The 125,237-nt window shown below is 37.4% G+C and overlaps 1 protein-coding gene across 4 annotated transcripts; it reads left to right on the top strand.

Annotated features, from left to right (window-relative positions):
- The first annotated feature begins 11,372 nt into the window (after positions 1-11,372).
- On the top strand, positions 11,373-109,228 carry RAD54B (RAD54 homolog B). Of its 4 annotated transcripts, none has more exons than XM_058564613.1 (15): positions 11,373-11,447; positions 18,167-18,317; positions 25,504-25,657; positions 66,964-67,158; positions 70,314-70,595; positions 74,033-74,195; positions 77,018-77,243; positions 77,511-77,718; positions 83,996-84,135; positions 86,224-86,514; positions 91,107-91,282; positions 98,901-99,162; positions 100,938-101,004; positions 101,214-101,414; positions 108,808-109,223. In XM_058564613.1, exons 2-15 carry the CDS (start codon positions 18,183-18,185, stop codon positions 109,023-109,025), a joined length of 2,718 nt encoding a protein of 905 aa, XP_058420596.1. In that variant the 5' UTR covers positions 11,373-11,447; positions 18,167-18,182; the 3' UTR covers positions 109,026-109,223. The 4 variants fall into 4 exon arrangements, with proteins under 4 accessions (XP_058420596.1, XP_058420597.1, XP_058420599.1 ...); XM_058564616.1 differs by lacking the exons at positions 11,373-11,447; positions 18,167-18,317; positions 25,504-25,657 and adding exons at positions 45,514-46,301; positions 50,166-50,268; position 50,308 and having other exon boundaries at positions 108,808-109,228; XM_058564614.1 differs by lacking the exon at positions 70,314-70,595 and having other exon boundaries at positions 108,808-109,224.
- Positions 109,229-125,237: the final 16,009 nt, after the last annotated feature.

The raw sequence follows: 125,237 nt of genomic DNA, 5'->3' as shown, positions 1-125,237 counted from the left end.
GTTCCACTATGCTTTTTGCACAGTACTTTTTATTACAACTGCTGGAAATCCAGTTTTGCAAGATACAATGTTGTGGAAAGAAACACAGTACTAATATTGAAAATGTAAACTGCCTTGAGCTAGTAGTTTGTGTTGTGTCCAACAGATGTGTTTCCTTCAAAAATTTAAAATATCCTGTGGCATTTACTAGGGTACCCTGGTGCACAGTTTGGGGAACGTTTTGGCTGTACAAAAAGAAACACAACACTCCTCTCCTTTACGTTAGAAATATGTACTTACTTTGTGTTTTAGCTTTATATCAACTTATGCTATTTTATCATGCAATTATTTAAAGGCTAAAATGAGGCATATCCTAATATTGTTATTTTAGGAATCAGAAATATCTAATAAAACCTAGACTTTATATACAGGAATAAAGTTTATAATGTTAAGAAAATAGCCATATTTTTCCCAAGAGGTGTCTTAACATACTGAGCCTATATAACTGGCATAAAATATAGAGTTCAATTACACGAAAGAGTGTATGAGTCTCGTTCCATCCCTTTATCACTCTGTTTTGCTCAACTGTTTATGAGACGAGGAAGTTTGTCAGGAAAACACCGTAAGGGAAAGCTCAGCTCTAAAGATTCTGATGTTTAAGTGAAAGGTGATGGAAATCTTTTCATAACTAATGGCCTTAAAAACCAAAATAACCTAAACCTCTTCCTTTCAATCCTGAAACCTAATGAGCTCACACTCTCTGAAGATACCTTTTGTTTTTACATTAGATGTAATTCAAATGTCTAACACAGTTCTAATGTCTGACACAACCATATGTAAAAATTGTTGTTTCGTAAGTAACTACGTTTCTTAAATAATAACAACATCTATATATAGATACATAATTTCTTAATTTGTTTTTTAGTTTCAAGTTGGATGTGATCTCTGAGAAATATCAGAGAATTTTTTCTGCTGTTTGTCTTTTAGGTTTAGGTTAATACCCAGTAATTCAGGCCGGCCAAGGTAATAAATTATTAATGTAGATGCAAATTAATACCACACCAAATAAAAATGTCCTGAGTAACTAAGAGTCTTAGATAAATGAGCAGAGAAGGAATCCAACATGTTGACTGTCCCTTTTATGTATTTTTCACTCAGTCTTTATAACAATCCAGCAAAGGAGGTTTCCTGATTTTACGGATGGAGAAAGCTAAGGAGCTTGACTCAAAAGTGATGGAAACAGGATTTAAAACCAAGTTGGCTAGCTTCTAATTCTTTACCTCTCCTTTCCATCTTGGAGAGGTAAGAAGCTACTTTTTAAGGTTGAATGGTATTAGAGATCAGAATTAATTTATCATATGAATTTATTTATCATACAGAAGTGGAGTTCCAAAGACCTAACACTGTTTTAGTCATTTCAGAAGTGAGCCAGATAGATACTGGGGGATGGTTGCTGTTATATATATTTAGATCAGTATGTAAGACCACGTACCTTTGAAAATAAGTACAAATTTTGTGTGTACTTTGGTAGAATAAGTATATGTGTTATTTGCAGAACTGCTTTGTCTTATATAAGATATTGCAGGGAAAGTTTTGAGCAGTATTTAGAAATTAATGAAAAATGCAGAATACCTTTGAGAATAAAACTTTATCTATAACACAAGGAGTTGATAGAATGATTTGTGTTTATTTTGTAAGAATAGGAAAAAAGAAATGCTGAAATATTGCTATGCTTCATTTAAAAACAACACTTCTGGTAGTAATCAGTGTGCACGGCACAGTAGCAGGTTAGTTTTATTGCTTAGGGTAAAAATTAGTTTAATTTTATTGCTTTGTGTAAAAATAATTGCAAAAATCTGCAGATTGAGAATATAGGAGTGAGAGCATGTCACCTGAGCGTCTACTGTGTTCCATAATACCCTGGTACAGCCTGGGAAATATAAGGATGAATAAGATATATTTTCTGCCCTCAAGAAGCTCACAGTCTAGGGGCTGGCCCGGTAGGCGGTTAAGTGCGCACGTTCCGCTTTCGCGGCCTGGGGTTCGCAGGTTCCGATCCCAGGCTCAGACCAATGCACCACTTGTAAAGCCATGCTGTGGCGGCATACAATATAAAGTAAAGGAAGATGGGCACAGATGTTATCCTAGGACCAATCTTCCTCAGCAAAAAGAGGAGGATTGGCAACAGATGTTAGCTCAGGGCTAATCTTCCTCACACACACACACACACACAAAAAAGCTCACAGTCAAATAGCGGAAACAATCACGTAAACAAGTTTTTTTTTAAAGTAAAGTTAATGGTTAAGTGTATAAACAGAACAACTCAGAGTTCTTGAATAATCCAACCAGTACATTTCAAACTGATTCTGTTGTGGAGTTTTTTAAGTAACTGTTTTTAAAATAGCTAAATAAAATAAGACTTGACATTACAATCCTGTGTCAGGCCATAAATAGCATCTTCTTTGGAATTGTTTTTGTATAAAGACTAGTTAAGGTGAAAAAATTATATTTATTGTTAGTGCCATTGAGTTGATTTTGACACCTAGTGACCCTGTGTACAGCAGAGTGGAACCCTGCCTGGTCTTTTTATGCCATCCTTTCATCTTCCGGCGCTGTAGCAGACAGTGCTTTGCTGCTATTAGTTTTTATGGCCAATTTTTTTGGAATTGGGTGACCAGGTCCTTCTTCCTAGTCTGTCTTAGTCTGGAAGCTCTGCTGAAACCTGTCCACCATGGGTGACCTTGCCGGTATTTGAAGTACCAGGGGCAGAGCTTTCAGCATCACAGCAACATGCAGCTGCCACAGTATAACAACCGACAGATGGTACTGTGGTTCCTTGACTGGGAAACAAATCTGGGCAACTGCGGTGAGGGTGCCGAATCTTAACCACTAGCCCACCAGAGCTGGCTGAAAAAATTATATATGTGATTTTTATTTTTGAATTCATAGGACAGATTAGGAAGTAATGAGCAAGATCTTTCAAGGGTCCTATAAAATCATGAGCTAGAGAAGGGGATGCAAATTCAAGTACTAGCCGTGGCCTACAAAGTAACAGAAATGAGAGAAGAAAACCAGGTGAAGAATAGACACTGAAAACTGGAAAAGAGTTGACAGTTGACGCTTTGGCCTCAGTGCCGGGGAGAAACCTGGGGGAGTTTGGAGCTGGTGGTGCTGGAGAGTGCCTACAGTGTAGTGTTAAAGGAAACTGCTCTTCAGCTTCAGCTAATTGATAGCTTGGACGACTGATGGCTCCAATGCTGATTCATCTGACTTATTTTTAAAACTATTTTTAATGTTTTAAATTTTATTTTATAACTTTTAAAAATTTTTATTTGCAGTAAAAAAATTTGTCATCTTAACTGTTTTTTGGTGTACAGTTCAGTAGTGTTAAGTATATGCACATTGTACAACCCATCTCCAGAACTTTTTCATCTTGCAAATCGGAAACTTTATACCCATTAAACGACAGCTCCCCAAGTCCCTCCTTCTCCAGCCCCTGGCAACCACCATTCTACTTTCTGTCTGTGAATTTGTCTAGATAACTCGTATAAGTGGTATTTGTCTTTTTGTCACTGGCTTATTTAACATAACGAATGTCCTCAAGAGTCATCCATCTTGTAGCCTGTGCCAAAATTTCCTTCCTTACAAGGCTGAATAATATTCCATTGTATGTATATACCACATTTTGTTCATTCATCTGTTGATGGACACTTGAGTTGCTTCCATTTTTTGGCTATTGTGAATAATTCTGCTATGAACATGGTTGTACAAATATCTGCTCAAGACCCTACTTTGAATTCTTTTGGGTATGTACACAGAAGTAGGATTGCTGGATCATAGAGCAATTCTCTTTTTAATTTTTTTAGGAATTGCCATACTGTTTTTGTGTGTGTGTGTGTGTGAGGAAGATCAGCCCTGAGCTAACATCCATGCTAATCCTCCTCTTTTTGCTGAGGAAGCTGTTAGCTTTTTGCTGAGCTAACATCTATTGCCAATCCTCCTCCTTTTTTCCCCCCAAAGCCCCAGTAGATAGTTGTATGTCATAGTTGCACATCCTGCTGGTTGCTGTGCCGTACTGTTTTCCATGGTGCCTGCACCATTTTACATTTTTACCAACAAGGGTTCTCCACATTTCACCAACACTTGTTATTTTCTGTTGGTTTTTTTAATGGTAGCCATCCAAATGGATGTGCTTCTGACTCCTTTAAAGAAAAGCCAAAAATCTGGATTATTAGTGTGTAACCAATTTTAAATATGGTGATTAATTAAAATTAAAAACATTATACGAGCCAAACAAAACACATGTGCAGGGCAAAGTGCAGCCAGAGGGTTCCAGCGTGAAGATAGCATCTATTTTAGATATTGGAACTAGATTACTACTACTTTATACAAAAAAACTTTTTTCCATTTGAGACGGTAAAATTTACCAAGTAAGTTTGTGATAGGACATGATACTATAGAGAAGTTTTGTGGAGCCGAAAGGCCTGGGTTTGAGAATGAGCTCTATCACTTATTAGCGGTGCAACTTGAATCAACTTTAATCTCTCATCTTAAATCTGTCTTCTCTGCCTACCTCACTAGGTTTTGGAGATTAAATGAAGTATGTATTTGAATTTTTTTTTTTTATATGAGGGCAATATTGTTTTAAATGAGAGCTTTTATTGCCTGGAAAAAAGTATACTAAATATGACACACTTGCTAAATTATTTCTGATGTCATAGAAATTAGGGCCTGCTTAAGAAATAACGTGGAAGTTATGAAAATAGAATTATAATAATGTATATATATGTTTTTTAGGGAGATTTTTAGTTTGAGGACACTATTATATAATGTTCTTGTGAACATAGATTGTAAGTGAAGATAGTCCAGTTTCTGTCTAAGAATTCCTAGGATACTTGGGGCATGTGGTAATAATTTTGAAATATAATATTTATATTTTAAAATACAAAAGGTGGTAGGTGGTACAAATATGCAGAGAATAGTGAGTAGTCTACTTTGGCCAATGGAGGGTGCAGGGGTGGGGGTAGAAGAAGTGGAGGGAAGGTGTACTTGGATATTGGGGCTAAATTATGAAAATTATGAAAGTCGTATTTGCTGAGCTAGGCCACAGGGAGTAACTAAAGTTTTTTGTTGTTAATATGAATGGTATTTTTAAATTTGGTAGACTTTTATGAGCATCTACTATTGGCCAGTCACTGTGAAAGATGTTTTCCATAAATGAACTCGTGATCGGATCTGTGCTTTAGAAAGAGAACTCCTCCCATGCAGCAGGGAGCCTGGATTAGAGAGGGAAGGGCCTGAGGCAGGAAGAGCAATTGAGCGGTTACAGCCAAGATCTAAATCAGTGATTCTCAAACAGCGGGCCTCAGACCAGCAGCTAGTATCACGGGGGAATTGGTTAGAAATGCATATTCTCCAGCACCGCTCCAGAGCTAAGAAACTGGAGGGGAGGCCCAGCAATGTGCTTTAACAAGCCCTGCAAGTGATTCTGCTAACGTTTGATGCACCCTAAAGTTTGAGAACCACTGATGTATATCAATGTTTTTAAAATTTAGGGGTCATCTGAAGAGTTCATTAAAAATGCAGGTTCCAGGGCCGGCCTGGTGGCCTAGGGGTTAAGTGTGCACGCTCCACTTCAGTGGCCCGAAGTTCTCGGGTTCAGATCCCTGGCGCACACTGATGCACTGCTTGTCATGCCATGCCGTCAAGTGGCAGCATCCCATATAGAGTAGAGGAAGATGGGCACAGATGTTAGCCCAGGGCCAATCTTCCTCAGCAAAAAGAAGAGGATTGGGGGGCCGGCCCGGAGGCACAGGTGGTTAAGTGTGCGCGCTCTGCTGTGCTGATGCACCGCTTGTCAAGCCATGCTGTGGCGGTGTCCCATATAAAATGGAGGAAGATGGGCATGGATGTTAGCCCAGGACCAGTCTTCCTCAAGAAAGAAGAGGAGGATTGGCAGATGTTAGCACAGGGCTGATCTCCTCACAAAAAAAAAAAAAAGAGGAGGATTGGCACTGGATGTTAGCTCAGGGCTGATCTTACACACACACACACACACACAAAATAAATAAAATTGTAAAAAAAAAAAAATGCACATTCCAGGGGCCTACAAATCTGTTTCTAAAAATCTTCTCAGGGGATTCTGATGATCAGCCAGGTTTTGATCCAGTGACCCAAATGAAAAGTAATGTCTTGGGCCGGCCCCGTGGCTTAGCGGTTAAGTGTGCGCGCTCCGCTACTGGCGGCCCGGGTTCGGATCCTGGGCGCGCACCAACACACCGCTTCTCCGACCATGCTGAGGCGGCATCCCACATACAGCAACTAGAAGGATGTGCAACTATGACATACAACTATCTACTGGGGCTTTGGGGGAAGAAAAAAAAGGAGGAGGATTGGCAATAGATGGTAGCTCAGAGCCGGTCTTCCTCAGCAAAAAGAGGAGGATGTTAGCTCAGGGCTGATCTTCTTCACACACACACACAAAAAAAGAATTATATTAGGCCATGATGGCCTAACATTCTACCATGCAGTTACTGCTCTGAAAGTACTTTCTAGTGGGAAAAGAGAGAGGTAGGTGCTTGGGAGCAGAATGAGGAAAAAGCATTTCAGTAAAGCAGAATTGAAGCAGCTCAAGACTTGAGGTTTGGGGGTGGTAAGTAGAGCCATATGCTCCAAATGGATCACAAAAGGTGAAGATGAAAAACAACTACATTTGGTAATTTGGAAAACTTTATAACTTTTGTGATGGCGGTTTTATTGGAGTGCAAATTTGGGAGAACGTAAGCAGAAGCCATAATGCTATTTGTTGCATGATTGAGAAGTGAGAAAGTATATGTGATGAGTATTTTTTCAGTTTGGTGGGGAACAGAGGAGAGATTACTAAAAGCTGTGTGTACCAAAGCCATCCCCTCCCTAACAATTCACACACAAAGATTGCCTATGCGTCTTCTGGCCCTAGACTGGATCTGCAGAATCTAATTATATTTTTTGTGCTTCCATGCTTTTGGCTACAGACTGTTTTGGAAATTCTGTTTTTGATTGTTGTGTTCTAAGTTCTTACATCTGCTTCTTTCAAATCTAAGACCTTCTTAAATATGCTGCATTGTTTCATGCTGCCAAAGTATCTTTGAAGTGTAATTTTTTAATGACCCTATTCTGGTTAGTATATTGAGCACATTATATATTCCTGGGTTTTAAATGGAATAAAGTTTTGTGGTATTAATTTGGAAAAAAATAAAGCTGAGTTGTATGGCTTTGATTTTAAAGCAAAGGGCAAAACTAAAATAGCCAAATGAAAATTCTTACTTAAAAATTTTTCGAGTTAATAAATCTTAACAAATGAGTTGAGTTGACAAACTGTATTATACCCCAGTGAAAGTCTCTTCATTTGCTAAAGAGGGGCTTTGGGAGTATTTTGGTAAAGCCTTGAACTAAAGCAGGCCTACTGGACCCCCTTAGGTCTGCGGCTGCTTTAAGCTGTTTACTCTAGGAATGATGCTTTTTGATATTCTGGTAACCCTGGAGCAGTATAATTGCTACCTACTCTGACCCAACATTTCACCTGGCCCTGCTAGAACAATTTAGGGTCCTCTGGAATCCTTGTTTCCTTTAAGTTAAATAAGGAATCGGAAAGAATTCATCTGTAAGCCAAAGTCATGTAAAACAAATACCATCCAAAGCTGCTTCATAAGCATATGAAATTTTAAAAAGTTTTTCAATAACTTTATCTCCAAAATTCATTTCGATGAAAAGGCAGAAAAATTAGAAATGCAAAAAGCTAGGCTTTCCCATTGATTAACTTGCTGTGTGATAAGAACAAATTAAATCTTATCAGTGGGCCTCTGTTTTCTCATATATTCTGAAATATAGAATAGAGCTCAGAATGTATGTAGCATGGAGGAGAGTGTGCATCAGAAGAGAAATATTATTACAGATATTTATTGTAGAGTTCAAGTAAAAAGTCCAGAATTGATGAGGTGTGGTGGCTAAGAGACAAATGGAATAAACACAACTGAGAAAAGAAGGGTAATCACACTAGAAGGAGGTATCCAAATTCTTTTTCTCCTCTCCCCCCAAGGAGAAGTGTTCAGCTCTGATGTTGGTGTTGGTTAATTAATTAACCAACACTACCAATAACCAATAACCAATTAATGTTGTCAATTCAAAATTAAGAGTTGTGGAAACTTTTACCTCCAATAGTTCTAATGTTAACTGAATCTGACGACACAGTATAATATCCTTACAAAAAGTATTTAGTGTTGATAACACTTTAGTATTTAATTAATGATTAAAGCAGGAAATGAAATGAACTAAAGTTTACCAAAATATTTGTTTCCAAATATATCTGTATCCACAAATTGGATGAAGATTTTTTTTTTAAACTACACTTTCTTGTTCTCATTCAGTGTTGTGGCTTTATTATTATTATTTTTAAATTTTTTATTTATTTATTTGTTCCCCCAAAGCCCCAGCAGATAGTTGTATGTCGCAGTTGCACATCCTTCTAGTTGCTGTATGTGGGACGCAGCCTCAGCATGGCCGGAGAAGCGGTGCATCAGTGTGCGCCCGGGATCCAAACCCCGGGCCACCAGCAGTGGAGCACGCGCACTCAACCGCTAAGCCACGGGGCCGGCCCAGTGTCGTGGCTTTAAATAGCGTCTCTACACACTGATTCCTCTGAATTTCCAAACTAGACCTCTCCTGTGATGCCCCGGATTTGCATCTTAACATCTCCACCAGGTGTCTAGTAAGCACCTCAAATTTGACATACCCAAATTGAGCTGTTGATATTCCCCTCATGATAATTACTCCTCTGCTGTCTTCTTTTCTCAATAAATGGCAACTCCGTACTTCAGTTTCTCAGGCCAAAAACCTTAGAGTCATCCTTACCTAGTCTGTTTCTTTCACGCTTTACCTCTGATCTGGCTTCTATCTTCCAAATATATCTAGACTCCAGCTGTTACCACCTCTGCTGCAGCCAACCTGGGCCACTCCACCATTGTCTCTTGCCTGAATTACGGTAATAGCCTCCTAACTCAGCTCAAAAACCTTCAACGGCCTCTCATTTCAGAATAAAAGCCAGAGTTCTTACAATGGTCCACAATTTCTACATGATTTCCCCTGTCCTTGTTAACTCTTTGACCTCATCTACTGCTCTCTGAACTCACTCTGCTTCGCCACCACCTCCTCACTGTTGCTGTTGGCCCTAAGTACAATATGGCCTCAGGACTTTTGTTCAGGGAGGCCTTCTCTGGCTACCCTATCTAAAATTTCAATACCCTCCATTTCTGCTTTACTCTTTTCTTTACCATTTTTCATTATCTAACGCTGTATAGTTTACTTATTTACTTATCTTCTTTATTGATTGTCTCCCCATTAGAATGCAAGTTCTATAAAGATAGGAATTTTTGTCTGTTTTACCCACTACTATATCCCTAGCAACTACTGTGACTGGCACATAGTCAGCTCTCAGTAGTTGTGGATTGAATGAAGATATTTCACCTCACTGGTCGATTTTGTAATTGAAATGCAGAAAATTACAAATCATTTATTTATGTAATAAGTTATGTTAGTATTGAGAAATAGTTGTATTCTTTCTGGCTAAAATGACATATCTTTATAGCCCATCTTTATTTAATATCATAAAATAACCACGTGAAGTAAATATTTCATGATGATAATTTTTATTAGAAAGAATAAAAAGGTTGATTCTCCCCCTCACAGACAATTCCTCTAAAATATAACTCTTTTGAAATTTACTGTTTCAAAGAAAAGTATTTTTTTTGCTACATTCTAACTATGACTGTATTTCTTTTGGATTATACTCATCAGTCATAATTTTGCTGTTTGTCCTTATCCTCATTGTAGAAAATTTAGCCCTAATTTTTTTTTAAATTTATTTATTTTTTCCCCCCAAAGCCCCAGTGGATAGTTGTATGTCATAGATGCACATCCTTCTAGTTGCTGTATGTGGGACGCGGCTCAGCATGGCTGGAGAAGCAGTGCCTCGGTGCGTGCCCAGGATCTGAACCCGGGCTGCCAGCAGCAGAGCCCACGCACTTAACCACTAAGCCATGGGGCTGGCCCAAATTAGCCCTAATTTTTAAAACATGAACACAGAAACTTCTGTGGTATATAACTAATAACATGTTTATTTGAAACACTAATTTTGCCAAGATAAAGTCCAAAACATTATAACAATTTATTTAAAAAAAGGTTAGCTACAATTTGGTAAAATTTAATACTTCCTAATTCTTCTTCTTCTTTTTTTTTTTTTTTTTGGTGAAGAAGATTAGCCCCAAGCTTACCTCTGTTGCCAATCCTCATCTTTTTGCTGAGGAAGATTGGCCCTAAGCTCACATCTGTGTCCATCTTCATCTATTTTATGTGGGACACCTGCCACGCATGGCTTGATAAGGGGGTGCATAGGTCCCGCACCTGGGATCTGCACCTGTGAACCCCAGGTGGCTGAACCCGAGCGCTGTAACTTAACCACTAGGCCACTGGGCCGCTCCCTCCTCACACATTTTTAGAGTTAAGGGCTTTTGAAAATCAGGCCAGATGATGAAATTATTTTTTTCACACATTTTTAAGTGTTTTGTTCAAACTGGAATATTTTTCTAGATACTACAGATGGTGGCCTGTAGTATCATTGGAGTACTGGAGATACTTTTACATTAAAAGACCCAGGACCTATGTATTTCTACCTTGTCACCATATTAAAAAGTATTGGACCACTTTTAAAATATCAGTTTGCCTATCTGGGCCAGGTACTTTAAAGGGATCTGTTATTTTAACAAAGTTGCTGAAGTCACTTCATTCCTAAAATACAGCATAATTTAAGAGCTTCATGGTAAAATCCATTATATTTGCCTACTATTTTTCAAAGCAAATACTGCTACACAAACCATAAAACTGCATGAACATATTCATGTAGATGTTCTCAGATTTAAGAAGTATGTGTCTGTCCTAAAATGAGGCCTGTAGCCTCAGCATCTACCCCATGTCTGACTGTTGGCATCAAATAAATATCTTTTGAATGGAACCATAAACCTAACTCAAACTTTGAAGCTCTCAAAGAAAAAAGCAAAAGGACATGCGCAGTGACGCGGTAAGGTAGTCCAATCAGAGTCGGGCTGGAACAGGCACTGCGGCAAAGAAGTTGTGCGCACGCGCGGCGGGCTTGTCCGCGATTGGCTGCGCCGAGGCGGGAGTCTTGAGCTCCTCCGGCGGTGAGGGAGCGCCGTCTGCCACGGTTCTTCCTCGCTGGACCTGCGCCTTCTGTCGGATCTTCGCCGGTGCGTCGCTGGAGGGGAAGGCTTGTGACGCTGCGGCAGCCTGTAGGCTCGTGCGGGACAAAGCCGCGAGAGGCGCCGGAGCAGGCCTCCGAGGGGGAAGAGGGGGAAGGGAAGGAAGGCGGCGGAGCGGCGGTGGCCGCCCCCTGCGGGTCCCGGAGTGCGATTTGAAGGGTGAGGGACGCCCTCGCTGCTGGCCCTGGGGTGGCTGGTGGGGCAGGGTGGCCGGTGGGGGTGCGTTTGTGCTGGGGAGGTCCCCAAGAGAGGCGACTCCGGGCGGTGGTGCCTCCTCCCGCTGTGCTCCTGTGGCCCTTGGGTTTTTTTCCCCCAGGACCAATCTACACTCTCCTGCACTGTACTAATTAATTAATTAATGTAAGATTTTTATAGGCGGGTTTAGCGAGGCCACAAAGTTAAAGGAGCAACTTAAGCCACGAAGTAAAATAACTACTACCTAATGCAGTTGGAAGGCGAAAAGCAGAAACAGCGGGGCGGGGGGTGGGGGTACTGGTTCTTGGTTGTTTATTTACATTCCTGCATCCCAGAGGTTTGATGGTTGCACCTCATCATCCCTTCAAAGCCCAAACGAATCCGTAGATTCTGACCCTGATTCCCTTTATCGAACTACATCCTTCTCTATCTTCCCTCACGGGACCTTAATCTCTACTCTCATAGGACCTCGTGTATTAAACATCCAGTAATAATTGTAGATAGAAATATTACAGATAACATTGAGTGCTTACTATGTGTCAAGCTTTGTTCTGAGTGCTTTAAGTATTGCATTTAATTCTCCCAACAGTCCTATGAGTAATTATGATTATTGTACCACCTTTTATAGATGAGGAAACAGAGACACAAAGAGGTTAAGTAAACTGTGCAAGATTGCATGCTAGGAAGTGTCAGTCCAGATTTATATTCAGGCATTTGCCTCCAAAGCTGTGTTCTTAATATGCTATTGGCAAGTAGTTTAGGTCTTCTGATGTGTTGCAGCTGTCAGCCTGGACTTGCCATTTTACTTGGGAGGACAGAAGCAGGAAGGTGTTAGAGTCATCGCAGAAGTTGTGGCCATCACAGCAGGGCTGCCAAATGGGCATTATTTTTGGGGCCTGGGAAAAAGGCTCGAATAGCACTCATTTGAGAAGTAAAAAGGATGCTGAAGTATTTAGGGGAAAATATACTGATGTCTGCAGTTTACTTTGAAATGCATCAACAAGTTAGATGGGTTGGTGGATGCCTAGGGTCATATGTCAATGGCAGAACTAGCCAACTTAGGCTGGCTCCAGTCTTTTTTTATGGTGAATTTTTTTTTTTTTTTTGCTGAGGAAGATTTGCTCTGAGCTAACATCTGTTACCAGGCTTCCTCTATTTTGTATGTGCGTCACCTCCAGCATGGCTGACGAGTGGTGTAGGTCTACGCCTGGGATCCGAACCAGCGAACTGGGCCACTGAAGCGGAGCGCGCGGAACTTAACCACTATGCCATGGCTGGCCCCTGCAGAGTCTGATTTTTTAACTTCTGTGCTGCTTCTCACATGTCTATATTCTCAGATTCATTATTTTTCTTTTATTAGTTTACAGGATAAATGGGAGGGTTGGAAAATTAGAAATCATGTATTAGTTGTAGAAGGGTTTAAGGTGGTGATTCTTAGAATTTAGTGTTGAAAGAAATTTTATCATCTAGTCTATTCTCTTTATATTACAAATGAGGAAATTGGTATCCAGAGAGTTTAAATAGCTTGCCCCAAATTTCTAGCTGCTGTATTTTTCTAGTGTTCCTTTTAAAAAGATGTCAGTCAGACTTTTCACAGTATTATAGTGGGGTCTGACTAAATGCAGAGAATAGAACCTATTACATTTCATGATGTGGAGATCATATCTAGAACTTATTACTTTAAGTCGGCTTGTCATTATCTTGCTATTTCAGTTGAGGTGTAGTTATCTAAAAGCCTTGGGTTTTTCATCTGAACTTCCCATTGTTCTATTTTATTTGACCATTAAGTAACTGAGTCTAAATGCAGGGCTTAACACTTACTTGTTTCTAAATCATCTTGTTACAGTTAGCTTGTGTCAATTTCAAATTTGTGACAATTACATATCTAGAGACATGGAATATTCTACTGACCTATTATAAAAAGGAAATGAGGTTAATGAGGTTATTTTGGCATGACCAGTATTGACTACTGGTGTTGGTAAATACTGCTTCTAAAGTAAACAGTCACAAACCATCTGTTTAATAATTTGCTCTAAGATTGTGCTAATAGAGATCTATTTTGCCCTTGAATAAGAAACAGTAGAGAATGTCCTCCGCTACTAATCCCTCAAACTATAAAAAGCCTTGTTGTTTATGTGTTACTCATGTATTTCATCATTTTAACATTGCTAAAATTGGGAAATGTCTCGCCATCAGTGATGGCATGTCACAATTTAATTGGCTGCACTTGTTTCTTCCTTGGTACGTAAATCTTTTTTTTTTGTGAGGAAGATCAGCCCTGAGCTAACATCCATGCTAATCCTCCTCTTTTTGCTGAGGAAGACCGGCTCTGAGCTAACATCGATTGCCAATCCTCCTCCTTTTTTTTTTCCCCAAAGCCCCAGTAGATAGTTGTATGTCATAGTTGCACATCCTTCTAGTTGCTGTATGTGGGACGCGGCCTCAGCATGGCTGGAGAAGTGGTGCGTTGGGGTGCGCCCAGGATCCGAACCCGGGCTGTCAGTAGTGGAGCGTGCGCACTTAACCACTAAGCCACAGGGCTGGCCCTACCTTGGTATGTAAAATAATAGTGCATCATACAATTGATGGCATCCTAGATTTGATGAAATGTAATAATTAAAAAATCTAGTTAATGGGACTTTCCCGGCTACAGAGGTAGCATTTTTCATTGTAGAAAATTGGAAATATGTAGAAAAGAACTCAGAAGAAAATAAAAATTACTGGTAATTCTAATATCTGGACGTAATCAGTGTTAAAGTTGTAGCGTGTGTTTTCTAGTCTTTTAAAAATCTTCATAGAAGTATAATTTAGTGTATAGTTCAGTGTGTATACTTTGATGAGTTTTGACAAATTTGTAACCACGTTACCATCTGATACAGGTTATTTCTGTCACTCCCAAAAGTTCCTCGTGCCCCTTTGCTTTCTAGTCTTTTAACATATACATATACTATTTTTTTGTATTTTTTTCTTTTATAAAATTGAAATGATGCTAAACATGGTTTGTAGCCATTTTTTAAATTAAAACTATTTTTTTAGAGCAGTTTTAGGTTCACAGCAAAATTAAGGTGAAGGTACAGATTTCCCATATACGCTCTGTCCTCACACATGCGTATCTTCCCTCATTACAACATTCCTCACCAGAGTGGTACCTTTGTTACAGTTGATGAACGTGCACTGGCACACCTAATCACACAAAGTCCATGGTTTACACTAGGGTTCACTCTTGGTGGTGTACATTCTATGAGTTTGAGCAAATGTATAATGACATGTATCCATCATTATGGTATCATAGAGAATTTTCACTGCCTTAAAAATCCTCTGTGCTCTGCCTTTTCATTCCCCCCCCCCCCCCCCCCGCTCCTCCCTAACCCCTGGCAACCACTGATCTTTTTACTGTCTCCATCGTTTTGCCTTTTCCAGGATGTCATATAGTTGTAGTTATACAGAATGTACCCTTTTCAGATTGGCTACTTTCAGGTAGTAATACACATTTAAGGTTCCTCCATGTCTTTTCATGGCTTAACAGCTCGTTTCTTTTTAGTGCTGAATAATATTCCATTGTCTAGATGCATCACAGTTATTTATCCATTCACTGAATGGACATCTTGGTTGCTTCTAAGTTTTGGCAATTACGAATAAAGCTGCTATAAACATCCGTATGCAGTTTTTTGTGTGGACATTAGTTTTCAGCTTCTTGTTGCAAGGACTTATTGTATGGTAAGAGTATGTTTAGGGGCCGACCCCGTGGCGTAGCGGTTAAGTGTGCACGCTCCGCTGCTGGCTGCCTGGGTTTGGATCCCCGGTATGCACTGCTTGTCAGGCCGTGCTGTGGCGGCGTCCCATATAAAGTGGAGGAAGATGGGCACAGATGTTAGCCCAGGGCCAGTCTTCCTCAGCAAAAAAGAGGAGGATTGGCATGGATGTTAGCTCAGGGCTGATCTTCCTCACAAAAAAAAAGAGTATGTTTGGTTTTGTAAGAAAGCATCAAACTGTCTTCCAAAGTGGCTGTAACATTTTGCATTCCCATCAGCAGTGAATTGCTTTACATCCTCACCAGCTTTTGGTGTTGTCTCTTCCACATTTTGTCCATTCTAATAGGTGTGTGGTGGTATCTCACTGTTGTAATTTGCATTTTCTTGATAACATATTATGTGGAGTATCTTTTCATATGTTTATTTGCTATCTGCATAGATTCTTTGGTGAGATGTCTGTTAAGGTCTTTGGCTGATTTTTTTAATTGGGTTGTTTTCTAATTGTTGAGTTTTAAGAGTTCTTTGTATATTTTGCATAACAGTCCTTTATCAGATGCATCTTTTGCAAATATTTTCTCCCAGTCTGTGGCTTGTCTTCTCATTCTCTTGACATTGCCTTTTTGCAGAGCAGCAGTTTTTAATTTTAATGAAGTTCAGCTTATCAATTATTTCTTTCATGGGTCATGACTTTTGTGTTGTAGCTAAAAAGTCATCACCATACCCAAGGTCATCTAGGTTTTCTCCTATGTTATCTTCTAGGAGTTTTATAGTTTTGTGTTTTACCTTTAGGTCTGTGACCCATTTTGAGTTAATTTTTGTGAAGGCTGTAAAGTCTGTGACTAATTCGTTTTTTTGCATGTGGATGGAAGGTTGTCCTAGCACCATTTGTTGAAAAAACTGCTCCATTGTGTTACCTTTGCTCCTTTGTCAAAGATCAGTTAACTATATTTATGTGGGTCTATTTCTGGGCTCTCTATTCTGTTCTGTTGATCTATTTGTCTGTTATTTCACCGATACCACACTGTCTTGATTGTTGTAGCTTTATAGTAATAGTCTTGAAGTTAGGTAGCGTCAGTTTCTAACCGTGTTCTTTCCTTTCCATATTATGTTGGCTATTCTGGATCATTTGTCTCTCCTTATAAACTTTAGAATTGATTTGTCAATATCCACAAAATGACGTGCTGGGATTTTGGTTGGGATTGCACTGAATCTATAGATGAAGTGAGAAGAACTGACATCTTCACAATATGGAGTCTTCCTATCCATGAACATGGAATAGCTGTCTATTTATTTAGTTCTTCTGTTTCACTCAGCAGAGTTGTGTAGTTTTCCTCACATAGATCTTGCACATATTTTGTTAGATTTATACCTAAGTATTTCATTTTTTTGGGTGCTAATGTAAATGGTACTGTTTTTAATTTCAAATTCCACTTGTTCATTTCTGGGTATATAGGAAAGTGATTGACTTCTGTATATTAACCTTGTATCCTGCAACTTTGCTATAATTGCTTTTTGTAGCCATTTTTCATTTTATATATCAAAAACATTTCTCATGTGATTAAACATTCTTTTAAAATGTGATTTTTTTTTGTTAATGGCTATAGAATCATTCATATAACAAATATTGAATGCCTTCTTTGTGTTTGGTACTGGCAATATAGTGATGAATGGAATATAAGACTTCATGCCTGATCCAGGAGTTTATACTTGGGGGAAATGATAGGCAATTTCATTACAGTGTGAAAAGTGCTTGGGTAGTACACACATAGGAAGGGCCTCTAATCCAGTCTTTGGGAGAAGATGAAGAGGGCTCATAGTTAAGAGTCCTAAAGGATAAATTGGAATTAATCAGGCAAAGAAAAATGGGACAAGACATTTCCAACACTATACAGGGGAAAGTTTGTTCAAAGGCCTAGAGGAAAAGAGAACATGGCTTGCTTGGGAAATTGCAGCAGTAACTCGCAGTTTTAGTGGTATATGAAGAGAGTGTATTCTGTTGTGTGGATTTAACATAATTTATTTATCTAGTACCTTGTTATGGACATTTAAATTTCCTTTTTTTCCCTACTGTAATTAACATTAGCATGATTATCCTTATACGTAATTCTTTGAGTATATTTTTGATAATTCCTTAGGGTAAATTCCCAGAAGTGGAATTTATGGGTTAAACAAATAGTTTTGGTAGTCATGTACATCCTTGGTGATGCCTTATGTTGTATAGAGTTTTGTAAAATTGCTTTGAATTGGAGTGCTTGCTGCTGTCCATTGCAGAAGCATGATGTATGTATGTAATGTTCTTGCCTTCTGTCTGTCTCCCTTGTCCAGCCCTGGAGCAAAAGTTAGGAAACCTTGTTCTAGTCTCTTGATTTATATATTTTAAAAATTCCACTGTTTTAAGAGGAAATAGGATAGGAAAAACAACTTGAGTTGTAAATGTGTCCTTGAATTGCCAGGATTTCATTCAAAACTGTTTGTTAGTGATTATAATGTATCTGGCTTTGTGGTTGATGCTGCTAATAGAGTAGTGAAGAAAACAAGCGTGATTGCTACCCTCATGCAGTTTATGGATTAGTGGAATAGAAAAAAAGCAACATGCTTGATATATGTATGTAAATAATTATGTTTCCTTTGATTTTGAAACTACTATGTAAATTGTGTTGACTATATCATTATATAATCTATAATATTATCCAAATTGACTTAATATATGTAAAGTTTGCACCATTCAATTTAAATCTTAAATTCTTTTCAAAAGCTCTTTGTGATGGAAAATAAAATTTTACTGGCTATTGAATTTGTTTTCAAAGGCTTTGCACAGGCTTATTCTCTTTTATTTTTAAAAATATCATGGTGGTTGTGATGAGCTATTTTCATATTTGGAGTTAGTTCTAATCAGACTTATGGATGATTTTTGTTTTGGTTTTTTTTCAGGTTAGTACGGCTGAATATGAGACGATCTGCAGCACCAAGCCAGTTGCAGGGGAATCCCTTCAAAAAACCAAAATTTATTCCACCAGCAAGAAGTAATCCAAGTCCGAATGAAGAGATTACAAAGCTGAATCCAGATATAAAATTATTTGAGGTAAAAAAAAAAAAAGTAAAGGAAGTATAATATAGAGAAGCATGTATTTTTTAAAAAATACCATTGTTTTTAAAACAATACTTTTAAAAAAAGTATTGTTAAAGAGTTAACAATACTTACTGCCTATAGGAATTTTCAGTATCTCTGACAAAGTCTTCCAAAAACCTTAGAAATAATGACTAAATAATTTTTTTTAAGGAATGATGTGCAATTGGGTTTGTAAAATAAACTTTTGGTAAGGTAACAAATACCTCTTTGAGGGAAGGGGTGGAAATTCTTGTAAAAAAAAATTCTAATCAGTGTTCTTTTTAAAGATACCACATAAATAAGTGAAAACTTGAGATAAGGCAATTTAAAGAGAAAACATATATAAATAATTATTTATATCACTATACTGGACATTTCCTTTCATTTTTACTTGCAAAAAGTAAATGCTTGAAGCAGTCTTTATGTTCTTTACTACTAAGAGAAAGGATTGTTTTGTCTTAGGTGTATAGAGGTATATAGAAAGTATATAAAACGGGCAGTCCACACTTCCGCTACTAAGTGGAATCATAAAATATTTGCTTTTTGTATCTGATTTATTTTATTTAGCATAATGTTTTTAAGGTTTGTCCATGGTGTAGCATGTATCAGAACTTCATTGCTTTGTATGGTTGAATAATATTCAGTTGTATGTATGTGCCATATTTTGTTTAACCATTTGTTTATTGATGGATACTGGGTTGTTTTCACGTTTTGGCTATTGTGAATAATGCTGCTGTGAACACTGGCATACCGGGGCCAGCCCTGTGGCTTGGCAGTTGAGTGTGTGAACTCCACTACTGGCGGCCCGAGTTTGATCCTGGGCGTGCACCGTCGCACTGCTTCTCCGGCTACGCTGAGGCGGCGTCCCACATACAGCTAGAAGGATGTGCAGCTATGACATACAACTATCTACTGGGGCTTTGGGGAGAAAAAGGGACAAAAAGGAGGAGGATTGGCAATGGATGTTAGCTTAGGGCCGGTCTTCCTCAGCAAAAAGAGGAGGATTGGCATGGATGTTAGCTCAGGGCTAATCTTCCTCACAAAACAAACAAACAAACAAACAAACAAAAAACATTGGCATACAAGTTTCTGTCTGGGTGCCTGTTTTCAGTTTTCTTGGGTATATACCTAGGAGTAGAATTGCTGGGTCATATGGTAATTCTCTATTTAGTTTTTTGAGGAGCTACTAAACTGTTTTCTACAGCTGCTACACCATTTACATTCCCACCAGCAGTGTCTGAGGGTTCCAATTTCACCACATCCTCAGCAACACTTGTTATTTTCTGTTTTTTCTTTTTTTTGTTGTTGTTCTTGTTGTTTTTGCTTATAGCTGTCCTAGTGGGTGTGAAGTGGTATTTCATTGTGGTTTTAATTTGCATTTCACTAATGACTAGTGATGCTGAGCATCTTTTCTTGTGCTTCTTGGTCATTTGTATATCTTTGGAGAAATATCTGTTCAAGTCCTTTCAGGTTTTTAAGTGGCTGTTTGTCTTTTTGTTGTTGAAAATGTCTACTGATTTTTGACTCTGCTTTTTTTTGGTCTGCATGTGTTTGTTTTACCCTACATTTGTTTGGAATTCTGGCCTCAATGTAAGGAGAAAACAGTTTCTCATTTTAAATAAGGTTTCTTTTTTTTGTAAAAGCAGCTTTATTTGGGCCGGCCCCGTGGCTTGGTGGTTAAGTGTGCGCGCTCTGCTGCTGGCGGCCCAGGTTTGGATCCCGGGCGCGCACTGACGCACCGCTTCTCCAGCCATGCTGAGGCCGTGTCCCACATACAGCAACTAGAAGGCTGTGCAACTATGACATACAACTATCTACTGGGGCTTTGGAGGAAAAAATAAGTAAATAAATAAAAGCAGCTTTATTTAAATACAATTCAAGGCCGGCCCTGTGGCTTAGTGGTTAAGTGCGTGCGCTCCGCTGCTGGCGGCCCGGGTTCGGATCCCTGGCGCGTACCAACACACCGCTTCTCCCGCCATGCTGAGGCCGCGTCCCACATACAGCAACTAGAAGGATGTGCAGCTATGACATACGACTATCTACTGAGGCTTTGGGGGAAAAAATAAATAAAATTATTAAAAAAAATAAATAGATAAATACAATTCACATGCCATACAATCTACCTACTACAATTCAGTGGTCTTTAGTACATACAGTCATGTGTCGCCTAACAACATTTTGGTGAACGATGGACCGTATAGATGATGGTGGTCCCATAAGATCAGTACTGTGTAGCCTAGGTGTGTAGTAGGCTATACCATCTAGGTTTGTGTAAGTACACTCTTTGATGTTCGTACAACAACGAAATCGCCTAACAAGGCATCTCTCAGAATGTATCCCCATCGTTAAGTGACACCTGACTGTATAAATTGTGCACTGATCACCAAAATCAATTTTAGAACATTTTCATCACTCCAAAAAGAAACCTTATATACATCAGCATTCATTTTCTATTTTTCTCCAAATCCCCCAGCACTTGGCAACCACTGATCTACTTTCTGTTTCTATAGATTTGCCTGTAATGGACGTTTCATATAAATGGAATCATATAACATGTGGCCTTTTGTGACTGGCTTTTTTTCAGTTATCATAGTGTTTTTCAAGGCTTATCTATGTTGTAGCATGTATTAGTAATTCATTCCTTTTTATTGCCAAATTTATTGGTTTTCTATTGCTGCTGTGACAGATTACCACAAATTTAGTGGCTTATCTTATAGTAGGTCAGAAGTCTAACACAGGTCTCACTGGGCTAAGATCAAGGTATTGGCAGGGTTGCATTCATTTCTGGGGTTTAGGAAATAGTCTGTTTGCTTTGCCTTTTCTAGGTTCTAAACACCACCTCATTCCTTTGCTCGTGGTCACCGCCTTCTATTTTCAAAACCAGCAATGGCAGCTTGAGTCCTCTTGTTGCCATCTCTCTGGTTCTCTGAAAGTGGAACTTATTTGATTAGATTAGGCCTACCTGGATAATCCAGGACACTCTGTCCATCTCAGAGTCCTTAACCTTAATCACATCTGTGAAGTCCCTTTTGCCATGTAAGGTAATGTATTCACAGGTTCTGGAGATTAGGGTGTGGACCTCTTTGGGAGGCATTATTCTGCCTATCACACCAAATAATATTCAATTGTATTAATAGTCTGTATTTTATTTATCTGTTCATCAGTTGATTGGTGTTTGGGTTGTTTCCACTTTTTAATTTGTGAGGTAATGTGAATAATGCTTGTGAACATTTGTGTACAGATTTTTGTGTGGATATATATTTTCATTTCTCTTGGGTGCATTCCTAGGAGTGGAATTGCTGGATCATATGATAACTTTGTTTTTAACTTTTTAATGACTTTTAAAAAGCCAGCCCTTTTCCAAGGTGGCTGCACTGTTTTCATTCCCACCATCAATGTGTAAGGGTTTCAATCCTCCACATCCTTGCCAACAATTATTATTATCTTTCTGAGTGTAGCCATGCCTAGTGTGTGAAGTAGTATTTCATTTGGGATTTTGATTTGCATTTCCCTAGTGGCTTATCTTGTTGAGCATCTTTATATATGCTTATTGGTCATTTGTATATCTTCTTTGGAGAAGTGTCTATTCAGATCCTTTGTCCTTTTTTATTTATTTAAAAAATTTTTTTTTTGTCAAGAAGATTAGCCCTGAGCTAACATCCGATGCCAATCCTCCTCTTTTTGCTGAGGAAGATTGGTCCTGGGCTAACATCAGTACCCATCTTCCTCTATTTTTATATGAGACACCACCACAGCATGGCTTGACATGCTCTGAACCTGCAAACCCTGGGCTGCCGAAGCAAAGCATGTGCACTTAACTGCTACACCACTCAGCTGGCCCCCCTTTGTCCTTTTTTAAATTGGATTGTTTGCTTTTTATTATAGAGTTGTAAGAGTTTTTATATATTCTAGACATAGGTCTCTTATCAGATATGTGATTTGAAAATATTTTCTCCCATTCTGTTGGTTGTCCTTCACTTTCTTGATGGTATCATTTAGAGCACAAAAGTTTTTAATTTTGATGAAGTCCAATTTATCTAATTTTTTTGGTGTTGGTACTTCGTGATTTTGGTGTTATATTTAAGAAGGTGATGAAGATTTCCTCCTGTATTTTCTTCTAAGAGTTTTATAGTTTTAGTTCTTACGTTTCAGCCTGTGACCCATTTTGGTTTGGTTTTCATGTATGGTGTGTGGTAGGAGTCCAGTTTCATCCTTTTGCTTGTGGGTATCTAGTTGTTCCAAGATCATTTGTTGAAAACACTATTCTTTCCCCTGTTGAATCCTCTTGACACTCTTGTCTTAAGGTTTATTTTCTGATGTAGTTTCAAAGGACTAATTCCAAACCCCAAATACTGGTTTATTCTTTTCTTCTTACAATTATATCAGGAAACTAAATAGTTATTTTATTTTTTAAAACTAGTGAGGTAGGCATTTTTGAAATTATATGGCTATTTTTAAACAAGGCAACATGAGAAAGCCTGAAAGTGTTAGACTTAGCAGTCAACTGTGCCTTCCCCTTACTTTATTTATTCCATTCTTAAATTTTTATTCTTAAATTATTTCTCATCTTAGATTGAATTAATCCATACTAAGAAAATATTGTTTGGTGACTTCAGGGGTTTTTTGTTTGATTGGTCTGATAAATACAAAATCTGGAACAAATTAAGTATCAAAATAAATATACTAATGGATAATAACTCATTGAATAATATAGGAATCTGGATCCATACTAATATAGGTAAATAAATACATGGGGAGAAGAATAAGCTCTTCCCTAGAGTGGAATGCTAAATCATAAAAACAGAAGGAATGATGGTGTTAGATGGATGCCAAAACTATGTTTGATCAGGAAATAGGATATCTGAATAGACTAAGCATCCCCTCACAACATACTTTAAAAAATTATAAAGGGAAACATACTAACTTTGCAGGGAGACCTAGCAGACACCACTTTAATCAAGTGAATACCTCCAGTAATGGGACAAATCGATATTATGTGCCTCCTGACATGAACTGTAGTGATATTCCAGACCAAAATGCATAGCCTGAAACTAATTATAAGGAAACATCAGACAATCCAAATTGAGGGACGTTCTACAAAATAATTGGCCTGTATTCTTCAAAAGTGTCAAAGTCACAAAGGATGAATAAAGGTCCAGGAACTTTTCTAGATAAAAGGAGACTAAAGAAACATGCTGGTTAAATGTAATGTGTGATCTGGGATTGGATCCTGGCTCAGGGAAAAAACTATAAAAGACATCATTGGGATAAGTAACCACATTTAAATATGGACTATGGATTACATAATAGTATTATACCAATGTTAAATTCTCGATTTTGATAATTTTACTGTGATTATGGAAGAGAGTATCTTTGGTCTTTGGAAACACACTTTGAAGTATTTAGAGGTAAAGGAGCACAGCGTCTCCAGCTTACTCTCAAATGTGTATACACACACACACATACACAGAGAGAGAGGGAGGGAGGGAGGAAGAGAGGGAAAGTAAATGGAGCAAAATGTGAACAAATGGTGAGTCTGGGTAAAAGGTATTTGGGACTTCCTTGTATTATTTTTGGAATGTTTCTATAAGTTTGAAATTGTATCAAAATAAAGTGTTGCAAAAAGTAAAATTTACAACCTCCATTAGTTTATTGCTATGACTTACCTTAAAATCTTATCAGATAGGTTTTTTGAATGTCTCAGAAATATATTATAGGGGCTGGCCCGGTGGCGCAAGTGGTTAGGTGCGCGCGCTCAGCTGTGGCAGATGGGGGTTCGCCGGTTCGGATCCTGGGCGTGCACCGACGCACTGCTTGTCGAGCCATGCTGTGGTGACGTCCCATATAAAGTGGAGGAAGATGGGCATGGATGTTAGCCCAGGGCCAGTCTTCCTCAGCAAAAAAAAAAAAAAAAAAGAAAGAAAAAAATGAAAAAAGGAGGATTGGCAGATGTTAGCTCAGTGCCGATCTTCCTCACAAAAAAAAAAGAAATATAATGAGTATTTATAGAGTTATGACAACTGTGTTTGTTATTTTGAGTTATTATTTAAAAACAAAGTATGATAGGCAGAAAAATGGCCTTCCAAAGATGTCCACGTCCTAATCCCTGGAACCTGTGAATACGTTACCTTCACATAGCGAAAGAGACTTTGACTGAGTGATTAATGTAAGGAGTTTGAGATGGGGATGTTATCCTGGGTTGTCTGAGTCAGCCCGGTATCATCACAAAGGTCCTTAAAAGTAGAAGAGAGGGTTAGAGAAAGAGATGTGATTATGGAAGTAGGGTCAGAGGGATGCAACATAGCTGGCTTTGAGGAGGAGGAAGGGGGCCACAAGCCAAGGAGTGTGGGTGGCTGTTAGAAGTTTGAAAAGACAAGGAAATGTATTCTTCCTTAGACCCTCCAGAAAGGAATGCAGCCCTGCTGATAACCTTGATTTTAGCCCAGTAAGACCCAAGTCAGAGTTCTACAGAATTATAAAACAATAAATTTGCATTGTTTTAGTCCACTAAGTTTGTGGTAATTTGTTACAGCTGCAATGGAAATCTAATACATATATGAAAACAGAGAAAATAGTATATAAAGAACCCCCCGTACTCATTACCTAAGCTTCAACAATTGTCAATTCATGACCAATCTTGCTTCATTTTTACCTCTCCAACTCCCTCCCCAGGTCCTCCCCACTCATTGTTTTGGTACAAATCCCAGAAATATCTTTTCATTTGTACATATTTTAGTATCTGTCTCTAAAATAGAATGGCTCTTTAAAAAAACAACACAGTGATAGTACCATTATCACACCTAAAAAATTAACAGTATTTAAGTGTTGATTTTAATCCTGAGAAATTTAGCAGAAAAATGGCAATTAACTATGAGAATGGCATGTTATAATTTAAAAACTCTTCTGATATGTTGTTTAAAATACACTATAATTACAAGCATAATTTTCATAACGCTTATAAGTCTTTCAGCTTTTACAACATAATTAAAACTAGTTTAAAAAACAATAAAAATTGGATTTTTAATTTATTTTAAAATATCTGTTCCCTATTTAGAGATAGAGAAACTGGTAGCTCATATTTTAAAGTAAGAATTTATTATGTAAAAATATAGGAAATTAGATTTAATTTCTGCATAAAATAGATATTTTGTTCTTTTAGGTTGCTACAAATAAGAATACTTTTCTGCAGTCACAAAATGATCCTGGAAAATGCAGTTTAAATCTTCTGCCTACTGAAGAAGGTGCTAGAGAAATTAATCACGGGGATTGTTTTGAGGCATCTTCAATGGCAACGTTAGACCCACATCATCCAGGTAAGACTGTATTTTTTATTGATCAGGTTTACACTACACTTGACCAGTCTTATTACAGTATTATTTAAATTATTTACAAGAGTGAATATGTTATATTTGAAAATTATTGATGTAATACCACTAGATTGTTGGCAATTCAGATTTTTTGTTGTCATAATTTATCTTTAATGATTGGATTAATAACCATGTAATTCAAATCTTGTACTTTATAATAGGTGTATGTCTAAGACTGTTCATTGTAACTTACTGGTCAAATATGATCTTTTCCTGAAGTTCAAAATAAATTGTGTTTTTAAAGATTTGCTTTAAAAAATTTTTTCTAAAAAACATGTTAACGGTACTAAAACTGGAGAGGTGAACTTGAAATGAATAAAATCGTTAATTCATTATAGTCCATGGAATAACTTTAAATCAGTTAGATTTGAATTATTATGAAGGTATATAATTGCAGAAATACCAAGCATTTAACAAATGCTCCCTCCCCGCATTGTTGAATTGAGTTAAAATAATGATTGTGGTTCATTTTATATCTGTAAGAGATCAATATTTTTCAGGTAATTAACAATAATTAGGATTGTTCACAGATGTTTATTTGGCCTTGTGAAAGGCAACATTAAGACTACATTGTTCCAAATTACATTTCATTCATTTTTTGGTTGGATAAACAGATTCAGGGAGAGAGCCACATCTGCTGGTCTGTAGAACGGTAACTGCCGTCCTTCAGACACCAGTGCAAGTCAACACAGGGCCTTAAGCGCTTAAGCTTTTTGAAGGACATTCTTGAGCTTTATGATGGTTAATAAATTTTACCTATGAATGGGTTTATTTCTTGCTGGGGCAAAAAGGAATTCTGTATTTTCCCTGCTGGCCAGCATCCTTAGTGCCATCTCTGTGCTCCTCATAACTTTTCACAAGCTGTAACTAGTGTTAGGACAAAGTTGAGGAGGACTTTTGGAGCTGGTATCAATTTAGAGAGGTCCCTAGAGACAGCTCTGGGCGTGGCATTTAGCGGCTGCCCTGTTTCACTGATTTGCTCTCTCCTGATTTCTTTCCTCCTTACTTCCCTCTGTTACTCTTTTCTTCTTTCCATCTTTGTTAGGCTAATGTCCTGTTTTCCCAGGCTCTCTTCTCTACTGTCAAGCGTGTCAAGCAGATAATGATGCACGTATGCCTGTGTCTTTTCTATCATGGTAGCTAATCTCTTCACCAGAGAAGGATATTTAGACTCTAGAATATAATACCTTCCGTGTTACTGATTTGGGGCTTTATTTGTATTCTACTGTGGTTTCTCATTCTCTTCCCTGCTAAATATGAGAAGGGAGTTAAGAGTTAAGATAAATTGAAGAGAGAGTTAATTTACTCAGCCCTTAATCCCTTAATCCCTTCTCTGATTTAGTAGATTCACTGGACTGGGGAACCTGTGCCAACCTCCTGATACCGTCCTGCCTCTCATTCAGAGAGAGGTTAACTGGGGAAAAGAGCATGGTGACAATCATCTTGCTTCCTATGATGATTGCTGGAGAGGAATGTTGTACATAGAAAAGTGTGGAAATGAAAGACCTCTATAGTATACACTCACCTTTTGATCTTTTTAATCCTAGATCCTTTTAATCTTAGATCTAATCTACCTTCAAGTGAAGTCCAAGCCTGCGTGTCCCAGTTAAAATATGTCCTCATTTTTCCCCATCACCTTTTTATTTTGAAACATTTACTACATGTGGAGAAATTCAAAGAATAATCTAATTATCATCCTGAATTTACTAGTTGTTAACATTTTTCCTCATTTGTTCTCTCTCTCAGTGTGTGTGCGCGCGTACATGCTTGCACGTGCACTTTTTTCTAGACCATTTGAAAATAAGTTGCAGATATCATGCCACTTCACCTCTAGATACTTCAGCATGTATTTCATAAAATAAATGCTTTCTCCTACATAAGCACAACATTGTTATTACACCAAACAAGATTAACAGTAATTCATCATATTTAATATCTGGTTCATCAGTAATACCATTTTTGCTTAAGCTAGTTTGAGTTTGATTTCTTTCTCAACTGAGAGAGCCCTGACATTTTCACTCTACTGAACTTCACGTCTCTTCAAGTCTGTTGAGGTCATACTGGATTAGGGTGGATCCTAAATCCAATGGCTGGTGTCATGAGGAGAAAGAGACCCAGAAATACAGAAAGAAAAAGGCCTTGTGATAATAGAGGCAGAGATTGGAGTAATACAGTCGCAAGCCAAGGAGCACCAAGGATTGCTAGCAGCGCCAGAAGCTAGAAAGAGGCAAGGAAGGATTCTCTCTTAGAGCCTTCAGAGAGAGAATGGCCCTGCTGACACCTTGATTTTGAACTTCTGGTCTCCAGACAGTGAGAGAATAAATTCTGTTATCTTAAGCCACCTATTTGTGATACTTTGTTATACTAGTCTTTGGAATTTAATACAGGAAGCCCTAGACCTTCTGATATTCAGAGCTATACTTACATTCTTTAGAAAAAGAAAAAGAAATGTTTTTTTTGTTTCTGACTCCTTCTCCTTCTGATGAAGTGTGAGACCATTAATGCTCCCTCACGCTGTCCAACAACATTATCTTTTGTTATACTTTATCTCTTTACCCGACTCTCCTTCACTAAGCTGTGATGTACAAAGGCAGGAACTTTCCTTTGTTCAGGTTTTAAATTAAATAGTATGAATTAAAAAACATTTTATGACTGATGAAGGGATTTGAGAACTTGTAGATGTTCTCTTGCCTAAGTCCTTTGGCTTTGAAGTGCTTCAGAGAAGTCAGATAGTCAAGAAGCTACTGGAACATTACAGTTTGCAGATATGGGTAATACTTGAAAGAACAGTTTCGGCAATTGTTTGGAACAAAAGTCATATAGTGATGGATATTTGATGAGTGGAAACAGGCAAATGGAGGCAGTGAATGTAAGTAAATAAAGTATGTAAATAAATATATAAATTTGGTTGTGAAGGGAAGGAGTAATATCTTGAGGGACAGCAGGGGACTGGAGGGGTATTTTTTGTTATTGTTGTTTTTAAGGTAGTATGTTGTAGGCTGAGCAGAAAAAGGTAGTGAAAAGAGGAAGATTAAGGATATAAAAAGGGAGTGATAAAATCTTTCTCTAGTGGAGAGATAAAAATGGGTCTGAGGTCCCTGGAGATGATTGGACATATTCTCAGGGGTTTATAAATTCTCAGAGAAGCTTAGAATTTTGTGTTTTCTTTTAAATGATATGAATAAAAGTATGTAAACATATGCTGGATCTTTTGGATGGCCACCTTATAACTGAGTATTATTATAACATTTCATGTCTGCAAATGAGAACAGGTGGACAGAATATGTAGTGCTATACTCCTACCGAATGCAAGTTTCGTCTATTCAAATAGGGTTGGTCAAAGAATTGAGCTATTGTATGCTCTGTTGGAAAAACGGCTTGTTGAATACAAAAGAACCTGTGCCAAATCTGTTGGTACCATATTTATATTGTAATTAGCAGCTTAGTTTCAGTAAAATATCACTATCATTAAATTAATGTTATTTTTGAATTTTATTCGTTTTATTTATATTTGATTTATAAATGTTTCATTTTTGTATTGTGATAAAATATACATAACATGAAATTCACCATTTTAAAGTGTACAATTCAGTGGCATTTAGCACATTTACAATGTTGTGCAACCATCACCACAATCTAGTTCCTGAACATTTTCATCACACTAAAAGGAAACTCTGGACCAATTAAGCAGTCAGCTCCCCACTCCCCACTCTCTTCCCAGCCTCTGGTAACCACTAATCTGCTTTCTGTCTCTGTGGATTTTCCTATTTTGGATATTTTGTATGAATAGAATCAGACAATATGTAGTCTCTTGTGACTTTAAACAAGAAAAAAAGATAATGCATGCACATGGTAAAAAATTCAGAAGGCATGAAGAATATAGTAAAAAGTCTCTGTTACCTGATCCCTAGCCATCTAATTCCCTTCCCTAGAGGCAACCAAGTACCAGTTTTTTGGATATCTTGGAGATATCTGTACATTTGGAAACATATTTGTATGTGTATATTTCTCTCCTACAAATGATTGTTCACTAGCTGCACTGTTCTGTATTGCATTTTTACTGTAACAATATATCTTTGAAATCTCTTTGTCGCTACATTTAGAAATATCTCATTCTTTTTAAAACTACATAATATTCCATTGTATGGATATGCCAAGTATACTTAACCAGTGCATTATTAATGGATATTTAGGTTACTTGACATCTTTTGTTATTACAAACAAAGCCAGAATGAATATCTATATATTATATACATATGTGAGAATATATGCATAGGATAAATACGTTGGAGTAGAGTGCTGGTCTCAAGGTATGTGCATTTATCAATTTGGTGGATTATGATGACTTGCCCTCTGCAGAGGTTAGTACAAGTTTATACTCCCACCAGCAAGTATGAACAATGTACGTATCATTTATTGTGATGTTCAATCTATATATAAGTATATACTTATACTTTTTGTTATTTGACAGTCTAATAGTTAAAAATGTTATTTTGTTGTGCTTTTTTTTTTTTTGGTGAGGAAATCAGCCCTTAGCTAACATCCGATGCCAATCCTCCTCTTTTTGCTGAGGAAGACTGGCCCTGGGCTAACATCCATGTGCATCTTCCTCTACTTTTTATGGGACGCCGCCACAGCATGGCTCGACAAGCGGTATGTCAACGTGTGCCCGGGATCCGAACCTGTGAACCCCGGGCTGCCGAAGCAGAGCACGTGCACTTAACTGCTGCGCCACCAGGCTGGCCCCTTGGTGTGCTTTTTAAGTTAAACTTTTTCTTTTTTTGCTGAGGAGGATCCGCCCTGAGCTAACATCTGTTTCCAATCTTCCTCTCCTTTTTTTTTTTTTTGCTTGAGGAGGATTAACCCTGAGCTAACACCTGTGCCGGTCTTCCTCTATTTTGTACATGGGTCGCCACCACAGCATGGCTGATGAGTGGTGTAGGTCCACGCCCGGGATCTGAAACTGCAAACCCGGGCCACCAAAGTAGAGCCTGCCAAACTTAACCACTACACCATGGGGCAGGCCCTAAGTTAAACTTTGTAATGTTATATTTTGAGATTGTTTCAAATTTACAGAAGAATTTGAGAATATTACAAAGAACTTTCAAAAATTTGACCACATTTGTGTGTGTGTGTGTGTGTGTGTGTGTAATTTTTCTGAACCAATTGAGAATAAGTTGCTGACATGATTCCCCATCACTCTGAATTCTTCAGTATGTATTTCCTAAACAGGGCAGGCTTCTATAAAAGTATGAAAGTACAACCATCAAAATCAGGAAATTCTTTGATACAGTACTACCATCTGATCTACAGATCCCATTCAACTTTCTCCACTTGTCCCAATGATGTCCTTTATGGGGAAAATAAATTTAAAAAATGAGTAAATGATCATTTTTTCCTGCTAGTCTAGGATTACGTGTTGTTTTCATGTTCATGCTAGTTTTCATGTTCCTTTAGTCTCCTTTAATCTGGAACAATTTCTTAGTCTTTGCTTCTCTTTTGTGCAGAATTTTAATATTGAGTTTTTAAATTAAAGTGTACAGGCCAATCATTTATAAAATGTTCCTCAATTTGAGTTTGTCTGATGTTTCCTGACGAGTAGATTCAGGCTATACATTTTTGGCAGGAATATCACAGCAATAATTCTTAGTATATCATCAGGAGGTATATGATGTCAATTTGTCTTACTGTTGGTGATAGTAAGTTTGATTATTTGAATAAATTGGTGTCTGCCAGGTTTCTTCACTATAAAATTTTTAGTTTTGCCTTTGTACTTAATAAGTATCTATGGGGAGATACTTTGAAACTATGTGAATATCTTGTATTTAATCAAACTTTCACCCAGTGGTTTTTTTTTTTTGTGAGACGATCAGCCCTATGCTAACATCTGCCAATTCTCCTCGTTTTTTTGCTGAGGAAGACTGGCCCTCGGCTAACATCTGTGCCCATCTTCCTCCACGTTATATGGGATGCCGCCACAGCATGGCTTGCCAAGCAGTGCATTGGTGCACGCCCGGGATCCGAGCCCGCGAGCCCTGGGCCATCGCAGCGGTGCGCGTGCACTTAACGCTTGCGCCACCAAGCTGGCCCCATCACCCAGTGGTTTTAGCTTCCATTGATTCCTACCTAAATGTGATTACTGTGATTGTTGCTAAATGGTGGTTTTCTAATTCCATCTATATTTATTTGTTGGCATTCTGCTGGAAGCAAGAGCTTTTCCTTCTCCCTATTTATTTGTAAATTAATTCTTACAGATTCATAGGTTTCTGTTTTATTTAATGGGTTATAATCTGTCATTGTCATTTATTGTGATGCTCAGATTGCCTCAAATTTGACCATGGAAGCCCCTTTACAAGGGTTCCTCTGTCCTTTTGACAATCCCCATCAATTTTTGAGCACTTTTGTACTTTTTGGCACAATAAGATCTTCCTTACCCCAGCTCCTGAAATTAGCCAAGGGCCCTGATTCCTTTTTAATGGAGAATGGTATTTAAAAGCCAAGACCTGGGCACTAGGTATGCTTATTGTTATTGCAATGTTATTGCTTTTGGCCCTTTCAGTGGTAAATGGTAGGAAATATTTATATATATACTTACATGTATCTCGATGTTAAAAACCATGAGTTATTACTAATATTCCTATTCCAATTCCCATTCAGTGCCACAGGATTCAGTCCAGTCTTTACTCTTTCCATGGTTGCAGCCCCTCTTTGATAGTGAAGAAATTGGTTACCGTTATGCTAAATATATTTACTTATTTACTCATTTCACGTGTATATAACCAGTCTACCAAAAAGGGACCAAAATCAATAGTAAATGTTGTTGTGAAAAAGGGAGTTTGAGATTTATATCCTTACGAAAAATGGTTACTTGAACAAAATATGGATTTTTGTCACAAAAGTTATGAGGCGTGGTAAATCTTCTTTTGTTTATGTGTGACTTTATTGACTTTCTTAGCACCATCATAAAAAGGATTATTTTTATCAAATATTTGTGATTTTTTAACTTTTCCCAAGGGCCTAAAATCCTTTGATATTCAAATCAGTCTCTTTCTAAGCACTTATCATGTCAGCTTTTTGCAAAATTTGCCATTTCATTTTGCAGTTGATTTTCATTATATTGTCATATGGTCTTCAAAGAGACTTTGATGTTATAGTTAAGCCTTAAAATATACTTGAATGGGAACTGTTTTTTTTTAAATTTGTGATCAGTTGATTGGTGAATATTTTTTCTGTTATAATGACTCTTAATTCCTTATATAACTGTAAGGAATCAAATCCTGAATACTCAGACTCACTATATCCTTTTTTCCCATAGAAAAGTATATTAAGACTTCAGGAGGCCATCCTTTGTCCTTTATGAAGATTTGGATCAGGGAATAAGTAGGTGTCTTAATTTTGGTGGTGTGTAGAGTTGTTTCTCAGTTCAGATTATTGGACAATGTCAGGAGGCAAGTCTGCTAAAGAGGGAAAGCATGGTAGGTGTATCCCTACCTTTTTTTTTTTTTTTTTGGCTGAGGAAGATTAGCCCTGAGCTAACATCCATGCCAGTCTTCCTTCATTTCGTATGTGGGTCGCTGCCACAGCATGGCTGATGTGTGGTGTAGGTCCTCCCCCGGGATCTGAATCCATGAACCAGGGCCACCGAAGTAGAGCATGTGGAACTTAATAACCACTATTCCATGGGGCCGTCCCCTCTCCCTACCTTTTTTAAAAACACCAGTGAACGTAATTCTCTCCTAAATAATTTGCCTTTAGTTCTCAGGGTAAAGAAGGGCTTTTGAGGCAGCCTACACACTGGGACTACCTACTGGCACTATTCTTTTGAATTCCTACCTTGGACAGAAGTGCATAAATTTGCTCAACTTTATTCTGGAATCAGGCCAGTAAAAAACATTTGGTCATTTGAATATCGACCCTCCTATGTGTATCCCTCCAAATCATCTTAAAGCATGTCTGAAACTACTTAGGTATTACCCAGGACCACCTCTAGGAAACTGAGTTACTGAATTCTCTCCTGAGAATAGAGCATTGCTAGCTTTTTTCCTAAGATGGGGCACTCATGGGAAAAGGCAACAATCAGATGATAATACATTTGGAGCAGTGGTTCTTAATTAACATGGATTCTAGAGGGTTGTGTGTGTGTGGGGGAGAGTGTGGTATAAGACCTAAAATCAAGGCTCAATATTATGTGCTGCCTTGACATCTGGTAAAATCAAGAGGGCCTTGAATGGCCTAACTGCAAGTTCCCCTGCCCACTCTGCTCCTGAGGATAACATCCTCCTTATTAAATGGATCAGGGGCAGTTTGTGCTTATCCCTGAGTAGCAGGTTTCGGTTCACTGCCAGCCACAGAATTATGTAAACAAGCCGAACCCATCCTCCTGCAGGAGCCAGGGTGCACCCCACCCTCTTGATGCTACAAAGCCTGCCTCCCACAGCCCCTGGTGGTTCACTGTGTTCCCCAGGGCAGCCTGCTTGTGGCCCTGCCTGAGTGTGGTTGTCCTCCTCCCCTGGGCTGTGAGTATATGTGACTGCTGTTGACCTCACCTGTGTAGTGTCAGGTGTCATGGGTTTGGCCATCCCCAAAACCCTAGAGCAGGAATCCCATCCTCACAACTGAGTGAATAGGAGGCAATTAAAACAGAGGAGGACATACACATGGGCAGTTTTCTAAGGAGCTTTCCTGAGTTTCTCAAAAAGTCCTGTAACTCTTGCTATCCCTCCCCCAAGGCTAAAAAACTACTGCTGTATAAACTTAGTGAGATGTATTCCCTAAGCTGTCTTTTGGAAAATTTCTTCCGTCCCTAGCATGTAACTTGGTCTAAGACTTCCTCAGTTACCTGGATTGGATGCAGATGAGAATATTCCTATTTGAGCAGAGCTTTCATCCGGGAATCCGCTTTATGCTTTTGGGAGGGCCAGTGTAGAATTACTGAAAAAATAATGGTGTTCGGCCTTTACTTTTTGGGGAGTGAACTGCCTCTTGCCTCTTCTTGAAATTGCCTCTTGCCAAATATCTTGCCTCTTATTTGAATCCTTATTTAAAAATAAATGTGGAGAAGTGGTGATTTAAGATAAAATAGGCAAACAGAATAAGCACAATGGAAAGAAAGAAAAATAACAAATTTTTTTATTTCACTTTAGTATGCTTTTGGTTCAAGAATTGGTAAAAATACTGCTTATATAATTGAATTTTATAGGCATGGGTAACTGGAAATTCCAGGCTTCAGGATTGACTGGTCTAATGGTTTAAAGGATGTCATTGTGAGCCCAGTTTCTTTCTGTTTTTCCCATCTGTCATCCACAGGATTGATTTCATTCTTAGACTGGCTCCCTTCAAGTTGAATGATAGATTCCCGCAACCACTGAGGCCACATTCTTCCTTTTTCTCATGTCTGTTGACACGCAGATGGTCCCTACTCATTAAATAAGATTTCTTAACTTCATGGTGATATTGGGCCATTTTCCTGTGACCAGAGGGATTCCTAACCTTAGACCTAGAGTACCACGGTGAAGAACAAACCTTTTATTTGTTTCTGAGAATCATCAGTGTACCAATCAGGTACATACTCTTCATCTCCTTTCTTGAAAGTGGGAGCTATTGCACCCAGATTTCCTGGCTGCTACACAGTGGGGGAGGGGTGATATGGATGTTGGTAAGCCATCCTCAATATCCATAATGTTAACTATACTGAAAAATGACTAAGAGAAAAAATGGCTAAAATAAATATGAGTAGCTTAGCAACATTTTTAGTATACAAAATTTAACTAAAAGCCAGATTCCTGCCAACCAGCTTCTGGGGCAGAGGCTCCTTTAGCTCAAAGTATTTTTACCCCAAGGATAAGACTTGGCCAAACTGAGTTCTTAATAGGTGGCTGGGAGCTAGTCTATGAAGATGTATGTAAATTTAGATTATATAGAGTAGGTCTGTGATTTATGTAGCATGGCTGGAGTAAATTTTATAATTTGACTCTGTGAGATAATAAAAAATAATCTATATTGTTCTTTGCCCCCACTTCCTGGCACAGTGCTCCTAAAACCCTTGTAATTTCCTCAATGATAAGGGTACTAGGAGCGTCTTATGTTCTAATATTGATTTTTGTCCCCAGGTCCTGACACAGAGTTCCTAAATCCCTTGGAATTTCCTGGGTGATAGGAATGTCTTCTTTTTTATTTTCTGAGGAAGATCAACCCTGAGCTAACATCCATGCCAATCCTCCTCTTTTTGCTGAGGAAGACTGGCCCTGGGCTAACATCCGTGCCCATCTTCCTCCACTTTATATGGGACGCCGCCACAGCAGGGCCTGACAAGCGGTGCGTCGGTGCGCACCGGGATCCGAACCCTGGCCTCCAGCAGCGGAGTGCGCACTTAACTGCTATGCCACGGGGCCGGCCCCAGGAGTGTCTTCTAATGAGGTGACTCTTGGTGGGTTCCTGGATGGGGGCTAGTCACCAGAAAGATCAAGCCATGATTAGAAGCTTGGAATTTTCAGCCCCATCCCTGTTCTCCACAGAGGGGAGAGGGGCTGGAAATGGAGTTAATGATCGAATATGCATATGTGATGAAGCCTCCATAAAAATGCCCAAAGTATGGGATTTGGAGAGCTTCCAGATTGGTGAACATGTGGAGATGCTGGGAGAGTGATGGCGCCCAGACGTGGCATGGAAGCTCTGCGCCTCCTCCCATATACCTTGCCCTACGCATCTCCTCCATCCGAATGTTCATCTGTATCTTTATCATATCCTTCTATAATAAACTGGTAAGCAGTAAGTAAACTGTTTTCCTGAGTTCGTCTCAGGACGAACTGAGAATTTGCTCTAGCAAATTAATTGAACTCGAGGAGGAGGTTGTAGGAACCTCTGATTTATAGCCAATTGGAAGCACAGGTGACGACCTGGACTTGCGATTGGCATCTGAAGTTGGAGGGGCGGTCTTGTGGGACTGAGTCCTTAACCTGTGGGACCTGACGCTATCTTCAGGTAGATAGCGTCAGAATTGAGTTAAATTGTAGGACACCCAGCTGGTGTCGGAGAATTGCTTGGTGTGGGGAAAACCCACACATCTGGTATCGGAAGTGTTGTGAGTGTGGTAGTAGTATGCAATAGAGGAGAAATGTAGGAGGGGGACTGAATTTTTCTTTCTCAGACTCCTTCAGTTCTGTAAGGGTTTTCAAGATCCCTGAAACTTAGGTTTTGATTGTCTTGAGTGCTTAACATCGCAGAATATCATCACTAAAGCACAGTGATAAGCTATAAATGCTATAACTGAGAGTGATTCGTAGGACTTAGATTTACCCTAGTTTTTACCCTTACCTTTTTTGTTAAAGTCTTCCTTATATGTTGCATTGTTTTATATTGAACATAATCTTATGTGCCTGCTCAGATCCTCGAGATACCATCTACCTCCTAGACTGCCCTGCTGCTGCTGGAGACTGATCTGTTTGTTGCTTAACCTGCGCGGTAGGGCCCTACTCCGTGGTGGCCACCATCCAGCCAGGCTGACGACCCATACTCGGGGAGGGTCTGGCTCCTCCTGCCACTTCCAATCTTGGATGGAACAGCACACTACGGGGCTTAGGGGAGCACCCTGCACTTCTGTGGAGACTGGATAAGACAGTCTGGAAGCTAGTTTACTGGAGGGAAGTTTACTGGAATTTACTCTTAGTGGGATAAACTTTGACCAGTGGGAAACCAGAGACAGGAGGGAACTTGCCGGATCAATTCCTCTTTTGCCTCCATGGACTACTCTGAGGTATGGTTTCTTTTTGTAGTCTACCCGGAGATGTTCCAAGGAGAGTACCAAGTGGATGCATTTGCCCAGTGTCTTTTCATAGCTTGTTGGAAAGTGGTAGCGAGCACTTTGCTTTACATAGTTCCTTGCCTCAGTTTACTTTTTTTTCCGCCCTTGATGCCCTGTGTATCCAACTCCCAGGTAAAGTACCAGCATTCTAATCATCGCTTCAGGCTCTATTTGCCAGAGAACCTGGGCTAAGACAAAGATTAATAAGGTGTATAATCCTTATCTTTTTTTTTTTTGGACTATCTCCTAAAATATAGAAATAATTTCAGTAGTCACAGTGTTCTTTTTGCCTAAAAAATAGTTTATGGAAAATAATCACCCCTACGCCACAGTTATTCCTTACTATTAAATTTAATAGATCTAATTATCTGAATTCTATTTTAGAAATTTAGCTTTGTTCAAACTTCCCACATTTTTAATGGCTAAATTATGTTAACTGCTATATTTATTTTATTTTTAAGGATAATTTTTGTACACTTTATAATTTTTAAACATAAAGAAAAGTTGCAGGAATTTTACATTAAACACCCACATGTATACCCACCACCAAGATTCTGCAATAAAAATTTTACTATATTTACTTTATTATATACCAATTCATCCATCAGTGTATCTTATTTATTATTTTTTTGTGTGACGGAGATTCACCCTGAGCTAACATCTGTTGCCAATATTCCTCTTTTTTGCTTGAGGAATACTGTCCCTGAGCTAACACTCGTGCCAGTCTTCCTCTACTTTTTGTATATGGAACGCCACCACAGCATTGCTTGACGAGTGGTGCATAGGTCCACACCCGGGATCCGAACCCGCAAACCCTGGGCCACTGAAGCAGAGCACGCGAACTTAACCACTATGCCACCAGGCCGACCCCTATTTTACGTTTTTAAAATAAATTTTAAAGTTGCAGACCTCAGTACATTTTTTCCAAAATTCTTCATGCATTCATTCAGATTAATGTACCTAATTGTATTCTCCCAATAAAGATATCTAAAATACTACAGATAAAGCTAAACTCTTATAATTTGTACCTGTAGGAAATAGGTCTTATTAATATGAGTGTTGTGCTTCAAATCAGTGATGCCATAGAGTATATATCCACCTACAACTTGATTTTTTCATCAAGCCAGACGTTAGTTAAAGTGGTGAAAACAGATTTTATTCAGTAAGTACTGACAGTAGGGAAAGAGCTGAGCTCCATTCTGATTTGTGCAGAGGTGATTGGGCCTTTTAAAGGGACAATGAGAGAGTTGGAAGGGGGAGCAAGGGGGGGTTCAAGTAGAGTCAGGGAACTGAAAAATTACGAGTTGGCCTGTGTGAATGTGATGGGGCAACTTGTGTCTGCTAGCTAGCAGTTATCAGAGTTAGGATCCTACCTTCCCACTGAGAGTGGAAGACAGAGGTCTTCTTCCTGATGATTACATTTCAAAGGAATGACTTTCAGGTCCTTGAGAAAGACATTCCTGAGTTGTAGGAGATATACAAACATCTCAAAGGGACAGAGGAAAGATTCCCAACTGTAAACACTCTTAACAAAGGGAGGTCAGGGGCCTATGGTCAGATGTTGGCTAGAAAAAACAGTAAATTATTTTGAGAGCCCTGAGCTTTTTGAGAATAGAACTCAAAGGAGGCTACGTTGTCCCAGGGATGGGCCTTTAGGGTGCTAGAAGCCGTGCTAGGGTTCGTCAGGTCTCTCAGTGCAGGGATTTGGATGGAGTTGTTCTGTGCTGAGAGTTCTTTGCAGTTGTCACTAGTGTGCTTTGGAGATTTTTATTTTCATTTTAGAACATGTAGATGTACCTCATTCTTTTAATTGCTGCAGAGTATAACCATGGTATGAATATTCATGGTTTATTTAGGATTTTTATTAAAAACAATCCTGCAGTGCACATCCTTGTGCATGTGGTCTTATGAACATATGCAAATATTTCTCACTTGTCAGATCATAATGTGTTTGCATTACATTTTAATATGGTCTGCCAAATTGCCTTCTAAAGTGGCTCTGCCGTCATTATGTGTATGAGAGAATTTATTTCTCCGCTTTCTTTAGCATATGCTATTAAACTTTTTAACTTTTGCCAGTTGAATGGGTAAAAGCTACTATGATCTTTTAATCTCCATCTCCTGATTCCTTGTGAGGTTGAGTTCTTTCTATATTGGACATTTATATTTTATTCTTTAAATTCCGTTTGTGTTCTACATCCATTTTTGTTTGCATTGTTTTTCTTAGGTTGTAAGAATTATTTATAATTTAATTTTGATTATATAAGTAATACATGAATATATTTTTATGAACTTTCTAATAATATAGTTAAATTAAAAGTTCTTAACTGTTCCCCTCAATCTTAGTCTCCTTCCAGTAATAGCTGCTGTCATTAGTTTGTTGCCTATCCTTCTAGACCAGAGCTGTCCAATACAAATATAGTATAAATCACATATATAGGTTTTAAAATTTTCTAGTAGCCATGTTAGGAAAGTAAAAAGAAGCAGGTGTAATTAATTTTTATAATACAGTTTACGAAGTCTTTGAAAGCTGGTGTATGTTTTACATTTACAGCACATCTCAATTTAGATGCTGAATTTTTTTTTTTTTGGTGAGGAAGATTAACCCTGTGCTAACATCTGTTGCCAATCCTCCTCTTTTTGCTGAGGAAGATTGGTCCTGGGCTAACATCTGTGCCCATTTTCCTCTACTTTATATGTGGGATGCCTGTCACAGCATGGCTTGATAAGCAGTGCATAGGTCCACGCCCGGGATCTGAACCTGCAAACTCCAGACCACCTAAGCGGAGTGCGTGAATTTAACCCTATGCCACCGGGCCGGCCCCTAGATACTGAATTTTTATTGTGAATTCTTGATCAGTATTTAGATTTCATAGTTGAAAAAATAGATTTGCATACCCAAGTTCGAAACAAAAGTTGTTCACTAGCTGAATTGAGTTTTAAAAAATTTCTGTTTATATTTGTATCTACATTGACAAAACTAATTCATCTTTTTTAGAAGAATTGATTTGACTTGGAAGCAAAAGCATATCATTTTCAAAAATATGTCTGTCCAAGTTAAGTAACTCTGTGTCAACTTGGTATTATTAACATTGAATTTAAAAGAGCATTGTATAAATTAAAAAGCAGCTCTAAATTTATCAATATCAACAGTGTTTTTCAAATTTTTCTTGTATTTTTTGCATGCAATTTATGTAACACTCTTAATTATAATTAAAATTCTCTATTGATTCATGTTAGAAAAATGTAGAATGTCACTTACTAATTTGTATTGTTATGAAAATTTTTACATATAATTACAACATATATTCTCTTGCTTATCCAGCTAGGTCACAAATATGCTTTTCTTTTTCTTGGAGCTTCAAATTTAGTTCGTTCGTATATAGTATGATATTGAGAGAAAACAGAAATTGCGTTGCTGTTTTTTGTCTTTGATTACTGAATGTTTGGCAAGCATTCCTTTTGTTTCAAAAACAGTCTTGAATTGGAGTTCAAATATAATAATTCTTTATAAAACTCTCCATGACTCAACCAATGAGCACTGGTGCAGAACAAAACAAATGATTAAATGAACTGTGTTCTGTTTCTTTTACCAGGTCCACAAACTGGCAGTGACTCGTAGTATTTGCATGCATATTCCAAGTTGCTTTAACAGCTATATTCACGGCACATTTCTGCTTCAGAAAATTGACCACAATATTTTCATAATGTATGTGGAACAAAGTAATAAATGAAACATTCATTTCTTGTTTTAAAATTTCAGTAAATCCAGATTTTTACCTAACTTAACAGAGCACCATCTATTGTGGTAGAACTATTTTTTTTTCTATGTCTAGCTGAAATTCTTTGACAGATATAGAAGATTCAAAAATATCTCGGCCATGAGTTCATATATATATTTGGGTTGGAAGACGAATTGATAGCTTTTTTTGTAAATTTGGAAATCCTTTGAGATAAAATGTGATCTAAGTATTAATAGTGCAATGTCTGTTATGTTGTACAACTTATTTAAATCTAAACAAAAGTACTTGTGGGGGCTGGCCCCGTGGCTTAGCGGTTAAGTGCGTGCGCTCCGCTACTGGCGGCCCGGGTTCGGATCCCGGGTGTGCACCGACACACCGCTTCTCCAGCCATGCTGAGGCCACGTCCCACATACAGCAACTAGAAGGATGTGCAACTATGACATACAACTGTCTACTGGGACTTTGGGGGAAAAGAAAGGAGGAGGATTGGCAATAGATGTTAGCTCAGAGCCGGTCTACCTCAGCAAAAAGACGAGGATTAGCGCGGATGTTAGCTCAGGGCTGGTCTCCCTCACACGCACAAAAAAAAGTACTTGTGATTTTTTAAATTGTTGAATCAATTGATGTTAGGTCTTGTATTCTCTAGGCAGTTGTGGGTTGCTTAATTGAAGGTGTTTCTTTTTTAAAATATATCTTTTAAAATCTTTTTTCCATAATTTTCTAACAAAATTTCCATAACTGAAATAATATACTTTTTTATTATCTCTCTGTCTAAAAATGGTTTTCTTTTTTTGTGTAAGAAACCAAGCCATTTTATAGCTGGCCAAAGTTACAAGCTCAGACATGTTACATATTATTTAAAAATATTTCTTGATATTTAATTCTGATTTGAGGTAACTAAACTTCATCAATTCTTGTTTGTAGAGAGTGAACTTCTTGTCATATTTGCTATGTGTTTGTTGACAATGTCTCTTAATATTGTCTTTAAAATTTTTTATGCAATAAACAGCTTATTCTTGTTCTGCTCTAGCAAATTGCATTTGGTGTTCATTGTGAAATTTGCAATATGCCTGATTCCAGTCTCTTTTTTTCTTTACTGTTCCAATAAGGGTAGTACTAGCTTCTACATCTCCACTTGATTCTGCGTCAGTAGTATACTTTTTTTTTTTTGATGAGGAGATCAGCCCTGAGCTAACATCTGCCAATCCTCCTCTTTGTGCTGAGGAAGACTGGCCCTGGGCTAACATCCGTGCCCATCTTTCTCCACTTTATATGGGATGCCGCCACAGCATGTCTTGCCAAGCGGTGCGTCGGTGTGCGTCCGGGATCCGAACTGGCAAATCCCAGGCTGCCACAGCAGACCGTGCGCACTTAACCACTTGCGCCACCGGCCCAGGCCCTGCTTTTTTTTTAATTAAAAAATGTGCCCATTCTTATTTTTTTAGCTAGAAAAATAATTTAATTATAATTAAAACAGTAATAAATATTTCAGATTAATCAATTACATTTTACACAGGGTAACAGTGTAATTTGTGTGTCTGCATAAAATATCCAAACAAATCATTAAATGTTATATCAGTGCATAGAAAAAAAATCTTTCAAATGGAATCACTTTGTTAAGATCGACTACACTGGTGATATGATTATGTGTAGCATCAAAGAAAAATTGCATTGGACAAATTAAAAGGGCAAGAAGACTTGACTCAAGACTGTTGCAATAGGGGAGAGAGGTTGAACTCAACTCCCAATACAATTGGCACTTACAGTGCCCATGGGCAGGGTAAGGGAGTCCGTGGGTGAAAAATTACTGAGGGGAACTTGGGTAGGTATCAAGGGTTGGGGATGCTCCATAAACTGGTTAAGCAGGATTCTTGCCAACTTTGGGCCTGGCAGGCCTCCAAGGCCAAGGCCTAGTTGAGAAGAGGGCTCAGAGGAGCATGGCTAAAGTTTGGTCAAAGGGGGAGTTCTTGTCAGTAATATTAGAAACAGTAGTATCATATGTGATGAAAGGGTGAAGTAAAATGTCATCCTACCAAACAATAAAGTTGTGTTTAATGGAAAAATATGCTGCTTCAGTTTAAAAATTTTTAATTTAAATTAAAATTCAATAAAATTTGAAATTCAGTTCCTCAGTCCCCTTAATCACATTTAAAATGCTCATTGGCCACATGTGGTTCATGGCTACTGTATTGGACAGTGGAGTTCTAGATGTTTTTAGAGTGCATTTTCGTACATATTTATGTACCTACATTCTGGAGCTACATATATATTTTCCTACAGAAATATTTAGCTTTGGGTGTTTTTGGTAAGCATAATGGAATTATATTGTATGTATTTTTGTTTTACTTGCTCTTTTTACTTACCATATGTTTTGGAGCTTGTTCTGTGTCAATACATAGAAATCTGCCTCTTTCATTTTAATGCTGCCAGAGTAGACCACAGTATGGATGTACTCTAGTGATTTTAACTTGTCCCCAACTGATGTGATCTTAGATTGCTTCCAATACTATGCAACTACGAAGAATGCTCTGTTGCTCCTTGTGTCTGAGTGTTTTTCTAAGGTATGTTCTGAGAAGTAAAATTACTGCAATTTTAGGTTTTACACATGTAAATATTAATAGATGACTCTCAGATTACCACCCAAAATGCCATTTTACTGTCCCATCAACAGTACAGAAGAGTACTCTTTGCCCTGCATCCTCATCTACTCCTGACATTTTCAATCTTTAAGAATTTTGCTGATCTTATGGATGAAAATTATTTTTAGTATACATTTCCTTGATAGTGAGATTGAGTGGTCTTTCATATTTTTATTAGTATTTCATTTCTTAGTACAATACCTATATTTCGTCCAAAAATAACAAAATATTATCTAAAGACAGTATATGTCCTATGTTCTTGCTTTCCTTTGAGTTCCTGTGGTCAGGTTGTAGGGGCAGGTCAATTTTCAGTTTGCATCTTTATGGACAAGAATTGTTTGCATTACTGTTTTCTACAATTACTGAGCAATAAAACTACTCAAAGACAATGAAAGGCTAGGACTACTAAAGAATCAGATTACCCAGGGGGATATACCAGACAACATTCCATAGAACACCCAGCACTTTTTCGCTTTTTTTCCTGACAGATAACCCATTTAAACCTTCTAGCACATTGTCTGGCTCATAGTGAAAAGAATGAAAAACAAGACATTTTTGTAGAACTACAGTTCCCTTGATAGGGGCTGTATCTAGATTCACCTTTGTTTTCCTTGGAGCATTTTTAATGGGTGTTACTAATTGTCTATTTGAATGGAACTGTGTTCAAGTATGTTCCAATTCATTCTCCTGTCTGGAGAAACATGTATATTAGGAGAAATAGGCTTATTTTGCCTACATTGTTATTTATCATGTTTTCAAACAGGGATTAGAAAATATATTCTGAGCACGCAAATTGGTGGCCTTGCAAATAGCTTGACTAGCTGTTCACTTTCATAGTCCAAATTATGTGAATGTAGGTAAATAAAAATTTTTCTGGGGCCGGCCAGGTGGTGTGGCGTGGTGGTTAAGTGTGCACGCTCTGCGTCGGGGGCTCTGGGTTCCCGGGTTTGGATCCGGGCTCGCACGCGCGCACCGCTTGTCAAGCCATGCTGTGGCAGCGTCCCATATAAAGTGGAGGAAGATGGGCACGGGTGGTAGCCCAGGGCCAGTCTTCCTCAGCAGAAAGAGGAGGATTGGCGACAGATGTTAGCTCAGGGGCTGATCTTCCTCACACACACACACACACAATTTTCTCTATAATAATAGCAAATGCGATTTTGTTGTGTGCGGTGTTAAGGCGTGATTATGCTGTTCTCACTGTGAATAGTGTTTTTTTACACACGATAAAGCAGGCTAGCATATTCACATACGTTACAGCTAGAATAATCCATTGCCTTAAAAACATAATTTTTATCTTCCTAGATTTAGTGTTCAAGAAAAATTTCTTCTTAAGTAACTGAAAAAAATGCTCAGTGGCTCCTGTAGACTGTAAAATGAAGGAGAAGCTTAGCTTTACTGTGAAGTCTGAGTCTGGGTGTAACCTAACTAGCTAGAGGATATGCAATTCCTGATTGACAGCAGGACCAGCATTATGCAGATTTTGTAAGAGAGAACAGCAGCTCAGAAACAGTGATTAGAGGCTCTGTTAGGAATCTACATTCATCATTCATATCTTTAGTTTTTCATTTTTCTGTCTATTGAATTTGTAAACAAATAGCACAAAACAGTTCCTTTTTTGTTTTTATTAAAGTGATACTGCAGTGCAGTTTCAGTCTATCAGCTAGGCATACATTTGTGGAAATTCGGCATTCTCACTAAATTAGCTAATTTTTAGCTGTGTTCCATGCTTATCTCTAGACTTGTGTATATTAAATCCTCTCTCGAGCTGTTCTCTTTATACACAAGTGTGTTTGCTTGTGCCTTCCTGTCTTCTTCAGTGAGAAGCTTTATGTAGGTCAGGCTTGGCTTAAGCAGATTTCCTGAACCTGCGTCAGCTTAAGCTGGAGGAATTTTAATAAACCCTCCCCGTAGGCGTGGGCCTAAATGAGGCTAGCCTAGTTAAGCCTGATCTTTTTTCTGTTTGTGAAAAGAGCTGAGAAGAGCTGAAGGCTGCATGGTGGTTTCAGAAACTGCCTACTTAATTTGAAAATAACAATGGTAGGAAAGGCTAGATCTTCCAATTTTACCTTATCTGAAAAGCTTGATTTGCTAAAGCTTGTGAAGCCATATGTTAAAATTCTCGAAGAACACACTAATAAACATTCAGTAATAGTGGAAAAGAATAGATGTTGGGATATCATAGCAGTTAACTATAATGCAATTGGAGTAGACCGCCCTCCTCGAACAGCGCAGGGCCTACGCACCCTTTACAAAAGGCTCAAAGAATATGCCAAACAGGAGCTATTGCAGCAAAAAGAGACCCAATCAGATTTTAAAAGCAATATTTCTGAGCCAACCAAGAAAGTTATGGAGATGATTCCCCAGATTTCCAGTTTTTGCCTGGTAAGAGACAGGAACCACATACAAAGGTAAGCTTTATTTTATTTTGTTGTGGAAAATGATGGCGCCTCCTATCTATTGGGCTCTGGCTTAGTGGTGATAGAGATATGCATAGTAAGCATCCCCACTACGGGAGCAATGAATAGTGTCTTTGTTTTGCATTCTTAAAAAAGAAAAGTGAGGCTATAAGGAATTTTTCTGCTGCATTTGATTTAAGCCACTTTTTATTGTCTTCCCCTCCCCCTTCCCTCCCTCTGTAGTTTCTAAAAAGTAAAGGTTAGAGAGGAATAAAGGGATGAAATTTGTGACATCACCTCATAAACTTTTAAAGCTTTAAAATTAAATTGCTTAATTAGCTTCTGAGAGATACATTTTTCTTATTTCATTTAAGATTACATTTCATTGGGATTTTCAATTTTATGTAAAGTTAGCAGTTTCCGGAGAAATGGAACTCTTGCTTTTTTATGAATTGTCACTGTCTACACTCATAGAATATTAATTGAGCTAAAAACCTAAATCAATAATTAAGCAAACTTATTAATGGCATGCTTGTATATATTAAGACAGTTTAAATTATTTTTCTAACATATTCAAAATAAAAAAGATAAACACAAGTAAAGAAGTTCATGCCTAATTAAGGATTCAGATTACTTAAAAAAATTAAAAGTTTTTGTTGTTTTTATTCATTAATGGTCTAGTTTCACTTTGATCTTGGGTTATACAGGAAAGGGTAAGCTCTCCCATACTGTTTTGCAAGGATATCAAACTATGAATTTTAATATATCAATAAGAGCAACTGGGTTCTTATAGGGTTAGAAACAGTTTTTTGGTTAAATTTGTGCTTTACATAACTACTTGCCTGGAAATCTTCAATACTATTATCTTACTACTAATTCAAATTTTAACCCTGGCAAAAGATGAAAATGGCAGCTACATTCTTCTGAACCATTTAGGGTAGTTTAAACAAATTGCAAACTCCTTGTTAACTGAGGGACCTTTCAAACAAAGCTTTACAATATGCTTTCCTATTGGTGGAAGAGGCATTACACAAGCAGAATTATTGACTACCTGCGAAATCCCTTTGAAGTTAGGAGAGAAACGGGAAAAAAACCTTTTTAGCCAAACATATTTTTTTTTTTTGATAATTTACTAGGATAATATTTTTGAGCCCAACTTCTTACCATATACTGCTTATTTCTAGTTGATAGCAGAATAAAAAATATCACCAGTGGGACATGGGTACACAGTGTATTAATCCATGGGGGTCACTGCTTAAAATGTGTACTGTGGTGACAAATGATTAAATCGTAATATGCTGGATGTCCAAAAAAACTCCACAGTAAAACTTTTGTACTGTGCTATTTATTAAAAGATTTTCCCTCTTCAAATCATAAAGAACAGTGACTTTTGCAGTGCAGTTATAAAACTACCTTTTGGATATTATAGACTTTTATAATTTGAAAACTACACATAGGAACTGTAGTTTTACTAAGTTTTATATTTTAAAAATACAGTGAATATAGATGAGAAATAATATATAATATACAAGTACCTGTTTACTTTTTAACCATTTGTGTGTATATCTATACACACACACGCACACACACATACATATGTAGAACATACACACAGTCAATCTTTTTGGGACACCAATGTTTCTCTGATAAAATGAGTTAATTGATTTATATATTTCTATATCTACTATTTAAACACTAACTATTTTTCAGATTTAAAAGGGAAGAATATCAGAAATATGCCACTTAAATGCTTACTTATGTTAGTGTGTCTGCACTGCCACTTTATCTATCTTAGCTTTTTCATTTAATATATTTATATATTTAATGTACTTATTTGATTGACATCATCTTGAATCTTAGTTATCTCTGAAATTGATAATTAGTCTATAATCTTAATTATGCTTCTATATAGAGATGCCTGTTAATCTCAGCAAACTTTCCATTCTTAATAAGCAAAATATTACTGCTTATATTATTTAACGTATTTAACAATATACACCTGTGTTTTAAGGTGTGTCTACAACTCACATTGATTTATGTCTTTATTTTTATTTCTCTCTACTATCAGATTATATTTTGTGTTTTTGTAACCTATTTGATCCTCCAAGTTCATATGCATAAATTTTAGAAGTCCTTTTCTGTTTATCATTTTTGTGACCTTCTCTAAAACATTTTTTTACTTTGTTATGCCTTATTTGTAATGTTTTAACTAAAATGGAATAGAATATTCCAGAAATAAGGCATATTTTTAATTTACATGGGAGTATAATGTCTGTGTTTAATTGTGAGTCTTATACTCTATTATATATACTGATTTGGAATAGTAATTATGTAGATTTTTAAAAACTTAATTTTCATCTGTAGTTTTAACCTTTTCCCATTCCAGGTTTTAGAGGTGTTAATAAAAGCAAATCTTACTAATTTGAATTACATTTATAATCCATTGTTTTGCTTTTGAAAATCATAAAATGAAAAAAAAAGACAATGAAAATGAAGGAATTTATATAATCTACAAATAGATTTTTCATTACATAGTATATAATTATTTCATTTGTATCAGTTGGACAAATATGTGTTATTTCTGGCAATTTATTGCCATTAGTGACATATGGAGAGTTGCAGTTTTTTTCCTAATGTTCTATTTGAACTTGTTCCAGCATTTTAATCATCCAATATAGTAGAATATAGTCCTCTGTTACCTATTTATCATTTGTAAAATGTTCTCTAAATAATGTCAAGTATAGCATATTTCCATTAATGTTCCAATAATCTCTTTCCCCTCTATAACTTTTATTTTTAAGTTAGATAGAAGCATAAATTAAAAAAAAAAAACCTCAAGAAACAAGATTGTATATTCTTAATTAACAGCATCATGTTATACATGAAATTATTTTAAAAAAACCAGTGGAATTTTAAGGTACATTGTGTTTATATGTTATAACAAATTTTATTATGTCAAAGTTTAAATTATGCTACAACTGAAGTTGCTTCTAATAGGAATGCACATTTTATGAAAATTACGTGTAAATTTAATAAACTTTCAATACATTGTTTAGGGGCCATTTAAAAACATTGCATTAAAAAACTATTTCATCTCTTTAATCATTCAGCATATGGTGAGCACCCACTAGGTTCCAAGTGTAGTCTTATGCCAGGTGCTGGGGATACAGTGGTGGATATAAACCCTTGCCGTTGTGAACTTTACATGACCAGTGGTTGAAAGACTCAAAGAGCAACTTGAGTCGTGTGGTTTAGGATAGGTAAAGGGGAAACACCATTGCATTTAAAATTGCATAGTTAGGATAACCCCCTGATAGTCGGGCATACCCAAAGCCATACAAAATCTTGATTTTTTTTTTTTTTGGACAAATAACAGAAATCAATACCTCCTGTAGATGGCCTTGCACTGTCCTCCTAGAAGTCATGGGCCTTGGTGATTTTTAGATCAATCCAGGAGAGCAGAAGCAGGAGGTCTAGGGCTAAGGTGTGGTAGCAAGGCTTAGAATGCATTCAATGACCCTTTACACCATTTAAGAACCTCAGGCTTGTAGGGACAATTGGTGTCTCTTTGAGAGAGTTAAGAATACCTTTTCTTTTCTATTTCCCTCATTGGCCTTCTGTAGTATTTGTAATTTCCTGTCCTTTTAACAGCCCAGTTTTAAAGTTAAGAATGGGAGAGAGCTATATGTATATATTATTAAAATCCCAACCCTAGTCACTTTATTATTCTGAGGGTTAAAATATTTTTTGTTTCATAATTTTCTTTATAGCTTTAACGTTTGATAGTTTAGTGTATATTAAATATGAAATTATGCTATAAATATACTGTTGTCTTCATGTGATTTATATTTTATAATGCTTTTTTGTGTGCTGTAGTGCAAACTTGGATGAGGAAGCACAGACTGGTACAAGTTCACTTCAGGTAATGTTGGATCACCGTCCAGTTGCTATTACAGTGGAGGTGAAGCAAGAAGAAGACGTTAAGCCCCCTCCTCCACTGGTTTTAAATTCTCGTCAGAGTGATACTTTAGAGCAAAGAGAAGAACATGAATTAGTACATGTTATGGAAAGATCTTTGTCACCGTCACTTTCCTCTGTTGATATGAGAATGACATCGTCTCCGTCTTCTATCCCAAGGAGAGATGATTTTTTTCAGCATGAGAGTGGAGAACACTTTAGGTCACAATTAGGGTATGATCCTCAGATTCTGCAAATGCTGAAAGAGGAGCATCAGATAATTTTAGAAAATCAAAAAAATTTTGGATTATATGTTCAGGAGAAGAGGGACGGATTGAAAAGAAGGCAGCAGCTAGAGGAAGAGCTGCTAAGAGCAAAAATTGAAGTGGAGAAGCTGAAAGCAATTCGCTTACGGCATGATCTGCCTGAATATAATAGTCTCTAAAATTTTTTTTCAGTCTTGCAATTTGATAATTTTAATTTTGGGCAAATTACTTTCATTTCGGAATATCCTAAAGCAGAATACATATTCTTAAAAAATGTTGTTTATCTCTATTATGAAAAAACCTTTTTTGACACAATTTTCTAATTTTTTAATTTTGTTTTGAAATATCTTGATTGGCATGGTTATATATTTTTGTCTTCACCCAATTTTTTTTCTAACTTTAATTATTGGCCTTACAAAAAATGTTTTATTTTGATCGTTAAAATATAACATAAATAAATACATATACAAACGTACATATTCTTTCAAAGTTTTGAGTCTTCAACATTTTTAATTAGAGCTTTGAAAGCTGTAGTTCAAGGTTTTTAAGTTGGTCTGATTTAGAAGCAATACTAGCCCAATAGAAGCTCGTCTTTATGACATTGATTTTTATGCTTTCATTTTTCGAAGGAGTAAGTCCTAGGATTTTAGAGACAGAAGGTATTTGGAGAACACTGTCCTGCCTCTTCAATTTAGAGGTAATGAAACTGAGGTCCAGGGAGAACTCAGTGACTGACTTGATGTAACATAGCTATTTATGGCAGAGCCAGGACCAGCACTCAGTTTTTATTTCTCTGTAATTTTTCCCCCTGCTATTCCACAGAGGTAAAAATTCATTAAAATATCCTACATGTTAAAAAATCAGAAGCATTTATTTCATTAAAATTTCTTTTAAAGATTGGTGGGCTATGAAATCAGGGGAATTGATCGATTACCCCCACCTCCTTCCCTTTTTTGTCCAGCAAAATAAAATATTCTATTGGAGCTATTATATATTTTAGTTGTAAGATTTAATATGTCTTAATTCATTTTAGATGTTTTATTCTGAAAAAGATTTCTTTCACAGTAAAAATCCCAGTAAAAACTTTAATGAACAAAATTAAAATTTTACTTAGAGTAAAAATAACAAAAAAATCATGTGTATAATTTATGATATAATCTATATAATCTTTTATGTTTTTTGTAAATATTAGTATTTTAGTATTTGTGGAAATAAAACCTCGATTCTTAAAGCACACATATTAAATTTATGTTAAATCTTGATATGTATATTACTTAAGGATTTCTATTTTTGCTGGAGCTTTGTTGAGGAAGAATTTTTAAGCTAAGTTTTAGAAGGGGGTTGGTCGAATTCCAGCAGGTTAGGGGAGAAAGGATGTTCAAGTCCGAGTGAGCAGCGTGAAAACAGGCATAGAGAATGGGGAAGAGTGCATCAGAGTGTGCAAGCACAAATACAGTGCTGAGCCAGGTGATTTTAAGTGAGTGTAGAGAGGGCCAGTTAGGGCTGTGATAACCTGGACTAGGACATCTCCCTTGACTAAATGGGGAAGCTACTGTTTAGCTCCAGCAGAATTTTTACATGCAAGAATAAGCCAGAAATCTGCATTTTTATGTGAAATTTTCCAATTTTAAAGTGTTTGCAAATAATTCCAAACATTTTAAAAACACTACATGGACAAAACATGTGAGTGGGCCTTCCCGCTTGTGGCCTGTGGAGTAGAGCAGTGGCTCACTAACAGTAGATGCTGATCAGCAGCATCAGCGTCACTTGAGAACTTGTGAGACATGTAAATCCATTCCTTTTGAATCAGAAACTCTGGGGGCGGAGTCCAGGAATCGGCTTTAATAAGCTCTCTAGAGGTTCTGATGCAAGCTAAAGTTTGAGAACCACTGGAGTAGAGTATTTTGGAACCTAGTGTGGTGCCTAAATCATACTAGATTCTCAGAAAATTTTGTTGAATAGAAGAGTGGGTGAAGGTGAATTGAGGGATATCAATTTGGAAGTTGGTTGGTGCCAGATTATGGATTACAGTAAATGCTATTTTTAAGAAATTGAACTTGAATGTACAATGGGAAGCCATGGAAGGCTATTGTTAGGTGGATATGATTAGAGCTCTGATTTAGTGTTATAATAGCAGTATTTCAGGGTGGGCATTGTAGTGAGGGGAAATTAACTCTGAAATTTAGGTTATGGCTATAGAAATTGAACAAAATTAAATGGACTTTATGGTACTATTTTAGCTTGTTGATAGCTTAATTTTATTGGCATTTTATGTCTGCTATTAGAGTTAAATATTTTATTATAAAAATCCCTTGAATGTATAATGTGATATATCCTTTTGACAATTTCTTTAATTTGTGTTGTGACTTTTCCTTGGTCTAATGAATCTTATAATTCTCATTTGAGATAATGTTTTTCAATATATTTCTAGTAAATACATCTTTACAGTAGCAAGTTGTAACTTTTTGAAATTATTGAAAGCAAATTACCATACCAAATGTAATTCATATTACAATCCTAGCATGGTACTACTCAGAATTGATAATGAACATTCAATTTGAATGTTGACTGTCAGCCAAATCAGAGTTTTCCAAAGTGCATTATTTGGAATATTAATTCTGTGAGATGTTTCTAGGAAAGAGTTCTGTGTTTAAAAAAATGCAACGTCTTTTTTGGTTGTTAGGTTCTAAAATCAGTGTAGAAGATAAAAATGTATATACAAAATTGCTGTTGAAAATTCTTTTGCTGCCCATAAAATAGTGTAAACAGGGGCCAGCCCGGTGGCATAGTGGTTAAGTTCATGTACTCGGCTTCAGCGGCCCTGGGGTTCACAGGTTCAAATCCCAGGCGTGGACCTATGCACCACTTGTCAAGCCATGCTGTGGTGGCGTCCCATGTAAAGTAGAGGAAGATGGGCATGGATGTTAGCCCAGGGCTGGTCTTCCTCAGCAAAAATAGGAAGATTGGCAAAAGATGTTAGCTCAGGGCTAATCTTCCTCACCAAAAAAAAATGACAAAAAGTGTAAATAATAGTCTCCTACAGACATATTTTTCTCCAGCGTTGTTAAGATTGTTGTTTCTTTGGTTGTGTTGGGTGACAAATTTGTTAGCATTTAGGGATTGAATGGAATAAAAAACCTTATTTATACACTTTATTTTTAACACCAGAATTACACTCATTGCAGTGAGTTTACTGCAGCAGTTTTTGAGTAAATCTTGTTTAATTTCAATTTGCAGAAATTTAAATGCTCCATTTCTATTGCTCCACCTCCCCACCCATGCAACTATAATTAACGTAGTATAATGTATGAGAATTCCTGTATAAAGAAAACTTTACTTATTTGACCATTGAACTCTTTTTGGAGGCTGTTTATTATTATCTTGCAGAGTATCTTAGGGAGATTCTGAGCTAAAGCTTTTTTCTTTTTCTTTTTCTTTTCTTTTCTTTTTTTTGTGAGGAACGTCAGCCCTGAGCTAACATCCATGGCAATCCTCCTCTTTTTGCTGAGGAAGACTGGCCTTGAGCTAACATCTATTGCCAATCCGCCTCCTTTTTTTCCCCAAAGCCCCAGGAGATAGTTGTATGTCAGTTGCACATCCTTCTAGTCGCTGTATGTGGGTCGCGGCCTCAGCATGGCCCGAGAAGCGGTGCGTGGGTGCGCGCCCGGGATCCGAACCCAGGCTGCCAGTAGTGGAGCACGTGCACTTAACCGCTAAGCCACAGGCCGGCCCCCTTTTTTCCTTTTTGGTATTGAGACTTTTTTGAATTTTTGACTACTTACCAACTTACATTAGCAGTTTTTGCTGAGGACAAATTTCATTAAGGGAAATGTAATGGGATGAATTCTGTTAATACCAATGGAATGCAGCTGAAGCTACAGACATCCTGCTGTAGAGAACTCTTGGGTGCCATGAGCTCTACCTATGAAATGTAATGCTGGGAAAACATAGGAAAGAGTGATTTTATTTTTAAAATGTAGACTTGATTCTGTAGAAATATATTAAATTTGAGAAATATACTAAATCAACAGATTATTTCATCCAATATATTAGTAATTTAGATAGTGAATAGGTTATTTTTGCCACCTTCCTGTCTTTTCTTATCCATATGAACTTAAATGGGTACATTGTTATTTTTACAACTTATGATTTTCTAAACTAGTTATGATTTATAATGGCATCATGAAAAAGTTAATGAAGCTCTTTCATATCTAACAAATGCCAGATATCTTAAAATATTCAAATTAAGTACTTTTTTTTTGTATAATGAGACATCAACTTGGTGTTATTTCATTTTTGAAAGAGTTACTCTACCCTGTTGCATCTTTGCTTATATGAAAATGTTTAAAATATGAATTATTTTCCACGTGCCTTCTCTTAATGTCAAATTTTAAATAGACGTTTAAATAATTTAGAGTGTGATAAATTATAAGTGGTATGTACTGTAGTTGATGGTGGTTAAATGCTTTATTAATACATGTTCTTTTAAATACAATGTAATACATTGTACTGATTTGTGTACTCTTTTTGTGTGTCATAAGACAAAGAATGCAGTGCTAAAGAGGTAAAATTTTTTGGTGAGGCATAATTCAAGTAAATTTCTTTAGATGATTGTGTTATAATAGATGCCTAATGTACCCTGTCTGAATATCATAATATATTTTTTTCAAGTGTTAAGATCCACAAATTCTCAAAATCAATTAAATATTTGCTAGAGAGTTTGATTGTAAATACTTAAAAATAGTTAGATGAAATATGATTGCAGTACTTAAATATAAAATAGCAAATTCTTAAAATATGCATCCTAATTAAACATTAACAGTCATGCTAAATCTTTATATGATTTTGAGAAATTGGTTCAATATATTTTTATATCTAAAATTGTTTGATTTAAATGAATAGCTGTAATTTGAATTTATATTATTTATTTTTAGTTTTTAATTGCTTTGTAAATAGTGGAAAACAAAGTAAATAAATAAATAAAAATAAAAATACCACCCAAGTCAGTCCAAAGAATTTAAACTAAAATGAATACATTATTAGACTTACACTTTGTTAGTAGATCATTTGTGTTTTATAATTATGTGTGAATTCACCTTTGTTACAAAGATTAAGAAACCCCTCCAAACATAAAGAAAAAGTTGAAAGAATTTTATGGTAACCATTCATATGCCTACCACCTAAATTCTGTAATTACTTTTGCTATATTTGCTTTATCACATATTTATCCATCTATCCATCCATCAATTCGTTTTCTTAAAGAAAACTATTATTTAGAACAAATTGCAGAATTAGTTAGAATACTTTACCCCTAAATACTTCAGCATGAGTTTTATGAACTGGAGTTCAGTATTTATTTGTGTGTGTGTGGTTTTTTAGGTAATATTTGCAAATAGTGAAATGCACAAATCTTAAACATACCATTTGATGAGTTTTGACAAATGACTACACTTGTGTTGCTTGAACCACTATCAAGATTTAGAACGTTATCGTCACCCCAGAAAGTCCTTTCCTGCCCCTTCCTAATCAGTCCCCTGGCACCTCAGGCAACCACTGTTCTAAGTTTAAAAAAAATCGTAGATTAGTTTTGCCTGTTCTGAAACTTAATATAATTGGAATCATACAGTATGTACCCTTTGTTTCTGTTTTCTTTCACCCATCTTAACGTTTTTAATATTCATTCATTCTCTTATCACTAGTTCATTGCTTTTTGTTGCTGAGTAGTATTCCATTGTATAAATATACCATGGTTGGTTTATCCATTATCTTTTGATGGACTTTGGGGCTATTTCCAGATATTGGCTATTATGTATAAAGATTCTGTGAATATTCTTGTATAAATTTGTTGTGGACATAATGCTGGATTAGGAAAGATATACATTTAACTTTTTAAGAAACTGCTAGACCTTTTTCCAAAGTGATTGTGCTATTTTACACTTCCATCAACAGTGTATGGGTTTTTTTTTTTTTTTAAATAAAGTTGTACATGTTCAATGATTGGAATGTCAGACTTGAAATTGATGAATAACTTTTCTGATTTTTAGATGAATTCAAAATGCTGGGCAGGGGCCGGCCCCGTGGCGTAGCGGTTAAGTGCGCACCTCGGCTACTGGTGGCCCAGGTTCAGATCCCAGGTGCGCCCCGATGCACCACTTCTCCAGCCATGCTGAGGCCGGCGTCCCACATACAGCAACTAGAAGGATGTGCAACTATGACATACAACTATCTACTGGGGCTTTGGGGGGGAAAAAAAAAAGGAGGAGGATTGGCAACAGATGTTAGCTCAGAGCCGGCCTTCCTCAGCAAAAAAGAGGAGGATTCAGCAGGATGTTAGCTCAAGGCTGATCTTCCTCACACACACACAAAAAAAACAAAATGCTGGGCAGATAGTTTAGATATCTGGGAGTATTGTAGTTTTAATGATTATTTTTTCTATTTTAACACTGCATTTATGCTCTGGCATGAGATATTGAGAAATATGGTGAAATGTATAGTTCTGCCGTGCTCATAAAGTATCATCTGAAAATGATTTGTAATGCAAAGAAATATCTTCATTTTATACATAATGTTACTTGTACTTAGTTGACATTCAATTTCTCTTATTAGATAAAGAAAACTATGGATGATTACCAGTTCAAAGGAATTTGTATATTAATGTTTGTATATTTTTTAGTGTAATAAAAACTGTTTCAAATATTAAATTTATATTGCAGTTATATGTTAATGCATGAGACATTTTAAATTTCATTTGCTCCATTGAAAACAATATGTGTATTTAGAATTGTTAAAAGAAAAAAAAGAATATTAAAGGCTTGGGTTTATGAAATGTATAATTAAGCCATCCGACCTTAGAGTGACTCACTTAAGATTCATTCATTAAAATGATAATGTTCACTATTAATATTAATATGACATTATCACTCTTTCTCTTTTATCAAAGCATGGTTTTAAGCATTTTTACCTTGTGAATCTTGCTGATGGACATTCAAGTCTTTTGTCTATGCAGATTACTTTTGGTATTGATTGGAAACTACATTACAGGGTCAAGGAGGAAATAGGTCAGAACCAAGTTTAGAAATAAAATTACAGTTAGAGCAGAATTGTTAGGGATCGTTAGTCTGTGATTTAGCAAGTTAGTCAATATTTTATGTATCCAAAATGGTCTAGATATAGGAGATTATGTTCCATATATGTTTAATTCCAAATTATCTTCTACTTTTTGGAATTACTCACCCTCTCCCTTCCCTCCCCTAAGGCCTACATTTAAAGTGGGACTAAATGGGAAAGGGACAAGGGCAAGATGATGATGAAGGTAGTTAACATTTAGAAGGCACCTACTACATGGCAGGTACTGTTGTAAGCATTTTACATATATTAGTCAATCTGGTGCTCACAAGTCTGTGTGGTAGGAATTCGTATTACATTCATTTACGGATTCATAAACTGGCGCAGAGGCATAAGTAACTTGTCCAGAGTCACATAGCTGCTAAGTGACAGATTCAAGATTCAGATCCAGCCAGTCTGGCTCCATAGGACATGCTTTTGTCCTCCTCCTGCTGTTCTGCAAAAGAAAGGGTATATCTAAGTCGGAGAATCTTATGGCATTTCAAAGTAAATTATAAGTAATTTCTGAATTCTCAGAATTTAATTATTGTCTTTTGTTCTACTCAGCTTTTTTTGGGGGGTTGAGGGGAGGGTCTTAGAAATAACAGTCACTCTTGTAGGCCCTGGGAATAAATACAACAGGATATTGGACTCGAGGATATGTTTCCCAGCCATTTTGATGAAGACATTCTTTTTACCCCTGCTTTATAGCAATCCTGAGAAATTACATTTTTCTCTTGGATAACCTAGTAAAAAATAGGAACAGATTTTAAAACTACAGAAAGATATTGTCAGTCTTTCATTCAGTGCACAGTGACTTCTACTGGTAGAAATAATGCAAAAAGAAAACTAATTAAAATTGCATGCTACAAAAATTGTTGGAGTTCAAAAACTGATCAAAGCACGTCTTTTTTGTTAATGTTAAAAACCTCAAAACTGGGAAAAATCAAGGTTGGTAAAACAACAAAAATAATCAACACATGACAACTACCAATTTATCTAAAAACTGATACATTTTTTTGACTAAAAACTGGTGGAATAATACAATCTTGATAATATTTAGATATGCAAAATTTGACTTAGCAAAACTGCATTTGGTAGGAATTATGGTTATAAAAGAAAACTCATGTTGGCAAAAGCTATAATCAGTAAGATACGATACATAAAAAAGTGACTGATGAATCACATCTTTGTTATAAAGTTTACTTGGAAAATAATCAATCCTGAAGGTAAAAGTTCATTAAAATGAAAATAAAAGTGGACAATAATGGAGATGTTCAAAGTTAATTTCTAAAGTTACTTTCTCAATGAAAATTAATTTTAAGATAATTCTATTTAATTACATATTTTTATAAACATGAAGTCAAAATGTACCTGGAATCAAAATGGCAGTTTTGAAAAGTACTGCTTGTTCTGGGAATATGGTGATAAACAAAATCAAAACAGACCCTCCTGTCAGGATTTTATAGTTTAGTGCAGAAGGCTGGCGTTAAATAATCTGTCACATAATTAATTGCTGAGATAATAAGGCAACTTGATCTAGTTTGACAGTGAGGGAAATTTAAACTGTACAGAAGGGTAAGTAGAAGTTAATTTAGATAAGCATGTTGGAGGAAGAGACGTAGAAGGCTCTTTGGCAGGAAGTAGCATGTGTTCAAGACCATTAAGACTAATGGATTTTAAGCAAGAGGGATACATGATCAGATTTACATTTAAAAATAGATAAATATAGTAAATATGGAAGATGCTTTTAGGGAATAAAGGTGGCAAGAGAAGATCCTGGTAGACCTGTTGGGAAGATCCTACAATAGTACAGTAGTCCAGGTCAGAAATGGTGATTTGAAAAGAGTGGAAGCAGTGGAGAAGGCAAATATTACACAGCTTTGAGAACATGCAGGGGGTAGAATCATCTGGATTTTGTGGTTGATTGGCTGTGGAACTGAGAGTGAAGCGTATCAAGGATGATTTCCCATTTTTTTTGCTTGAATAGGGTGGTGGTACTTTCACTGAGAAATAGGAAAATGGAAGGAGGAGCAATTTTTGAAGAGAAGATAAATGGACATGATGAGTTTGAGAAATTTATGAGACAGTCACGTGGACTGGTCTGGGAGACAGTTGGATATAGATCTAGAGTCATGATCTGGGCTAGAGAAGAAAAAATAAGTACAGGGACGGTATTGAAGCCATGGCCGTAGATGAGCTAATTTAAGGAGAAGGGGTACACAGTGAGAAGAGAAGAGGGCCTAGAACTCAGGGCTGAAGAACTCTAATAAATAAAAGTTAAACTAAGAAGTAAGAACTGGCAAAGATGTTTAAGAAGCAGCAACCAAAGGAGTAAGAGGAAAATTTGAAGTGTATTAGAAAAGCTATAAAAATAAAGTTCAGTATTTGAAGGAGGAAGTGGTCAACATTGTCCAATGCTTTTGAGAAGTTTGATGAGGACTGAAAAATATCCTGTAGATCTATTGACAAAGAGCTCCTTAGTGGCCTTTAACAAGGACAGCTTTGGGGGAGGACTGGACTGGCAGCCAGACTGGAGTGGTTGAGAGTGACTGTGTATTTGAAGAAATGGAGCGAGTGAGTGGGGTGTTCAGGTGCTTGAAGTGGAAACAATAGGGAGAGAACTCGTTCTGGTATTAAAAATTCTGTTTTTATGCATGTGTTCTAGTTTATCCCTGAACATAACACATCACAGAATAATTTTGACTTTATTTTTCCATGCTGTGGCCCTTTCTGTGATTCACTGTGGGGAAAGGTGTTTAACAAGTAGTAAGTCAAGAGTGACCTTGTTAAGAGCCCTTTATTGCCTCTAAAATAATGCACTAATTCTCCCTCCACTTCACTGTAACTCCACTTTAGTAAGTTTCTTTTATTAAAAAAAAAAAAGAATGAACTTGTTTGGCCCTTTTACTAAAACAATGATTTATTGAGTTGTAGTGTTTAATAATTTCTAGCTTATTTCAACCTGGCACATTTTAATCTACATGTTGCCAAAATGTATTGTTTTCCCTTTTTTAGAGTACCTTATATTAAGGAAGATATAAATGGATTCTTGATTCTTTTTTTATTTGCCATTTACATATTAAAATTAGTAGTGTTTTATATTTTTCTTTAATTTTGACATAATTTCTTACTAATTCAAGTTCTCTTTAATGCCTATTTTCTGCTTACAGACTTCATTGAAATTTTGCAATAAGTAGTAGATAAGAGTTTGGGTTTAGATCTACATATTGGGTAGTCTGTAAGTTGTTGAGTGAATGAATGTTGAGGGTTTTCAGATCAGATAAATTTGGTTTAAAGAAATGAGAATCATTTATTTTAGGTACATCCTTTAAGTGTAATGTGACAGTGGAGTCAAGCAAAGAGGAAATGTAAATATATAAAAAAGTGTTACCACTAATAATGAAATTCAAATTACAACATTAGTGCCATTTCCCTCTATTAAACTGGTAAAGATGAATGTTCACACAAAATTATGTACATGAATGTTCATAGCAACTTGATTTGTGATATTTAAGAGCTAGAAACACCTCAACTGTCTTTCAATATCTATACAATAATAAGGAGCAAACTATTGATATAGGCAACAACTTGAATGAATCTCAACGACATTATGCTGAGTGGGAGAAACTTGAAAGGTTGTGTAGTATACTGTATGATTTGCAATAAGACAAAACTATATTAATGGAAAACAGATCAGTAATTGCTTTTGTAATTGTAATTGGTTTTGGATAGGGTGAGGGTGTGACTAAAGGAATAGCATGAAGAGAGTCTTTTGGGGTGGTGGGACTACTCTATATCCTTATTGTAGTGGTGATGAAATGAATCTATACATGTATTAAAATTCTTAGAAATGTATACCAAGAGAAAAAGTCAATTTTACTGTATGATAAATTTTTTTTATTGAGGTCATAATAGTTTATAATGTTGTGAAATTTCAGTTGTACATTATTATTTGTCAGTCACCATATAAATGCACCCCTTCACCCCTTGTGCCCACTGCCCAACCCCCTTCCCCCTGGTAACCATTAAAACTTTCTGTCCATGTGTTAGTTTATCTTCCACATATGAGTGAAATGATGCGGTGTTTGTCTTTCTCTGACTGGCTTATTTTGCTTAACACAATACCCTAAAGTCCATCCATGTTGTTGTGAATGGAACGATTTTGTCTTTTTTTAATGGCTAATATTCCATTGTATATATATACACCACATCTTCTTTATCCAATCATCAATTGATGGGCACTTGGGTTGCTTCCACTTCTTGGCTATGGTAAATAATGCTGCAATGAACATAGGGGTGCATAAATCTCTTTGAATTGTTGATTTCAAGTTCTTTGGATAAATACTCAGTAGTGGGATAGCTGGGTCATATGGTATTTCTATTTTTAATTTTTGGAGAAATCTTCATACTGTTTTCCATAGAGTCTGCACCAGTTTGCATTCCCACCAGCAGTGAATGAGTGTTCCCTTTTCTCCACAACCTCGCCAGCATTTGTTATTTTTTGTCTTGGTGACCGTATGATAATTTTAACAATAAAAAATAAATATAATTAGAGAAAAATTGGTAAAGATGATATATTGTGCTGATATATGTGTAGTGAAGTGGACACTTTCTTGATCGGTAGGACTGTCATTGGTGATATCATTTTGCAGATATTAAACATCATTTTACTTTTTTGTTTAATGGCGTGGGAAACATTCAAAATAATATATGAAAAGAGGAGAATAAAAAACTATACACCATATTTCTTCATATTTTAGAAGCATATTTTCCCCCAAAGAAGTATACAAAAAGACCCTTTGTCCATACACCCTCATTGTGGGAGGAAGACCAGGAAACGGGGGCCACTGCATTTAAGTCCTCTGCCTGCTTGGCTCCTGCTCAGGATGACAGCAGCCTGAGTCCTTTCAGGGGCTGGTTCAAGCTCATTGGGCCATGCATTCTGGACACAGCTGACTCAGGAACATATATTTTCTCAGAAAAAAACCTTGGCAGTTCTGAGGATAATTTATTCTTTGAAGATAGTCAAGAGTCATTTTCTAAATTTATGACTGCCAGTGATGAACATGAGTTATCTGAATTCTAGTAGTGACAATGGATTTTCAGGCTTTTGGGAGATTGGTTAACCTGGCCTGATGATGTACACATTTTCTTTTTCTTGTGGACGTATGTTTTCTTTGGTAAATACGTTACAGTGGAATGGCTGGTTATGGTAGGTGTATGTTTAACTTTTTATAAGAGTTTGCCAAACTGTTTTCCAAAGTGATTGTACTGTTTTACATTCCTTCCAGCAGTGTGCAATATTTCCAGCTTCTTTACATGTTTTTTTTTCCCTAGATATAATTGACTCTTCATCTTTGTCAACGCTTGGTATGGTCAGTTTTTTTGATTTTAGTCAATTTAGTGGATATGTGGTGTTATTTCATGTTTTTAAACAGCTTTTTTGAGCTGTAATTCACATATGATATAATTCACCCATATAAAGTATATAATTCATGATTTTTAGTATTTCCACAGTTATGTGCAGCTATCACCACAGTCAGTTTTAGAACATTTTCAGCACCTCTAAAAGAAACCCTGTACTCTTCAGCTTTCACCAGCCCCCCCAGCCCCCCCCCCCAGCCCCCGCCTTCCCCACCCTCACTTCTCAGCTCTAAGCAACCACTAATCTACTTTCTGTCTCCATCGATTTTCCTGTTCTGGACATTTCATATGAATGGAATCGTATGATATGTAGTCTTTTGTGACTGGCTTCTTTCACTGAATGTAATGTTTTCAAGGTTCATGCATGTTGTAGCATGTATCAGTACTTTATTCCTTTTAATGGCTGAATAATATATTCCATTGTAGGGCAGAACCACATTTTGTTTATCCATCTGTCAGCTGAATGGACATTTGGGTTGTTTCTACCTTTGGGCTATCGTGAATAATCCTACTCTAAACATTCATGTACAAGTTTTTGTGTGGACATGTATTTTCATTTCCCTTGGGCATATACTTAGGAGTGGAATGCTGAGTCATATAGTAACTCTATTTAATCTTTGAAGATTTGCAAGGCTGTTTTCCGTAGTGGCTGCACCATTTTACATTCCCACCAGCAGTGTATGAGGATTCCTATTCCTCCACATCTATACCACACTTGTTATTATCTGACTTTTTGATTCTAATCATCGTAGTGGATGTGAAGTGTATTGTGTTGTGTTTTTAGTTTGCATTTCCCAGATGACTAATGATGTTAAACATCTATTTATGTGCTTATTGCATGCCTATTTGTATATGTTCTTTTCTGAATTATATTTTCTGAATTAAATGGGCAAATCTTTTGCCCATTTTCTATTGATTTGTTTGTTGTCTTATTTTTGAGCCATAAGAATTTTTTATATATTCTGGATTCAAGTCCTTTGTCTTAAATATGTGTTGTGAATATTATTATCCTCTTGTGGCTTACCTTTTTTTTTTCCTAATGGTATCTTTCAAAAAGCAAAATTTTAAAATTCTGATAAAATTCAATTTATAATTTTTTTTTGAGGAAGATTAGCCCAGAGCTAACATCTGTTGCCAATCCTCCTCTTTTTTGCTGAGGAAGATTGGCCCTGGGCTAACATCCATGTCCATCTTCCTCTACTTTATATGGGACGCCGCCACAGCATGGCTTGATAAGTGGTGCGTAGGTCTGGGCCCAGGATTTGAACCTGCGAACCCCTGGCCAGTGAAGTGGAGCGTGTGAACTTAACTGCTGTGCCATAGGGCCAGCCCTTAATTTTTGTTTCTTATATTTTCAGCATTTGTATTGTGTCTAAGAAACCTTTGCCTACTTCAAGGTTACAAATATTTTCTTCTATGTTTTCTTGTACAAATTTGAGGTTTTAGGTTTTACAGTTAGTTCTATGATGCATTTTGAGTTAAATTTTGTATATGGGGGAGTTAATGGTTGATGTTCATCTTTTTCCATGTGGATATCCAGTTGATTCAGCAATATATGTTGAAAAGACTTTCTTTTTCCCCATTGTATTTGCTTCACTAGTTTTGTTGAAAATCAGTTTGCCATGTGTGTGTGAGTATATTCCTGCTTATTATTCTCTGTGTTGTTAAAAAGAACTTTGTTGTTTTTTAAAAATTGCTTTGGGGCCGGCCCTGTGGCGTAGGGGTTAAGTGCGCACGCTCCCCTGCTGGCGGTCCGGTTCGGATGCCGGGCGCGCACTGACTCACCGCTTGTGAGGCCATGTTGTGGCGGCGTCCCACATAAGGTGGAGGAAGATGGGCACAGATGTTAGCTCAGGGCCGGTCTTCCTCAGCAAAAAGAGGAGGATTGGCAGATGTTAGCTCAGGGCTGATCTTCCTCACGCGCACACACACACAAAATAAATAAATAAATAAAAATTGCTTTGGTTATTCTAGGTTCTTTTCATTTTCATATAAATTTTAGAATCAACTTGTCAGTTTCTAGCAAAAGCATCCTGGGATTTGATTGTTATTGTATTGAATATAGAAATCATTTTGGGGAGAATTGCTATCTTAAAATTGGAATCGCCTATCCTTCAAATAGGAGCTTTGCTTATTTAGATTTTTGTTAATTTCTTTCAGCACAGCTTTAGTTTTCAGTGTAAAGATCTTAGATGCCTTTTATTAGATATTTTCCTGAGTATTTCACGTGTGTTTTTTTGGAACTACTGTGAAATGACTTTTTAATATTTTATTTTCCAATTATTTCTTGCTAGTCTATACAAATACAATTGATTTTTACATCTGAATCCTGCATCCTGTGACTTTGCTAAATATGTTTTATTAATTCTAGTCATTAGTTTGTAGGTTTCCTGGGGATTTCTATGTAATAAATCTTATTATCTGCACACAGGCACAGTTCTACTTCTTCCTTTCTGATCTTGATGCTTTTTGTCGTTATTGCCTTATTGCAATGGCTAGGACTTCCAGGACAATGTTGAATAGAAGTGGTGAAAGTCGGCATCTTTGTCTTATTCCTGATCTCAGGGTCTTTCTTTTTTCTTTTCCTATTTAAATAGATGGTATAGTTTAAAAGGTAAAGTAGTTATTTGGTTTTTGTTTTGTAAATTGTATTGTTTTGATAGTTACCTGGGGTCCAGTGTGTAGTTGGTAAAAGACATGGTGAAGGGCTCTTCAGTAATGAGGGAATGAGATTTTGCTATTTTCAGCTAGAGTAGCTTTTATCTAGCCCTTGAAAATATAGCCTACAAGTTAGGTGAGAAGCAGGAGCTAGGACTCAGTATGCGGGTGGTCTGTATTTCTCATGGGGGTGCTGCTGTTTTAACTATAACGGTCAAGGGGAAAAGAGGAAGTAAGACAGGGCTGGCGAGATTTTGTCTGTAAGTGTCGAGTATACTTTGAATTCATAGATAAGTTAGAGTGTTTTTGCTTCAAAACACTAAAAGATACCATTATTTAGAATATCATGTACATGCCTTTCAACCTATTCTGGTGTTATTCTTTGTTTTGTTTTATTTTGTATTTTTTAAGTTGAAGTATAATTAACATGCAATAAAGTGTATGGCTCTTAAAAGATCAGTAATGGTTTTTGTTAACTGTATATACCCATATAACTACCACGCAGAACAAGTTCTTCTCTCCTGTCCCTTTCCAGTCACTCCTCCTGCTCCAGAGGCAGAAACCACCATCTATCTGGTCTCTGTCACCATAGACTGGTTTTCCTGTTGCTGGGGAATTTTTTGTGATAGGCTTTTTGGATATGTTTTTATAAGGTGATACTGGAAATGTTTTCGAGAAAAGTACAAACTTTTGTAAGAAGAAACTTTATTTTCTGTTCATGTACTACTGAATTCTCAGAATCAGTGGCCCAACCTGGTTACTCCCTAACTAGGAGATAAAAGTATTTTAATGAAATTTAGTCTGATACCTACTTTGCTGTGTTACATTTGTTCTTATTTGAAAAAGAATACAAAGTTTTCTTTTAGAGAACTCTGTGATCTTATTTTTCTTTTCCTGACTTGTCATGTCACTGTTAATTAAATCAGTTGTTTGTTCAAAACCTGTGATTTTAGATATTTTTCCATGGATGTTGAAATTTTATCTTTAATTCCTAGAGTTTTAAAATGTTGGCAGTGCTTTTCATGTTATTCTACTTCAACTGAGTTTATATGACTTCGGGATGATAAGAAATTTACATTCATGGTACTCATGGTAATACTAGTACCTGACATTTGAATTTCTCAGTTTATACAATGCTAATATGAGTATGATCAAATAGTCTTTCATACTTCTCAATACAATCTAATTTTCTTGTGCTTTTATTTTTGTTTGACTGTACTAAATATTAATAATCTGTTTTTTATTTTATGTTTTTATTCTAGTTCATTCAGCTCCTAAGGAAATAACAGTGTCTAAGGGACAAGAAGAGGAACCTGCTAGCCTAGTTAAATATTTCAGTGTTGTTTGGTGTAAAGCTTCAAAGAAAAAACACAAAAAGTGGGAAGGTGATGCTATTCTTATTGTAAAAGGAAAGTCATTTACATTAAAGAATTTGGACGGCAAAGACATTGGAAGAGGTATTGTGATATTAACTGATGTTTATTATTTGGCCTAAAATTAGTATATATCTCTGGTTACATAATTGAAATATAATTGGGTTCTGTAAAAGTATAGAATAAAATGTTCTTTAATTGACTTTCATGTCTAAATTATCTCATAAACATAAAATTATCCGAGGCTGGCCCAGGGGCATAGTGGTTAAGTTCACGAGCTCCACTTTGGCGGCCTGGGGTTTGCAGGTTTGGAGCCTGGGCGCGGACCTATGCATTGCTCATCGAGCCATGCTGTGGTGGCATCCCATATACAAAATAGAGGAAGGTGGGCACAGATGTTAGCTCAGAGCTAATCTTCCTCAGCAAAAAAAAAAAAAAGAGAAAAATTGGCAATTGATGTTAGCTCAGGGCCGATCTACCTCACAAAAAAAAACAAACATAAAATTATCTCAGATAGTCAGTCTGACAGTCTTATATATACTAGCTTAGTGAGACGAATCTCATTCCATGGTTTTATCATCTCCAGAAACGTAATGGTCAGACGGGTATATACAGTAATTTTGGCATTTTTTGAGATTAAGCAGTTTGTCTTGGTGTGCTTTTTCATCTTTTTTCTTTTGCAGAATGCCAAGTGATTAAAAGTTAACAAGGTGTTGATATCAGGAGTGGAATGATATTTAACGTCAATGATACCCAATAAAGATTGGAAAAAAGCAAGGAGATAATGAATGGCTAGGCATGACCTAGATTAGTACATCTGGATTGGAGGTTACCATTATTTCCACTATAAAATGTTGCCAGCATGATTTGTACAAGTTAGCCCACAAATTCAGAATGTATAACACCAACCGTGGTTTTTTTTGCAGTGTCTTTTATTGTTCAATTTTGAGTGTGGCCCATAATTCTAAAATCTGTTCTACATGTTCATTCATTTGAAAGTATCATAGTTTATAGTTTTCAGTAACTGTTATGCCAGGAATTATACTAGGAGTAAACATTCATACATGGATATAGTTTATAGTTTAGTAGGGACAGGGCAATGCAGCTGATAAAGAGGAAGTGCTAAGATAATTGTTTCACTGGGAATTTTTGCTAAGGGCAGTAGGAGCATGGGAGGACCATTTAAGTCTGCCTAGAAGACAAGGGGAAAGCTTCACAGGAATTACTGTTTAAGGGAATATTTGAAGAATAAATAGTTTTATAGGGTATGAGGAAGTGGCATATGCAAGAGAGAACAGCATGTGCAAAGGCACAAAGGCAGGAGGGAACTAAAACTACTTCAGTGTTTTAGGCATGTAGTGGGTGAGGGCAGTGAGGCTGAATGGAATTATCTGCAATAGATTTTTTTATTATAAAAATATTGAGCAACTACTTTATATACAGTATCATGCTCAGTGTTTAGAGGGATTAAGAAGAGAGGCATCACTATGGATCAAAGTGAAATGAGACTTCTAAAGATGCCTCCAAATTAAGTTTATTCTTATCTCTCATTTCCATATAAAACTGAGATTAACAGCAATTGGATTCTATATGAAGATAAAACTATAATCTTCATTAATGTGGAGAGGTTAAGATTACTGTTGAAGTGAGATAGTTTAGGGAATGGAGCCATGGGTCTTTGGCATTTAGGAACACCAGCTAAGGAACTTCTTCCTTTATCAGAGCATTAAAATTAAAAAGGGCTCCATCATAAATAATTTGACTACATATTAGTTACCAGTTTGCACAGATTGTAAATTTTAGCCCAGTTTTAATAGGGCAAGTTGTAGCAATTTCCAACTGGTTTAAAAAGGTCACATTTTCTTTTCTCCTTTTTTTTTTTTGTGAAGAAGATTGGCCCTGAGCTAACATCTGCCAATCCTCCTCTTTGTTGCTGAGGAAGACTGGCCCTGGGCTAATATCCGTGCCCATCTTCCTCCACTTTATATGGGACGCCGCCACAGCATGGCTTGCCAAGTGGTGCGTCAGTGCGCGCCTGGGATCCGAACCTGCGAACCCCGGGCCGCCACAGCAGAGCGCACGCACCTAACTGCTTGCGCCACCAGGCCAGCCCCAGGTCACAGTTTCTAAAATGTGAGTCTCTTTCTTTCTTTATTAATTATTTTTTTTTTGGTGAGCAAGATTGGCCATGAGCTAACATCCATTGCCAATCTTCCTCTTTTTGTTCAAGAAGATTGGCCCTGAGCTAACATTTGTGCCCCTCTTCCCCTATTTTGTATATGGGATGCCACCACAGCATGGCTTGATAAGTGGTGCGTATGTGTGTGCCTGGGATCCGAACCTGCAAACCCCAGGCCACCGAAGCGGAACACACGAACTTAACCACCACGCCACTGGGCCAGCCCCTATTTTTTATGTTTTAGAGACTTAAATAGGTTTATGGTTTATCGTACACACAGTTCTTGCACCCCGTAATGGCACAATAACCATACACGTACTGTAGACAGGCATAGAAGTCTAAAATTCTATCTCTCTGTCTGGTTCATGAGCTCATTTTGAGCAGACTGTGATGACTTATTCATATTTATATTCCATCAGCATCTCGCACATGGCAACACTTCATAAATGTCCACTGAATTAATAATAATTCAAACAAGCTTGATATTATCAAGTATCCCACTTTCTGTTGAACAGCTGGAGCTTGGACTATCAGTGGCCTCTCGTCACCGCTGTTTGCGCTTTGTGTCCCGTGTGGAGCAGTACGGTGCTGGCTGTGCTGGCGGTTGCTTTTATTGCTAGTTCTCCTTCACATTTCCAGTTGTTTCTAAGTGGAAATAGACATGCCGTAGTGTATCTCTAGTTTGTTCACAAGAAAGGAGGATCCACATAACCTACCAAACTCTTTTCTTGGCTTGATTTTCTACAGAGAGAGACGGTAAAACTAAGAGTACAATAGGCTATGTTTTCAATAATTAAAAAAAGCCTTGCTTTCTCTAAAACTTGGCTAATTTTTATAGTAATATTATCACTTATTCTGATTTTTTAGTGTTTTTTTGTTTTTGTTTTTTTTACTAAAATGATAAATTGTGTTTTCATTCTGGCTAATGGATTATACAAGTCTGTTTGCATTCAAAGCACAGTTTTCATTCTGTACAGTTACGGGAAGGTAACTATGGTATCACTAAGTCATCTTAGAGTGTCAATAAATTAAATTAACTTTCTTCATTCTCAATTTAAAGGCATTGGATACAAATTCAAAGAGCTTGAAAAGATCGAAGAGGGTCAAACAATGATGATTGGTGGAAAAGAAATAGAAGTCATGGGTATAATTTCTCCAGATGATTTCAGCAGTGGGAGATGTTTTCAACTTGGAGGAAAAAGTCCTGCCATCTCAAGTTTTTCTCAGACTATCAAGAAGTGTTTCTCTAACCCTTTAAAAAGTGTCTGTAAACCAAGTTCAAAGGAAAATAGACAGAATAGTTTCCAAAATTGCAAACCACGCCATGATCCATATGCACCAAGTAAGACTTAAAAAATAATTTGAGTATTCTGTTTTTACTGTCAGAAATTTTTTGTTATGTGAATTTAAATTTTCTTTTAAAGTTTCCAGGTGAAAGTATATATTATTCTTCAGATATACAATCTGACATAAGGGATAATATTGAAGTTGAATAACAAAATAGTTTTGGAATTTCATAAGTAAGTGCATAATTCGAAGAAACAGTAATCAAAATACTATACATGAGTTGAAAGAAAAATACACAAATTTTAGATGTATACATTCATATATACGTATGATTTTGGATAAAATCTGACATCTTTAGTAAGGAGAAAAATTAGTTAATTCATGAATCAGGATTATGTTTATACTTCTGTTTTGAAGACTATATGCCTTGATCACATGCGTTAGTGTATTACAATATTGAATGGTGAGATGTCATGTAAAGACTTCAAATTTTACTTGTGAGAATTCAAGTCAATCAGTTAATTTTCACATTAATGAATTTAATTTAAAAATCACGTTAAAAAATGAAACCTCATCGGGGCCGGCCCGGTGGCGCAAGCGGTTAACTGCGCGCGCTCCGCTGCGGCGGCCCGGGGTTCGCTGGTTCGGATCCCGGGCGCGCACCGACGCACTGCTTGGTAAGCCATGCTGTGGCGGCGTCCCATATAAAGTGGAGGAAGATGGGCACAGGTGTTAGCCCAGGGCTGTCTTCCTCAGCAAAAAAAGAGGAGGATTGGCGGATGTTAGCTCAGGGCTGATCTCCTCACAAAAAAAAAAAAAAAAAAAATGAAACCTCATCTGTTTTTGACTATTATTTTTTTTTATTTGATTATTCACTCAACAAGCATTTCTTGAGTCCCTTTTTTGCATGGGGCCCAGATGTAAAATTGTCATCAGAGAGTTTCTTATGTGGTGAGGATACAGAGAAGTAAATGTGAATTATAGTGTAGTGGATGTGGCAGTTGGAGAATAGAGTAGGCTTCTTTCATAATAGTAGTAAAATAAAAATATATAAAGTAACATAATTATTTTCCCCTCTCGCAGATATTATGGAAACAGAATTTTTGAAATAAAAGGGCCTTTGAGATCATTTAGATCAGTCCTTCACTTTGCACTTGAGGAAACCGAGGCGCAGAAAGATGAACTGACTTGCCTAAATTCAAACAGTTATTGGCATAATTGGAATAAAAACCCCAAATTAAAAATTCCTAGCTTTATTTGAGCTTATCTGAGACTTAATTGAAATATAGAGTGGAAGCTTTGCTTCTGATTTTTCTCTTTATCTAAATATTTTGTATGTCCCACCAGCTCTTTTAACAAGCTTCCTTCTCTCCTTTATTCTCTTTGCCTTCCTAGTACATAATAGAGGGCTGTGGGGAACTGAAAAGAATACTGTGCATATTCAAAGACCTGAGTTATAATCCTGGTTTGCCACTGAACTAACTGGTTCTTTGACCTTGTGGGGTGGTCACCTCACTAATGTTTTTCCTCATGTGTAAAATGTGGCTTCTAACAACTACTGTAGAGACTTAAAGTACCTGGTATAGACTGCGTGCAATAAATATTTGTTGACTGAATGAATGAAAAATTTTACTGTGATAATTTCTATGTAAGTGTACGTGTGTGTATGTTTGTGTGTATGGATGAAAGCCCTTTGTGTAAATAGTAACTGGTTGCTTATTCTCATTTATTTATTTTATCTTGCCAAGGGTAGAATTAAATTGTAGACTTAAACTAAAGCCTGAGAGATTTTGTTAGTGTTAAATGATGTCTCATGATTGTGAAGGTAGAGGGGCATCTTAAAATTGCAACTGGTGTCTCATTATCATGGTGCTTTAGGTTTTATCTTTCTTGAAGATGGGCACTTTGTTAGATGATTTATAGATCCTGTGGTCCTTCTTGCTTGAGCACTATATGATCTTCACCTCTATCTTCTGTTTCTTCCCCTTTGTCCTTTTTAAAAGACAGAAAAAATGGGGCCATTTCTTGGTTGGAAATTCACAAGGAATTCACTCTTGCTTTGCTACTGGGATGCAGAGGAAAGCCAAGGGCTAAGTTTCCATTTTTACTCCCTAATCCCCTACCTGCCAGGAATTGACCTAAAAAATGAGAGTTCCTTTTAGTTGCTCAGAAACCTAGGAGGATCCACAGAAAACTTTCCTGTAGGTGATTGCTAATGGTGAACATGACCAAACTCTCATTCCTGTAACTATTTCCACATTGATGGATATTTATTTAATCTACTGGAACCTATTTTTTATCTCCCCTTCTCATTCAATTTGTCCTTTTTAAAAATTTTTATTTATCTTTAAAATCTATTTCATTTTTTAACCATGATGTGGACATACAAATATTTCCAAAAAATAATATTGATGAGTTTATTATCTGACTTCAGATTTATCAGTTGAGACCTGCTTTCTAGTTATATTTTATTTTGTATATTTTGGTGATATGTTAATAAATCTTTTAAATTGTATTAGCATACTTCTAAAGAATTACATTATTATTTGATGGTTACTTCATGCTGCTTTGCAAGGATTCATGAATTTGACATTTATGAACGTAGTAATTAATTTTAAGTAAATACTGATGGCAAAGTCAATGGAAAATTTGTCATCGTTTCTCAGTTCTTGTGATTAGTAGGAGTAATGGTCATTGTTAGTATGTACAGGACTAAAAATAAAGGGAATCTTTATGTTAAATTTAGGGAACTTTTCCAGAACAAGAAACTGTGAGTATTGCCAAGTGCATCTTGGCAAAATTCCAACCACTGCTTTCAGTTTGAAATAGTTCTCTTTGCTGTGAAGACTGAATTGTTAAGTGTTACAGCTTACTGAATTCCTTGTTAGACAATAGTGAGTTTCAGTGGTTTTGAAGCACTTTCGGGCATATGAAGTTTGGAAAGCCCTGTGTAATTCTTTTCATGAAATCTTACATCAATAAGGCATGAGATTTTATTTTTTAATTTTGTACATTTGCTTAGCATTAGTGTTACTAAATTTTGAATTTTTTTTTGCCAGAAACGATGGCACATGGTTCTATCTTATAAGTAATTATTTATTTATTTTTTGTGAGGAAGATCAGCTGTGTGCTAACATCCATGCCAGTCCTTCTCTTTTTGCTGAGGAAGACCAGCCCTGAGCTAACATCTATTGCCAATCCTCCTCCTTTTTTTCCCTTTTTCTCTCCAAGGCCCCAGTAGATAGTTGTATATCATAGTTGCACATCCTTCTAGTTGCTGTATGTGGGACGCCGCCTCAGCTTGGCGGGACAAGCTGTGCGTCGGTGAGCGCCCGAGATCCGAACCCGGGCCACCAGTAGCAGAGCATGCGCACTTAACCACTAAGCCACGGGGCCGGCCCCCTCTTATAAGTAATTAAAGCAAGATAATGTAGTTGCTGACAAAGTGAAATTGTAATACATTTATAATTATACGTTTACCTTTTTCTTAAGATTCCCTTGTTATGCTACGACCAGACGATAATCACCAGTGGATGTTCAATAAGAACTGTTTTGCTATTGTGGATGTAGTGATAGATCCTCACCTTGTACGTCATCTTCGACCACATCAGAAAGAAGGAATCAAATTCCTTTATGAATGTGTGATGGGAATGAGGTAGGAAAATAAATCATTTGTTTAGTCTAATCTGAGTTTTAATTCAACCTGTAACATAATGGTTTTCTAGGAAGAACCTGAATGAGTCTTAGTGGGTACATCATGAATTTTAGTTGGTAGGAATGGTAAATAGTACTTAATGTGTGCATTTATTTCAAAAGCGGTTCTTGAAGGATGCCATGTGCCAGATATCCTGCTGGGAGCTGGGCATACATGAGCTAGGACCATGGTCCTGACTCTTAAGTAGCTTATAAATGTTTGAGGAAACAGATACAGTCAACCTTAACGTGGTACAATAAGAGCTCACTATGGATATGATAAAGGGTTATAGGGGCAAAATGGAAGAAGCATTTAATTCTACTTATGAGGATTTTGGAAGAAAGGTTTTCCTCTTATCTCACTTCTTCTTAAAAAGAAAGTCCCCTTTCCCCTTTTTAAAATGGAATTTTCTTAAAGAATTTTCGTCTCCTCTCAAAGATACTTTGGAAGACACACATACACACGCGCATACACGTCCCAGACAAAGGAGATAAAAAAGAATCAGAGGTCCTTGCTAACATGTTGGTCTGTTTCCTTCAGTTTCTTTTTTGTTTTGTTTTTAGTGCATAGACCCTTGGTTTTTAAATTGGTCATTTAATAGAGAATTGGGAATGTAAATTCCCCCAAACTCTAAGAACCCCTTGAATGATGACAGCTTAAGGGAATACTATCTCCTAGAAACTTTCTAGACTCATCTTCTCTCTCAAATCTGCTCTTCTTTTTGGGGATCTGATCTTAGTTGGTCTGGGAATCATCTTGGATTTCTTCTCTCTCACCTTCTCAGTCTAATCAAATCTGAACTTTTAGTTATTTTTATCTCCTAAATATCATTTGATTGCTAATCTTTTCTGACGCCTCACTGCAGCAGTTCTGGTAACTGATGTCATAAAATTACATTTTATCTGGACTATTGCGATGGCTCCTAACTTGTGTATGTGCTTCTGATGCTCCTCAAATCCATTCTGCTTATCGAGAGCCAGCAGCTTTATTTTTCTGAAAAACCGTTCTGAACATGGCATTCCCTTGCATAAAATCATTCAAACTCCCAGAACTTAGAGCAGTGTTTCCTAATCTGTGATATGCACTCCACTGGTGGTATGTGGGATCATTTTAGGTGTACATGGACAAGTCTTGTTTGTTACTTTTAATAGCATATTTAGTTAATGGATAATTAGAAAAAAATAGCACCTTAAACTTTTGGTCTCACAGATGTATTATGCTTAGAAAGAGTTTCTTTTCAAATAAATCTAAAATACATGACTGTATCAAAGAGCTTAAAAAACGACAAAGTGGTATAAAAATACCACTTAATATTCCTTATAATATTTAATTTTAAATTGCATTAACCAAGTAGGTTTGTAGAATAAGATTTTTACCAAATTAGGTGTATTAGATCAAGTATTTAGTGTTTAATTTTTCTTACAGTGCAGGGAGCTATTTTGGTTGAGGACTTCATTTATTGCCAGAGAATCATAAATACAGCTCAGTAGATCTTTCTGGTTAACATTACAATACAGTCATGCGTCACTTAACAACGGGGGTACGGTCTGAGAAATTTGTTGTTAGGTGATTTCGTTGTTGTGCGAACGTCATAGAGTGTACTTACACAAACCTAGACAGTACAGCCTACTACACACCTGGGCTATATGGTAGAGCCTATCGCTCCTAGACTACAAACCTGCACAGCATATCACTGTACTGAATACTGTAGACAATTATAACACAATGGTAAGTATTTGTATATGTAAACAAAGACAAGGTGCAGTAAAAATATGGTTTAATGATAAAAAATGGTACACCTGTATAGGCACTTACCCTGCATGGAGCTTGCAGGACTGGAAGTTGCTCTGGGTGAGTCAGTGAGTGAGTGGTGGGTGAATGTGGAGGCCTAGGACATCACTGGACACTCCTGTAGACTTATAAACACTGTACCCTTAGGCTACACTACATTTATAAAATAATTTTATCTTTCTTCAATAATAAATTAACCGTAGCTTACTGTAACTATTTTTACTTTATAAACTTTTTGATTTTTAAAATTTTTGACTCTTGTAATTAGTGTAAAACACAAACATGTTGTACAGCTGTACAAAAATATTTTCTTTCTTTATACCCTTATTCTATAAACTTTCTTCTGTTTTTAACCCAATACTTTTATATGACTGACAGTGCAGTAGGTTTGTTTACCCAGTGTCGCCACAAACACGTGAGTGATATGTTGTGCTAGGACGTTATGACGGCTGTGATGTCACCAGGCGATAGGGATTTCTCAGCTTCTCAGCTTCGTTGTAATTTTATGGGACCACCATCGTAGATGTGGTCTGTCGTTGACCAGAATGTCGTCATGTGGCGGATGACTGTATATTTTAAACTGTTTTGATATCTCGTACTGAAACTGATAAAAATTGCTCAACTGTTAGTGCTGAGAAGCACAGTTATAGTTAAATTATTCAAATATAGATATAAAATTGGGATTCATTTTTAGTCTCTCTAAATATATATGTATGATAGTAACAGATGATTTAGATTCAACTCTCTAGTTTCAGATTTGTTTTAGTAATTTAGTTAACAATAAATATATAATGAATATAATTATCACAGATGCAAAAGAGAGATATGTTTTAATTCAGCTGAATGCAAAGCTAGAAAAAGTATTTAGTGGGGGATAGAATTTGTCCTAATTACAAAATATCAGCTTTTGGTTCTTGACTAATAAGTGACGATATTAGGGGCATAAAACATTTTCCTATTGTGATTAAAGGAAGTATAATTATTTCTAACAGAGTGAGTGGCAGATGTGGAGCTATTCTTGCTGATGAAATGGGTTTAGGGAAAACATTGCAATGTATTTCGCTCATCTGGACTCTCCAGTGTCAGGGACCCTATGGAGGCAAGCCGGTAATAAAGAAGACACTTATTGTCACACCTGGAAGCTTGGTGAATAATTGGAGGAAAGAATTTCAAAAATGGCTAGGAAGTGAAAGGATCAAGATATTTACTGTTGATCAGGTAAGAGACTTAAAAACTTAGCCTTCGTTATTTTCTAAATCTCTTGCTTTTCAAATCAATACTGCTGTTTTTACTCTCTATGTAGCAGTTTTTTAAGTGTATGTAACTCTCCAACTCCTTTGCAGAAAAATGGAATCTTGGCTTACAATTTGGTTGTGAGTTAACATATTCTAATACTTGATTAATGGTTGTCAGGAATATGCAGCTTAAATTTGATTTCATACAGTTTCTATCCATTATTTGTTAAATATTATCTTTTTTTTTTAGGACCACAAAATAGAAGAATTCACCAAATCTTCATTTTATTCTGTTCTTATCATCAGTTACGAAATGTTACTTCGTTCCCTGGATCAAATTAAGAATATAAAATTTGATCTTCTAATCTGTGATGAAGGCCATCGTTTGAAGAACAGTGCCATTAAGACAACTACAGCCCTCATTAGCCTCTCTTGTGAGAAAAGAATAATTCTAACTGGTCAGTATTTACTTTTGGGAAGATATGATGGAATTTTTGCCTGGTAAACATAAGACTTGTAATATGATGCTTGGCATCCAAAGAATTGGTGGTGTTGGGTGGAATTCATACTAATAACTAACTCAGTGTTAACCGAGTCTTGGTAGGATTCTGCATTATGAAATCCCTATGTAATTTTCTACAACCCAGATTTTGGATTTTTTGAGGAATAATCACAACGGTGTCATGGTAAAGAATGTAGGATATGGGGCTAAACTGCCTGTGCTTGGTTCCCAAGTCTGACATTTACAGCTGTGCAACTTTGGGCAAGTTATTTAACTTCTCTGTGCCTCAATTTCCTTATCTGTGAAATAGGGATAATAATACTATCTACTTGTTAAAGTTGTTGTGAGGGTCAAACGAGTTAATCCGTGTAAAATTCTTGGAAGACGACCTGACACATGGTAAGTGTTTAATATAAATATCCGTTATTTTTCTCTGTGTGTGCTGCATGCACATAGTTTATTGCTGGCCAAAGCTTCTGGCCCACACTGTCTGGAAAGGTGGGATGGACCATGTGTCAATACAAGAATCCTTTTCTACCCACTCCTTTATAGCTTAAGGCCAAGACAAGAATCATGCCTGAGTAGCTCAGTGTAGCTTTTCTCCCACACCTCACTTGGGTCTCCTGTGGCCCTTCTGATTTGCCCTTCTGGTAGCAGCAGAAAGAAGAGAGTTGTATTTGTTACTAATATTTACGACCCCTCCCTTTTCTTCTTGAGCCTTCATTTCCCTGCTGTCTTTAATTCTTTTGGAAGGAATGGGCAAGGCATGATTAGTCTTATTATATCATGATCTTTTGTGTCATTTTGTCATTCAGTGTCCTTTATGCATTTCTGAGCTCTTCTCTGAAGTTAAACTGAAGAGAGACAAGGGGTGTCACCAACAGCTTGTCCCTCCAGTCCACATCTCTAGGGTAGAAGTGTGCCTTAGAGCAACAGAGGAAACTCCCCCTATTCTGTTCTCATTGAGTTGGAATGGGGAGGGTACTCATCTTGAAGTAATTCATGGTCATTTTGACTTCCAATTTGTATAGGATTGTATTAACCATTACTAAGTGTAATTTTTAAAACTATATATGCTTTTTAAAAATGATTTTGAGAAGTTTAAATGACCTTTACATTCTTCACATTTAGTTACTTAAAGATAATAAAGATAAAAAGGGCAGGGGTCAAATCTCATAGTTATTTATATCCCCAAGATTTAGTAGATGCCCAACAAATGTTTGTCAGTAATACTAGTGATGTGGAAACCAGAGAATAGAAAAAACGGCTTTGCATATTTATAAAAAGCCATTTTTAAAGAAGAAAATGAGTTGGGGAAATGGAAAATGTAATCTAGGTGATTTTTATATCCTTGGCTGTTTGGGGAACTAAGTGAATTCTTTATACTGATCCCAAAGCTGCAGTTGAAGCTTCTTGACTAGCCTTTGATTTTGAGATCTTGGGGCCAGAAAAGCAATGGAAAAAAAGATTTAGCTAAATTTATTTTTACTATGTTGGAGGAGAAGAGCAGAGGCTCTTTCTTTTTACTGCTCAATGTGGCATGAATATTGCTTACTTAAAGAGTGGTAACAGTTATGGAGTTAAAAAGGTTGGCATTAGAAGGGGAAGAAAAAGAAATAAGAAAGCAGACTGGGAAGTGAAGGTTACTGAAAAGTACTGAAGGTGAGGAATAAAAATAGATTTTCTTCTATTCAAAAATAAGATAATTTTCTTTAGCTAAAATGGACAGTTTTACTAATATTTTCAATTATAAGCAAATACTAATTCAATTAGCATTCTAAATTAAATTTAATATTTGCAGCTGAAAATAATTCTGGGCCTTAATTCAAAAGGAATGTCGTGAGGGTGACTAGTGAGATAGTGTCAGTAGAAGAGTTGGCGTTGCCCCTTCTGTCTTACTTTGTCGTCTTCAGCTCGCTTCTGCTTTCTTGTTCTTGTCACTGCTGCCTGCTGAGTGTGAATTTAGGTACAAACCAGCACTAACTAACCTCTTAGATTTAGAAATACTCGTAGCTGGTTTTTGTCTCCTTAGAATTGCCTGAATGAATTCTTTTTTATAATGGCGGGATATTTTACTCCCAAGATGATTTGTCTCTTATTACGGACGTTTTGTACATGAGTATATACAGTGCTATGCGTATGATAGGTGCTCAGAAACTCTCTGAAAGTCAAATGAAAGTAATTGTCATTTTGTTTCCTGGTATTATCTAGTCTAGTGCTGTGGAGAACATTTAGTTAATATTTACTGGAAACTGGTTAGGATTCAATCTGACTAGTAGAGGTGTATTAGACTTAGAGCTGCCATAACAAAATACCACAGACTGGGTGGTAAATTTCTTAAACAACAGAGACTTATTCTCTCACAGTTCTGGAGGCTGGAAGTCCAATATCAAGGTGTCAGCAGGTTTGGTTTCTCCTGAGGCCTCTCTCCTTGGCTTGCAGGTGGCCATCTTCTGGCTGTGTCCTCTCATGGCCTGTCCTCTGTATGTGCACATCCCTGGTGTCTTTCTCTCAGAAGGACCCCAGTCATATTGGATTAGGGCCCCACTCTTATGACCCCCTTTAACCCTAAGTACCTCCTTAAAAACTCTATCTCCAAATACAGTCACATTGGGAGTTAGGGCTTCAACATATGAATTTTGAGGGGACACAATTCAGTCCATAACAAGGGGCAAGTGATTAGTAAAAGATGTTAGATGTCCTTTCATTATGTTATAAAAAAGAGAAATCTGAAATTTGAAGCAAGCTTCATATTAAAGATTGAAGGTTAAAAATACACACCACACACACATACACATTGCTATATTATAGCATATTTAGAAACTAAAGAATGGAAATCATTCTCCAATCTCACTTTCTTAATTAACTGTTAGCATTTTGGCGTGTTTCATTATTCATACACACACAGAGAACATGCATGCATATTTCTTTATTCTTTATATATACATACAAAATATATCTTTATTCATTTACATACATATACACATCAAAATACACTGAATATAAACATTTCCCTATGATATTGCATAATCTTGAAAACTAATGTGGTGATGAATATCTACAGGCATATACTTTTTCTGTATAGATTCCTAGAAGTGGAATTATAGGATCTAAAGGAAAAATATATGTATGAATATGTATAAAGAGCTCTTAGAGCTTTTTATGGAGGTAATGGAGGAAGATATAGGTGTAGGTTATTGGTGGTATTGCATTACTTGGGTTGTGTGGTAGATTTGTCAAAAAGTAAGCAATAAAACAAAGAAAAAGCTTTTTTTTCCTGGGACGGTGGTAGGGAAAGAGAAAGAATTCTTTCAATTTCCCTAGAAGTTTCTCTTCCATAGCCCTGAAAATAGTTGTAGTAAGCACACCAACTTCACTTGACAGTCTTTAGTGTTTCCTTTTTTCCTGTCACAGGACATTGCTCCCAACTTTTATTAGTGTTAAATTATTTAGCTTTTTCTACAGGTTCCACCTAGTCTAGAGTTAGAAAGGAGTACTAGGAGCAGTGAACGGGGGACTAAACCGTCTCCAGACAACATTTGTGACACATTCTCAGAATGACACTGTGCTAGTGGATTGGCTTTCTTGGAGCCACGTGCCCCTTCTCTTCTTTTTTTTCCTTCTTTACTCTTTTTCCTTCTTATTTTCTGCCCTAAATCCCTTTTCTTGTCTCCTCCTGTGTTCTGCCTTTCTTCTTTTTCCAGTTTTGCTTCTGCCTCTTTCCCTTGTGTATCAGTTCGGGTGATTTCAGGTGCCAGTAACAGATATCTGCATCAAATGTGCTTCTTCTCTCCCGTAGCTGGAAGTCTAGAGCCAGGGCAGGCTCCCTGGGTGGTGATACAGCGGCTCAACAATGTCTTCCAGGATTCTCGTTCTTTTTGTCCTCTGTTGTGCCATGTTTGGTGTTGACTTCATTATCAGGCTAACGGCAGGTGACCTCAGCATTTCCAGACATCACATCTAGATGTGGTGATATCCATAGGAGAACAGGGACTGGCTCTTTCTGTTTCTCCGTCTTTAAGAGTGAGGAAACTTTCCCAGGGGCCCTCCCTGACTTCTTCGTGTGTCTCACTGGACAGGACAGGTTACATACTGTTGGTGGAAACTTTTGGTGCCCTTCTTAACTCCTCTTTCCTGGGCTGTTGCACCTATCCCTTAGCTGTGGGACTATTGAGTAAACAACTCATAACTCCTGCCTTTTCTGGAGAATTATCCTTGGTTGAATGAGAGCTTCTTCTCTCCCCTGCAGCTTGGTCAATGATTGACTCATATATAAGAGTAAGTAAAAAAATGCCAGCCCTCTTGACTCAAGGTAATTTTAGGACCAACTTTATGGTGCAATTTATGCTCTAAGGCTCCTTGTAATTTAGCTCAAGCTACATTATAACTGAGGACATCCTTCTTAGTTTCTTCCCCTGCATTTTCTGATTCTATTATTCCCTTTCTCCTGAGAGTACTCCCTCTGTAAATCATGTGCAGCCTAATCCTTATCTCAGGCTCTGCTTCTGGGAACCCAGTCTAAGACACAAACTCTTTCCCACATCAGTCATTGGTAAAGAGGATAGGACTACCATAATTAGCTTGGATTAATCATTTGGGGTTAGGAGAATGTCTGGAAGCCAACCACAATGATGCTTATACCTTTCTTTCCCCTCTTTCCTTCTTGCTTTTCCCATTCCCCCATCTTTATTAGTCATTGTCGTGGATATTCTTTTAAAGGCTTAACAAAATGCATATCAAATAAATATATTTTCTCTAACTCTGGACCTGGCTACTCACTTCCAAAAAAATTGGCCATGAAAACCCTATGAATAGCAGCGGAGCATTGTCTAATATAGTGCTGAAAGCTGAGAGGATGGTGCAAAAAGGCTGGGCAGGGTTCTGCTCTGCTGTACACAGGGTCGCTAGGAGTCGGAATCCACCAGACAGCACTAGCAACAACTCTTTATGATGTGTCTAAAAATTTAGAACTGACTAGATGTGTTAAAAAAATTAGTAAGCGGGAGCTGGCCCCATGGCGTAACAGTTAAGTGCGCACTCTCCGCTGCTGGCAGCCCGGGTTCAGATCCCAGACGTGCACTGATGCACTGCTTGTCAGGCCATGCTGTGGTGGCGTCCCATATGAAGTGGAGGAAGATGGGCACGGATGTTAGCTCAGGGCCAGTCTTCCTCGGCAAAAAGAGGAGGATTGGCATGGATGTTAGCTCAGGGCTGATCTTCCTCACACACACACACACACACACAAATTAGTAAGCGTTAGTCCAACCTGGGGTTGTCCCATTTAATTTTGAGGCAAGTGATCATTAAATTCCTTGACATTGTAAAATTCATGTTGTCTATGCTAATGAAATAAGTGCATTTTTATTTACTTCTTGTATTATTTACATCTTTAGACAACTTTTTCTAGTCTGTTATTTGAAACTCATCTGAAATGGTACTGTTCTACTATGCTGATTTATATGTTCATTTGGTATTATTATAATTATTGAAACATGCTAGTATTTCTTTGAAAATTAATTAGCCAGAAGTCATTGAGTATGTAATATATGCTGGATATATTAATCCATTACTGTCTGTGTCTTCACTAACCTTTAGGATGAGTGAAGATCCCAATTTGATCTGATAACTTTGAAAGGTAATAATAATAGGTGCCATTCACTGAGTGTCTACTAAATGTCAGGCACTGTGCCGGGCACTTCACATACATTGTCTCTACTTTTCATTGTAATACCCCTGGGAACTTATCTTTCGACTTTTATAAGTGAAAAAAATCCTGAATTTAACTGAAAGAGCTTAAGCAACTTGTCCAGAGTCCACACAGTTATAATAATGTTAAGAATCACTAACAGTTATGGAACATTTATTGTGCTTTATGCACTGTTCTTAGTATATGAACTCACTTGATCCTCACAAGCCTCTGAGCTACTAATGTATTCCTATTTTACAGATGATAAAGGTAGGGTAAGAAACTTGCTCAGGGTTACTCAGAGAGTAAGTGATGCAGTTAGGGTTTGAACCCAAGCAGGCAGACTCTAGCACCTGTACTCAGCCACTATTCTGTACTAAATAAGAACTTAGTGCACAGTTAAAACCAGAGATAACATTTATATGGTTATTAATTTTTTTTAACTTGATTTGGCTGCTCTGTCTCAGTTTTAGGGACTTTGCTTGTACACTTTACTACATGCATTACAGAGAGACCTGACTTGCCCTTATCACTTTTATTTCTTTAGGTACTCCAATTCAGAATGATCTCCAAGAATTTTTTGCATTAATTGATTTTGTAAATCCAGGAATATTAGGCTCTTTGTCATCTTATAGAAAAATATATGAAGAACCCATCATTATATCCAGACAACCTTCTGCTTCTGAGGTATAATTTACTTTAATAAGTAGGTTGAAAAAGAGCAGTAGGTCTGGGAAATTATCTATAACTTAGATATTATTTTAATTTAGGAAAAATTAAATTAGTATAGTGAATTCTTTATTTTTCCCACAACCTTTCAACTCCTCTTGCATTCTTTATTTTAGAAAATGACATCATCAGTTTTTAAAAATTTATAGGCACTTCACAAAGAATTATAAATGACAGTAAACATATAAAAATGTTCGTCCTTACTGGTAAGTAAACCAAAATAACCATGAAGTAACTTCTGTACTTTTCTACTGATGTTTTAGTTCGTGAGATTTATTTGGTAATAGCAAGTGTAGATGAGACTACTGTCCTCTACTGGTCAGAACATAAATTGGTATGACTGGAGGATAGTTTAGCAATGTGTATCAAAAGCCTTAAAACTGTGTTTATCTTGTGGCCCGGCAATACCACTTTTAGGAATTTATTATAAAGAAATAGTCATAGATGTGGCTAAAGATTTAGCTGTAAAGGTAAAAAATTAGAAACAAACTAAAGGAAGTAAACAAACTAATGGGAAACAAACAAACATATCTAAAGGTAGGAAAGTGGTTAAATTAGAATCTACGTGTTTAGACACTATGTTTCATTGAATCTAAGATACTACCAATTCTAGGGTGCATCATCATTTTATGTACCACTAAAGAAAACATGCTATCTCAGAGAAGTTAAAGTATAAAAAAGTGTATATCTCAGAATTAATAAAATAGGGTAATCAGTCAAAACATATTTATTGAACATTTCCCATGAACCAGGAACTATACAAAATAATGGTTTATGCGTATATTTAATAGCATGGAAAATGTTCATGATACGTTATTTAAAAATAAAATCACATTCATTTATTTACCCAATGCTTATATATTAAAAAGTGGGCCAAATGCTAAGTGCTAGACCCTGGGGAGTACAGTGATAAGCCAAACTGGCTGGTTTCTTGTTCCCATGAAGCTTTGTAGTTTGAGATCCTGTTTTTGTTACAAATAAAAATAAAACATCAAGTATATTTGCATATTTATGCAAAAAAAAAAGACTTGGAAGATATACATAAAAGTCTTGACAGCATTGTTTCTGGTTGATTAAAATTGGTTTTCGTTTTCTTATTTTTGCCTAACTATATTTTCTGACTTTTTTTCAGTGAACCTATTTCTTTTGTAACAAAAGTTGAATATAGTTTTAAAATATAAGGGAAATTTTCTTTTTTTTTTTTTTAAAGATTTTATTTATTTATTTTTCCCCCAACGCCCCAGTAGATAGTTGTCTGTCATAGCTGCACATCCTTCCAGTTGCTGTACGTGGGACGCGGCCTCAGCATGGCCGGAGAAGCGGTACGTCGGTGCGATCCCGGGATCCGAACCCGGGCCGCCAGCAGCGGAGGGCACGCACTTAACCGCCAAGCCACGGGGCCGGCCCGGGAAATTTTCTTTGATTCATGTAGAAACAATATGTGCTTATGGGATTTATTTAAGCTTCACTGAAGTTCTGTACACTCAAAAGATTCTGTATAGAGAATTTAAACATATATTTCATTCATACCATATTTTGACTTAAAAAATGTACTATTATTTAATGAACAATGTGTAATGATTTTGAAAGAATCAGCAGTACCTTGTGCCAATAATTTCTTGTAGGCTAAGTTTTGGGATCAATAACCTGTCAAAATATTTTCTTCCAAGAATTTGCTAATTTATTAGTTCTTTGCTGATGATTTTAAGACTCTTTACCATTACAGTCCTCACATGAAAGCTTACTTTCAGAATAGTTTAGTTTGTAGATTATTGATTTCTGATGGCTGTCAATGGTGGCAATAGCCAAACAAACAAGGATTAAGAGACTGAGGCTTCACTTAATAAAATGATTATGCTGCACATTTAAAGAGATGATGGTTGGTTTTTCTATCCCAAACTTGTATTTAATTTCTTCTGTTAAAAAAAGATCTGAAGGGAAGTAATTAGTAAATGGTTTATCATTATAAAATGTTTAATGTTCATTTTAACTGCAAGTATTTTTGGTTTATAACATTTTTATTGTAAGTCTACTATTTTTTCTTAGGAAGAAAAGGAGTTAGGAGAGAGAAGAGCAGCTGAACTTACTTGCCTCACTGGACTCTTTATCCTTAGAAGAACCCAAGAAGTCGTAAATAAATATCTTCCACCTAAAATAGAGAACGTCGTCTTCTGCCGACCAGGAACACTACAGATTGCACTGTATCGAAAGCTGTTGAATTCTCAGACTGTCAGGTTCTGTCTTCAAGGGTTGTTGGAAAATAGTCCTCATCTAATATGTATTGGAGCTCTTAAAAAACTATGCAATCACCCCTGCCTTTTGTTCAGCTCTATAAAGGTAAGTAGAATGTGAGACTTTGTCAGGGATATGAGCTGAGGGTTCTACGTTATATGAGTCTAAGAGGGCAGATTGGAGTAATCCCTGGGGTTGCGTTAGTGGGTTTTCCAAAAGCTCTGCAGCCTCTGAGTATGATTCTGTTGTAAAGTGTATCCGGCCTTCTACTTGCTCTTCAGAGCTTGTCCGCATTCACAGAGCTGAACTAGGGATGAAGTGGGCTTGAGGCTCTGCCTCCTAGAGTTTGTTCCCCATGCCCTTTGGTACCTTGTCTCATACTTTGTCATGGTCTCCCTTCCTGTTTTATATTAATATATCCAGTCGATTTTGTTTGTTTGGCGCTAACAAATACAAAATTTACCATTAAAAATTAATTTATTTTTTTCCTTATTATAAAAGTAATACATGATTGTTACATGAAATTTATAAAATTCAGAAAATCACAAAGAAGAAAATAAAAGTCGTCTACTGGTTAAAATGTAAATTGGTACAACTGGAAGATAGTTTGGCAATGTGTATCAAAAGCCTTAAAATTTTGTATATCTTGTGGCCAGGAAATACCATTTTAAGGGATAAAGCCTTAAAATTTTATCTTGTGGCCTGGCAATACCATTATTATTATTAATACCAAAACTGATACCAAAATAATACTTAGCTAACACTTATTAAGCACTGAGCATGTGCCAAAAACTAAGTACTTTTCTAGTATTATTTTATTTATTCTTCACAAACTTCTGTGGAATTATTATTGTTACTATCCCCATTTTTGGTGAGCAAACAGGGGCTCAGAGATATGCATAAATAATCTTTTTCTAGAGAAACAATTTTAATGATGCTATGCTTATTATTTTAAATTCTACTATTTTTTTCACTGAATAAATTGTGAACATTTTCCCAAATTAGATACCTTCTACAAGTATGATTTTTAATGGCTGTATAGTTGAGCTGACAATTTGGATATTTAATGAATACAAGGCAGTTTGGAGTATAGTAAGAGTTTTCTGTTTTGGAGTTGAAACTAGGTATCAGTCCCCACTCTGCTACTTACTGGGTCTTTAACTAGTTCTTTGACAGATAGTCAAGTTACATCTGTGAGCCTTAGTTTTCTTTTCTTTTTTGCGGGGGGGAAGATTGGCCCTGAGCTAACATCTGTGCCAATCTTCCTCTTTTTTTTCCCCCCTTTGTCTCCCCAAAGCCCCAGTACATAGTTGTATATCTTAGTTGTACGTCCTTCTAGTTCTCTGTGTGGGATGCTGCCTCAGCGTGGCTTGATGAGCGATGTGTAGGTCTGTGCCCAGGATCTGAACCCACAAACCCCAGTCCGCCAAAGTGGAGCACGTGAACTTAACCGCTATGCCACCGTGCCGCCCCGAGCCTTAGTTTTCCTAACTGGAAAGCAGAGACAGTAATAACTTCCTGATAATGTTACTGTGGCAATTTGATGAAATAGTATGGAAAGAACCTAGCAAAATGGCTGGCCATGGAAGTTGCACAGTAACTGTTAATACCCAGTAACGATTAATAAGGGTGAGTTATCCCCAACTCACCCTTAGCAATTTTTATTCTTTTATTTTTTCTTTAAACAGTAGAATCATAATTCGCAAACAAAAGAAAACTTGTGAGTGCGACATTATGCTTGAGATCATTAATTATATACTTTGAAAATGGAGTCTTGTACCAAAATTATCCACGTTTATCCTACAATGGATTATGTTTACATAGTTTATCATAGGAGAAGTCAGCTTTCTGTAATTCTGCAGTAGACAGGATTATAACAGTTTATTAAGCAACTTTTTAAGAAACAGATTCTATATACAGTGATAAAAATTAAACCCGTTGGGGGGCTGGCCCGGTGGCGCAAGCGGTTGGGTGCGTGCGCTCCACTGCGGTGGCCCGGGGTTCGCTGGTTCGGATCCCGGGCGCGCACCGACGCACTGCTTTGGCAAGCCATGCTGTGGCGGCGTCCCATGTAAAGTGGAGGAGGATGGGCACGGATGTTAGCCCAGGGCCGTCTTCCTCGGCAAAAAAAGAGGAGGATTGGCGGATGTTAGCACAGGGCTGATCTCCTCACAAAAAAAAAAAAAAAAAAATTAAACCCGTTGGGCATGATGCCCAGCAAAAATAGATGCCAAAAATTCTTCCATAAAAGGAAGACCTTATGATGGCCCAGAATGTACCAGTTAACTAGTAGTAGTCATATGATACTACAGACTTCAAATAGGGTGCATAATTTGCAATCTGAGACTTATTCAGTGAAGCCTTCCCTCTAACATCGTAGCAAATAAGGATTAATATAAAATGACTGAAAGGAGTCTTCTAAATGTAGAAGTAAACTTTAAGCAATGGTTTATAAATGTGTTCTATTGAAACTAGATTGTTTTCCAAGTTCAATCAAGGTAATGGATTTTTCTTCAGGAAATGTGAGTGGAATGTAACCAATAAAAATTTAACTCGTAACTGAAGGGCACTGGATTGCACAGAGTTAGAGAAGAGAGTACCCTGATTACCTAGTACGAGGAGTCCAACTGGTAAATCTCTACGATGGAGATGATGCATCAGGTTGTCACAGCATAAAGATGTTATCTATTGTTTGATTTTTTTTTTTTTTGGTGAGAAAAATCAGCCCTGAGCTAACATCCATGCCAATCCTCCTCTTTTTGCTGAGGAAGACCGGCCCTGAGCTAACATCTATTGCCAATCCTCTTCTTCTTTTTTTTTTTCTTTCCATTTTTCCCCCAAAGCCCCAGTAGATATAGTTGTGTGTCGTAGTTGCACATCCTGCTGGTTGCTGTATGTGGGACGCTGCCTCAGCATGGCCGGACAAGCTGTGTGTTCGTGCGCGCCCAGGATCCGAACCCAGGCCGCCAGTAGCAGAGCATGCGCACTTAACCACTAAGCCGCAGGGCCGGCCCCTATTGTTTGATTCTTAATTAGGAGTACACATTATAATCTCCTGGAAAGCTTTTACAATACATTTGTCCAGGCCTCAACACATATGGGCTGATTCAGAATCTATGAGAATAGAACTCAGGCATGAGGATTTTGAAAAACTTTCTCAAGTGATTCTGATTACATGTTCCTGGCTAAGAACGTGTGCATTAAGGTCACTCATCTCCCTCGTATTTTAATTTAATATTCACCAGACAACTTTCTATGAATGGTTTGGCTTCCCCTATAGACCTTCTTTCGTAAGTCAGAATGTGTAGACCAATTGCTTTAAATAGGCAGGTCTCATTTATAGGTCAATTTGTGTTCTGATTTATTCAGTCTCTTAATTTGGTTAGTATGGTTTATTTCCCTAGTGCTTAAGCATATTCAAGTTTCTGAACATGAAAAGCTGTGGACTAGACCCTGAGTCTGTGTTCCTTTGATGACCTTGCCAAGGTGTAGCCATTTTAGGAAACCTAACCTGAAGCAGCCAGCAACCATCTCTTTCCTCTTGTATATCCCAGTGATATAAATATCTTAGGATTCTAAGTATTTTTAATCAAATGACTTTACCCAAATATTACTATATTTTAATACTAAGCCAAATTAAAATTAGTACTTTGTGCCCAGCATTTTTCGCTGCATGATTCACTGCTCTAAACATGTTTCTAGTATTATTAAAGAAGGAATACAACACACATGAAAACATTAGGGAAGTATAAAAAAGTATATAATTAATTGCTCAATTAAATAAGGTCAAAGCTGAAGTGTGCTGTATAACCATAAAGGTTAAGACTCAATGCCAAAAAAAAGGAGCTAAGAATAATCAGGTAGAATATGCATTGAGTCCTCAAGTATTTATAGGATTGGGATAATTGGGCACAAAAATGAAGGAGCATTCCAGGCAGGGGGAGTAGTTTGAACAAAGTTTTGAAAACAGTAATAAATCTAGTAATTGTGGGAGAGAGTACCAGTTCCAGAAATTTAACCTAAAAAGTGATGTAGTTATTAATAAATGTAATCTCTAATTATGTGTTCACATGTCAGCTAGGCAGTTTTGGAGGGGAATTTCAGAGATGGTGATAATCTCTTTGGAATAAAATTATTCTAAAAACTATGGATAAACAAGAAATATTATTATAAGAATAGATTTGTGTTAACTTGCTGGTGGAATTGTTCCTTCTGGCAGAAGGAACTGATGAGATGGAGTGAGCTGGGTGCTTGTTTTTGGGCATCACCTGGGAGGTGCTGTGTGAAGCCCGAAAATCAGGAGAGAAAGTCACAGCAGGAGGGGAAGGGGGAGGAAGAGACAAAAAGGGCTCAATGATGAGAAATCTCAGGGTTTGGAGAGGATAGATTTCGTAGCACTGTTCGCCCTCTGTTTTCTCTGCAACCCCCTCCCCTCCAGTTACACACGGCCTGTAGGGTGAGGTGGCAGGCGTTAGCAGACTGCATTAGAACTGCTCTATGATTAACTCAGTAGGATGCATGCTACTTTTTTCAAAAATGACCAAACTGTGACCTCTAAAGATTTACATAAAATTAGCTTGGGCTTTTCTGGTAGCTATAAATCTTCACTTTTTTTTTTTTTTTAAATAATTTTAGCATTTCTTCTCCCAGTTAAAAAAACAAACATGAACCAGTGTTAACAATCATCCTTTTAATAGGAAAAAGAATGCAGCTCAACTTGGGATAAAAATGAAGAGAGAAGTCTATATGAAGGCTTGATAAATGTGTTCCCTGCTGATTACAACCCACTCATGTTTACTGAAGAAGAGTCAGGAAAACTACAGGTGCTGTCAAAGCTCTTATCAGTTATCCACGAACTTCGTCCTACTGAAAAGTAAGAGGTCAATTTAATAAACTGCTTGTATGTGCTCATGGAATTTTGGCTTAGATTATATCCTTACTCCCTTTGCCCCTTTTTTAAAAAAGAATGAAACATTAAAAATAAGTTGTTTTCTTCTTTGGGGGCACGGTCAACTCCCAGTATTTTGTAAACTTATCAACAGTGTGTGTAAGTTTTTATTTAAGAAAAACTGAATGTGAAGTAAATACATATATTAAAAAAATCCTAGGAATGTCTTTTGATATGTAACACCTAACTTATTTCTTAATCCCTTTCAGAATCCTTTCTTCTTTTCCTGTCCCTTAAATGTTGATACTCTGAGGGTTTTCTCTTTAGCCTCCTTCTCACTCTAAACACCCCTCCTGGGTTAGCCCTACTCTCCATAGTTTCAGCTATTATCTGTATAGTATTGATTCCAAATCTGCATTTCTAGTCCGACCCTCTCTTCTAGTTTCCATGTCCTTCTTTCTAATTGTTTAATGGACATCTAAATCTATCTTGATGTCCTATTGGACTTCAGCCTTCAGTCCCAAACCAGCTTCATCTGATCCTTTTTTATTATTCCTTGGCTCGATGAATGGTACCATAATGCAAGCCAAAACCCCTCATCATTCCAGATTCACTTTTCTCCTTCACTTCCCCAACATCATCAGTCACTAAATTCTATTGCTTTTATCTCTTAATCTCAGAGTCCATTTCCTTTCTGATACCAAGATTTTTGTTTTGATTCTTGCAATTGCTGATTGGATTATGATGGTCTCTTATAAACTACTTCCCTCTTACTTGCAACTCAGTTGCATGTTAACATTGCCCTACATTATATTTCTAAAATACAAATGCGAACATGTCACTCTTTTTCATAAAAATTATTAAAAGACTCTGGTTGTCTTCCAGAAATTTCTAAACTCGTTAGCATGTTGAGCAAGACTCCTCATGACCTGGCTAATGCCTCCTTTTCCAGCCTCATCTCTCACCACTCCTTTACACTTAATCATGTGGTGCAATCATACCACACTACCTGCAGAACCTGTAATTTGCTCTACTTCTCGCCCTCTACTCTTACATGTTGTAGGTTTCTATGCCTCGAGTACCTCCACTTTTCATTCTTCTTGCCAACTTTTTCTCTTCATAAAGACTCAGCTCAGACTCTTTCTCCTCTTGGAAGCTACTGGCCTTAGATTGAGTAGTTAGATGCCCCTCTTCTGTACTCCCTTAGTATCCTGTACCTACCTTGGAGCTCATCTCACATTATATTGTAATCATTGGTTCTCTTATAGGTCAGTACCTATAGTGCAGGGCTGTGTCTTAATTACCTTTGCAGGAGGTATTCAAACTACTTGTGAATTATGGCAAAAATATGTAGAAAAGATTGCAAAATAATAATTAATTGTCAAGGAATCTTAACCTCTTTGGAGCATTTATAGTATTATTTGACTTGTGAAAATTTTTAATTTATTTTTCATAGCAATGAAGTGACTAAAACAAGGAAACTTTCTATGAAATGTTTAATACAGTTTGATTAAAATGCTTTATTAGATAGTATTTGATATGTACAAAAGAACATGTATAATGTATATATATGCAGATTGTAACCTAGTTTGACGTTAAACCTAAATTAAAAAGTTTACTTAGATTTTTATTTGCACCTTTAAAAAATTATTTTATTGAGGTCATAATAGTTTATAACATTGTAAAATTTCAGGTGTATGTGTGCCCCTTTACCCCTTATACCCACGCCCCCACCCTCTTCCCTTCTGGTAATGACTAACCTGTCCTCTTTGTCCCTGTGTTTGTTTAATCTTCCACATATGAGTGAAATCATGTGGTGTTTGCACCGTTTTTTAACTGGATCCTTTTTTTCTCTCTTCTTTGAGTGGGGATAGGTAATGGTTGTTGGACAAGTATTAATGAGTGAACAGGGTTTTAGGGGAAATGAGAATTGGTAAGATATGAATGTAAGTGTGAGAATTTATCCTTGGAGATGTCCCAGGGGAAAGTTTCCCTCTTGTGGTGGGAAGAAAGGAGTGATGAGGAAAAATATAATTTAGGAGTAGGGCTTGGGATGGAGTCATTTTGACTGCTTGTGTGTCCTTAAGAAAACTGAATCCTGCCTTATCCCATGAAACAAGAAACAGCACTTGGTCAGTGGCACATACTGGGTGTTCTGTTTCTTCACATTATCTGAAGAGATGGCCACTTTTTAAAAAAATTATGGTAAAATACATATAACATAAATTAACCATCTTAATTATTTCTAAGTGTATTGTTCATTAGTGTTAGGTTCTTTCACATTGTTGTGCAACCAATCTCCAGAACTCTTTTCATCTTATAAAACTGAGCTATACCCATTAGATAACAACTCCCCATTCCTGCCTTCCCCCAGCCCCTGGCAACCACCCTTCTACTTTCTGTCTCTAAATCTGACTACTCTAGGTGCCTCATATAAGTGGAATCATACAGTATTTTGTCTTTTTGTGACTGGCTTATTTCACTTAGCATAATATTCTCAAGGTTCACTCATGTCATAGCATATGTCAGAATTTCCTTCCTTTTTAAGGCTGAATAATATTCCATTGTATGTATATATCACATTTTGTTTACCCACGCAACTGTTAATGGACAATTGGGTTGCCTCCACATTTTGGCTATTGTGAATAATGCTGCTATGAACATGGGTCTACCAATTTCTCTTTGAGACCTTGCTTTCAGTTCTTTGGGTGTATATTTAGACGTGGAGTTGTTAGATCATATGGTAATTCTCTGTTTAATTTTTTGAGAAACTAGCATACTGTTTTTCATAGCAGCTGTACCATTTTGCATTCCCACCAACAGTGCACAAGGGTTCCAATTTCTCCACATCCTTGCCAACATTGTTATTTTCTGTTGTTTGTTTTTTTGATAGTAGCCATCGTAATGAGTGTGATTTTGTGGTTCTGATTTGCATTTGCCTAATGACTAGCGATGTTGGGCATCTTTTGATGTACTTGTTGGCCATTTGTATATTTTCTTTGGAGAAATGTCTATTCAAGTCCTTTGCCCATGTTTTTTTTTTTTTTAAAGATTTTATTTATTTATTTTTTCCCCCCAAAGCCCCAGTAGGTAGTTGTGTGTCATAGCTGCACATCCTTCTAGTTGCTGTATGTGGGACGCGGCCTCAGCATGGCCAGAGAAGCAGCGCGTCGGTGCGAGCCCGGGATCCGAACCCGGGTCTCCAGCAGTGGAGCGCGCTCACTTAACCACTAAGCCATGGGGCCGGCCCTGCCCATGTTTTTAATTGGGTTGTTTGCTTGTAGAGTTGTGGCCTTTTTTTTTTTATATGGCCGCTTAGGTGTAGAGGCCAAGTTTTCCAGGGCTGGGCTGCCTATGCACAAGTATTCTCCTAAACCTTTAAATATATGTAGCCAAAAGTTACTTACAATGTTTGATTTCAGGGATTGTCTACACTTGCACTACCGTGTTATCATTAACTAGAGCCAGACAGTTATATTTTAGGTCTACAGGCAGAACTCTTCTAGCATATACAGTGCTTTTGTGCATATTAAGATGAATTAGAACTGGGTGGAGGCATATCTGAGAACTCTTGACTTGTTCAGCAAGTGGTCCTTTTATTTTTAAAAAGGATACTTCAAAATAAAAACAAGTTCGGGGCCGGCCCGGTGGCGCAAGCGGTTAAGTGCGCGCGCTCCGCTGCGGCGGCCCGGGGTTCGCTGGTTCGGATCCCGGGCGCGCACCGACGCACTGCTTGGCAAGCCATGCTGTGGCGGCGTCCCATATAAAGTGGAGGAAGATAGGCACCGTTGTTAGCCCAGGGCCGTCTTCCTCAGCAAAAAAAAGAGGAGGATTGGCGGATGTTAGCTCAGGGCTGATCTCCTCACAAAATAAATAAATAAATAAATAAATAAAAATAAAAAAAATAAAATAAAAACAAGTTCGTCTTTCCTCCGGTTGTTGCATTCATGCGCTAGGCTTCATAGCTTGGTGAGCAGGGTTCATGCTGGAGTCCAACCCTGGGTGTCTCTTGGTTGGACACTCTTGTGCTGGGTGCAGCTGGCATTCTATCATGTGTGGCAGGCTTGCCTACAGATTTCAGCTGCTTTAGGGGACACTCTAGTGACCATAAAAATAACAGCCTTGTTTCAAAGTGGTATGTACAGGTGTGTGGGGGGGTGCTCTAGACCTCTAAAAAGGGGATTGTCCAAGACTCCTTACCAACACAGTCACCTATACCATCAATCTACATCTAGCCTTATAAGTACTTGTTGGGGAAAAATATTCCAAAGCCAGATTTCCATCTGTCCACTAAAGTTGTATCAGAAAAACTATGTTCAGATAATGTTATTCATCCCCATAATAGTGTGGGAAAGGAAGGAAATACTGGTATAGGTATTGTAGTAAATTGCAGAAATGGTCTTAAATTCTTTCTCTCCCTATATCCACGTTCCTTTGCTATGTAACTTTGAGTGATCTCCCACTCTGACTCTGAGCTCAACCACCTGACTTGCATTGGCCCGTGAGATGTTGGCAAATGTGGCACAAAAAGAGGCTTGAAAAGATCTTGCGTGGCGGGGCTTGTCCTCACTTGTGGTTCCTGGAACCTTCTTGTTTCCATATGAATGAGCCTGGGCTAGCCTGGTAGAGGATGAGACGCCATTGGAACACAGCTGCTTTTGGTCGTCTGAACTCTGAGTTAGGTGTCACAGAGACCAGTCCCTCAGGTAGCCTGCAGACAGGTTAGAAGTTGCAAATTTGGGGGCCATCCCCGTGGCGCAGCAGTTCAGTTTGCATGCTCCACTTCAGTGGCCCGGGGTTCACCGGTTCAGATCCTGGGCATGGACCTACGCACTGCTCATCAGCCCGTGCTGAGGCGGCGTCCCACATAGAGCAACTAGAAGGGTGTACAGCTGTGACGTACAACTATCTGCTGGGGCTTTGGGGAGGAAAAAGGAAAAAAGGAGGAAGATTGGCAACAGATGTTAGCTCAGGGCCAATCTTCCTCAAAAAAAAAAAAAAACAACTTGCAAATTCGGTGCACTCTATTCTCTGCAGTTCACCAAATGGAACAGGGGATCAGGTTGTCACAGTCTCCGAGCTAAGCCACATCGGTAGAGGGTAGGGCCAGGGTGAGTAAAAACACCGTGAAATATCCTATTATTTTAAATGTGGCTTTTTCTTGGTTGAGCATTCGCTTGGTTGCTAGATCTTTGACTAATTTCCAGAGGTCCTATAAAGTTATTTTAGTCAGTTTCCAGTTGTTTATTTAATGTTTCCATAGAGGACCTGGAGCTTCTAGTACATCTTGTTGACATCACGTGTCTCATCCATTTTTGACATTATCTAACGACTTTCTCTTATGATTCATGAGAATTTATCACTCTCATGTCTCCCCTCACCTTCCATCCTTTCAAGACAGTTACATCGAATTCTGGTTAGATCAATATTTAATACTTATGTTATTACAGCAAAGTTGTTGTTCACTGCTAAGTCAAATAGCTTGCCATGATTACATTTCCTTTCTTGAACAACTTTTCAGCCTCTTAGAGCTATTGATTACTTTTTTACCCCTCTTGCTATTTGCTTTACTCTTTGTGAGTATTGCAAACTCTTCCTATTGCCTTCAGTACCTTTCAGTACATTTTTCCTCTCAGTTTCTAAGTGCCTTTGTATTTTCTTTGTCTTCTCTTTTGGAGTCCTCTGCCCTCCTGTTACAATTTGAACTGGTTATTCTCTAATCTTGCTACACGGCTGTCGTCCTGGGACTTTGCGTAACCATCACCTAGAAATTCCTTTTTCTTCTCTTCTGTGTTGAATCGCCTGTTTCAGGGTTTCACATTTTGCTGGAGCACATCCTACAGTAGCTTCCTAAGAAAGAAAAGATGGGAGGTAAATCTTTTTGACTTCTTGCCTGTCTGAAACTGTCTTTATTCTACCCCAGCACTTGACTGACAACTTGCATAGTTATAAAATTCTAGATTGAAACAGTATTCTCTTAGAATTTTGAAGGGGTTGTTTATATGTCTTTTAACTTTCAGAGTCGCTTTTGAGAACTCTAATGCCTTTCTGATTTCCATTCTTTGCGTATAACTTGTTTTTCTTCATGAAAGCTCTAGCAACTTTTCTTCATTCCTCGTACTTTGAGTTATAATCTTGATGTGCCTTAATATGGATCATTTTTTCACTTATCGAGCTGGGAATGTTTTAGCAGATCCTTTTAATCTGAAGACCTCATGTCTGGGAAATATTCTCTCTCCCTTAAAACAATTTCTTTTTCTTGTTTTCTTTGGAATTTCTGTCAGTAGGATATTGAACCTCATGGATCAATTCTCTTGTTCTTTTGTCTTTTCTCTCCTATTGGTCATCATTTTTCCTTTTTAATCTATTTCCTGGCAAACTCGCTTATTATTATAGCTTCTATCTCCCCTATTAAATTTTTATTTTGGCTCTCATTTTAAATTTCTAAGATATTTTCCTTCTTCTTGATTGTTCTTTTTTATTGCCTCCTCTTCTTATGAACGCTATCTCTTATTTGAGAATATTAATTATTTTCTTAAAGTTGTCTTCTGTATCCTCTATTGCTCTGTTTTATTCAGGTTTCTTCTTTTCTGTTTATTTGTTTTGGTTTCTATTTTTCATGTTGGAGGCTTACCTCAAAAGGCTGGTGATCCTTGGTGTCCATTCGTACTTAGGAGTGAGGCAGTAAGCCATTAATTGAACACTCTGTGAGCATGGGCAGGGCTTGTTGACTGGTGGCCATCATTGGGTAATCAGGCAGCAAGCTGGCTTTTCTATTTGGGGACTGTGTATCTGTGGACCTTTTCTGTGGGGTCGTTCAGATCATTCCAGAGGTGACTCTTCCAATAACATCTTTCTTGGGGTGGGAAATCAGAAAGGCATCAGACTTCTCAAAACCAACAGTAGCTGCTGGTGTTATGGGAGTTGGCAGAAAAAGGGGCTGGGATCTTACCATCCAGTATGCTGACTTTCATTTTGATTTGTCCCTGTATCCCTGCCTTCTAGAGTCCCCTGTTTAAGTTTCTTTGGTTTACTTTCTCCAGAGAATAAACATTCTAGTTGAGAGAGACAAGTCCACTGCTTACAGAGGAGGAAGGCCTGGGGTCTGTTTACCAGCGTTCTTGTAATAGTTTCAGTCTAAAGTCCTCACTTCTGAGGGGCCTTAACAAGATTCTATGGTGTGAATGAACTTGCACTGTTTCTTATTGGAATCTCCCTCTTTGAGTGGTTAGGTTTTACTTTCTCTGTACTCCTAAGCAGGTCACCTTTCCACACTTCTTGTTTTTGTGTACATATGTCTCCTTGTTTTATCAAAGATAGAGTTTGTATTTCCGTTTCTCATTCTCCTGCTGTTTTCAGGGTGACTTCAGAGAGGTAAAGAAAGAAGAAAGGTCTTTACTCCACTATTTTAATACTGGAAATCTCTTAGATAGTGACTTTAAAGTTGAATTTGAAGGAGAGCCTGTGTTTTAATTGTACAAGGTCATTTTTGCATATTCTGTAAATATCAGTGATAATATTACTGTGGTATTTTCCTTCAATTAAAAAAAATGTAATATTGCTTTTAAATTGTATATAAAGAATCTTTCTTTTTGATTGACAGGGTGGTGTTGGTATCTAACTACACACAAACCTTGAATATTTTACAAGAAGTATGCAAGCGTCATGGCTATGCTTATACAAGACTCGATGGACAAACACCAATCTCTCAAAGGCAGCAAATTGTTGATGGCTTTAATAGTAAATACTCTTCTGATTTTATTTTTTTGTTGAGTTCAAAAGCTGGTGGTGTAGGACTTAACCTTATTGGAGGATCTCACTTAATTCTCTATGACATTGATTGGAATCCAGCCACTGATATCCAGGTAGGACTATTTATGCATTAAATAAACATTATAGATTGCCCTCTGGGGATACAATGCCTTCTGGGGATACAAAGATGATGATGATATGTAATAACTGCTGCATATTGAGCCCTTATTTTGTATCAAGCACTCCGCTAAGTGCTTTACATCTATTTAATCTTCGCAATAATCCTACAAGCGTGGACATTATTAGCCCTATTTTACATATGAAGATATGGAAGCTTGTTCTAGATCATATAGCTTGTAAGAGGCAGAGCCAGGATTCAAACCCAAACCTGTATGTCTCGAGGCTCTACTTCACTGCACAGATGGGCCTTCAGGATTCTCATGAAAATCAGGGGAAGACAATAAAGTGTTATAGATGCTATGATCAATGTTTGTGCAAAGTATAGTAAAGATATAAAATTAGCTTATTTAGGAAAATATTTCAGAAGAAGCCTTTGGTTTTCTTCAGAATACAGTCCAGCTCTGTGTATTTTGAGACTTCTACCTTTAGATTTGTACCTCATTTGGTATCTGTCTTAGGGGACCTGAAGACAACCCTCAGGTTCAATGATTCACTAGAAGGACTCACAGCACCGAGAAAAACAGCTGTGCTCATAGTTATGGTTTATTACAGTTGACAGATACAGACTAAAATCAGCAAAGGTAAAAGGCACATAGGGCAGAGTCCAGGAGAGACCAGACACAAGCTTCCATTTGTCCTCTCCCACTGGAGTTGTATGGACAACACTTAATTCTCCCAGCATTGGTGAATGACAGCACATATGGAGTATTGTCAACCAGAGAAGTTCACTTGAGCCTTAGTGTCCAGAGTTTTTTTTGGAGGTTGGTCATATAGGCATGGAGTACCCATGTGACTGACCTTAGTGGCTCAGTCTCCAACTCCTCCAGAGGTCAAACTGGCCCAAGGACCCCACCTAAATCACATTGTTAGCGTAAACTGTCTTGTGTGGCCCAAGGTCCTAGGTAAACTAAGATGCTCTTATTAGGCAGGATATTCCAAGGGCTTAGAGTTTATTTCCCAGGAGCTGGTTGAAGGCCACACTATTCTTTGGAATGTGCAGGGTTTGAACATCAGCCTTTTTTTTTTTTTTTTGTGAGGAGATCAGCCCTGTGCTAACATCTGCCAATCCTCCTCTTTTTTTTTTTTTGCTGAGGAAGACTGGCCCTGGGCTGATATCCATGCCCATCTTGCTCCACTTTATATGGGATGCCTCCACAGCATGGCTTGCCAAGCAGTGCATCGGTGCACGCCGGGGATCTGAACCAGCGTACCCCGAGCCGCCACAGCTGAGCGCGCACACTTAACCACTTGCACCACCAGGCCTGCCCTGTCAGCCTTTTACTGTATAGTATCATCAATAAGTTCTGAAACCACAGGGTTCTACGTAGAGCCTGAGCTAATTGCAGGTATCCTAGGGATTCTTTAGGGGGGAATCGTTAGCTACTTGGACTGGGAATAAACTCTCCATGCCCGTGCTATCCTTGGTTCTTTGCATTCTTGCTGTCCAAACTTGCTGTCCTATTCTTTGATGCAGGTAGACTCTCTCATCAAAGAGAGAATGTTTGAACCACAATGAGTGTTCATCCATCCCCTTCTTCTCAGGAAAAAGATGTGAAGTGGTGAATGCTTGGGCATGCCTGCCTTTGTTTTTTGAAGCTATAAGTAAAATCTAGAATTCCTCATCTTAAATGTATTGACGCAAATTGCTTATGTGGAAAGAGCTATTAGTTTCTACTGTACTCTCAGAATTCTCATTTATTTGCGATAGGCAATGTCTAGAGTGTGGAGAGATGGCCAGAAACATCCTGTACATATTTACAGACTTCTAACCACAGGTAATAACCTTTCAGTGTGACAAAAAATGTATTTCCTTTGAATAATTGAAAAAATTTTTTTTGGTTAATCTGTGCTTCAGTATCAAGAATATAGTTATTTTGTTAATAAACATGCTAATAATCATATTCATGCTAATAAACGTGTTTTATCCTATAAAAATAACAAACATAAAGATCTGAAGACAATCTTATGAATGTTTTCTCTTTAGGTACAATAGAAGAAAAGATCTATCAAAGGCAGATCAGTAAGCAAGGTCTTTCTGGGGCAGTTGTAGACCTAACCAAGACATCTGAACATATTCAGTTTTCAGTAGAGGAACTTAAAAATTTGTTCACATTACATGAAAGTTCACATTGTGTTACTCATGACCTGCTTGACTGTGAATGTACAGGAGAAAAAGATCATACAGGTTAGTTGTATTTTAATTCTGTTACAACGGTAAAGTTAATTTGTCTATCTTTAGCAGTTGAAAATATTTAAATACAGAAAAACTAAAATATTTATCATTTGCATATGTTAGTTTTTTCCTCAGGACAACTGCCAGATGAGTATTTAAGAAAATATTAATTAGAACGTTATTAGTTCTCTCAATTTAGCTTCTTATTTCTGAATCAGTTGTGAAAAGTTTAACTTATTTAGGAAAATCTTTCAAATCCTGGTATAATGGCTTTAGAATTAGAAAAATGTTTTTAGTCCTTATTTCTGTTTCACAGAAAACATACACTTGACAGAATAATCTGACTTTGTTTATTTCGTGTAGAACTTATTCATAATGAGGTCATATTTTCTGAGGCAGTTAGCATGGGCCAGCATTCTTCTCAGTACTGGACGAACTGCTTGTGCTGCTTAAGTGAAGCTGAAAACATCAACCCTCCAGAATTAACACCGTTCAGATAGGAACTGGATCAGGACTAGGACTTGAGCAAACAATGTCCAGTAGTTGGAAGTCACTTGATAAATTGCACTGAGATAGGTGTAAGAAGTTAGACTGTATAAGATTGACATGGAAGAATTTGTATATATATATATTTTGTATAATTTATGTAATTATATAAAAGAAGAATTTATATATGTGTGTGTATATATATATATGTTTTGCTGAGGAAGATTAGCCCTGAGCTAACATCTGTGCCAGTCTTCCTCTGTTTTGTACATGGGATGCCGCCACAGCATGGCTGATGAGTGGTAAAGGTCCACGCCTGGGATCTGGACCTGCGAACCCAGGCTACCAAAATGGAGCGTGCCAAACATGACCACTATGCCACAGGGTTGGCCCCAAGAATTTATATTTTATGTAAATCAACATTTGATCCTTTGTCTTGTATGTTTTTTCTATTTTAATAATTTCTGCTCTTAACTCTTCTCTTACTTTTTCCTTATATTTATCTAATGTTCTTTTTCTGATTTTTCAAGTTGAATGCTTTAGCTTAATAATTTTCTTTTTTTTTTTTTTTATTGGTTTATAACATTGTAAAAATTTCAGGTGTACATCATTGTACTTCTATTTCTGCATGGACTACATCATGTTCACCACCAAAATACTAATTACAACCCATCACCACACACATGTACCAAATTATCCCTTTCACCCTCCTCCCTCCCCCGTTCCCCTCTGGTAACCACCAATCCAATCTCTGTCCCTATGTGTTTGTTTATTGTTGTTATTATCTACTACTTAATGAAGGAAATCATACGGTATTTGACCTTCTCCCTCTGACTTATTTCACTTTGTATTATACCCTCAATGTCCATCCATGTTGTCACAAATGCCTGGATTTCATCGTGTCTTATGGCTGAATAGTATTCCATTGTGTATATATACCACATCTTCTTTATCCATTCGTCCCTTGATGGGCACTTAGGTTGCTTCCAAGTCTTGGCTATTGTGAATAATGCTGCAATGAACACAGGGGTGCATGTACCTTTGCAAATTGGTGTTTTCAAGTTCTTTGGATAAATACCCAACAGTGGAATAGCTGGATCATATGGTAGTTCTATCCTTGATTTTTTTTTTTTTTTTTTTTTTTTTGTGAGGAGATCAGCCCTGTGCTAACATCCGCCAATCCTCCTCTTTTTTTGCTGAGGAAGACGGCCCTGGGCTAACATTTGTGCCCATCTTCCTCCACTTTATATGGGATGCCGCCACAGCATGGCTTGCCAAGCAGTGCGTCGGTGCGCGCCCGGGATCCGAACCAGCGAACCCCGGGCCGCCGCAGCGGAGCGCGCGCACTTAACCGCTTGCGCCACCGGGCTGGCCCCCTCTATCCTTGATTTTTTGAGGAATCTCCATACTGTTTTCCATAGTGGCTGCACCAGTTTGCACTCCCACCAGCAGTGTATGAGAGTTCCCTTTTCTCCACATCCTCTCCAACACATATTGTTTCCTGTCTTGTTAATTATAGCCATTCTGACGGGCGTGAGGTGATATCTCATTGTAGTTTTAATTTGCATTTCCCTGATAGTTAGTGATTTTGAACATCTTTTCATGTGTCTGTTGGCCATCTGTATATCTTCTTTGGAGAAATGTCTGTTCAGGTCTTTTGCCCATTTTTTAATTGGGTTGGTAGTTTTTTTGTTGTTGAGATGCATGAGTTCTTTATATATTTTGGAGATTAAGATCTGATAAGGATCAGATGTATGGTTTGCAAATATCTTCTCCCAATTGTTAGGTTGTCTTTTCGTTTTGTTGATGGTTTCCTTTGCTGTGCAGAAGCTTTTTAGTTTGATATAGTCCCATTTGTTTATTTTTTCTATTGTTTCTCTTGCCCGGTCAGATGTGGTGTTTGAAAAGATGTTGCTAAGACCGATGTGGAAGAGCGTACTGCCTATGTTTTCTTCTAGAAGTTTCATAGTTTCAGGTCTTACATTCAAGTCTTTAATCCATTTGGAGTTAATTTTTGTGTATGGTGTAAAGTAAGGGTCTACTTTCATTTTTTTGCATATGGCTATCCAGTTTTCCCAACACCATTTGTTGAAGAGACTTTCTTTTCCCCATTGTATGTTCTTGGCTCCTTTGTCAAAGATTAGCTGTCCATAGATGTGTGGGTTTATTTCTGGTCTTTCGATTCTGTTCCATTGATCTGTGTGTCTGTTTTTGTGCCAGTACCATGCTGTTTTGGTTACTATAGCTTTGTAGTATATTTTGAAATCAGGGAGTGTGATACCTCCAGCTTTGTTCTTTTTTCTCAGGATTCCTTTAGCTATTTGGGGTCTTTTGTTGTTCCATATAAATTTTAGGATTCTTTGTTCTATTTCTGTGAAAAATGTTGGAGCTTTGCTGGGATTGCATTGAATCTATAGATGGCTTTAGGAAGTATGGACATCTTAACTATGTTAATTCTTCCAATCCAAGAGCACGGAATATCTTTCCATTTCTTTGTGTCGTCTTCAATTTCTTTCAGAAATGTTTTATAGTTTTCGATGTACAGATCTTTCACCTCTTTGGTTAAGTTTATTCCTAGGTATTTTATTCTTTTTGTTGCAATTGTAAATGGGATGGTATTCTTAATTTCTCTTTCTGCTACTTCGTTGTTAGTGTACAGAAATGCAACTGATTTTTGTATGTTGATTTTGTATCCTGCAACTTTACCATATTCGTTTATTACTTCTAAAAGTTTTCTGGTGGATTCTTTAGGGTTTTCTATATATAAAATCATGTCATCTGCAAATAGTGACAGTTTCACTTCTTCCTTTCCAATTTGGATCCCTTTTATTTCTTTCTCTTGCCTGATTGCTCTGGCTAGGACTGCCAATACTATGTTAAATAGGAGTGGTGACAGTGGGCATCCTTGTCTGGTTCCTGTTCTTAGAGGAATAGCTTTCAGTTTTTCACCATTGAGTAGCTTAATAATTTTCAATCTTATTTTCTAAATTTGTTATTTTTTTTATTTTTCCCCCAAAGCCCCAGTAGATAGTTGTATGTCATAGCTGCACATCCTTCTAGTTGCTGTATGTGGGACGCGGCCTCAGCATGGCTGGAGAAGCAGTACGTCGGTGCGCGCCCGGGATCTGAACCCGGGCTGCCAGTAGCGGAGCGTGCGCACTTAACCGCTAAGCCACGGGGCCAGCCCTTCTTTTCTAAAAATAGATATTTAAGGCTGTAAATTTTCCTCTAAGCTCATAATTTGATATACAGTCTTTTTATTATTCAGTTCTGAATATTTTATTTTTCATTGTGATTTCTTCTTTGATTCATGAGGTATTTAAAAGTATGTTTTAAAATGTATTTTAGTTTTTGTTATTCAATTCTGGCTACTGCACTGTAGTCAGAAATATGGCCTGTGTGATACTGATTCTTTGGTAACTATAGAGACTTGATGTGTGGCCTGGGATGTGGTCACTTTGTAAATGTTTCTTTTGTGCATGAAAACCATATATATTCTCTTAATTACTTAGAGTTCTGGTGTATTAGCCAAGTTTTACGTTACCAAATCAATTTTTTCTTATTTTATAGATTTAAAAATTTACTAATTTAATTTATAAATTGGTAGTGTATTTATATGGCTCAACTATTTAAAAATATGGAATATATATGGTTAAAACTTTTCTTCCCACAATCCCGTCATCTGCCTAGTTTCTAGCCCTACTACCCCATAAGAAACCACCATTATTATTTTTTTGTGTGTCCTTCTAGCTAAAATTTTATGCACGTGCAAGGGACTCTGAATATATCGTCACTCAGTTTCCCTTCAATAAAAGGTATCATAGTATATGTATAGTTCTGTACCTTTTTTACTTTATAGTTTATCTTTAGATCTTTTCATGTCATTACAGAAAGAGTTTCCTCATTCTTTTTTCCCTTAGCTATACAATCCTCCATTGTATGGATATACCATAATTTATCTATCTGACCCCACAGATGTACAATTAGATTCTTTCCAGTCAGTATCTGTATTCATACATCTTTTCCCTTATGTTCAAATGTATCTATAAGGTAAATTATCAGTGTTACTGGTCAGAGGATATGTGCATTTGTAGTTTTGATAGATTTTGCTAAAATGCCCTTTGTTGGTGGTTGTATCATATATACCCCATCAACGTTATACTAAAATGGCTATTTCTCCACAGCTTTGCCTATTTAATAGATTATCAAATGTTTGGATTTTTGCCAATCTGATAGTAAAAAATTAATGTATTGGTCTACTTTTAATTTGCTTTTCTCTTTTTGAAGTTGATTATATTTTCCTATGTTTAAGAGCCATATTTCCTTCATGTGAACCATCTGCTCATATCATTTGCCTATTTTTCTATTAATAAACTAATTCTTTGTTACATATATCTGTGACTGAAAGAAAAATGTTAAAAATCGTGCAATATGACAGTGGATTTGTTGGTTTCTTGTTATTAGTCAATTTTTGCTTTATATATTTTATATCTTCTTTGTGAAATTTTTTTCATTATTGTTTATTTTATTATTATGTAGTGATTGCTTTATCCCTAATGCCTTTTGCTTTCATTTTGTTTTGTTAATATATTACACTGTCTTTCTTATGATTAGTATTTGTCTAGTGTATCTTTTTCTATTCTTTTAGCTTAAATCTTTGTGTGTCCTTATGTTTTAGGTATCTTTCTTGTAAATAACATAAAACTGTATTTTATTTTTTATCCAGTCTGATGTTCTCTTTTAACTACAGCATTTAGTCTGTTCACCTTTATTATAATTATTGATATATTTGGTTCATATTTACTGTCTTTTCATGTCAACAAGGACCTATTAGTGGTTAACTCTCTCAATCTTTGATTTTTCGAAGTGTATTTGTTTTTTTTCCTCTCTTAAATGCTATCTTTGCTGGATGTACAGTTCTAGTTGATAGGTGATTTTTTTTGGTCCGTACTTTTAAGGTGTTATTCTACTGTCTTCTGGATTCTCAAAGCAATCTTGTCATCTCTTTTCTTAAAACCTCAATGATGTTGAACACTGACAGGATTTTGATGATGTTAAGGAAAGACTTAATTTTTTTTTCCTTTCTTTTTTTTTTATTGTGAAATTTTTGTTGTACATTATTGTTTATCAGTCACCATATAAGTGCATCCCTCCACCCCTTGTGCCCACCCGCCACCCCCCAGCCCCTGGTAACCACCAAACAGTTCTGTCTGTCCATGTGTTGGTTTACCTTCCACATATGAGTGAAATCATGCACTGTTTGTCTAGGAAAGACTTAGTTTTTTTAGCTGTGATAAAATTTAAAAAGAATTCTTTTATCTTTTAGAAGTGCAGAGTGAAATATTTACAGATGAAATGATGTGTGCTACCTATTTATTTCAGAGTAATAAGGAAGTGGAAAAAGTGGGATCTAAATAAAACAAGGTTGGCTATTAGTTGATGGTTACTGAAGATGGGATATATAAACCTGGAGGTTCTTTATTTCTATCTTGTCAGCTTTTATATATATTTGAAATTTCCCATAATTAAAAGCTTAAAAAAATAAAACTTTCAATAGCTTCCATTTCTCTTAGGATAAAGAGTAAAATCTTTAAAGTGGTGAGTTCATTAGGGTAGGCTAAGTGCTCTAACAAGAAACTCAAAAAGCACCATGGCCTACCACAATAGAAGTATATTTCTCACTCATGTAACTGGTTGCATGGTAGTAACATAGTAGACAGCCTTCCCTAAGGTGATTGAGCCATCCAGACTTGGGCTCTACCATCCTCTTAGGCCTTAGAATTCCCTACTGGGATCCTTGCACCTGCCAGCCAGCAGGGAAGAGAAGAAAAAAACCATATAGTGTTGGGGATTTTATTGGCCAGATCTGGAAGTGATGTAGATCACTTCTATTCACGCTCCATAGGCCAGACTCAGTGGCTGCAGCTGACTGTAAGGGAGGCTGGGAAATGTGGCTAAGTGTCCTGGAGGAAAGGGAAATGGATTTAGTGGATATCTACTATCCTCTGCTATTTGTGATTTGTTTACAGTGGTTTGCATAATCTAGCTCTTGAATGGGTGCTTCGCCTCGCATTACTCAGCTTCTCTTCTCGCGTTATTCTTGGCCTTTGCTCTCTAGGCTCTAGTTGCATTAGGCTCCTGTCAGTTCCTCAACTGTGCCAAATGTCCCTTCCCTTTCATAGCCTTTGTAAGTCCTTCTGGAAAGCTTCACCTCTCTTCGCCATCTAGTTCTTGCCTTCTTGTCCTTCAGATCTTAATAAAACAGATGAGCTTCTCTTGTTATACGTGCTCATAGTCCCCTGTATCTTAACTTCATACCCTTAACCTCTGTTTGTAATATAGCTTCACAGTCCTTTATCTTTAATTTTAAGGCCAAAAGTTTTTTTTTTCCCTTCATAAATTTGCAACAAACTTATTTGGTGACAAAACAGCTGAATTGCTGTGAATTTATCAATCGTCTTTAACCCATTTCATAAGACTATTCATTTGACTTGCCGCAGAATAATAATGCGTTTGATTATGGAGTGCTGTCCCAGGATGTTCCAGTTATGTTCTGAATTTGGAAACATGTCTGGCCTCAAAGGCTTTAGATAGGAATTGAGGACCTGAATACATGTCTGGATGATTATTCGTTTAACGTATATCTCTGCCACTAGACCATAAGGTCCTTGAAGTCAGAGACCATGTCTATTTTTGTTCATCATTTTTGTCCCCAGTGCTTACATCAGCATGTAGTAAACAATTTATAAATATTTGTAGAAGGAATGAATTAATTAAATTGTTTATTTTAACTTGAACTGTAGTGATTCAAATGTAATAAATCACATAAACTTACTATATCATAAAGTAACAAAAAAGTATTGTATATAGTACAGTATTGATTGGCCTAAGGATTTTCTGATTGTTTTACTTATTTCAGGTGATTCCTTGGAAAAATTCTCTGTCTCTAGAAATTGTCAGCTTGGTCCACATCAACAGAAGTCTGACTCCCTGAAACCTCTCTCCATGTCACAGCTGAAGCAGTGGAAACATTTTTCTGGAGACCATTTAAATCTTACAGATCCTTTTCTTGAAAGAATAAGAGAAAATGTGTCATTCTTTTTTCAGAATATAACCAATCAAACTACTGCTATGTAATGAAAGATTACTTTATGACATTCCCTTGCTCTCCTTTAAAAAAAATTAATATAGTAATTAAATGTAATTTTTGAAAACTAATAGAATTATTTTAATTATAATACTATATTTTTGTTGCAAAATGTATCAGTTTCGATACAATAGTCAAAACTGTTTGAGTTTAATTTTTTGTATCTATTCTTAAATTTGAAACATTAAAGATATACTTCTATCATTCTATAATTGTTTATTAATAATTCCATAATGCACTTATTATTAAGTATCTACTAAAGAATTTTCATAAGGAATATAAAAAGGTAAAGTACCTAGTCTCTATCTTTGGGGAATCTAATCTTATTAGGAATATTAGCCATAGATGTGTGAGATAATTGAAAAACTTGGTAAGTTTCAACTATAGCTCAAGGGAGAAAGAGAATCAGAGAGGATTGCAAATGAAGTTGTTGGATGTACTAGTTGCTGCAGGGCAGTTGGAGTGAGAATGGTCAGTGGGTGGGGGCAGCAGATGAAGGACTATTAGACACTTCAAAGCACTAGTTCCTAATTTGAGACCTCAGACTTGTGGGGGACTGACATGCAGTCTATAAAACCAAACTTTGTTTGTATACTGAATAGTGGTTCAACCCCCGTTATATCAAGAGTTGTCTGTAGTAATTTTTGACGTTAAAAAGAGAGTTTTATTGTACAAAGCAAGCTTTAGAAGACAAGTCTGCAAAGAAAAAGGAGTTACTCATGTAATCTCCAATTGGGGCTTCTGTAATCAGCTTTTACTTTCATTTAGGAAAATTTCTTTTAGCCTGAGTATTGTCTTGAGATGTTAAATAAAGACTCAGTTATGTATCATCAAATCTGAATTCTTTAGATTTGTAGTGCCATTCGTGAACAGGCAGTTTGGGATCAAATTTGTCAGTGAGGAAGTAGTCAACTAATAGTAAGCAAAAATGGTGTTTCATGGCACCTTGTATAGGCCCCAAATATGAGGCTTTACATATGCAACTTCTTTCAATATGTATCTTGTACCATATTATTCTCAGGTGTAAAATCCTTAAAAAAAACGGTGATAAGGGACTAGCAACTTTGTCTATCTTAACTATAGTGGATGCTAGAATGTGTGGCCCAGATTGCCCCCTTCAGGACTATGGTGCTCATTTCCCCCAGCTGCCAGGAGTGTTGCCTAGGACCACTCATGGCCAAATCTCTCCCTAAGAATAGCCCTCAGCTGAAAGGAGCTGCCTCGCCTAAGGTTACGCTCCCTCCCCAGGGTGGCTGGCATCCAGTGATTTGTTGATGCAGAGTGGAAAGGCCCAGCCCCCTTGCCTCAATTTGGGACAACTCTAAAGGACCGTTTCAGCTCCAGAGCTCCTCAGGTGAGGCCTTTGTTGCAGCTTCTTTGCAGTCTAGCTTTGCTCTGTCCAGTCCTGCTTCTCTCACTCCCTTACAGGTGTTGTTCCTAAGAGCACTTCCCAACAAACTCACTGCATGCATATCTACCTCTGTCTGTTTTCCAGGGAACCTGACCTGAGACGCTATCCACAGGGGAATTACTGAGGAAAAACATTTTAATAATTATAATTGGTGGCATCCAATTGTAAATATTTGTTGGCAGAATAATCATTTAATGGAATGAGCTGATAATATGAAAGTTAAAAAAAAGTATGTTTTACTTTATACCATATTTAAAAAATAGACCATGCCAGAATGAATTACTATTTGTACATTCACGATATCATGCAGCCATCACCACTGTTTTCAGAAGAGAGTTCTATTCTTTTTTTTTTTTTTTTTTTTGGGAGGAGGACCAGCCCTGAGCTAACATCTAATGCCAATCCTCCTCTTTTTTGCTGAGGAAGACTGGCCCTGGGCTAACATCCGTGCCCATCTTCCTCTACTTTATATGGGATGCCGCCACAGCATGGCTTGACAAGCGGTGTGTTCATGTGTGCCTGGGATCCGAACCGGCGAACCCCAGGCTGCCGCAGCGGAGCTTGCACACTTAACCGCTTGCACCACCGGGCTGGCCCCGAGAGTTCTATTCTTAGTGTCTCACTTTCCCGCTTCCTGGTCACTGTCAACCCGAAGCTGTTGGCCTCCATCCCCCAACACTCAAGGCCTCTATCCCAGTGACACCCTAGTTGACAAATGCAGTGAATTCTTTTCAATCTTTATCTTGACTTCTGTTCACATTAGGTATTGGTGAATACTTCCTTCTTGAAACTCTTGCCTTCCTTAATTTTGATTAAATGGTTAAATTCATTTGTCATTCCACAAATATTTATTGAGTACCTAGTACATGTCAGATATTGTTATAGGGGTTATGCATACAACAATGAATAAAATAGGCATAGTCTCTGCCCTCATGGTGCTTTCATTCTGGCACCATATACATACTTATTACATAGCATACATATATACATACATATACACATATGTAATATGGCACATGATGATAAGTGCTATGAACAAAAATAAGCAGAATAAGGGAGATATTAAACAAAGTGGGTATGGGAGTTGCTTTCTTTTTTTTTGCTGAGGAAGATTCACCCTGAGCTAACATCTGTGCCAATCTTCCTCTATTTTGTATGTGGGTCGCCACCACAGCATGGCTGATGAGTGGTGTATGTCTACGCCTGGGATCCGAACCTGTGATCCCAGTCCACCAAAGCAGAGCATGCCCAACTTAACTACTATGCCACTAGGCCGGCCCCAGGGGATTGCTATTTATATAGGGTGGATTTATGCAGAGACCTGAAAAAAGTGAGGGATTGAGAACCATGACATTCTCTGGGAAAAGTGTTCCAGACAGAAGGAACCTCAAGTGCAAAGGTCTTGAGACAGATGAAAGAGTGTTTGACATGTTTGAGAAACAGCCAGAGGCTGTTGTGGAGAGAGGAAGAAGAGTGGTAAGAGATGAGGTCAAAGAGGTGATGGTGGTGGGGGGGATCAAATGTTACAGGGCATTGAAGACCATTTTGAGAGCTTTTGCTTTTACTCTGAGGCAGATGGGAAACCATTGGGATTTGAACCAAGGAAAGACATGATCTGAGTTGCTTTATGATGAGAACAGACTATGATGGAACAAGGGGTGGAAGTAATGAAATGAGTTAGGAGGCTATTGCAATAATCCAGTCAAGAGGTGTTGATGATTTAGACCAAGTGGTAGCAGTGAATTGTTAAGGAGTCGTTGGATTTTGGATATTTTTGAAGGCAGAACCAACAAGATGTCTGAATGGATTGAATGTAGAGTATAAGGAAAAGAGAAAAAGCAAGAATGACTCCAAGGTTTTTGGCCTGAGGCAAAGGAGAAATGGAGTTGCCATTTCCCACTGAGATGGGAAGACTGAGAGGAGAGGTTTATGGGGGGAGGTCACAAGTTCAGTTTTTTTTTTTTTAAAGATTTTATTTATTTATTTTTTCCCCCCAAAGCCCCATTGGATAGTTGTGTGTCGTAGCTGCACATCCTTCTAGTTGCTGTATGTGGGACTCGGCCTCAGGATGAACGGAGAAGTGGTGCCTCGATGCGCACCCGGGATCCGAACCCGGGCCACCAGCATCGCAGCGCGCGCACTTAACCACCAAGCCACAGGGCCGGCCCAACAAGTTCAGTTTTGATTAGGTCCAGTTTGATATGCCTGTTAGATATCCAGTGGAGATGTCAAATAAGCACTTTGGTACATGAGTTGAGTTCAGAAGCATTGGTCAAGGCTGGAGATCAATTTGGGATTTGTCAGTATATAGATGGTATTTAATAAAGTCGTGAGATTGGATGATATTACCTAGGTAGTAAATGTAGCTAGTTAAGAGGTAAAACAACTAAATATTGTGGTGGTAAAAATAATAATGGCTAACATTTATTATAAGTGTTTATTACTGTCTTCTAAATGCTAAGTGCTTTGTGTGCATTATTAGTGTATTAATGTACAAGATAGGGTTAGTATTGTCTTAGATGAACTGAGTTTTCCCATCTGTTCAGTGATATATCTAAGGGTAGTTGTGAAACTTGAATAAAATAATATATGGCTAATGAGGTAGAGAAATATTATCTTGACTGCTTGCATCAGAATTCCTCTTAGTCTTTATTTGGAAAAACACCCTATTAAAACGTTAGTGAGCCTCTCAAGACCTTGTGTGTTGCTTGCTGTTAAAGTGTAATAGAGGGAGAAAAATTTGAAATTTTGGAGGCAGTTTGAGAGGGAAGGGTGAGAAGAGAAAAAAATGAGAATATGGAGGGAGGCTGGGATGGGGTTAAATATGAGCAACTCTCAGTGACGGGAACCAGGGAAGGTATTTGAAATTACAGTTGTTCTCCAGTTGGTTGTTTGCTAAGTATTGGGGACAGTAATCCTCCCTTCAGCTCTGCCCCACCCTGAAATCTTGCCGAAATTTCAGAAGAGAGGCTGAATTCCTTGAGGGAATCCGTGTGGCGTGGGACAGAGGCAGCATGTATGACATGGGAGCCCAGAGGCTGAGAAACAGATGATGGTAAACTCTTGGGGACTGAGGAAGGCTTTGGACTCTGACAGGCCAGGGATTTGTGTAAGTTCAAACTCATTTAATCCAGATGTTAAAGGCACCCCGTTAACATCTGGGTTGCATATATATCGCACCTTTTCTGTGGCAGATGCTCAGTTTATAAGAATTCCCTTCTTTTTTCCCTTCTCTATGCTCCCAGTCCATGGCTCTGCTTTGTAGTACTTAACACATTGTCTGTAACTGTTTGTTTACCTGACTCCCTCTCCCATAGACTGAATTATTTGAGGATAGGGATTTTATCTTACTTTTATTTTATCCTAGTATCTCAGGACCTTGTATGGTCTCTGGCACAAAACAGCTGCTTTTAAGTAGGATAATGCATGAATGAGGTGCTTCACTTCTTTTTTTCCCTTAACTGCCATGATCTCATTCTTTGCTCACAGATCTCAGTTTTAAGGTATTTTTAAGGCTAATTACTGAGCATAGAGCTGTGCTGGACATTGAAGAAAGCAGCCCCAGCCGTTTTTTCTTGCCTCCTGGCAGCATACAGACTTCCCTTTTTGCTTCCGTGATTTCTATCAATCTGCTGCGTGAGCTGACGAAAGCTGTCAGTGTGAAGGGTATCATTTGAGTCACATACATAATTCACTTCTAATTACACAAATACACCTTTGACATATCTTCATGTGAAAATGTTCTTGTTCTAAATGACAACGTAAATACATTTTAATCACGTTCTCATTAAGACTGACTCACTAATGATGAATTAAAACGTGAGCAACTCTGATCTACAGAATTCAACTTCCGGACAGCCTGTCCATCCATTCAACAGGGTCTATGATAAAGAAGCAAGTCCAAAAACCCTGCTGTCATTTTGTTTGAGTGGTGCAATCATGGCTTATGTCACATTGCCTGGGCAGCTTAGTGTCTTAATATTATGTTGGCCAGATTGAAATTCTGGGGCTTGCAGCAAACAGTATGTATAATCAGCAGATGGCACTGTTTCTCTGAGTTGGTCCCAAATTAATATATTGGGTTCTAGAGGGGTTTGTAGACATGCTATTTTTGTTGTTGAAGAAAGAACTCAATATGGCTTGGTACAAAGGGATATTATTTTCTCTTACCTTGTATGATACAGGTTTTTTGGTTTCGGCTAGTTTCCTGTGGCACTCGTGTATAGCTGGCCTGTGTTCTTTGCTTTGAGCCATTACAAATTTCCATCCCTAAGATCCTTTGTTGTCCACAGAATCAGTACCAATTCAGAATATAGCTTTCATGGTAAAAAACTGAAAAAAAAATCCTTATTGACACAGACAGAATGGTTTGTTGGAGTATGTTACACTTACTTGAAAACCTGAAGTGTTAAATGTAAATTAATCTTTATAAAATTTTTTTAGATTTATAGAAAAATTATAAATCTCATTTTGAGTAAGAAAACAAAAATCCAACAAAGCAGATCAAAACAAACAATTCCTTTATTTTTATTTTTTGAGGAAATATCAGCAAAATACTGAAGATGTTTTTTGAGTAGTTTAAAATATGTATGATGTCACAGCGAGGTGTGGAAGCCCATCTCAACACCTTACCCTCATCTTTGTTGTTATCTTTATTTTTTTCTTGATGGAAATATTTGGTACACATGGATGTTTATACTGTCACAGAACAATAGAAATGGTATTTTACAATTGATACAGTTGATTTGATCGCACCATTCATTCTGCTCAGATTGACAGTCAGACTCACAAGATACAATAGGCAGCATCCAGCTTTAAGTTGACTTATCTTTAAGGAAGCATACAGGACAGGTAACAAGAAAGCATGCACTGCAAAAGCAGAGCAGACGTTTCACGACTCCAGGCAAGGCTTCCAAACAGGATAGGCTACCTGTGGTCAGGTGAGACAAGACTGAGTGGATGTGGACAGCCTCAGTTCCTGGGAGCCATCAGCTCTGGGGTCCTTCAGCTTTTTTTTTCCTTGCTGAGGTTGAGAAATAAAACAAAGAGTAAATATGGAGGCTATAATATCCCTTTTGTTCTTGATAACAGCTTAGTTGATGGAGTTGGCTTGAGGTCTGTTACCCAGCTGGGCTTAATACTGAAGTCTCTCCTGCCCACGAGGAAATGCTCCCCTGGGTGAGCTTGATGATGTGGAGGCACAGAGGAGAGCTCGTGCTTTCTGTATGCAGGTGCAAGGCTCTTTCCCAGCAGGAAGAAGGTGAGATATTTCCTTTTTTTGTTTATATTATTTTAATTGAGGTAAAATTCATATAACATAAAATCCACCATTAGAAAATAATTTATTGAGTTGAAATTCACATAACATAAAATTAATCATTTTAAAGTAAACAATATAGTGGCATTTAGTATTGTTGGGGAAGAGGGAGAATCCCCTGCCACCCTTTCCCTTAAGGTTCTTATGGCTGGCCAAATAATTAAAAAGATAGGTTAGCAGGAGAAAATAATACCGAGTTTAATAACACGTATACATGGGAGAAACCAGGGAAACTGAGTTTCTCAACACAATAGTGGCGATTCTCGTCTTAAATACCATCTTCAGCTAAAGACAAAGGAGGATGTTGGGGGTGGGGGGTTTGGGTTTTCAGAGGGGAAGAAGACAATTCACATGGAGAAGGAAATGTAAATGTTTGTCAGACAGTTCTTTGCAGGGCCACCTATAGAAATGTGGCTGGAGAGACAGAAATCACAGTAATCAAGAGTATGTAGATTTAAGTCCTCTCCTTCAGTACTGATAAGAGTTTTCACAGATAAGCCATCTCCCCCTCTTCCCAATACAGAGAGGGAGATACATTTACAAATGTAAATATTTGGTAAACGGAACTTTGAAAAGAATGGACTTAACGAGGACCCTGCCAGTCTGTCCATACCCAGAGTTAAATTCCTTTAGGCAGTTAGTGGGAGAGGTCAAACGTCCATCAGAGAAAATAATCAAGGTAAAGAGACACATTTCAGGGTGGCCAATTTTGATCTCCCGCAGTATATTCACAGTGTTGCTTAGCCATTAGCACTATTTTATTCTAGATCATTTTTTGTCACCCTAAAAAGAAACCCTGTGCCTGTAAGCATTCACTCCCAGTGCTGGGGTAGACTGTTACCATCATGGTCCCTTTCATCTTCTGCTCTAAATCAATGGCAAGGGAAGGAGGCTGACTGAACGTATGGGTCCAGAAGAGGTTATTTCTCAGGGGTGTGGGAGGAGAGTGGGAATGGGGAGCGACAGTGGGCTGAGCAAGGCTTCCAGTCTGACTCTACTCTGGTGCCTCATCCCACCTCCCAGTTGTCAACAAACAGAAATTCAGTGGCTGCTGGTGCAGGCCTATTTTAACTTCCCATTTGTGTTAGGGTTCTCCAGAGAAACAGAACCAACGGGATCAGTCGGTCTATCATAATCTATCAAGAGATTTATTTATTTTAAGGAATTGGCTCACATGATTTAGGGGGCTGGCAAGTCTGAAATTGGTAGGGCAAGCCAGCAGTCTGGAAAAGCAAGCAGAATTTCTATGTTGCAATTTTGAGGCAGAATTCCTTCTTTAGGGAACCTCGGTTTTCGCTCTTAAGGCCCTCAGTCTACCCACATTATGGAGGGTAATCTTTACTTAGTCAACTGATTGTATGTAAATGTTAATCATATCTAAAAAATACCTTCACAGTAACCTCTAGACTAGTGTTTAACTAGACAACTGGGCACCATAGCCTAGCCAAGTTGACACAAAATTAACCATCACACCATTCATTCTTATTTATTTGTTTTTAGTTTGTAGCACCTATGTAGTAATCACTGTGTGCCAGGGACTTTTCTAAGTGCTTTATAACTATTAACTCATTTAATGTATTTATACTTATTAATGAGGATCCGTATATGTGTACGTGAATACAAATCTTAGTGTAGGAATAAAGATCATGACTTATTAGGTTGGTTCCTCAAATCCAAGTTTTTCTCCGCTATTCACCTACCTTCTGCTCACCCTCAATTTCAGTCACTTCACTCTTTCATTTGGATTTATTGTCCTTTTCCTGAGTTGCTCTCTTCCCGCCTCCCTCTCCTCTCCCTGTGCCCTGATTTCCTGGATTCCCTGCTGCCATTCCGTGGCTGTGATTGTCAGAGAATCCAAAGAACTGGGGCTTGAAAGAGGCAGGAAATTTTTTTCTCAGGTAAAAGTGTGGGTTTGCAGTCCGGGCTGGTGTGGTCATTTCGGTCATCGGGGACCGAGGCTCACAGCTTGCTCTGGTCCGCTCTTCTTGCTATGCAGCTTCCACCTGCTAGTCCAGAATGGCTCCAGCAATCGTATCTGCGTTTCAGCTGACGGGGTGAAGGACAAGCCCTTCGCTTAAGGCCCATTCTCGAAACACATACCCTACTTTCACTTACATCCCCTTGGCTAGAACTAGTCACATACCAAGGTGGAGATATTCTTGACAAGTGTACCAGTCAGGTAAGTCACACTTTCTCCCGAGGGCTGTGGTGAATAAACGAGGAAAGGGAGGCCAGGAGTAACATCAGTCGAGCTCTCTTCTCTGGAAGGGTGGGGAAGAAGCACATCCTCCTAATAAGGGGGAGTCAGCACAATGTTAATGAGCATCAATAGATGTAGAGCCTTTCACTAGACAATGGGATGATGGGGAGTGTAGTACCCAATAAGCTTTGAAAAAGTAGCTTATAAGAGGGCTTTGTAAAGAAGGCTGATGTACATATAGGCTATGATATTTTTTTAGGCATTGTTAAATTTATTTTCAAGTTTTGGACGGAGTTTGAGTATATGACTGTTGTTTAATCTGTCATAACGAGAGCAGCAGTAATGATAATAGTCTATGGCTTATATCAGCACTTGGAAATGTTAACACAGTAATGACTATTTTCTGCTATTAGCAATAACCGTCGCAATAGGGTGTCATGTTAACCTTTATCCTCTGAATCCTGTTCATATTTTAAAATTCAATCACTGGCAAAGCAGACACTGCCAGCTTTATTATATGCAACCAGTTGCTCTCATCTTTCTCCCTGGATTCATTCAGAGCCTCTACCATAGGAGGAAACCATCAAGGAGAAGCCTTGTGTTCTCTTCATCATGCCTCATTAAACACAGGCAGGGTGGAAATGTGGCCATAGTCTCCTCCAGGGTTGGTGCTGGAAATCAGTTTCTGATTCAGGGCCAGCAAGAAAGGTAGCACTAAGACTGCTGTGGGTGACAGTTTTTTCTTTCTTCCTTGACCTTTGTGCTCTCTTCTGCTTCGAGACAAAGCTGAGTTAAGACAGCTCACAGGTACACCAGTGTCCGCAGGCTGTGAGGAGAGAGGCCCATGGCTCTGGCATCCCAGCTGGAAGAAGGGACTTTGCTCATCCCACAGAGCAGCGACTATTGTGTTCATTCTCACAGTTGATGATAAATTCCTGGAAACGAGATTAGGGAAATTAGGAAGAATGGGCAAGTGTAAGAAAGCAAGAGGGAGGTTATTGGCATGGGGCCAAAGCCCCTGTTCAGATCCTAGTCCTTGGGCTAATTTATAAAACCAGGCTGTGGGTCGCTCTCAGTCTTTGGCTCAATCCTGTGGTGCCTAGGTGTGTCTGTGGAAGCGCCTGTGACAATGCTCAGGGTGATGGAGACATCTACCTAATAGTGGGGCATCCATTTTAATCATTTGATAATTTTGCTCTTACCACCAAGGGAAAAAAAGTACCACCTTTTTCCTCCAAAACTCATTCTTCTCTCACTGAGAGTATAAGTCAATGTCCTGACCATGGCCTACAGGCCGACATGATCGGGACCCATTATCCTTATGACCTCATGTCCCCCTCACTAACTACACTCCATTCCCACTGTCCCCCTTGCTGTTTCTTGAATGCCAAGTGTGCTCCTGTCCTGGTACCCTGGGCCTTGGCCCATAGGGGGTAGATTCTCAGCAACTGGTTGGAAACTTGAATTGAAGGAAGGATTGGCCAATGCTGTTTGACATTTTCTATGGAAACAAGGAGGAATGTGGGACAGGAAGAGACCATTGTTTGAGTACCAAGGCTTTCTTTGTAGTGAAGGCACTGAAAAAATGGCTTTTGTGGTCAGTTACATATATTGTCACTGGAGACAAAATTTATAGGTGTGTGTATACCCCTGAAAGGTAATTAAGAAAGAACTACATGACTGAGAGGGTTGACCAGATGCCAAGAAGCATTGCTGTCCATTTTTTTCTGTGCACTAGGACCCACTATTAACTGTGGAGAACGAGAGTGTTAAAAAACACAATGAGCAATAAAGAAGGCTCTGGTGCCCATGTACTGACATGGGTATGAGATCAATAGCCAGAGTTTTCTAACACTTGCTAACGATCCATGAACCTTGATAAAACTTTCTAGTCTAATAAAGTTAGTTTGAGGAGCAAACTCTGTAAATTCCCTCCCTAGTCCTGGAATTCACTCACCTCCAATATTTAGTTTCCATGTAGTAAGTTAACCTCCAATGTATGGAAAAGCCTTTGGAAATCCTTGGGTTAGAAAGCAGTTGCTGATGTAAGAATAATTAACATATAATTTGACATTTGATGAGACAGCACATCCAGAGTAATTACTGTTCAAATAGAAAGGGAGATATAATGAGAATCTAATTATAGGATAATGTTTTTAAAATACCTCCGTGAGACTTATCGTTGAGGCACAATACTCCACTCGTTCTCTCTGTAGCAAAGCAGACCTTCTTTGGCATTTCTGGTCTTCCCCGGCTCCTGAATCCACGACTCGTTAGCAGCAACGCTAGGTGGGAATTCTCATTGTCCTGCCTTGTGCTTCATGGAGGCCACTCAGGGAGACATCCAAGGAATCAGTCCCAACCAGTGTCAAGCAAGGAGGCTCTACGGCTTTGGTTACTGTGTTGGCCTGGACTAGAAATCATTTCCACTCATTGCACTGGGGCCAACCCCCATGTTTACGCTCCACCATGAATATGTTTAATGGTGTCACTTGACAGAAACAAATAGTGGACAGCTGTTTTATTTCTCTGAAGCTCCACAAAAGAAGGAAATTTCAGAGCCTAGAGAGAAATCACATGTACTTGTTTCTTATGAGAAATATTACCATGGAAACAGCGCTTCTGTCACCCATTGGGAAGAAAGCTGTTATCAGGTGTGAGAGGCATGTCCTGTGAACCTAATGGTTTGTATAATTCTGGGCTCATAAAGGACTTCACTTTTTAAAAATGTTAGCACTTCTGTGCCTATCCCAAGGGAACCAGAGCCCTAATGTTAATTGGACAGATATAAAGTTAGCGTCACTGCAGTGTGATGCTCAGAGCTCTGGGTTGGGAATAGGCAGTCTGGAGGTTCTGGTCAGAACTGTCCCATTGATTTGGCTTCTGATCGTATGGAAGGCACTTAATTTTTGTACTTTTTGGTAATAATAATAATGAATCATTTATTTATTGCTTACTATATGACAGACATTTTGTTAAATGCTTTATATTCATTATTTCATTTGTTCCTCTCTACAATCCCAACATGTAACTATTATCCCCATTTTACAAGGGAGGAAACTTAGGCTTAGAAAAGTTAAATACCTCCCAAGAGCACAATGCTAGTTATTGGTAGAAGCTGGATTGAACCCCAGGTCGATGTGGCTTTAGAACTCACTTGTGTGCACCAGCCTTTAACTTACAATCTAAATGAAAAGGTAAGGAACATCAGGTAGTAGTCATCCAGTGTGATGGACTGTGGGCCTCTACCTTTTATGCCAGGATGACTCGTTCTCAAATTAAGATACATTTACCAGAAAAATGTGTCAAAAAGCAAGAATTTGGGGGTTTATGGAGAACAATGGAAGTAGGAATAGAAGATAAGGAAAAAGATTAGGCCTATTTCTAAAAGAAAAAAAGGTCATGTATAGTAGATTTTTAAAAAGTAGTTGTTACTGAGGATACCCAGGAAAGACATTTGTTATTTTGTCTAATTATTTGTCCTGATTAGAGAATTTGGTGGTCAAGAAATATCTGTAGATGAGTTAGAAATAAAACAAAAAGCAAAGGGGAACATATTTTGTGAACATATTTTGTGAGAATGGCCTGCTGGTGGCAGCAACAGCTCACAACAGTTGTCCCTTGTCGCATCAGGAACTCCAGGCACGTCTTAAAGCACAGAGCTCCCTGTTTTTATACGATTTCACATCACAGGCTGCTCTTAGGATAGCTATAAAAATTGGGAAATCATTCTAGCTATCAGTATGACTGATAAGATTATTTTCCAGAACGTTTTATATTATCAGAGTTTTACACTCATTTTTTCCCGTGGGGTGTGGGGGTAAAAGGGGATGGGTATTAAATTATTAATTAAAATGAAAAGTGAGAAAACCTTTTAAAAACTGATGGAATAGACTGTTGAAATCATAACCCCTTAGTTATTAACTTTTTCCTTTGTTGTGAGATGAATATGGTTTAATAAACTGACTTTTGCACAGAATGAAAGATTTGTTGTTTTATTAACAATGTTTTGAGAGACTTCCAGTAATGATTTTTCAGTTCTCTTTCATAAACATTATTAAGAGATTCTTTGACTGTCAAATGGCTTTGAAAACATGGAAGCATTAATGTTTATTCCATAAGTAGTAGAAGATAAATGAATGTTTTATAATGTTTTAAAATAGAACATAAATGTTCTATTTATGCCTGAGGAAGTGCCCATAAAGAGAAATTGAAAATTTCTGCAGTTTCCGAGCTTTGATGCAGCCCAGCCTTAGGTCACGGGTAGGAGCTGTCTCACTCCCATCAGCGTTCCTGGAGGCCCAGGTGTAGAAAGTTCACATGATCAGACAGCGATGCTTTGACCTGGATGTTGCTTTCTCTGGGTGGCTTAGACCCATAGGCCTCCCTACCTCTGAGCCTGGTTTCTGAATCTAGAGTGTTGCTGAGGAAGAGGAGATAGAAGACCCCTTTTCATTAGTGCTGTGTCAGCAGGCCACATCCAGGCTCCTCTATGGAAGGAACACAGACTGAGGCTTGGAGGATGCAGAGCCCATGAATTGGATCTGGATGGAGCCCTTTAACAGGAGAAGTATGATCGACCTGGAAAGACATGTTGAGCCTTCAATCACTCCTATACCCTGAGATGCTGATGGCACCAAGCAAGTGTTTAATACATGTGAATTAAATGAAGAAATGAATAAGACAAATAATATGATGCAAGAGAACTCCTTTCATTTCTTCAGGAAGGAGCTCTATGTTTTGTCTCATTCATTTATTCATTCACTTGCCATACATTGTTTGAGAACTTATGATATTCTAGGTTTTTTGTTAAACACCTAGATTCAGAGATGCTTATTTTCATTTCTGCAGGTATGCTATCTGTAGTTTTGGTGTAAAGAATGAGTCAGGAATCTAAGTTTTAGAAAATGAATGACCAGTTGTAACAACAACGCTTAAATAATCCATTCTTTCCCTATTGAGGTGATATGTCACTTGTATCTGATAGGTTTATTTCTGGACTTCTTTTGCTTTCTATTGATTTGTCTGCTCTTGAACTTAGACAATATTTTAATTACTATGGATTTACAAGATTTATTAATATTTAGTAGATCAAATTTCCCTATAGTACTCTTCTTTTTCAATATTTCATTGGTTATTCTATATCAATTATTTTTCTGGATGAGTCTTAAAATTATTTTGTCAATTGATTTTGGGGAAAAAATGATATATTTATAGTATTTGTCCAGGTATATGAGATATTCTCTAGATATTCATGTCCTCTTTTATGTTCTAGGAAATGTTGTGTTGCTTTCTTTATGTGGAAGAAAACACTAAACGGCACTACCTCCCTTAATTAGTTCACATCTGCACTCAGTCGTCACCTCCTCAGAGTGGCCTTCCTAACCTCGCTGTTTAAACAGCATAGGCCCCACCCCCATAACTTTTAATTTGCTTTATTTTTCTTTATAGCACTTACTATCTGACATTAAATATTTGTTTTATATTTATGTGGTCTGTCTCCCCCAATAGAATGGAAGCTTTGTGTGGATGGAGACGTGGATACATTCACTCCTGTATCCCCAGCCTGCCACAGGGCTCAGCACATTCTAGTATGAATATTTGTGGATGAATTGTACCCACCACCCATCTCTTTCATATCTTAGCATTTTGCCATATTTGTTACAGATTTTTTTTGTCTGTATAAATTTATTTTTTTAAACGTTTTATTTATTTTTTTTAGTTGTAGTAACACTGGTTTATAACATTATATAAATTTCAGGTGTACATCATTATATTTCGATTTCTGTATAGATTACATCATGTTCACCACCCCAAGACTAATTATAATGCATTATCACACACATGTGCCTAATCATCCCTTTCGCCCTCCACCCTTCCGCCTTCCTCTCTGGTAACCACCAATCCAATCTCTGTCTCTATGTGATTGTTTGTTGTTGTTTTTATCTTCTATTTATGAGTGAGATCATACGGTATTTGACTTTATCCTTCTGAATTTTTTTTACTTAGCATAATACCCTCAAGGTCCATCCATGTCGTCACAAATGGCTGGATTTCATTGTTTCTCAGGGCTGAGTAGTATTCCATTGTGTATATATACCACATCTTTATCCATTCATCCCTTGATGGGCACCTAGGTTGCTTCCAAGTCTTGGCTATTGTGAATAACGCTGCAATGAACACAGGAGTGCATGTATCTTTATGCGTTTGTGTTTTCATGTTCTTTGGATAAATACCCAGCAGTGGAATAGCTGGATCATATGGTAGTTCTATTCTTAAATTATAATTTTTTTCTTTTTTTGTGAGGAAGATCAGCCCTGAGCTAACATCCATGCCAATCCTCCCCTTTTTGCTGAGGAAGACTGGCTCTGAGCTAACATCTATTGCCAATCCTCCTCCTTTTTCCCCCCAAAGACCCAGCAGATAGTTGTATGTCATAGTTGCACATCCTTCTAGTTGCTGTAGGTGGGATGCCACCTCAGCGTGGGTGGAGAAGTGGTGTGTCGGTGCACGCCCAGGATCTGAACCCCGGGCCACCAGTAGCGGAGTGCAGGCACTTAACTGCTAAGCCACGGGGCCGGCCCCTGGTAGTTCTATTCTTAATTTTTTGAGAAATCTCCATACTGTTTTCCATAGTGGCTGTACCAGTTTTACTCCCACCAGCAGTGTATGAGAGTTCCCTTCTCTCCACATCCTCTCCAACACTTGTTGTTTCCTGTCTTGTTAATTATAGCCATTCTGACGGGAGTGAGGTGATATCTCATTGTAGTTTTGATTTGTATTTCCCTGATAATTAATGATATTGAATATCTTTTCATGTGCCTGTTGGCCATCTGTATATCTTCTTTGGAGAAATGTCTGTTCAGATCTTTTGCCTGTTTTTTAATTGGGTTGTTAGTTTTTTTGTTGTTGAGATGTATGTGTTCTTTATATGTTTTGGAGATTAACCCCTATATATAGTTTGCAAATATCTTCTCCCAATTGTTAGGTTGTCTTTTCGTTTTGTTGATTGTTCCCTTGGCTGTGCAGAAGATTTTTAGTTTGATGTAGTCCCATTTTTTAATTTTTTTAATTTTTTCCCTTGCCTGGTCAGACATGGTACTTGAAAATATGCTGCTAAGACCGATGTCAAAGAGCGTACTGCCTATGTTTTCTTTTAGAATTTTCATGGTTTCAGATCTTACATTCAAGTTTTTAATCCATTTTGAGTTGATTTTTGTGTATGGTGTAAGATAATGGTCTACTTTCATTTTTTTGCATGTGGCTGTCTAGTT

Source organism: Diceros bicornis, chromosome 21 (genome assembly GCF_020826845.1).
Source record: "Diceros bicornis minor isolate mBicDic1 chromosome 21, mDicBic1.mat.cur, whole genome shotgun sequence".
NCBI classification, from domain to species: Eukaryota; Metazoa; Chordata; class Mammalia; order Perissodactyla; family Rhinocerotidae; genus Diceros; species Diceros bicornis.
The sequence above is the reverse complement of the archived record's forward strand: the minus strand, read 5'-3'. Positions and strand labels throughout refer to the sequence as shown.

What these genes read in the sequence shown, in the direction of transcription:
- RAD54B (XM_058564616.1), top strand. Translation starts at nt 45,928, where the DNA reads ATGGTAGGAAAGGCTAGATCTTCCAATTTTACCTTATCTGAAAAGCTT. An exon ending in AGATATTTACTGTTGATCAG is followed by an intron (nt 77,244 to 77,510) that starts GTAAGAGACTTA and finishes TTTTTTTTTTAG; the next exon opens with GACCACAAAATAGAAGAATT. An exon ending in AGGAGAAAAAGATCATACAG is followed by an intron (nt 101,415 to 108,807) that starts GTTAGTTGTATT and finishes TACTTATTTCAG; the next exon opens with GTGATTCCTTGGAAAAATTC.